At 46.5% G+C, this 144,179-nt stretch overlaps 2 protein-coding genes and 4 pseudogenes across 2 annotated transcripts; 1 reads left to right on the top strand and 5 right to left on the bottom strand.

Annotated features, from left to right (window-relative positions):
- Positions 1-29,347: 29,347 nt before the first annotated feature.
- On the top strand, positions 29,348-32,437 carry LOC125515142 (probable protein phosphatase 2C 10). The gene is made up of 8 exons (XM_048680582.1): positions 29,348-29,615; positions 30,446-30,573; positions 30,682-30,780; positions 30,871-31,029; positions 31,213-31,299; positions 31,391-31,482; positions 31,725-31,799; positions 31,887-32,437. The coding sequence occupies exons 1-8, from the start codon at positions 29,419-29,421 to the stop codon at positions 32,094-32,096; spliced, it is 1,047 nt and encodes a 348-aa protein (XP_048536539.1). The 5' UTR covers positions 29,348-29,418; the 3' UTR covers positions 32,097-32,437.
- A 1,779-nt stretch (positions 32,438-34,216) lies between these two features.
- LOC125515141 lies at positions 34,217-47,740 on the bottom strand (annotated as a pseudogene).
- A 3,130-nt stretch (positions 47,741-50,870) lies between these two features.
- Positions 50,871-68,138, bottom strand: LOC125516597 (annotated as a pseudogene).
- Positions 68,139-73,017: 4,879 nt separating this feature from the next.
- On the bottom strand, positions 73,018-74,323 carry LOC125515143 (disease resistance protein RGA5-like). Its single transcript, XM_048680583.1, has 2 exons — positions 73,647-74,323; positions 73,018-73,549 (listed from the first exon to the last, which is right to left on the bottom strand). Exons 1-2 carry the CDS (start codon positions 74,051-74,053, stop codon positions 73,138-73,140), a joined length of 819 nt encoding a protein of 272 aa, XP_048536540.1. The 5' UTR covers positions 74,054-74,323; the 3' UTR covers positions 73,018-73,137.
- A 6,445-nt stretch (positions 74,324-80,768) lies between these two features.
- Positions 80,769-89,783, bottom strand: LOC125515137 (annotated as a pseudogene).
- Positions 89,784-119,836: 30,053 nt separating this feature from the next.
- On the bottom strand, positions 119,837-127,750 carry LOC125515136 (annotated as a pseudogene).
- Between the last annotated feature and the right edge of the window lie 16,429 nt (positions 127,751-144,179).

The raw sequence follows: 144,179 nt of genomic DNA, 5'->3' as shown, positions 1-144,179 counted from the left end.
GCCGGAGCTTGGTGACTCACCAGAGACCTGGCTAGAGCTTGGCGACTCACTGGCAACCCGCCCAGACCTGGCGATTTACAGGCAACCCACTTGAGCATTGTGACTCACTGGAGACCCGGCGGGCGGATCAGACGGACGACAAGGCCCAAGGCCCAGTAGGCCGGCTTATACTCTGGTGGGCTAGCTTAAGAGAAAGTATTAGGAATGTTCCCTCACAAAGGAAGCAAGACTAGGACTCCACTTGTAATAGAGTAATCCTAATCATATTAGGACTAGTCATGTAACCCGCCCCTTCAACATATATAAGGAGGGGCAGGGCTCCCCAAAGAGGGGGAGGCAAGAAGAAAATAATAGCTAGGGCTAGACACAAAGGGGGAGTCGGCTTATGCGGCGACTCTCTCATGAGCATAATGAGATCTAGCCACAAACATCATGTAGGGCTATTACCGGAAGATGTTTCCCGGGGCCCGAAGCTGTCTAAATCCTTGTCTTGTGTTGCGTCTCTCGATTCCGCTCAACCCCTCTCAAGCTACTACAAAGATGCGTTGGCCTCACGACTAAGTCCTCACACTAGGACATCCGCCGTGATAATTTCTCGACAGTTGGCGCCCACCGTGGGGCTTGCGCACGATGGTGTTGAGTTCTTGAAGGGATCTCTCTCTCAGGGATCGAGAAACTCGCAGTTGGATCAGATGAAAAAGAGTCGGCACACAGCGATCGCGTGAGCTACCGAACACCACACGTAAAGCCGGCGATATTTTTAAAATTATGGTTAACTTTGGAGCTGACAAATACGTAATTGGTCAGAGACGAAGAAATTTTAGGGTTTGTGTGCGCCGCCCCATGCGTGGCTCAGCGACTCGCCGAATCCGAAGACTAATCAATATATGCTGTAGCAACCACCGTACAAACCAAGACGACGTTTACTCCGGCGAGTTATATGTGTCCTGGTCGGATTCTTGGTTAAATCTACTCGCTGAATAAACAAAAACAACAAACAGTGACAGGAGCTATTCCTGAGAGGATTGAATTGCTACTGCTACACTCATCATGAAAATTATGGTCAAGTACTAGTAGTTGCGCGGTTTACGAGAGCTGATTGATTTTAGGAATAGTACTATGTACTACTTCTAGTACGTGAGTTATAATGAGAGCAAGTTTTGATTAAATCAACTCCGATGCATCACGTGAAGACTCAAGAAGCATATCAAGGAGAGATTCCAGAGTAATAATAGGACGATCATAACTGCCACACGTGTGGCATTTAGGGGGTATGTGCCGCACGTTTCGTGTGGCATCGACACAGGCCCGCCCGCACGAGCATGTCCGCGCGCACCCCACCACAGCCCGCATGTTTGGTGTGCGACACAATTGCCCGCACTAGCACGTCCGGGCGAGCGACCTCACGGCCCACACGACCCGTCTCGGCCCTCGCCCCTCCCCGCCTGCGAGCCACACGCCTCGCATGGCAGTAACCACGCGTCCCGCCGCGATTGCCATGGTCTGAACCTTCTTCCATGTTCGTTTAACTGTAGTTGCCATGTTGCTGAACTGCAGTTGCCATGTCTGACAACTACAGTTGCCATGGTTGCTCAACTGCAGTTGCCATCTCAGGTCAAGTGTCGGATGCCATTTTTGGGCAATTGTAGCTGTTGCCATGTATGGTCTGGTCTACTACAGTTGCCATGATTTGAAAATTTTAGGATTTGCCACCTACTAACACTAGACAGTTGCCATGTAGCACTACCAAAACATGGCAAAAAACATGTTCGGGTAAAAAAAAGAGTTGGCATCTGCTTACAAGCACACTAGGGCAGTTGCCATGTACCCTGCAAAAACACGTGGCAACTGATAGCTTTTGGTGTGTGGGAGAGGAGACGGGCAAGTGGGCGACGGTGGTATCTTTAGGAGTTGCCACCTACTAACACTAGATAGTTGCCATGTAGCGCTACAAAACAGACGTGTCAACAATAACATGTTCGGGGTAAAGAGAGTTGCCATCTGCTTATAATCACAAATAGGGCAGTTGCCACGCACTAGCACTGGACAGTTGCCATTTAGCGCTACAAAAACAGACGTGGCAACAATAACATGTTCAGGGTAAAGAGAGTTGCCATCTGCTTACAATCACAAATAGGGCAGTTGCCATGTACCCTGCAGAAAACATGGCAAATGACAACTTGGTGTGGGAGAGTGGGAAAAAGGGCAGTCATGGGAGATGGGGAACAAAAGTCGTGCGCGGCGTACGGGCGCGACAGCAGTTCCACCGCACGCCCCGACTCGCAACCGGTCTCGTCCGAAGGAGAAACAGCGTGCGGGCGAACTATCTACACACCACACACCGGGCTTGTCCTATGTGGCACATTAAATCCATCTTTTGATGTCAGGATTCGTGCAAAAAACAACCAACAACGATTCAGACGTGTGAACGAGTTGGAGACGTTTCACACGTGTGGGCATTAGTGTTTCCGTAATAATATAGTACAAGCTGGGATCGAACTTGATCCGGACTCGGACTTGCCGGCCGCGCGCCCGTCTCCCAAGTTGCCGGGCGGCTTCGCCTCGGATCTGACCTGAGTGGTCGTCGTCCTTGTTGCCAGGCCGCCCCGGTCTCAACTCTGAGCCGTCGCTTATCCGAGCATGCCGTGCCTCCTTCTGCTGGTTTCTGCCATGGCCAAGCCGCCAGCACATCTTCTCCGCCATCAGGCGTCGAGTGAGCAGCCTCGGCAGCCGCTGCGATGACCCGCCGCCATGCTTTTCATCCGCGGTTGTAGCCCACGTCCGCGGCCTCGTCCTTGAGCTTCGTTGAGCCGCCGCCTGCAAGATCTCCTACACGGAGTCGCCGCTGCCTTGTCGACCCGCTAACTAGCCGCCGCGGGTGAGCCACCCCGGCCTTGGAGCCGCTCTGTGTCAAGTCGCCAAGCTGTCAATGACGAGCCGCCGGCCGTTTCCTCTGTTGTTCTTTTCCACTGTCGGGGCTTCAGACCGGTGCCTGCGAGAAAACTGTTTCGCTCAGCCACCGTGGTTCTTCACAACCAGTGGAGGATCTTCAGAGTTCTTTACAACAACAAGAGATTCTGTTCAAAGGTAAACCGGAAAAAGGAAGTTCCTGCCGGTGTTAAGTCAAGTTGATGGAATGTTGATTGTGGTGCGCAGTGGGATGTCCCCAAGAGCTCCTCGCGCAGGGACTAAATACAGCTACCAGTACATCTAATACTAGTGCTATACATATTTCAAAGTTCAATTGACACAAAGTACAGCCTACGCCGGCTCCTGGAAAGATACCACATCAGCATGTACGCAGTTTTGTTGGTCACCTCCAGCTCGCATCGCCGCGGCAATCTACCTCCGCTTGTTTACCTCTGCCGGGCCCGGTCTTAAGCCGCCAGTGTGCTGCCTTCGTCCCTGAGGCGCCCTTACCTCGTTCACCCGCTTTTGCCATGCGTCGCTGTCGCGCCGAGTCACCGCTCCTACCTCGAGTCGCCACTGGCATGGGCTGCCGCGAGTCGCCGCCCTCACCCCTTGGCCTGTTTCTGTCGAGAGCTACTGGCTCGCGAGTTGCCTTTGCTGGAGCAACAAGTGTGAGATACAGAAGAAAGAAGAGGCTGGGCGGAAATCACTGGACCAAACGCATGCACAGTCCAGGTTTCGAGGCTGAGTTATCCGCAGAACAAAATATGCTTATCCAGTATGAGTGCCTGATATATAAAAATACCAGATGATATTCGTCCGGCCTATTTTAGCGCATATTAATTTTTTCAAAAAAAAAACAAACTACTCTGGTATGTGTGTTTTAAATGCAGGATAATGATCCATCACAAAAGTGCTATGGATATGGAGCACGGGCCAGTGTTACTCTGCGCTGGCGTTCGTCCGGGCCATATTGCTCGATGGATACATGAGCAAATCGTTGCTTCCGCTATATTAACACACAAGACTGACTCGTAGTCCGCGCCCGCAGCCGACTCGCCCGTGTCTGCCGGTTCAGATGCCCCGGCCGACTCTCATGTTCGCGCTGGCTTACAACGTCACAGCCGACTCTCCCGTCCACACCGGCTTACAACGCCGTGACCGGCTCATCTTTCTGCTCCTACGGTCGATTCACTCGTGATGAATTTTAGTGATCACCAACTCCGCGGTGAATAGTTTCCAGCCTAACATATTAGGTGAAATCCATCCAGCATATATTTTATATTGTTTTCTTTGAAAGAGCAATTATTCTGGCTTGTAAGTTCTCCAGTGCAGGACGGGGTTATTATATCATTGCGTTGTTGAAGGACTCATACCGGTTTATATCACGGTCAAATATGGAGAGTCTCGAGCCAACTCCTCGAGTAGTCTTAAGACTCGGGGGCTACAATGACATGACTCGGGAACTCCGGGTCATTGGAAGGAATGATAGCCCGGTTCCGGAAGACACTGCCATATTGATGAAAATTTAAAGGCCGTCAGAAAATTGTCGGTTCAAAATAAAGATTCCGGTTTAAAATCCGGTTCAAGAGACATCTCTCTCCCGCAAAGCTTTGAAGCTCTCAAATCCGGTTCAAACATCCGGCTCAAGGTAAATTTGTCTCTTACAAAGCTTTTAAGCTCTCAAATCCGGTTCAAACATCCGGCTCAAGGACAATCTATCTCCCACAAAGTTTTGAAGCTTTCAAATCCGGTTTAAAGTTCCGGTTCAAAAAGAATTAATCTCTCGTAAGATTCGAGTTCTCAGAAAAAATAAAGGTTGCCAAAAAGAACTTGCTGCCATGATGTGCGGTTCAAACATGGGTATCCTGCCTTACGGCTTACCTTATTATGGTCACTTGGGGGCTTCCTGCTCATCGAGCATAGCTGTCGGTACCCTCTTGATCAGAGCGATGCCAAAATTTATATGGTCATTTGGGGGCTTCCTGTTCAAACATAGGTCATATTCGAACCAAAGAGAACATAGTTGTCGGTACCCTCTTGATCGGCACACTGCCTAACTCACTAGGGGGCTTCTTGATCGTATTCGAATCATAGCTTAACCCCTTTTGGGTCTGACTTGGATAGTATTTGAATCAGGATCGCTAAAAACCTCTCAAGGTCATTTGGGGGCTTCCTGTTCAAACATAGGTCGTATTCGAACCAAAGAGAACATAGCTGTCGGTACCCTCTTGATCGGCGCAACACCAAAGCCACTGGGGGCTACATGATCGTATTCGAATCCTAGCTTAACCCCTTTGGAACGGTTTACTGATCGTATTCAAATCAGAAACCTCGATTTTTATTTGGTTTAAGTTTTTGCAAACAATCTTTGGTTTTGTCTTGAGACTTTTTTGTTCAGATCTAAGTATAAGTGTGGTTTCGTTTAAACCCGGCTTGGATTTGGACGATAATAAGTCGCCAGCATGTGACAATCATCATATATTTGGAAGTATTGGCTTCTAAGGATTGGGTTATCACCCTTACTGCATTGGTCATGTAAACCGACAGTACAAATTCAATATCACAATGGTTATATGTGGGATATTATGACCCGCCCTACGGTAAACCGCCAAGGGATCTTGTGATCTACTTGTGTGCAGGATAAGACTACATTTGGGTGGTTACCCGCCCTGGCTTTTGACATTAAGTCGCCAGGGCATATGTTGTTTAAACTTTGTGTAGGATTTACAGAGCTATGATTTACATAAATGATTAAGTTCCAGCCCATCATCAAAGATTGAAATTGGTGTCTCAAAAGGGTTATCAATTCTTGATTTTCTCAAAGGCTATAAGCCGCCGGGTATTTAAACTCCGGATTTACTTGTCAACAGATAAGGTGTTCAAAGTCGCTTCAGCGCAATGGCTATTATTTTATCAATGGATATGATTTATTCTACAATGGAAAGAATAGTCCCGAGTCGCTGCAGGCTTACGACCCGGCACTTGGGGGCTACATTATTCAGATTGAGATTATATCAAATATGCAAGTCCCATGTCACTACCAGCATGCACCATGGCACTTGGGAGCTAATGCAAAGTCATTTTTTGCTCAACTTATTGAAGACCCGACTCATCACATTCTAAATGAGCCGGCCTTTGGGGGCTACCAATTGCTCCTGTCGAAAATTCAAGGTACACAAGCCTTAATCCATTATACTAAAAGATCCACTACTCAGTTGGTAGAGTACAAAACTCTTAACCTTGTGGACGTGGGTTCAAGCCCCATGATGAGGGTTACATCATATGATGTTCTTTTCAAAAGAAGTATATATAAAGTCCCAGTTCAGTATTATCTTACTGAGCCGGCCCTTGGAGGCTACACGTCGCTACTCAGGTATACATGATTATATTTACGAAACCGTTCCACATCTCACGACAACACTTATCCATTCACCCACGATCTCACACGATCTCCACTTCTCAGTACGTGGGTGACACATGTCAAGCGAATGAGAAGGGTCAGGGGCACGTTCATCCAATTTCTTTGGACGAACAGTTTTTTCACCGTGGCTATAAATACCCTTCCCTTCCTCACTTCACTTTTACTCCACTCGTTCTCACTCCAGCTCGAGCTTCTCAAACCCTAGCGCCACCGCTACTTCATCGTCGCCGGTGAGGAAGAGCTTCACTGCCTCGACCTCGTCGCCGTCATACTCGTGCCGGCTGCGGATTTCTTCACTCCACCGCCGCCGTAGCTGTCTTCCTCTGCCAAGTTAGGGCGTGGAAGATCTGAACTGACGAACTTCACATCTACACCTCTTAGTTCATCGTGTTCTTCGTCCAGGGTAATTAAAAGTTACTTTTACTGCCCTCTTTGATTCAAATGATAACTACAAAATCTTTAAAGGTGTTTATTCTTCAAATTCATCACACACTGAACACCTCACATGTCATCTGTTCTTGATTCATTTCTCTAAGCTACATTTTTCTTCAAGATTCCTCAATTGTGTGGATTTTTTATCTATACAACTCTGGAACCTAAGATAAAGAACACTTAGTGAAATTCTTCAAGACTCATCTGGTCAAATTCCTCAAACTTGCTCTTTTTGAAAAACCTCTGAGAACGCATATGACCTCTCCATATTCCTCGCAACTATACTCTGTTCACAGGTACTCATGTCAGCTGCTGAATCACTAGGTTCTCATTAACTTAACTCATTTGCAGCGTTCCTCGAAGAAAAGTTGCATACATCTTCAGAGAATTCCATTATTCAAATTCCTCATCTGAAGAAAATGGCTGATGGAAAGAAGACACAGAAGGGAGGAAAGAGACGTGAGGTGAATACTGCTTTTGAGATCCCTGATGACATGTACAAGGACTATTGCACTCTTGATGAGGCCACTCATGGAAAAGGAAACCAAGAATGAGCGCAAAGTGCGCATTCAAAGAATAGAGAGGAGATGGGCAAGAGAATGGAGGGAGTACAGGTATGTTACTCCCAAGTACATGAAGAAATTTGCTCTAAATCCTCCATGCTCAAGACCTCCGTTGGCACCTAGCCAAGAAGCAGATCCCACCAGTCTCAAGCGCGGTGAGGATTATCCTGATGAATGGGCCAAGCACCAGGCCAAGTTGGCCAGACAAGCAAGAGAAGCAGTAAGGAAATTCAATGAAGACTCTGATGCTGCTTCTGCCACTACTGCTGCCACTTCTGAGGCCTCTGCAAGCAAGCCAAACAAGGCCATGCCAAAGAAGCCTGCTCACAAGCCAAGTGCTTCACCCTCAATGCCCTCACGGCCAGATTCTTTAAAGCCCTCATGGCCAACTCCTCAAGCTGCTCCCACTCCAAAATCCTCAGCTCCTCCGTCAAAGTCCTCAGCTGCTCCGACCAAATCCTTAGCACCTGCGCATCTCTCCACGTGCCAAAGGACGACAGGCATCTCTATTGCCTCAGGAACATCTGCTAGTTCCTCAGCACCACTGCATTCTTCAACTGGTCGAGGCTCTCGACCAAGTTCTCAAAAGAAGCAGGTCGCTTTTCAAGTGCCGTCTGATGAAGACGAAGCTGATGATGATGAACTTGCAGAAATCATCAGAGACAGGGCAGGTCAAGGCCGCTAGAGCCAAGGACACAAGTGTGCCTCCACTTTTGGATCCAAAGTTGATCCTTGAGTACATTGATCTATGGCACAAGGACCCAAATACTCCTATGCCTGATTTCAAGCAGACTCCTGGCCAAAGTCATATGTTGACTCACTTCATTCAGGAAGAAAAATGGAAGTTTGAGAAGGCCAGGCAGATCAAGAAAACGCAGTACAAAAAGGAGCGCTACCTGAAGAAAAACGTTGTCTCTATGACAACTGAAGAACTTGTCACTATTCAATCTGAGATCAAGAAACTCAGTGATGAATTTGACGCCTACCGCGCAGATTGGCTTGGAGCCAAGGACCATTTTGTGAAACTCACTGATCAATTCACTTCAAATGTTGCAGCCTCAACGCAACAGGAAATTTCTCAGGCTGAAGCATCTGCTCAGCCTATTGAAGAAAATGCCAGCACCGCTGATGACAATCAGGCTGCTGAAGAAAATGCTAATTCCAGGGCTGATGACTGCATTCCGGCCGCTGAAGAAATTGCCAGGGCAACCACTAGTGCTGTGCTTGAAGAAAGTGAAGACGTCAGGGCAACTGCATCAGTTGCGCCTGAAGAAATTCAACCGAATTCTCTGCTCCTCCTGCGCCTACACCAACTTCGATCCTTCCATCTGCATCAGATGTGAAGAAGACCAAGGCTGCAGAGCGTGCATCAGTGAAGAAAAGGAAGGCATCAACTTCATCAGATTCTTCAGCCCCGAAGAAGATGAAACCATTGACCAGCTCATTTGACAACCCAATTGATGATGTTCCTATCTCAATCATGCCATCAAAGGACCTTGTTCCTTTTGATGAACAATATGTGATTCCAAGTGAATCTGATGAGGAGAATCCTTCTGCTGCTTCGTTAGAGCAGTTGGATGAAGAAATTGAAGTGGATGAAATCCCTTCAACCCCAATTATCTCATCACCCATGCCTCGGTTCACTGCTGAAGAGGCCGGCGTTGAAGAAATGGATGAAGAAGTCGATGTGGACATTGGATGCACCACGCCAGTACTGAATGATGACTTTTGGGAAAGTCAGCACCCCAACTCTCCTCTGTTCACACCTCTTCAACAAATTCCTCAGTCCCCAGTAACTACTGAAGTCCAAATGGGATCTAAAGAACCTCGTGCAACTCCGTCCATCCATGAAGAAATTCCAGCCACTAGTGCTGATGCAAATGTAAACGAAGAATTGAAGTCCCAGGCTGCCACTAAAGAAGTACCTAGAATTCCTCAGCCTGAGATCGAGATCCATGAGGTTGTGATGCAATTGACTGACACTCCTCACCCCAAGCCAAAGGATCCCTTCTCGAAGAAGCACAAATTCAAGGCTGATGACTTCTTTGGCGAGCATGTATTCTTCACTGACTACAATCCTTATGACTTTGCTCGTCTTAGGAGGAAGCGCTTCTGGACTGCCAGCTAGGCCAATTTCTATTCTTCATTGCTTTTCAACAAGGACAAAATCTTCTACATGAGCATATTCCTCATGTGGACATGGAATCATTGCCTTGTTTCACTCATGTGCTCGGTGTGCTTCATGACGCATGCCTCCTCAACTTTTGCTCTGACATTGTTGATTGGAATGAAGAGCTTATTCTTCAGTTCTACGCTACACTGCATATCACAGGTGATCCTGAAGATATCAACACCTGGATCTTGGACTGGATGACCGATAATACTCATTATAAGGCACCAGCCTCTGAATTGCTTCACGCCCTGCCCATCAGTCCACCCAGTGAAGGAGCTCGCTGCCTGTACTAAGAACCTGAACTCACTGCTCATTACATGCAAGTGTTAATGAAGCCTCTGAAGCCCGGTCAAGCCCCAAGGACTAAATTCCTCGTAAAGGACTTACTCTATGTGCCCAGAACAGTCTATCGCATTCTAACGAGGACAATGAGTCCCATCAAAGGCCACGACTCATCTGATGAGGAAATAGTTGGCATCATGAAGAATCTGCTATTCAACATCATTCATAGCATTCCAATCAATTATTATGATTTCTTCATGAGGACTCTGGCAAATGTTGCACTCTCTCCATTTGAGTTGAAGCCCTATGCTCCTTGGATTATGAGATTACTCAGAACAAGGTCTCCACTCAACTACAAGGATGATTTTCAGAATCACCTCAGATATCTGCCCCCGATTGAAGTCCTCAACCAGACTTTTACTTCAACTGATGAAAAGGGCAAGACACCTCTTGTCATTGATGAAGGCATTCGTCCATTGGATGGTCAGTTTCGCAAAGCTTCATCTTAACTCTGCCACTCATGATTCTGCTGCCAATGCACCCAAGTCTACTCCTCAAGCCACAGCTCCACGTGTGATGACTGACCGTGAGCTGCTTCTTAGTCTTCACCAGAAGGTGGATTGAAATCATAAATGGGTTAAGCATCAGTTTGGTTCTATTCTTCACAACATGACTGCTACACATAATGCAGTGAAGAAAAACCATTACTACCTCCATGAAGTCTTCGGTCGCACCTGGGTTGTCCTATCACATCTGTATGGTGAAGAAGATTTGAAGAAAATGGGTATCAAGGAAGATTTTGACTGGTCTTCACCTCCTCCGAAGAAATTCAAGAAGGTCAAGGTTCCTTCTTTGGTGACCAGTTCATATTCTTCATCTCGCGACACCGACGAGTATGAAGACTTGGAAGACACTGCGGCAGGCCCTACAACGACAAACGACCCCAACAACGCTGGTGCTCCTCCATCAACTTGATATTCTTCAGGGGCGTTAGTCCTCATTTTCGATCCTTTTAGTCATCTGATGACAAAGGGGGAGAAATTTGAGTTAGTCTTCAAGCGGGTCTACTTATATGGGCTTTTTTTTCTAAGTTACAACTCTCGTTCTTTTGAAGACTTTGCTGGATCGAGTTGTAATCTTAAACTCTATGGTGGCCTGATACTTTTGCTGTGCTTTCCTACATGCTTATTTCTCATTAATGTTAATGCATGCATGCTGAATTACATCAGTCACCATATTTCATCATGCATTTCAAATTCTTCATATTATATGTTAATGCGTGTATGAATTACAAGATATAGGGGGAGATCTCCATGATTCTACTCTTCAAGTGTGCATTGCTTCTAAAGAAAATTCCTCAATATGCACATCTTCAGGGGGAGTCTCCTATATCTTGCAATCAAATTCCTCAATTCCAGTATTTACACTTCATATGTTTATCCCCGTTGAAAACTTAACCTATATTGTCATCAATCGCCAAAAAGGGGGAGATTGTAAGTGCATCTAGAGCCCCTTAGTGATTTTGGTGTATTGAAGACTTATAGGTTAAGGGACTAATGTGTTTATGAGTGTACACAGGTCCATAAGTCTATGAGGAGTTTGATATTTACAGAGAAAGTCGACCCCTAAAAATGAAGTTCTTCGATTGAAGACTTTGGATTTCTGAAGAATTTGAAGATGAAGAAATTGGTGCAATCCTGAAGACTTGGTATTCATTCGAGGAACATGAAGCATGAAGACTTTTGTTTTCGTAGTTTCATTTTCTCTTTCTTGAGTCATAGGAAACACCGTACTATTAAAGGGGGTTGAGGAAATACTAAGGAAAAATTTCCATGTGATGCTCAACTCAAATCCTACACCTACCAATCCCTTCGAGTGAAGCCATTGGAAATCTCATACAGCTCAGTCAATTTCTTCAGTGACAGAGACGAAGTTCTTCTGGTCTCTGAGAAATTTGTTCTGACTGAGGAGTTAGGAATTCGCCAGTGCGGATTACCTAAACAGTGAGGAACATGATAGCCCTGAGGATTTTGCTACCCAAAATTCCGACCGTTGCTGTGCTATGCGCCAGTTGTCCCAAAATATCTACCCACCTAGCGGTCATATCATTGAAGGGCATTTATGTCTTATCATGTCAGGATGCTCCCTAGGCTATAAATAGCCGCCCCCTACAACCACTAGCTGGTTGGCTGCTCCGAGAGAAACTGTCACTTGTCATTTGAGAGCATCCCATCCTCCGAGGACTTTGAGTGAAAATCATCAAGTGAGGAAAACCCAAACCCAAACACCTACAAACCCCAAGTGATTGAGCATCACTGAAGAGATTGGTCCTGCGTGGATCCGACGCTTGTTACCTTTGAAGACTGTGCATCTTCCAGACGGTTAGGCGTCATGGTCTAGAGCATCCAAGAGGAAATTGTGGATTGCCGAGTGACCAAGTCTGTGAAGGTGTGGAAGTCACCTGAAGACTTACCACGAGTGATTGGGCGAGGTCTGTGTGACCTTAGTGAAGGAAATATGCCCTGGAGGCAATAATAAAGTTATTATTTATTTCCTTATAATCATGATAAATGTTTATTATTCATGCTAGAATTGTATTAACCGGAAACATAAACATGTGTGAATACATAGACAAACAAAGTGTCACTAGTATGCCTCTACTTGACTAGCTCATTAATCAAAGATGGTTATGTTTCCTAACCATGAGACAAAGAGTTGTTATTTGATTAACAGGATCACATCATTAGTTGAATGATCTGATTGACATGACCCATTCCATTAGCTTAGCACCCGATCGTTTAGTATGTTGCTATTGCTTTCTTCATGACTTATACATGTTCCTATGACTATGAGATTATGCAACTCCCGTTTGCCGGAGGAACACTTTGTGTGCTACCAAACGTCACAACGTAACTGGGTGATTATAAAGGAGCTCTACAGGTGTCTCCAAAGGTACATGTTGGGTTGGCGTATTTCGAGATTAGGATTTGTCACTCCGATTGTCGGAGAGGTATCTCTGGGCCCTCTCGGTAATGCACATCACTTAAGCCTTGCAAGCATTGCAGCTAATGAGTTAGTCGCGAGATGATGTATTACGGAACGAGTAAAGAGACTTGCCGGTAACGAGATTGAACTAGGTATTGGATACCGACGATCGAATCTCGGGCAAGTAACATACCGATGACAAAGGGAACAACGTATGTTGTTATGCGGTCTGACCGATAAAGATCTTCGTAGAATATGTAGGAGCCAATATGGGCATCCAGGTCCCGCTATTGGTTATTGACCGGAGACATGTCTCGGTCATGTCTACATTGTTCTCGAACCCGTAGGGTCCGCACGCTTAAGGTTACGATGACAGTTATATTATGAGTTTATGCATTTTGATGTACCGAAGGTTGTTCGGAGTCCCGGATGTGATCACAGACATGACGAGGAGTCTCGAAATGGTCGAGACGTAAAGATTGATATATTGGAAGCCTATGTTTGGACATCGGAAGTGTTCCGGGTGAAATCGGGATTTTACCGGGTTACCGGGAGGTTACCGGAACCCCCCGGGAGCCATATGGGCCTTCATGGGCCTTAGTGGAAAGGAGAAAAGGGCAGCCCAAGGGGGCTGCGCACCTCCCCCCTCCCCTAATCCTATTAGGACTAGGAGAGGTGGCCGGCCACCCTTCTCCCCCTTTCCCCCTTAGGAATCCTAGATGGAATAGGATTGGGGGGGAGTCCTACTCCCGGAAAGGAGTAGGACTCCTCCTGCGCCTCTCTCCCTGGCCGGCGCCCCCCTCCCCCCTGCTCCTTATATTGATTAGAGGCACCCTAGACACACAGTTGATCCACGTGATCTATTCCTTAGCCGTGCGGTGCCCCCTGCCACCATATACCTCGATAATACTGTAGCGGAGTTTAGGCGAGCCCTGCTGCTGTAGTTCATCAAGATCGTCAACCACGCCGTCGTGCTGGACGAACTCTTCCCCGGACACTGCTGGATCGGAGTCCGGATCGTCATCGATCTGAACGTGTGCTCGAACTCGAGGTGCCGTAGTTTCGGTGCTTGATCGGTTGGATCGCGAAGACGTACGACTACTTCCTCTACGTCGTGTCAGCGCTTCTGCAGTCGGTCTGCGTTGGGTACGTAGACAGCACTCTCCCCCTCGTTGCTATGCATCACATGATCTTGCGTGTGCGTAGGAAATTTTTTGAAATTACTACGAAACCACAGTGGCATCCGAGCCTAGGTTATTTATGTTGATGTTATATGCACGAGTAGAACACAAGTAGTTGTGGGCGATACAAGTCATACTACCTACCAGCATGTCATACTTTGGTTCGGCGGTATTGTTGACGAGACGACCCAGACCAACATTACGCGTACGCTTACGCGAGACCAGTTCCCCCGACGTGCTTGCACACAGGTGGCTTGCGGGCGACTGTCTCTCCAACTTTAGTTGAACCAAGTGTGGCTACGCCGGTCCTTGCGAAGGTTAAAACAGAGTCTATTTGAAACTATCGTTGTGGTTGATGCGTAGGTGAGATTGGTTCTTGTTAAGCCTGTAGCAGCCACGTAAAACTTGCAACAACAAAGTAGAGGACGTCTAACTTGTTTTTGCAGGGCATGTTGTGATGTGATATGGTCAAGGCATGATGCTAAATTTTATTGTATGAGATGATCATGTTTTGTAACCGAGTTATCGGCAACTGGCAGGAGCCATATGGTTGTCGCTTTATTGTATGCAATGCAATCGCCCTGTAATGCTTTACTTTAATCACTAAGCGGTAGCGATAGTCGTGAAGCATAAGATTGGCGAGACGACAACGATGCTACGATGGAGATCAAGGTGTCGCGCCGGTGACGATGGTGATCATGACGGTGCTTCGGAGATGGAGATCACAAGCACAAGATGATGATGGCCATATCATATCACTTATATTGATTGCATGTGATGTTTATCTTTTATGCATCTTATCTTGCTTTGATTGACGGTAGCATTATAAGATGATCTCTCACTAAATTATCAAGAAGTGTTCTCCCTGAGTATGCACCGTTGCGAAAGTTCTCGTGCTGAGACACCACGTGATGATCGGGTGTGATAGGCTCTACGTTCAAATACAACGGGTGCAAAACAGTTGCACACGCGGAATACTCAGGTTATACTTGACGAGCCAAGCATATACAGATATGGCCTCGGAACACGGAGACCGAAAGGTCGAGCGTGAATCATATAGTAGATATGATCAACATAGTGATGTTCACCAATGAAACTACTCCATCTCACGTGATGATCGGACATGGTTTAGTTGATTTGGATCACGTGATCACTTAGAGGATTAGAGGGATGTCTATCTAAGTGGGAGTTCTTAAGTAATATGATTAATTGAACTTAAATTTATCATGAACTTAGTACCTGATAGTATCTTGCTTGTTATGTTGATTGTAGATAGATGGCTCGTGCTGTTGTTCCGTTGAATTTTAATGCGTTCTTGAGAAAGCAAAGTTGAAAGATGATGGTAGCATTACACGGACTGGGTCCATAACTTGAGGATTATCCTCATTGCTGCACAGAAGTATTACATCCTGGAAGCACCGTGGTGTGCCAGGCCTGCTGCTGGAGCAACACCAGATGTTATGAACGTCCGGCAGAGCAAGTTGATGACTACTCGATAGTTCAGTGTGCCATGCTTTACGGCTTAGAATCGGGACTTCAACGACGTTTTGAACGTCATGGAGCATATGAGATGTTCAGAGTTGAAGATAATATTTCAAGCAAATGCCCGGATTGAGAGATATGAAGTCTCCAATAAGTTCTATAGCTGCAAGATGGATGAGAACAATTCTGTCAATGAGCATATACTCAAAATGTCTGGGTATAATAATCACTTAATTCAACTGGGAGTTAATCTTCTGTATGATTGCGTCATTGACAGAATTCTCCAATCACTGCCACCAAGCTACAAGAGCTTCGTGATGAACTATAATATGCAAGGGATGAACAAGACTATTCCCGAGCTCTTCGCAATGCTGAAAGCTGCGGAGGTAGAAATCAAAAAGGAGCATCAAGTGTTGATGGTTAACAAACCACTAGTTTCAAGAAAAAGGGCAAAGGGAAGAAGAAGGGGAACTTCAAGAAGAACGGCAAGCAAGTTGCTGCTCAAGAGAAGAAACCCAAGTCTGGACCTAAGCCTGAAACTGAGTGCTTCTACTGCAAGCAGACTGGTCACTGGAAGCGGAACTGCCCCAAGTATTTGGCGGATAAGAAGGATGGCAAGGTGAACAAAGGTATATGTGATATACATGTTATTGATGTGTACCTTACTAATGATCGCAGTAGCACCTGGGTATTTGATACTGGTTCTGTTGCTAATATTTGCAACTCGAAACAGGGACTACGGATTAAGCGAAGATTGGCTAAGGACGAGGTGACGATGCGCGTGGGAAACGGTTCCAAAGTCGATGTGATCGCGGTCGGCACGCTACCTCTACATCTACCTTCGGGATTAATATAGACCTAAATAATTGTTATTTGGTGCAGCGTTGAGCATGAACATTATATCTGGATCTTGTTGATGTGAGACGGTTATTCATTTAAATCGAGAGAATAATGGTTGTTCTATTTATATGAGTAATATCTTTATGGTCATGCACCTTGAAGAGTGGTCTATTTTTATTGAATCTCGATAGTAGTAATACACATATTCATAATGTTGAAGCCAAAAGATGCAGAGTTGATAATGAAAGTGCAACTTATTTGTGGCACTGTCGTTTAGGTCATATCGGTGTAAAGCGCATGAAGAAACTCCATACTGATGACTTTTGGAACCACTTGATTATGAATCACTTGGTACTTGCGAACCGTGCCTCATGGGCAAGATGACTAAAACACCGTTCTCCGGTACTATGGAGAGAGCAACAGATTTGTTGGAAATCATACATACAGATGTATGTGGTCCGATGAATATTGAGGCTCGTGGCGGATATCGTTATTTTCTCACCTTCACAGATGACTTAAGCAGATATGGGTATATCTACTTAATGAAACATAAGTCTGAAACGTTTGAAAAGTTCAAAGAATTTCAGAGTGAAGTTGAAAATCATCGTAAGAAGAAAATAAAATTTCTACGATATGATCGTGGAGGAGAATATTTGAGTTATGAGTTTGGTGTACGTTTGAAACAATGTGGAATAGTTTCGCAACTCACGCCACCCGGAACACCACAACGTAATGGTATGTCTGAACGTCGTAATCGTACTTTAACTAGATATGGTGCGATCTATGATGTCTCTTACTGATTTACCGCTATCATTTTGGGGATACGCTCTAGAGACGGCCGCATTCACGTTAAACAGGGCACCATCAAAATCCATTGAGACGACGCCTTATGAACTATGGTTTGGCAAGAAACCAAAGTTGTCGTTTCTGAAAGTTTGGGGCTGCGATGCTTATGTGAAAAAGCTTCAACCTGATAAGCTCGAACCCAAATCGGAGAAATGTGTCTTCATAGGATATCCAAAGGAAACTATTGGATACACCTTCTATCACAGATCCGAAGGCAAGACTTTTGTTGCTAAATTCGGAAACTTTCTTGAGAAGGAGTTTCTCTCGAAAGAAGTGAGTGGGAGAAAAGTAGAACTTGACGAGGTAACTGTACCTGCTCCCTTGTTGGAAAGTAGTACATCACAGAAAACTGTTTCTGTGACACCTACACCAATAAGTGAGGAAGCTAATGATAATGATCATGAAACTTCAGAACAAGATACTACTGAACCTCGTAGATCAACCAGAGTAAGATCCGCACCAGAGTGGTACGGTAATCCAGTTTTGGAAGTCATGCTACTAGATCATGATGAACCTACGAACTATGAAGAAGCGATGGTGAGCCCAGATTCCGCAAAGTGGCTTGAAGCCATGAAATCTGAGATGGGGTCCATGTATGAGAACAAAGTATGGACTTTGGTTGACTTGCCCGATGATCGGCAAGCAATTGAGAATAAATGGATCTTTAAGAAGAAGACTGACGCTGATGGTAATGTTACTGTCTACAAAGCTCGACTTGTCGCAAAAGGTTTTCGACAAGTTCAAGGGATTGACTATGATGAGACCTTCTCACCCGTAGCGATGCTTAAGTCCGTCCGAATCATGTTAGCGATTGCCGCATTTTATGATTATGAAATTTGGCAGATGGATGTCAAAACTGCATTCCTGAATGGATTTCTGGAAGAAGAGTTGTATATGATGCAACCGGAAGGTTTTGTCGATCCAAAGGGAGCTAACAAAGTGTGCAAGCTCCAGCGATCCATTTATGGACTGGTGCAAGCCTCTCGGAGTTGGAATAAACGCTTTGATAGTGTGATCAAAGCATTTGGTTTTATACAGACTTTCGGAGAAGCCTGTATTTACAAGAAAGTGAGTGGGAGCTCTGTAGCATTTCTAATATTATATGTGGATGACATATTGCTGATTGGAAATGATATAGAATTTCTGGATAGCATAAAAGGATACTTGAATAAAAGTTTTTCAATGAAAGACCTCGGTGAAGCTGCTTACATATTAGGCATTAAGATCTATAGAGATAGATCAAGATGCTTAATTGGACTTTCACAAAGCACATACCTTGACAAGATTTTGAAGAAATTCAAAATGGATCAAGCAAAGAAAGGATTCTTGCCTGTGTTACAAGGTGTGAAGTTGAGTAAGACTCAATGCCCGACCACTGCAGAAGATAGAGAGAATATGAAAGATGTTCCCTATGCATCAGCCATAGGCTCTATCATGTATGCAATGCTGTGTACCAGACCTGATGTGTGCCTTGCTATAAGTTTAGCAGGGAGGTACCAAAGTAATCCAGGAGTGGATCACTGGACAGCGGTCAAGAACATCCTGAAATACCTGAAAAGGACTAAGGATATGTTTCTCGTATATGGAGGTGACAAAGAGCTCACCGTAAAAGGTTACGTTGATGCAAGCTTTGACACTGATCCGGACGATTCTAAATCGCAAACCGGATACGTGTTTACATTAAATGGTGGAGCTGTCAGTTGGTGCAGTTCTAAACAAAGCGTCGTAGCGGGATCTACATGTGAAGCGGAGTACATAGCTGCTTCGGAAGCAGCGAAAGAAGGAGTCTGGATGAAGGAGTTCATATCCGATCTAGGTGTCATACCTAGTGCATCGGGTCCAATGAGAATCTTTTGTGACAATACTGGTGCAATTGCCTTGGCAAAGGAATCCAGATTTCACAAAAGGACCAAACACATCAAGAGACGCTTCAATTCCATCCGGGATCTAGTCCAGGTGGGAGACATAGAGATTTGCAAGATACATACGGATCTGAATGTTGCAGACCCGTTGACTAAGCCTCTTCCACGAGCAAAACATGATCAGCACCAAGGCTCCATGGGTGTTAGAATCATTACAGTGTAATCTAGATTATTGACTCTAGTGCAAGTGGGAGACTGAAGGAAATATGCCCTAGAGGCAATAATAAAGTTATTATTTAATTCCTTAATCATGATAAATGTTTATTATTCATGCTAGAATTGTATTAACCGGAAACATAATACATGTGTGAATACATAGACAAACAAAGTGTCACTAGTATGCCTCTACTTGACTAGCTCGTTAATCAAAGATGGTTATGTTTCCTAACCATGAACAATGAGTTGTTATTTGATTAACGAGGTCACATCATTAGTTGAATGATCTGATTGACATGACCCATTCCATTAGCTTAGCACCCGATCGTTTAGTATGTTGCTATTGCTTTTCTTCATGACTTATACATGTTCCTATGACTATGAGATTATGCAACTCCCGTTTGTCGGAGGAACACTTTGGGTGCTACCAAACGTCACAACGTAACTGGGTGATTATAAAGGAGCATTACAGGTGTCTCCAAAGGTAGATGTTGGGTTGGCGTATTTCGAGATTAGGATTTGTCACTCCGATTGTCGGAGAGGTATCTCTGGGCCCTCTCGGTAATACACATCACATAAGCCTTGCAAGCATTACAACTAATATGTTAGTTGTGAGATGATGTATTACGGAACGAGTAAAGAGACTTGCCGGTAACGAGATTGAACTAGGTATTGGATACCGATGATCGAATCTCGGGCAAGTAACATACCGATGACAAAGGGAACAACGTATGTTGTTATGCGGTCTGACCGATAAAGATCTTCGTAGAATATGTAGGAGCCAATATGGGCATCCAGGTCCCGCTATTGGTTATTGACCGGAGACATGTCTCGGTCATGTCTACATTGTTCTCGAACCCGTAGGGTCCGCACGCTTAAGGTTACGATGACAGTTATATTATGAGTTTATGCATTTTGATGTACCGAAGGTTGTTCGGAGTCCCGGATGTGATCACGGACATGACGAGGAGTCTCGAAATGGTCGAGACGTAAAGATTGATATATTGGAAGCCTATGTTTGGACATCGGAAGTGTTCCGGGTGAAATCGGGATTTTACCGGGTTACCGGGAGGTTGCCGGAACCCCCCGGGAACCATATGGGCCTTCATGGGCCTTAGTGGAAAGGAGAAAAGGGCAGCCCAAGGGGGCTGCGCACCTCCCCCCTCCCCTAGTCCTATTAGGACTAGGAGAGGTGGCCGGCCACCCTTCTCCCCCTTTCCCCCTTGGGAATCCTAGTTGGAATAGGATTGGGGGGGTCCTACCCCCGGAAGGAGTAGGACTCCTCCTGCGCCTCTCTCCCTGGCCGGCGCCCCCCTCCCCCCTTGGCTCCTTTATATACTGAGGTAGAGGCACCCTAGAACACACAAGTTGATCCATGTGATCTATTCCTTAGCCGTGTGCGGTGCCCCCTGCCACCATATACCTCGATAATACTGTAGCGGAGTTTAGGCGAAGCCCTGCTGCTGTAGTTCATCAAGATCGTCACCACGCCGTCGTGCTGACGGAACTCTTCCCCGACACTTTGCTGGATCGGAGTCCGGGGATCGTCATCGAGCTGAACGTGTGCTCGAACTCGGAGGTGCCGTAGTTTCGGTACTTGATCGGTTGGATCGTGAAGACGTACGACTACTTCCTCTACGTCGTGTCATCGCTTCCGCAGTCGGTCTGCGTTGGGTACGTAGACAACACTCTCCCCCTCGTTGCTATGCATCACATGATCTTGCGTGTGCGTAGGAAATTTTTTGAAATTACTACGAAACCCAACACTTAGCTCAAGGGGAATACGGTGAGGACTGAGTGTTCTGGATTGCGTGTTCAGAACTGGGTGTCTGGGACTGTGTGTCCTCGGGTTTAAATACCTAGCCGCCCTAACCAGACGTACAACTGTCACAACAGTTGGAAATGGTCTACCAAATCATTGTCTTCACTGAGCTAACTGGTTCCATTTCCTCAACCCTTTCATTTCCTCCTTTCTGTGTTGTGTGCTTGTTCATATCTGTTTGAAGACTTTGACTGAAGACTTTCTCTATTTCCTCAGTTCAATTTCTTCAGTCTGTTTGTCTTATCCTGTGTTTACGCTTTTTGTACTCTGTGCTTGTTTTCATTTCATCATGAATACCATGCTCATCCATTGTTATGTTTACCTATGAGTACTTATTCCGCTGCAAGTAGTTCTTCATTCAGGAATTTCGTCAACCTGAAATTCCTCAGTGAAGATTTCATAAAAATCACCTATTCACCCCCCTCTAGTCGATATAACGCAATTTCACTATGAAAACAGCCCAACGGATTAACGGGTCACAAACGGGCCCAATGTAACCATGGGCTGAATCTGGCCCACAAATGGAACAGGCCAGTAACGGACCGTAACTAACCGAATTCTAGAAATGATCCCAAGAATAAATGGGCCCTTAGAAGGCCGAAAGTTAACACGGGTTGTAAATGGCCGACGGAATAATGGGTAGTTAATGGGTATAAAGTGATACACTATTCATTATGGGCCAGTTTCATCTTGGGCCTTTATTGGGCCTAGAGTTACGAAGGGCCTCATATGGGCCGAAAGACATCATGGGCCATACATGGGCCGGAAGTAACAACGGGCTGGAATCATATTGGACGGCCCATATGAAGCTACTGGGCTGAATTCCGATAGGCCGTAACGGGCCGGGAGTTAGCGGGTCGTAAATGGGCAATATACGAACAGACCATTAATAGGCTTTCTGTGGGCCGGCCCGTTACCTTTTGACCAAGTCAAACGGGCCGGCCTTTTCACTGGAATGGGCCTCTGTTGGGTCGTGCCACGTGTCGACGTATCATAGGCACCTCCTGTCCAATGAGTGGATGACATCTGTCCCAACGGTGAGCCAACACGTGTTTCCTCTGGCCAATGAGAATTTTACACGTGGAAAATCGCCATTGGTCTGGGCTATTAACGGGTTATCGGATCCAAAACCGGACCCGATAGCTTAACGGCGACCTGTTACGATGGATGCCACATGTTGGTCACCCTTGACGAAAACACTTCTATGACGCGCGATTTATCGTCATGGAAGTGGACGCTTCCATGATGATAATTTTGGTAATGTCATGGAACACTTCTACGACAGCACAGGTATGACTATCTTGATTCTGTCATAAAATCGTCATGGATGTACATGCATGATAGAAAACGTGACCTACTGTACTGTGACAAACACGTATCATCACGGAAGTGTCTTTTTTTTGTAGTGCAACAGAGAGTTTGCAAGCCCATCTCAGTGAGACCGAGATCCCATCGGTGAGACCGAACTGATTAGGGTTTCTGGCAGTGGCTATGTCAAGTGAACTCGGTGGCGCCAGATGAATCAAATCAGTGAGGCCGAGTTTGACTTTAGGTTTAGGACATATCTGGAAATGAGAAAGTGGTTGAGGGCTTTGGAGCATATCCACTTTGAGCACGTAGACCATTAAGCAACACCTCATCCCCTTTTAATAGTATTGGCTTTCCTATGGACTCAGTGTGATCTTAGATCACTAAAATAGAAATGAAGAGTTTTGAGCTTTTGCCAATCTTCTGTCCTTAGCTTCTTGAAGGGGTTCCACGTCCCCTTGTCCATGCCACGCCTTTGTTGAACTATCTGAAATATACTAGATAAAAAATATTAGTCCAACAAGAGATATGTTGACATTAATTACCAAAATCACCCAGGGAGCACTTGTGCTTTCAATCTTGTTACCAGAACTATAGATTGGTGCTTGTGGGTGACTAGTAGTGTTGATTACATCTTGTAGTTGATTACTATATGGTTTATTTGGTGGAAGATTATATGTTCAGATCCATTATGCTATTTAATACCCCTCCGATCTTGAGCATGTTTATCACTTGTGAGTAGTTACTTCTGTTCTTGAGGTCGCGGGAGAAATCATGTTGCAAGTAATCATGTGAACTTGATATGTGTTCGATATTTTGATAGTATGTATGTTGTGATTCCCTTAGTGGTGTCATGTGAACGTCGACTACATGACACTTCACCATATTTGGGCCTAAGGGAATGAATTGTGGAGTAGTTATTAGATGATGGGTTGCGAGAGTGACAGAAGCTTAAACCGTAGTTTATGCGATATTCCGTAAGGGACCGCTTGGATCCAAAAGTTTAATGCTATGGTTAGGATTTATCCTTAATACTTTTCTCGTAGTTGCAGATGCTTGCGAGGGGGTTAATCATAAGTAGGATGTTTGTTCAAGTAAGAACGACACCTAAGCACCGGTCCACCCACATATCAAATTATCAAAGTAGCGAACACGAATCGAATCAACATGATGAAAGTGACTAGATGAAATTCCCGTGTACCCTCAAGAACGCTTTGCTTACTATAAGAGACCGTTTTGGCCTGTCCTTTGCCTCAAAACAATTGGGCTACCTTGCTCCACTTTTTGTTACTATTATCATTACTTGCTCGTTACAAAATATCTTGCTATCAAACTACTCTGTTACTTACAATTTTAGCACTTGCAGACATTACCTTGCTGAAAACCACTTGTCATTTCCTTCTGCTCCTCGTTGGGTTCGACACTCTTACTTATCGAAAAGAGCTACAATTGATCCCCTATACTTGTGGGTCATCAATGTCCACGGTTCAGCTATCGATCATTGAACGAAAGGGGTTTTGTTCATCTCTACATTTTAGCGAACCTATAGGGTCACAAGCTTAAGGTAATCACAATCTATTGAGTGTTGGTGGAGTAAGAGTTATGAGAAACTATTTATTCGAAATAATTTTGAGAGGAACCGGAAGGTCGGAGTTTACTGGGTAATACCGGGAAATGATATACATGACGAAAATATTTACAGTGACTTTAAATAAATGATAAAAGGCTCTAATATTGATTAGGAGGCTTTTAGAATTTATTTAATTTCAACAGGCTAAAGAAAATACTAAAAGGCCTATTAGCGGAGAGTTAATGGGCCCTATTGCCCATTAGTGGAGGTGCCACGAGTGGAGGCCGAATTGGGGAGGTGGAGTTGGATTCCAGCAGCCACTATACCAGCGCAAGGGGAGGGAAACTCCTCCCAAGTCGGCCACCCCTCACCTCTCCCATACACCTATATAGACTAGAGGTTTTGGCCCTTTTTAGACATAAATTTGGGAGCCTCCTCTAGTTCTCTAGTTCTAGTTCTGGTTCTAATTGATCCAATTAGAGCTAGATGTAATCCTCTCTAGTCCTCATAATTAGAAGCCTAGGGTGGTTCTAATCTTCTCCCTCTAATTCTCCGGCATCGGTTAGCTCTAGACGGAGAAGCGCCACCGGATTGTGAAGACCATACGCATGCAAACTATGGAGAGCCGTGCTTTCGGTCTTCCATTTGAGGGATTGTTCATGAATGGTTCAAGGGATTTCAAGTACGATCTACACCGATTCTTCTTCCGCTGCAACTCAGAGTTGGTAATGATCCGATCTAAACCTTTAATGCATCTTCATAGTGTTCCTAGTTTGATCGCAGGTTGATTTTTTCTACTATGTTTCCCAATAGCCAAGTGCCGCAATCAGGGACGGACATGCGCCCCAAGGCCTTGTTGGGCCCCTGTGCATTGCCTTAGCTCCATTCTTTTGCCTATAAATCCCATATTTCACGAAACCCTCAGTACCAATTTCTCCATTTTTTTCCAACGCCGCAAGTTCCTTTTCCGAGGAGATCCAATCTGGAAGCACGTTCTGACACCCTGCCCAAGGGGTAATCCATCACAAGAGGCTTCTTCATCAACCTTGATGCCTCCATGACCATGTGTAAGTAGTTCTTGAAGGACCTTAGAGTCCACACCAGTAGCTAGATGGCATCTTCTCTCCCTTGTGATTTAATACAAATTTCCCATGAGCTGCCTCACATGATCATTATCCAAATGATGTAATCAGTGGTGTGTTTGTTGGGATTGAGGAATTTCCACTTTATGACCAGATTGTTCATTGAAATAAATTGAATCTTTTGAATTTTCTTTGTTGTATAATTGAATAGCTTTGTATGCTCTCCAATCTAGTTGTTTTCTTTGGCCAAGTTTGATGGGTAGTTCTTCAGAGGAAGTTGTGCGGTGTAGTGAGTTCTAATCTTGTGGTGATCTATATCCCAGTGACAGAAAGGTACAAGACACATATTGAATTGTTGCCACTAAGGATAATGATGGTTTCTTTATCACACTTGGATGATTTACTGTCTACATTATGTCATCTTGCTTAATTGTAATGCTCTATTTTTTATGAACATAATACTTTGATATGCATGCTGGATAGCGGTCTTGGGTAGAGTATTAGTTGTAGGTGAAGTTGGATAGCGGTTTACATATGACACACATAATGCCTATATGAGATTATACCGTGAATGATCATAGCCATAAATATAAAAATTGCAATTTAATCGCTGCCTAACTGTAATTTGTCCACCACCCTACACTGTTATGTTTGGAGAGATGCCACAAGTGAACCTATGCCCCTCAGATCTATCTTCTTATGCTGAAAGCTCTGTCGAAATATTAATTCTTTGTTGTACTGTTTCTTTTCTTTTATCTACCTATCAATTATCATATGTTGCAATTTAATGATGTAACTAGCAAGACAAGAAGCTTGACAACCTTCTTGACGTCTTGGGGTGAAGTTTGTTTTGTGTGCAGGTACCAGTGATTTTGTTTGCCAGAAGAACTCCTTCGGGTTCGATAAACCTTGGTTCTCTACTAAGGAAAATACATATTGCTAGGTTACTTCACCCTTACACTTGGGGGTTAGCTAGCCACTCTTACGAGAGAGCAAGCAAGATTTTTGGCGCCGTTGCCAGGGAGTTTCTCAAAGTGCATCCACGTCAACGTTCAACTTGGCGTCTCACGTCTCGGGCTACAACTGAAGGAAATATGCCCTAGAGGCAATAATAAAGTTATTATTTATATTTACTTATATCATGATAAGTGTTTATTATTCATGCTAGAATTGTATTAACCGGAAACTTAGTACATGTGTGAATACATAGACAAACCGAGTGTCACTAGTATGCCTCTACTTGACTAGCTCGTTAATCAAAGATGGTTAAGTTTCCTAGCCATGGACAAAGAGTTGTCATTTGATTAATGGGATCACATCATTAGAGAATGATGTGATTGACTTGACCCATCCGTTAGCTTAGCACGATGATTGTTTAGTTTGTTGTTATTGCTTTCTTCATAAACTTTTACATGTTCCTATAACTATGAGATTATGCAACTCCCAAATACCGGAGTAACACTTAGTGTGCTATCAAACGTCACAACGTAACTGGGTGACTATAAAGATGCTCTACAGGTGTCTCCAATGGTGTTTGTTGAGTTGGCATAGATCGAGATTAGGATTTGCCACTCCGTGTATCAGAGAGGTATCTCTGGGCCCTCTCGGTAATGCACATCACTATAAGCCTTGCAAGCAATGTGACTAATGAGTTAGTTACGGGATGTGGCATTACAGAACGAGTAAAGGGACTTGCCAGTAACGACATTGAACTAGGTATTGAGATACCGACGATCGAATCTTGGGCAAGTAACATACCGATGACAAAGGGAACAACTTATGTTGTTATGCGGTTTGACCGATAAAGATCTTCGTAGAATATGTAGGAGCCAATATGAGCATCCGGGTTCCGCTATTGGTTATTGACCGGAGATAAGTCTCGGTCATGTCTACATAGTTCTCGAACCCGTAGGGTCCGCACGCTTAACGTTCGATGACGATCGGTATTATGAGTTTATGTGTTCTGATGTACCGAAGGTTGTTCGGAGTCCCGGATGAGATCACAGACATGACGAGGAGTCTCGAAATGGTCGAGACATAAAGATTAATATATTGGAAGGTTATAGTCGGACACCGGAAAGGTTCCGGGGGTCATCAGATAAATACCGGAGTACCGAGGAGTTACCGGAACCCCCTGGGGGTCAATGGGCCTTCATGGGCCTTAGTGGAAATAGAGGGAAGCAAGGGAGCTGTGGGGCGCGCCCCCTAGGCCCAAACCGAATTGGTTTATGGCTTTGGGGGCCGGTCCCCTCTTTACTTCTCCCCTCCTCCTATTTCCTTCCCCTCATAGTTGGACTAGGAAAGGGGGAACCTACTCCTAGTAGGAGTAGGATTCCCCCCTTGGGGCGCACCCCACCTCGGGTCATATCGTTGCAGTGCTTAGGCGAAGCCCTGTTTCAGTAGCTTCATCATCACCGTCATCATGCCGTCGTGCTGACGAAACTCTCCTTTGACACTCGGCTGGATCTAGAGTTCGCGGGACGTCACCGAGCTGAACGTGTGCAGATCGCGGAGGTGCCGTACCTTCGGTGCTAGGATCGGTCGTGAAGACGTACGACTACATCAACCGTGTTGTCATAACGCTTCGCTTACGGTCTACGAGGGTACGTGGACAACACTCTTCCCCTCTCGTTACTATGCATCACCATGACAGATCTTGCGTGTGCGTAGGAATTTTTTAAAAATTACTGCGTTCCCCAACAACAACACCATTAGTTTATCGATCTCCATAGACCACAGGGGTGTTAGGATGCATCTTCTGGCGCATTTCATTGATGGAGTGGTTCACTTATCGATGAATTCCCTGAACGATGGCTCCATGTCTTCGATTGGCCTGCAAATCAGACGAACACACACATTTTCAACAAAAGTGGGCTAGTGCTAGGGAATGGCAGTGGGGTGGTTTATGATACCAGAAGTTATGGTACCCGGTATATTATCTCTCTCTCTCTCACACACACACACACATAAACTAATATGGTTCAAATCATTACATGGCAAGCGAAAGAGAAGGAAAAACACAAAAAGCTTAAAGGTAAGCCGGTAGGTAGCCAATCGCAGTGATCCACCGGATGCCTCCTATATGTTTGTGCTAGGGCCAAGTACTGGTTGCAGATGAGCTCGACGTAGTGCATATCCATTCGGGTTCTCTATACATGGGGTTTGGTTTGTGTGTGCATACAAGATAATGTCTTGGTGTCGAAATGTCTTTGTCACCATCAGTTGGGCAACACATGTCAGAGACGCGACACAAGAATGTGACAAAAAAATTAGGATGTTGCTCAAATAAATAACTCCAAGAGTTCAAGCTATCACTCTTGAACCAAGCACATTGATGTGAGCTATTATTGGATTCGAGATGTTGTGAATTCCAAGTTGCTCAAACTCGAGAAGATCCATACCGATGATAATGACACAAAAATTTAGGATGTTTCTCAAATCAATAACTCTAATTTGCCTAAAGTATTTTGGCTAGATTTTTTTTCATCCAAAGGTTTAACATTGAGTGTTGCGTTGCTTATCACTGCTATGCAACGGCGGAGACAGCCCCAGGCAACTCGGATCGCACTGCCCATGGTTTGAAGGTTGATTCCTTTGTTTAGCATCATTGTAACTACAATGCTACACTGTAGCCACGGTCCTCGAAGGTGGTCTGGGACGCACGAGGGCGTGGTGCAATCCTGGCGCCGCCACTGCTGCTTTGTATATGTGGTTCATGATAAAGACTAAATAAATACTCCCTCCGTTCGGAAATATTTGTCGCAGAGATGCATAAAAATGGATGTATCTAGAACTAAAATACATCTAGATACATTCATTCCTCCGACAAGTATTTCCGGACGGAGGGAGTAGTACATAAGATGTGTGCAATCCAGTCAAACTTGTTCAGTACATTCAAGCTCTAATCATCACACTCAAATTAAGCTCCAACCAAAGACACATTAATTATCCGCAAAGATTAAATGAACATTTAAGTGCTCGGTTGTAAAGGAGTACTCGCACGCTCTATGCTCCCATTCGGAGTGAGTAGTTTCTATCAACGGTGACAACACTTTCCGTTCAAAAAAAAATGATGACTATACTTTGCTAAATCTACGACAAACAATACACCAAAATCCAAGCCAAGATTGTGACAGAAACAATAATTTCCAGAAACAAAGGCGACAAAATAATGGCACGAAAGAAAACCAGAAACATAAAGCAGAGCGGGGTGAGGTGTACACGCAATAATAGAAGGGGACGGAAGCAGGGCGTTGACCGGGCACGGGCGGGGGTCTCCCCTCCCCGATTCCCGCCACGTCACCCACCCCGCCGATCGTTCTCATCCACTCCCCTCACCTCTCTCTCTCCACCTTTCCTCTCTCCTTCCCCACCCCACCCCACCCTACCCCCTCTCTCCGCCCCCAATCCCGATCTCCCTCCCCCCCTCTCGCCCCTCTCATGCATGAGAGGTCGCCGGGGCCATCGCTAGCCGCCACGCGCCTCCCCTCCCCCGCCTCCCTGCTCCTGCTCCTGCTCCTCTCGCTGTCCCTGCTCGCCGGGCGGTCGCACGGCTGGTGGTGCCGCGAGGACGACGAGGGGTGCTCCCTGATGGGGTTCAGGGGCGACGACTCGCCGGTCACCGGTGGCGGTATCAGGTGAGCCGCCCGCCCTTTCTCCTGCCCGCGCGTCCTGGTTGCTTTGCGTGGCTGGTTTTCTCGCGGCGGGGCTCGCTGATCCGTTATGGGTGCTCGCGTGGTTCCGTAGCCTCTCTGTGAGGGAGAGGAGGAGAGATCCGTAGCTGTTGAGAGGCGAGCGTGCCGCGGTAGGTTGCCTCTTGCCTCTGCCGTGCCTGGTGGTCTGGGCGTCGAGTGGGTATGGGCGAATTCGTCTGGGGCATGGGTTACGGGTGGCAGGCAGCCCTTTCGATTGGATCTGTCCAACTGGCGAAAATAAATTCGGGGGTGATTTTAGTTTCATGCTCGTGTTTTCGGGTACTAAATTCTCCGAGGGATCACATGCTACATGGGCGAGAAGTCCTGCCGTGAGGATCTGGGGAAATGAAATATCGATCTGATTTGGCTGCTGTATTAACATCTTCGTGTCCACACGGTCTTGAATAAGTGTAATTAAAGGCGTTACAGTGAGATATATATTAAGAGATTCATTAAATAATCATTGGAGCAGATAGAAATCCATGGCATGTCTAACCATATCTATGTGAGATACTGAGATACTTAATCATGTAATTTATGAGACTCCACCAATTTACTCATATGTGCTTTTCTACCTCGGAAGAAAATTTGATGAAAGTGAGGACAAATATGGGAATTTGTTACCTCAAAATACTCTGTTTCATATATTGGAAGTACAGAAAGTAGTCGTGTTTCAGAAGTATGACACATCTGGTTTCACACGAAATGCTGTATAATTGGTGCTGTGAGCCCGTGAATTTGGATTAACTGTTTTTCCCCAATTGCCATTGCAGTGAAAAAGGCAGGTTCAGTTATGGGTTTGCAAGCTGTGCTGGGAAAAGGGCATCTATGGAGGATTTCTACGAGACAAGAGTGGATGATGTTGATGGAGAGACTGTTGGGTTGTTTGGCGTATTTGATGGTATGTGTTGCCTTGTGCCAGTATTTTTATATTAATTGTTCAGGGTTTTCATATGTCAGCAGCTCCTTGATCAATTGTGTTTACTAGTATAGTTGGCTTTTCATACAGGTCACGGCGGAGCTCGAGCAGCTGAATATGTGAAGAAGCACCTTTTCAGCAATTTAATCAAGCATCCGAAATTCATGACAGATACAAAGGCTGCTATTGGTATGCCTATCATTCATAAACTATTGTGAACCTAAATATTTCTACCCAGGCAGAGTGTGATCATGATTTCCTTGTGTTTCTTCTCTGCAGCTGAAACATTCAATCATACCGATTCAGAGTTCCTGAAAGCTGATAGTAGCCACACCAGAGATGCTGGCTCAACTGCCTCAACAGCTATTCTTGTCGGTGGTCGCTTGGTGGTTGCAAATGTTGGTGATTCTAGAGCTGTTGTTTCTAAAGGAGGGAAGGGTAAGTCCCACTGTCTGTAATACTGTGATTCGTGCACTCTTGGTTTCATCGGAAAGTTCATATGGTTGTGTTTTTTCTCCATGGGTACATGGCAGTTGAAACTGACTGCATAACATAATCTCATGTAATCTCATTTCACTGGCGTTAGACGATCATGATGTTTTCTGCTTCCCACCATTTCAGCTATTGCGGTTTCCAGGGATCACAAACCTGACCAGACAGACGAGAGACAGAGAATTGAGGAAGCTGGAGGCTTTGTGATGTGGGCTGGTATTTTTACGAGGCCTAAAAAACTCCCTACTTCAGCAAGTGCTTTATTACTAGCATCATTCCTGTTTATTTACTGCTCTTTGTTTTGCAGGGACATGGCGTGTTGGTGGTGTTCTTGCTGTTTCTCGAGCATTTGGTGACAAACTTTTAAAGCAGTATGTTGTCGCTGATCCAGAGATCAAGGTTTGGCTTTTGTTTCCTTGCCTAGTTCTCAACTACAACCTAGACTTGCAGATTTTTGATTAGATATTCTAGGTAGTCTCTTTATAGAGATTTCTTATTGACCAGTGCAATGTAACTTTTCATCCAAGTTCTTCATTGTTTTTGTGCAAGGAAGAAACAATGGGCACCCCTTCTTACTATAAGGGGAAGATAAAGGCTATACACTTGGTGATTGAGCCTTTTATTTATTTATTTATTTACAGGAGGAGGTAGTTGACAGCTCACTTGAATTCCTTATCCTTGCTAGTGATGGGCTATGGGATGTTGTAACTAACGATGTAAGTGCATATTCACTGAAGATTCTCCTTGACATGGTGCTAGTTCCCTGTAGTTTCAATGGGTTAACCCAAATATTCAATTTCCAGGAAGCTGTTGCCATGGTCAAGCCAATAGAAGATCCTGAGCAAGCGGCGAAGGGACTACTTCAAGAAGCTTCTCAAAGGGGCAGTGCTGACAACATCACTGTCGTCATTGTTCGCTTCTTGGACGGAACGACGACGTCTGCCGGAGATGGACCAAGTGAGGAGGTCGCCAAGGACCAAAGTGAGGAGGCCGCCAAGGACCAATCTTCATAGTTCTTGTTCCTCCACGGCGTTGTATCCGCTGTTGTATCTGATGCTCGAAGTAGATGTCATGTGGCGGCGCCCTCCCGTGCTGCGAAACCAAACTGACTTGGCCTGAGTTTCGTCGTTGTTCCATGCTCCCGGCTATCCTAGATGGTAGGTAATGTCGGAACATAGGGGGATGGTGGGGCAGTGTTGTTACCATATGATCCAAGGGGTACTTTTTCTTTCTTGATGCTGAACCTTGTACTGTGTAGCTTCTATGCTGGTGTTTCATGCTAGTGATTTTTAGCAGTAAATGCATGTAACCTGACTATTTGAATGATTTGAACAAAGTTGTGCTCATGGTGTCACACTACAGAGTTCGGAGCTCGATTTTATTTAAGCTTTCCTTGCGGAGCCAAAAACAAACTCTTTTATCCCTCTTCGGAATGTCGATATAGCCACATTTGGAGCCAGTTACGTATTCAGAAGTACTCTCTCCGTAAACAAATATAAAAGCGTTTAGATTACTAAAGTAGTGATCTGAATATTCATAAAAGCGTTTAGATTACTAAAGTAGTGATCTGAATATTCTCCGATGAACTCTTTAAGCTTCACATAAACAGTAGAGCCAAACAATTATGGATCTGAAAGCAAAAGGTCAAACTTGATGCATATGCCGATGAACTCTTTAAGCTTCACATAAACAGTAGAGCCAAACAATTATGGATCTGAAAGCAAAAGGTTAGATGCGCCTGGATTATTTTAGTGCAGTATATGGTGAAGACGAGTCTTCAAATATGGATGTTCAACTGCTTACAATTGCGTATACAGTGGCTTTACAATTTTAAACAGCAATTTTTAAAGATGCACATGCCTTTGTTTAGTTGCAAACATTAACAGTTCTCACAATCCAGCAATTGCGTATACAGTGGTTTCACTTTTGATGAAAGAAGTGGTACGCATCCAATGTCATCTGCATATAAAACAGCATGTAGCGATTAAATGTGTCCATTTACTAGATCGTGCACCAATAATATTTTTTTGAGAAATGCGTGCACCAATAAATAATTGTATTCAGGTGGACAGGGTCCGTATACGCCCAAATCGTTCGGCCGGTGATGCTAGACTGGGCTGGGCTTGGCCCAAAGCGTATGATGCCGCACTGCGCGTACGCGAGGGAGATCGCCCTTGGTTGGAAGACGCGCGACGATTCAGCGGTTGCTCCGCTCTGCTCTGCTCGTCCAAAGCCCTAGCCGCCAGGTCTGCCAGAAAGAAAATTCCCACAAAAAAAATGATGGTCTTCCTCCGATCTCCTCATCGCTACCTGTGATGGCGATAGCGTGGGACTTGAGGTGGGGGCGCAGTACATGAACTAATCGTGGGCCGACCAAGAAGCCTAGCTCCGTGCTCTCCAGTACAGGTTAATCTTAATCTTTTTTTCTCCGTGTTTATCGGAGTCTACTAAGTCTTCTTGCTATGGCTGTTGAATTTCTTGTTTGGATTTTTTAGTCTAGGAACGGGCCTGTTCGTATGATGTGAAAAAGGGGGACTGTTCATAGGGTGTTGTCTGGCTTTCCCAAGCAAGCATTGATCAGGAACTTGTGGTAAACTAGAGTCAGGAAAAATTCGGTTTCATGGATTTTCGCTGCTATTACAGTGATTCATCAGGTTTGTGCCTCAAGCCTTGTTTGGTTAGAGGGATCTACCGGGATTACAGTTAGGTCCACAAGATAGTTAGGACATATTTCACAGGTTATATCCTGAATATTCTCAAACTAAATGCATGCCGATGAACCCGGTAAGCTTCACAAAAACAGTAGAACCGAATAATTATGGATTTCAAAGCAAAAAGATTGATGCGCCTGGATTATTTTAGTACAGTATATTAATCAATTAAGGATGATGAAGACGAGTCTTCAAATATGGATGTTCAACTGCTTACATTAAGGATGGACATGCCTTCGTCTAGTTGCAAACATAGACAGCTCGCACCGTATTATCCAGCAATTGCGTACACAGTGTGCAGATTACGCATCCAAGATCATCTGCATATAGTACAACATGATGTACGTAGATATTAATATGACCAATTCATATCATGCAGGAATAACCGCATTCGGCTAGCCAAGATTCAGATACGCCCAAATCATTGCAAACTCTGACATCACAAATCACAAGGTATGTAGTGCAGTTATGCGATAAACAGAATGTGTACCAGGTAAATACAAGAAGAGTAAATGAATAAGTAGAACAACAAGGGGAGATTTATATTACAGAGAAGGCCGATCATCATATAAATACATTTGAACAGAAGGGCATGTTGGGTGCACATCGGCTGCCCTCCTGAAGGCAGACTCGACATCACTGTTCTTGTGGACGGAGGATGTGACACCTACACGGATGTGCTCGAGGGCTAACAGGTGCTCCATCCCTAATGGTGTAGCACCACCCCACCCATCATGTACTTGTAGATGGAGCTGTCGCAGCTTGGGCATCGCCCCTGCCTCGAACTCCATGCATACCATAGCAGAGTAAATTGCAAAAAACCATCACAATTGAGCACCCTAATTCAGAAAACCATCACCATTCGAATTTTTTTCAAAAAACCACCACCATTGTGCTAACAATTTTCAGAAAGCACTTATCACTAGATTATCACTATATTAGAGACGTTTGACAAAAAACTGACCGCTGAGTCCCATGGTCAGGTGCCACGTAGCAAGGACGAGATAGGATGGGGCTTGCCTGCTCCGCCCCCGTACTCCCATCCGTGCTCCACGCACGTCCTTCCGCATCGAACGGTTCCCGTTCTTTTCTCTCCGTGGCTCTTTCCTTCGAAGAAATAATTCACAAACAACCATGTATTCTGTGTCCTTCCCATACCCGTACGCACATATCTCATCACATCTGATTATATACCCGATGGATTCCACGGTGTGGTAGCAGCGGCTCCTAGTCTCAAGCACTACTCGCCATCGTACTCATTAGCACATAGTTGTTTGTGATTTTCTCTTCGAAGGAAAGGGCCACGGAGAGAAAAAAGGGGAACCGGGGAACCATTCGATACGGAAGGAAGTGCGCGGCGCACGGATGGGAGTACCGGGGCGGAGCAGGCAAGCCCTGTCCGGACGAGATAACGCCGCTACTAAACAAAACCGGCCCACCTCCCACCTCACGCATCTCTCCCCACCCCGACTCACCCTTTGCTGCCGTCCAGGATCCAACTGCCGGCAGCGCCCACTGCCTGAACGAGGAGGTCTCACATGGCCGGGTCAACGGAGACGCCACACCGTCGCTGCAAAGCCGCCGCGGCCTGGCACCGCGCCGCAACTGCCCCGTCGCTCCATGACCGCCGCCACTCTCCATGTCCCGGCGACAGATTCGAGCATTGCCGGCTTCCGTGCGCCGCCCGGCGACGAATCCAAGCGGTGTCGGCCCCGAGCGCAGCCCCGACGGCGGATCCGGGGCGATGCGACTTCCCCCTGTGCCAGCGGGCATGCCGACCGCCGGATCCAGCACGCGGGAGGGCAACGGCGGATACCAGCTCACGACGGCAGCAAGCACCAGGGCCTCTCCGGCCTCGTCCTCCCGCCTGAGCCCCCACCTGCAGGTCGACGGGAGGGACATCCAGTGGAGACCGTCGTGGCTCCCCGCTGCACACTGCTGTGCGCCAGGGCTCCTTCACTTCGTGATCTCGCCGGCGTTGTGGGGCAGCTCCTGGGCATGAGGAGATCCAGCCCGGCTCCACTCCGATGGGCATGACTGGAGGCGGTGGCTGCCACCGCCGGGGGACGCAGGCGCGCCTGCCGCACCGCGCCGCCTGGGTCAGCCACGACCAGCCACCTCGCTGGCTGTAGCCTGCCACCTGCTGCTTCCTTCGCTTGCCGCCGACCTCCAGCGATCCGTGACATCTCCGACGACGGATCCAAACGGCACCGGCCACCCAGGCAGTTCTCTTTCCTTGTCCGGATGCCGCCGGCAGAGAGCTCACGAACTGCTCGATGGAATGCCAGAGAAAGGGACGAAGAGAGATAGGAGATGCTGACAAGTGGGCTCACATCAAGTTAACGGTCCATGCGGACGGAGTCAATTTTTCATGCCATGTCATCACTTGCAAGTGGGATCCAGCAGTCAGATTTTGCGTCAAACATCTCTAATCCTGTGATAAGTGTTTTCTGAAAACTGTTAGCACAATGATGATGGTTTTTTGAAAAAAAATCGAATGGTGGTGGTTTTCTGAATTAGGGTCCCCAATTGTGATGGTTTTTTGCAATTTACTCACCATAGCATCATCAGAGACGAGTCTAAGGTCTTCCAGAACCGGAAATAATCCTGTGCGTACTATTGGCGGCACCACTATGTTCAGCGATACTCGACACAGAGAGAAACATGGAGGGCAGTTTTCCGACAACGTGAACCTCATTAGTCGATAGGTACTCAACCGACAAAGTCAGGCTGCGGAGGCAATGGAGGTCGCCAATCCAATTGGGAACTCTCTTCAATATCCATCCTAGCATATAAAGAACCTCGATATGGAGAGGAGGGTTGGATAACGAGTACATCCGGCAACAAGAATGTTTAGAAAACACACCATTAGCACTGACAAAGAGGTATTTGAGGTCACGGAGCCTCGCAATTGAGGAGACCAAAGCATCAACTATCTCCTCCGCCACCATTTTGCCAGAGAAGCTCAGCATTCTCAGACCAGTCAGCTCATCGCCAATGCCCTTAATATCCTCTAACGAGCTCTTCTCCATATCAGGGCATGACAAAGCACGCAATGATTTAATTCTCGCGACCCCTTGAGGCAGCCCTGTACCATCTGGAAGGCTCAGATGAGACAGTCGTGGCAATAAAACTATATCTGATGGGAAGTTTTGTGCTGATCGACCATTTATTACCAGCGTCTCCAAATGAACGAGCCCTCGAATTTCAGCAGGAAGATCTATGATGCATTCTTTTGCATTAACTCTAACATGCCTTAGCTGAAACAATTGATCAATAGGACTGAGGTCGACTGTCGCATCCTTGTATGGAAAGTCATACAAGAGCACTCGAAGGTATGTAAATAGAGAAAGAGGAGGCGTGTAATTGGACTCTCCAAACTGTGCCAATGATCGAACTTGTGACATGCTAGTATCAACGATCACTGATGTTGTATAACTAGCACTTGATTTTAAGGACAATCTACGGACCTTATGTTCGTAGCTATGCATTCTTGCCACATCTTCACAATTATATGCCACTGATGAAATTGTCTTCTGCACACTTGCTGGTGATCAAATCAAGCATCATGTCGTGTACTGTGCAATACTCCACAGCCGCAAAACTTGAGAGTTCAGCTGGCTGAATAAAGCTTCTATTGATCAGCTCATTAAAATAACTCTTTGCAACATCATCCAAATCTGATCCATGAGAATTATTGACAAAGCCTTCAGCGACCCATTGTGCAACCAGATGACCCCTTCTGATATTTTTATCTTCTGGATGCATGCCAAGGTACAGGAGGCATGGACGGAGATGAAGAGGAAGATGCATGTAGCTAAGGTTTAATATACCCCTCATCTCTTCCAAGGTGGGATTTATGACAAACTTAGCGCCCAGAGAGTTTCTTATGCTCTCCCACTCGTCATTTGATCTTGCTTGACGACTAGCTAACAAACTGGCTATAGTGATGATTGCAAGTGGCAACGCTCCGCACATCCTCAAAATTTCAGCTGAAATATCTTTAAACTGGGGTGGGCAGTCATCTTCAGACCCAAATACTCTATTAAAAAACAACATTCTCGAGTTTAGTTATTAGGGTCTTCATTTTGTAAACACACTCATGGTCGTTACTGCACGCCCCAATAGCCACATTATCCACTCGTGTAGTTACTATTACTCTACTTCCATTATCAACGTCTGGAAATAAACAACCCATTATATTCCATGTCGATTGATCCCACAAGTCATCTACTACAATAAGGTACCTATTGAATATTGTTGCACATATCAGATAGGTCCAATTGTGATATGTTTTACAGATGAAAGCACCATAACTTGGAAATGAACATAAACTACGAATAGCATAAGCTAGGATTGAAGCAAGAAAAATGCTATTTCTTAGGTTAATTTTGCATGTTCACACAACATTCGAGCATAAGCCAAGTTAATTTACATGCAAAACTATAAGATAGTTAAAACAAATTTACATTTATCTTATACATGCATGCTCGAACAAAAAAAAGACTACAAGTCTCTATTATATAATTAAAGGTAATGGCTTGAGACCCTACATTTGTACACCCATATAAGAAGTACCGGTTTGTTGGATCCAACTAACCTTAGCCATCAATCTATCTCTAGTATGATGGCTCACAATTTTATTTCTACCTTTGCTAATTTAGCTTTAGTTACATACGCATTTGGGAATGAAGAGAAATTTATTCAGTCAATTTCTCCCATTCGTACGCCCATCTGAAGTTTGCATCTCTTCTCATCCAGGTTTTCTTACCTCAGACAACAATCACACATTATCAGGTGTTTTTTTTATTTTATTTTATGGGCTTGCTACTTTACTATTGGCCGATTTTCAATTCCAGAGAGAGAGAGAGAGAGGGAGAGAGGGAGAGAGCGCGATGGTTTATTGCTAATGAAATTATTCTTGCTTTTTAATTTGTTATTAAAAACACATTTATTTTCTTGTTTTTTGTTTTCATTTTTTATAAAATGCATGAAATACATTTTTTATGTTAGTGTGTATGGGTTTGCTAAATCACAATCGGCTGAAATTTAACTAAGTCTCAGTCAAGTTAATAATCCTTCGATTATCATGTTGAGATTCATGCTAAAGTGTCGTGTTTTGTGTTTTATCAAAATACAAATATATTTCCTTTTATCTTTTGTTAAAAAAATAGTTTGTTGTTTCTTTCTTGGTTTTTCATGTTTCCTTTTCTCATATTTTTCCTTTTCTTCCCATTTTCGTTACAATGTTTTTTGTTTTCTTTTCATTTTCCTACATTCCTCTTTATAGTTTACGGGGTTGCTAGAAATTAGTCGACTGAGATTTAGTCAAGTCTCAATCAACTCCTGCGCCGTTAGTTTTGTTTCAATCGAACCGTGTAGGATGAATAGGGTTGGGTAACTCTTTATGTCTTAGTTTTTCCTTGTTGGGTGTAGAGTATGTGTGGTTGCTAGGAGGGAAAGGGGACCTTTTTCGTTGTCTGCTGGACTTTTGGTAGAAACTAGGGTTCTACTGGGTCTAGGGCGGAGATTGTAGGGGAAGGAGGGGGCTGGACGTGGGCGATCTCGCGGTCGTCGGCGGTTGGGCGCCGTCGTGCGCGAGGGAAGAGGCGGCGGCGTTGGCTGGAGACGGCTAGGGTTAGGTCCCCCGGCTCCCTTCAGGAGGCCGAGCAAATAATAATTGCTTCTTGCTTAATCTCAAAACGGGTCCTTACATAAGTTTATATAATCCTCCTAACGATATAATTGGGCTAAGCCCCTAACACGATAAGATAACTGGGCCAGGCCCCTAACTGCCTGGGCTGTAATATATGCCGCTCATAACATTTCTCCCCGCCTGCACAAACAGCTCGTCCTCGAGCTGGAAGGCGGGGAAGCGCTTGCGGAACTCCTCGAGGTGATCAACCGTCGCCAAACACCTCCGCGGCAGCTTGGGCGGGCAGGTCGCCGAGGCCAGCGGCGTCGGCGTCCTCCTCCATGTAGTCCGCAACCTCCAGGTAGAAGAGGCGTGGGCAGACGTGGTTGGGCACGTAGGACTCGTCGCAGTTGAAGCACAACCCTTGATGGCGATGCTCGAGTAGCTCGGTCAAGGTGAGCCGGCGGAATGGGCGCGCCGTGGTCGCGGCGAGGGGTGCCGCGGAAGCCTGAGCAGGCCGACCCTGCGCGGGAACATCCGGCCAGGGTGGCGGCCCAGCGGCCCGGGACGGTGATGCCTGCTGGATGGCCACCGCGCGGCGCTCGAACGCGCGTGCGTAGTACATGATCATCTGGAGGTCCTGGGGTCCCTGTAGCTCAATGTCCACACGAATATGATCTGGCAGACCGCCGACGAAGAGTTCGGCCCACTGGCGAGCCGTCACGCCGGGCGCGTGGCACGCCAAGGCCTGAAAGCGGTCGGTGAAGTCCTGCACCGTAGAGGTAGTGTGCGTGTCCACCCTCAAGATGCAATTACATTTTTTGTCTTTTATCTTGCACATTGCACACAAACAACAAAACATGCTAACACAAGATTCTAAAATCTATTTTTTGAGGCTGCCCCACCTCCCGCGTTGCACGACCACAATTGCACGCGCAACTAGGGTTATTTTATTCTTTTTTATTTTTCAACAAGAACTAATTTCTAATGACATGGTGAATATTTTTTAAATACATAATGATTTTCTAATTACACAACAAACATTTATTTTGAATACACAATGAATATTTTAAAAAATGCACAAGCATTTTTTCTAAAATATCATGACAAATGTACAAATGCTCCTCTTTCTTTTTTTATTGAAAATCTAACTGGAAATTTTAAAAAGAAAAGAAACATTAAACAATAAAATGGAATAAAAGAAACAAAAACAACAGTAGAAAACCGGATAGTACGGAAATCATACAAAGAGCTAAGAGAACCTACAGCCGGATATGACAAATGTGGCCCCTCAAGCGCTTGCGGATGCGTCCGGGCGCGTCCGCGGGCAGTAACCGGTTACTACTCAAATCAACACAACTGCATTCGGACATCTCATACTAGATTCTCAAATCCATACAAAAGCATGCAAACGTTAAAACCTACATACTACGTAGCTACTCCTCGTCAAGATGTCGACAATCTCCGTGCCTGGCTCCGGGTACATGGGCAGCAGCAGCACCTCCGACGTCTCCGGCTGCTCCGCTCCAGCCTCCTCCGCCTCTATCTCCGTGTTGAGTTCAGCGGAGAGCGCGTCGGACGCCGCCTGCTCCTGTCGGAGGAACTGCCGGTTGGCCTCCACATACGCCTCATACTGGATGGAGTCCAGGATGGCCTGCTGCTCGCTCCGTCCTCCTCCGCCTCTATCTCCGCGTCGAGTTCGACGAAGAGCGCATCGGACGCCGCCTGCTCCGGGCGGAGGAACTGCCGGTTGGCCTCCACATAGGCCTCATCCTGAATGGACTCCAGGATGGCCTGCTGCTCCGTCCGCGGCTTGGGCAACGGCGAACTCCACCTCTGCCTTCGCCATGGTGACTCCCCCCCTCCCCGGAGCAGGCTGCTCTACCTCCTCCTACGGGTGCACCACCTTCATCGGCTCCGGCAGTGGCTCTCCCTCCTCCTCCTCCTCCTCCTGCTGCTGCTCCTCCTCCTCATCCGACTCCGCTAGTCCGGAGGTAGCCCGACAATGATGCGGGTGCGCTCGTGCCTGTATCTCCTCCGCGATCTGCCTCCGGTGCTCCGGCATGAGCATAGCGTACATGGTGATCATTCGCTGGACCATGGCGATGCCAGAGAGCGTGGGAGAGCGGGGGAAAGAAGGCGGACGAGCTCGGGTGGCAGCACAGAGAGGGAGGAGGTGGATGGGCTAGGGTTGGGGGACGCCGACCGACTTAAATAGCTAGCTTTGGCCTCAGGCGGCGAGCCGGAGCGGCGTCACGCGACCCACGGCGACGGAGGAGGCATCCTTCGAACCATCAGGTTTCCGGGCGTTTCCGCGTGGGACCCCATCGCAAGTCCTATATGCCGGTCGTGCCTATATCCGCCTCATATTTGGATTGAATATGCGGGGTGCCGGTCAGCCCGGATGTTTGAGGCCCTTTTGAGGCGTCTGTCTGCCAGATATTTGTGATCGATCAGTGACGGGGCGGGCCGCCCGGACGTTTAAAGTCGGTTTGAAGGGTCGGGTGTAGATGCTCTAAGGTTGCTACTGGCCCGGCCAGTGCAGCAGAACGAGCAGCCCTAACTGAATGAAAAATTGCTGGCCCGAAAACGCACAAGCAAGAATAAGGCCCCGCTTGGAATGTAGTTTTTCTGCCACCCCTGTAATCTTTTACACTTGTATTATACCAGCCTCCAACCAAATACATTTCGAAGGGTGGTATTTTCTATCCGGTTGTAATATGTGCTTGGCTCTCCAGGTTTTAATCCACTTGTAAAATCCACTTCGACAGCAGCTAACGAACTGAATTCTTGTGAAACTTTGGCAGCAGCTGTTAACTGGCAGGAGGGTTCGGGCTAATCATGACCAAGCAGGATGGCCACGTCGCCAAGGAGTACTCCGCCGCCGGTTGAACGGGGAAGGGGCGGGGAGGGATGGCAGAGGAGGAGGAAGAGGGAGGATACCTTGGTGGAGTAGAGGAGGATGAGCGATTCGCCGTCACGGTCAGGTCACGGCTGCCGGCCAACGTCGCCGTCGCGGCCAGGAGCGAGTCGCCGTCACTGTCACGGCCAGGAGCGAGTCGCCGTCACCGTCGCGGCCAGAAACTAGTCGCCGTCCTCGGCGCGCCTAACCCCCGTGGTGGCCACCGTCTTCTGCGCCTCACCACGTCGCCGTCGCGAACGCCGTTGCTTGACCACCTCGTGGACACCAGCGCCGGCGCCTCCCGGCGGCGCAACTCGATCTAGGTCTCGAGCGAGAGGCGAGGTGGGGAAAAACGACAGCCTCTGGTCTGTATCGGATACCGGCCTGATACGGGTGTAAACGAGAAAACCAGTGTAAAACTTACAGCCCAAAAACAACATGCCAAGCACCAACGACAGGCCCATCCGTTTTTATTTTACAGGGGTATATTTTACAGGTGTATTGGGCCCTAAAACGAGAAACCAAGCGGGGCCTAAGGCAAAGGCAATAACAAGGCCGGTCCAAGAACAATAGAAAAACACCAAGACTGAATGAAGAGCTAAAATGGGCTGGGCTACTATTGTATGGTGTACTGAGACTTAGCTTGAGACCTAGACAGACCCATTATTTATTATTTCTAGGAAAGGTCGTCTTGGGTGCACGTCGACCACGCTTCTGAAGGCAGACTCAACATCACGGTGCTTGACGCCGTGTCTGGCAAATACAGAGATGTGATCGAGGGCCAATAGGTGCTCCATGCCTCGAGGCACACCACCACCCCAGCCATTATTTACTTCTAGAGTGAGCTGTCGCAGGCTGGGCATTAGGCCTATCTGAAACTGCATGTGTGCCACACCATGAGAGAAGAGACGAAGGACTTTCAGGACTTGGAATAAGCCCGTGCAGATGACGGCCCCGCCTTCAGCGAACACCGATAGATCCAGATGGACGAGGCAGGGCAGCTTTCCCACAACATGAACCTCGTCGTTGGACAAGTTGTCGACCCACAAATTCAAGATCCGAAGGAAATGGAGGTCGCCAATCCATGTGGGAACTCTCTTCAGTATCCACCCAGGCAGATCAAGTTCCTCGATATGGAGAGGAGGGTTGGATAATGAGTACATCGGGCTGCAATGATGTTGAGAAAACAAAGCACGGACCTCGAGGTATTTTAGGCCATGGAGCTTTCCAATTAGGGATACCAAAGCATCAACTTCACCCGCCACCACATCAGTATAAATCCTCAACTCCCTCAGGCTGGTCAGCTCACCAAGGCCATTAATATCCTCTAGCGAGATATTCATACAGTGTAGTGCACGCAATGATTTTATGTTGGAAATCCCTTGAGGAGGACATGTATGAATCGGAAGGATCAGACGAGACAACCGTGGCAAGCAAACAATATCTGACGGGATGCTTCGTGCACTACCAGATATTTCCAGCGTCTCCAAATGAACAAGCCCGCGAACTTCAGCAGGCAGATCTATGGAGCTTGGGAATGTAGAAACCTTCAGATATCTTAGCTGAAACAATTGACCGATTGCAGTGAGGTCGACTATCGTACTGCTCGTAAATGGGAATATAAACACCAGCACCCGAAGGTACTTAAATAGTGAAAGAGGAGGTGTGTACTTGGACTCTCCAAATTGTGCAAATGATCGAACTTGTGACATGCCAGTATCAACGATCCTCAATGTTGCATCATTGGTGCTTGATTTCAAGGACAACCTACGGACCTTGTACTCACAGGCATGCATTCTTGCCACGTCTTCACAATTATATGCCACGTTGGTAAAATTTTCGTCTGCACATTTGCTGACGATCAGATCAAGCATTATATCATGTACTCTGCAATACTCCACCTCTCCAGACTTTGAGGTCTCAGCCGGCTGAATCAGGCTTCTATTGATAAGCTCATTAAAATAACTCTTCCCGGTATCCTCCAAGTCTGACCCATGAGAACAATTGACAAGGCCTTCAGCTATCCATTGTAAAACCAGATCATGCCTCCTGACCATTTGGTCTTCTGGATACATGCCAAGATACAGGAGACATGGGCGAAGATGAAGAGGAAGATGCATGTTTAGTATACTCCTCATCTCTTCTAAGGTGGGATTTGTGGCAATCTTGGCGCCCAAAGAATTTCTTATGCTCTCCCACTTGTCCGTGGCTTGCGGAGTGGACCCTAACTCACTCACTCCCTTCTACACAACCCTAGAGAGCATGTGCCTCCATGTCGTTCGATATCCTGCCTAGAAGAACGGAAATAAGGTTTTTAGGGAGCGTCTCGACGCGGTTGCTTCCGATCCGTCCCTGTCTCTGTCCTCCTCTGCTTCCACTACTTCCCCTACATTGATAGCATGGCTGACGACGCCGCTGCCAAGAAGAAATCCACATATGACGCCAAGGCTGCTGTTGTCGCCGCCGCGTTGGCATGGACAATTGGAGTGTTTGATCTGTTCATCCCTACTAGTTCATGTGCTAGCCATATATGATGCGTTGATAGATGTTTTGTGTCTATGTATACGTGCTCACATGCTTAGGTATCGGTATAAGTTGCATACTATGATTGTCATGCTTACAGTCTACTCATGGGTTAGATTAATCAATAAGGTGCCAATATTTCCAGCAATAGGCAGGCATGGGTTTTTATGTCTTCAGTTTAACTAACGAAATGTGTGTAATATGACACAAAATGTGTATGTTTAGAAATTTTGATGAAAAATCCAATGATATATTTTTTAGTGGCATATAACACATGTCTCGCTGGACGCGGTTGTTCTGATCCCGAGTTCATGTGAGCTCTGGTGAATTGTGAAATCAAAAAAATGGGAAAGAAATTCAAAAACAAATCTGAATTTTTTTGTGCCAAACATTGAAAATGTTTTGATTAATTGCAAAGTTTAATCATTGGATGGCATTTGTGGAAAACGTGAAAAAAATCGATGCTCCAAAATGTTATTCTCAAAAGCATTTCGGAGCATCGATTTTTTTGCCATGTCTTTCACAAATGTCATTTCATGATGAAGCTTTGCAAGCAATGAAAACATTTGTCAATGTTTGGCACACAAACAATTCAGATTTTTTAAAATGTTTTCCCTTTTTTTTGTTTTTACTGTTCATCCAAGCTCACGGGATCGGAATAGCACTTTCGATGTTCGCCAGTCATATTGATGACCTCCCTTGCATGCCTTACAAAAAATTAATGTACTAAAGAGTATAGTATGACACATGAAAGATGGTTTGCGGATAACCTACAATCTGTGTTGTGTTTCTAATTAAACCCTTTATTTCAAAACAGAAGGTGTTTTTCTACTTTGTTGTAAGCAATATTGTCTAAAAGACCAACCATAAGCAAAATTTACGAACTACATATAAATTTATGGTTTTGCAATTGAGGATTTCTGAGGTTACTGATAGAGAAATAACTATATATTTAACTGAATCACCGTTAAGCACCATTTGACCTGAACATGGTACTCGTACAAGTATAGGCGGGACGAGAAAATATTGGGTAGAAGGCAAAATATAACTAACTTTAAGTTGACTGAGCTATAAACAAACCATCATGTACTTTGAAACACAGATAATATACTTCTTATGAGGTCATGATTTCAAAAGCAAGAAAGCCCAACAAGATCTAGCATTAGGTTAAAACACATCTTTGACATTAGTGTAGCCACTATACTTAAAAATCACTAAACTATGCCAATTTAGAGGAATGTTGTAAAATGATTCAATTTTCACAGGTATTTAACCACTGAAGTGCACAAGCGACAGCTAGAAGAAAATTATTACCTTTTATGTGTGAGATGCTCTCTAAGACGAGCAATGATATCTTGTACCTCGTTAGTACGAGATGACTCCTCCACCTTGAGATCCAACTGTAGGCTACGGAGGAGGTTTGTCATATCAGGTCTTTGAGAAACCGATACAAATGCCTTACAATTGAATTGCTCTCCTATCTCATCATACACTTGTTTGGCAAGTGTAGTTTTACCAAGACCTCCGAATCCAACAATAGCCACCACTTTGAGTTTTTCTTGGGTATTTTGTAACCAACTTTTAAGTTCTTTCTTTGGGCCATCAATACCCACAAGGCCCGCTACCTCCTTGTAGATCGCCGACAAACGAGGATCAACAGCAATGACATGAGTAGTAGAGTTGATGCTATCGTCAATCTTGTACCTTTGCACGGAGACAACAAAACTAGGTATTTACCAATTTCATGTGAATAGTATTGGAAGTGAGGAGCTCCTATATTAATGAAGAAATGTCAATATTGTACCTCATGCGTCGTTCATTTGCCTGTAGAGCAAGAGCCTTGAGCTCTTCCATCCGATCAGCAATACGATGACGCTTTCGCAACATCTTGAGACGTTTAACCGTCTTCTTTATAAAGCCCGCCTTGGCATCGGCACCTCCAAAGTCTCGCATGAAGTCATCGATGCAATTCTCCATGTCATAGGACATCTCCCTCACATGATCCCTCCAGTTCTTGGCCAAGGGATCCAGTTCATCCATGAGCTCAAGCTTCTCAAGGAGAGCTTTCATGGGAGACTGGATTTTCTACTCTCGGGTGTACTACACCCGAGTTAGCAAAAACTTTGAAAAAAGTTTATTAAACGAAATCCAAAAAATCTGAAATTTTGCTACATCAAACTTTATCATATGTTTGAGGTTCGTGTCAAGTTTCATCGAAAAATAACATCCAAGGAGCTCTCACCGAAAAAAACAAAATCGCTGCTGAAAGTTTTGTGCACTGTTTGAGCAGTGATTTTGTTATTTTTGGTGAGAGCTCCTCAGATGTTATATTTAGATGAAATTTTGCAAGGACCTCACACATCTGATAATGTTTTATGTCTCAAAAGTTTAGATTTTTTGGACAATGTTTGATCACATTTTTTCAATCTTTTGCTAACTCGGATGTACTATACTCGAGAGTAGCCACTACTTTCCGCTTTCATGGCGCTAAGCTCGTCCTTGAGGAACGAGGCCTGCTTCCTGACTGACGTGAGCTTCTTGTACTCGTCGCCCATCAGTGCGGCGAGCTTGCCGATGAGGGGGTTCATCGCCCCCATGGTGGCGCTGACCACTGGTGCAGACATCTCAATACCGAGGCTCCTTCCGGTGTTGGCTCAGCAGCCCGCTCGCGTGCTGCAAGTGAGCGTGACGGCGATTCAAAGGGAGAAGCTGCAGTGGTGCCGGAGAAGTCCAACTGGGTGAGCCGGAGCTCAAGAGGTGGATGGCCGTGGCGTATCCGCGGCCGGAGGTGGAATAGGTGGTGGACTGGTGGTGCAGCGGGATATGGGATGCGGTTGTAGGCCAGCGGGATATGAGGAGCCCCGGCAAATAGCAGCGTGGGGAGTAACGCGTTGGAAAATTCAGCGTGGAAAAAACAGGTACACAGAGATTGCAAGGCTGTGAATCCATTGTGCTGTTTCAATTAAGCTTTTACCTAGATAAAGTAGAGCCCCAAAACCACCACCTCCACCTGTTTTATCTCTCTTTAGAATGTTGACGTTAACATATTTCGAAGCGGTTCTGATTTCTTAATTAAAATCACATATAAGGTTAGTCATAATTCAAGGATCATGGGTTTTTGTGCACTCTGATTATAATGACGCAAAAGATTAATCAAGTAAGGACGCCGAGAGTTATTTACCCAGAACCACCACACTTGAGGTTAGAGTAACAACTTGGTATCAGATTTTAGACCGGGCACAAAAAATCACCAAAATTGTGCCTAATCTGTAACGGAGAGCACTGATTGTCTGATTTGCTTGAGAAAACAGCAAAACTTGGACGTATTTGTCCACATAGGCATGCCATGTCAGCCCGACAGGTGGGCCCAACCTGTCAGCTTCGTTGTTTTCGCAAGCGAATCAGACAATCAGTGCTCTCCGTTACAGATTAGGCATAATTTTGGTGGTTTTTTGTGCCCTATCTAAAATCTGGTACCAAGTTGTTACTCTAACCCGAAGTGTGATGATTTTGGGTAAATAACTCGGACGCCGAAGATGATTCCTCAAACATCATTGATCAGGAATGACACAGCTATTGCAGGTTTTAACCAAGTGATCACTTGCATTCACAAGATAATATAGAGATCTGCTCCGAAATATATGACGTTTTAGTAGGCACAGGCAAATGTACAAACGTCATATATCTTAGAACGGAGGTAGTACATTCAGATCATGCAGGAACTGTACTCAGGAAGTCAAGATTCAGATATACAGCCAAATATACACTCTGACATGATAAATTACATGGTATCATGAGCAATTAACTTACAGAGCTCGTACACACTAAATATAAGGAACAATGAATAAAACAAGTTAACCGGAGAACGGCTGATTTAAGTTGCAAAAGAGGCCAATCATAACACTAGTAGATTGTAACAGGAGGGCATCTTGGGTGCACCTGTGCAGCGTTCCTGAAGGCAGACTCGACATCACGGTTGTCATGGATGGATGACATGTTATCTACATGGATTTGCTCAAGGGATAAGAGTTGCACCATGCCCATTGGCATAGCACTGCCACCACCCCACCTATCATGCACTCCTAGAACGAGCCTTCGAAGTTTGGGCATAGCCCCTGCCTCAAACACCATGCATGCCGTTGCATCATCATCACAAGAGCGGAGAGCAAGGCACTCCAGAACTGGGAATGATCCTGTGCAGATTATGGCAGCACTGTCTTGAGGAATACACAACACCTTGAGACTGAAATACACGAGGGAAGGCAGCTGCCCAAGAACATGAACGTCGTCAGTCGGCAACTGCTCGGCACAGAGACAGTCTATGGAGGCGATCAATAGCATCGTAATTTCAAAACAATAAGATTCACAACCTTCGCTCATTTTTGTAGTTAGAGCAGAAGAGCCAGAGTACAAACATAGTTTTTTTTTTCGAAAAGGAGGATTACCCCTGGAGAGTACAAACATGGTAGTAGAAGAAAAAAAACTCTATCTAAAATAATGTCGGAACAGAGGGATGCTGGGGACAGTGTTGTTACCATATGACCCAAGGAACCTTGATTTGTATCATTTATTTGAAAATTGATAAAAATACGCAGCAGAGTCCTGCTGTTTCCCTAAAAAAAATGGCCCAAGGAGTATTTTCTTTCTTTCTTGCTGAACCTTGTACATGTAGTTTCTATCCTGGTGTTTCATGCTAGTAACTTTTAGCAGTGAATATGGCTGCATGCATCGACTGATGCAGAGGCCGGAGGTATTCCTCTTTTAAAAAAAACTTTTAGCAGTGAATGCATTTAACTCTACTATCTGAATGATTTGGAGAAAGTTATTGTGCTCCTGATGTCATGCTTCAGAGTTCAGAATGGTGCATCGATCTTATCTAAGCTTTCATCTTAGTAAAGCAGAGTCAAAACCAACTCTTCTATCTCTCTTCAGAGTGTTGATATAGCCACATAAGCTTCCGTCTTACAATTTGAATGATTTGAACGAAGTGGTTGTACTCCCTATGTCGATACTTTGGGCTCTAGCATGGTGCATCTATCATAAGCGTTTATGTAAATAAACCAGTCAAAACCACTTGTTTGTCTCTCTTCAGAGTGTTCCTATTACAGCATTTGGAATTGGTTATGAATTCATAATTACACCGAGATAGCAAGTAGCCATATTTCACATGTTATCTTGAATATTCTGTAACTTGATGGTTACATATAGCTTGTGAGCTACAGTGCTTCACATAGATATAGTGCAGAGGATTAACCAAATCAAGGAGGATGCAGATGATTCATCAATTTTCTCTACCAGCCGCATTCATTAGCTTTGTTTAGAGGGTGCTTGGATACGTTTTAGTCCCATGACTAAAAGTAGTGGGACTAAAACTTGCTAGCCTCACCCATGCTTGGATCCAAATACTAAAGAGACTAAAATCAAGTTATTGAGCATTTATTATCCTTCAAACCCTCCAATCCAAAACTCGCATGTGTTCAAGGAGAGGAATTAAATGAGGAGAGAGAGGGCTAATACATATTTTAGTAGGTTTTCTATGACTAAATTTTTTTAGCCTCAAGACTAGTCCTAGCCTCTCTTTAGTCAGGCGTGCTTGGAACTTTAGCCTCTAAAAGAGACTATTTTTAGTCAGACTAAAAATAGTCCCTTGGATCCAAGCATGCTCTTAGTTGCAAATATAAACACATCTCTTTGTTTAGTTGCAAACATTAACAACTCTATCAATATCCAGCGCTTGCATACACTCTACTTTTATTTTTCAAAGGAACAGTTAAAGTGGACAACCAAGTGGCCATCTGCATATACAGCAAGCTGTAGAGATTACATGTCTATTCAGATCATGCAGGAACAATATTTAGGCGGTCAAGATCTACATATATACGACCAAATATCTCAAAACTCTGCGTGGTTAATTGAGTACGTACAATGTATGCTGCGTAACTAACTGACAAACAGAATCCCTGCACGGTAAATAGACGGAATAATTTTATAAATGAGTAAAAAAACAAAGGATTATTTATAGAGAATGCCGATCAAGTGAACATTGTAATGGAAGGGCGTTTTGGGTGCACATCTGCAGCAGTCCAGAAGGCAGTCTCGACATCACGTCGCTTGTCGATGGAGGATCTCACACCTATACGGATGTGCTCGAGTGCCAGCAAGTGTTCCATGCGTACTGGCATAGCACCACCCCAGCTGTCACATATTTCCAGGCCGAGCAGCCGTAGGTTGGGCATCACCCCTGCCTCGAACTCCATGCATCATCACCATCTTCAGAGAAGAGTCGAAGGTCCTCTAGGATTGGGAATAATCCTGTGCAGGCTATGGCAGCACCACTATCTTCAGTGATATGTGTCACCCAGAGACATAGTTTGACGAGGGAGGGCAGCTTTCCAACAACATTAACCTCTTCAGTCGACAAATGCTCAACCGACAAGGACAGGCTACCAAGGCAATGGAGGTCGCCAATCCAATTGGGAATTCTCTTCAACAAGCACCCTCGTAGATAAATTTTCTCGATATGGAGAGGAGGGTTGGACAATGAGTATATCACAGGTCGCAGTAATGTTTACCGAAAAAGGCTTTCGTCCCGCTTTATATTATAAAGCACATGGCCAAGCCAACAATCCACAGAGGTTCAAACACACACACACCAAGTTCATACAGAACACAGGATCCATAAGGGTTAATGCTGAGGGCACAGCTCAACAAGCCCTAGAACAGAAATAAACGACTGCATCTAGTCGGGCTGGGGGGGGGGGGGGGGGGGGGGGGAAGCGGTGGCGCCAAGCGGAAGGCGAGCGATCGAAGGTCGGCGAGGAGGGTGTTGATGACGTCCCGATCCTGAGGGCGGCTAAGCGGCCGCCAAAGCTGCAGGTACCCACACATTTTAAAAATGGCGTCAGTAGCACGTCTGAGAGTGACCTTTTGGATGACAAGCTTATTGCGGACAGTCCACAGCGTCCAGGCGAGGACCCCTATGCAGAGCCAACGGATATGTCGGTAGCGATGGGGGAGGCATGGATCTCTGCGAGAAGGTCGGGGAAATTGGAATTGCACCACTGTCCACCAACCGTCTCGCGGAAACTGGACCAAAGAAACTGGGCCGTGGAGCACGCGAAGAAGATGTGGTTAGCGTCCTCCACCGTGCCGCACAGGGGGAAAAGCCCATCTCCAGGTCCGTTACGCTTGAGGACTTTGACTCCGGAGGGGAGGCGTCCATGGATCCATTGCCAAAGGAAGATCCTAATCTTCAGTGGCAAGCGGATATCCCAGATCAAACTGAAGGGCTCGGGGGCGGGCGAAGGCGCGATGGCCGCGTATAGGGACTTAGTAGAGAAGCGTCCGGAAGATTCTAGGCGCCAAGAGATGGCGTCCGGGGTGTCGGTGACGTTCATCGGGAGAAGGGCGATGTCCTCGAGGAGGGCATCCCAGGCGGCCACTTTGAAGGAAATATGCCCTAGAGGCAATAATAAAGCTATTATTTATTTCCTTATATCATGATAAATGTTTATTATTCATGTTAGAATTGTATTAACCGGAAACATAATACATGTGTGAATACATAGACAAACAGAGTGTCACTAGTATGCCTCTACTTGACTAGCTCGTTAATCAAAGATGGTTATGTTTCCTAACCATAGACATGTGTTATCATTTGATTAACGGGATCACATTATTAAGAGAATGATGTGATTGACATGACCCATTCCATTAGCTTAGCACCCGATCGTTTAGTATGTTGCTATTGCTTTCTTCATGACTTATACATGTTCCTATGACTATGAGATTATGCAACTCCCGTTTTCCGGAGGAACACTTTGTGTGCTACCAAACGTCACAACATAACTGGGTGATTATAAAGGAGCTCTACAGGTGTCTCCAAAGGTAAATGTTGGGTTGGCATATTTCGAGATTAGGATTTGTCACTCCGATTGTCGGAGAGGTATCTCTGGGCCCTCTAGGTAATGCACATCACATAAGCCTTGCAAGCATTGCAACTAATAAGTTAGTTGCGAGATGATGTATTACGAAATGAGTAAAGAGACTTGCCGGTAACGAGATTGAACTAGGTATTGAGATACCGACGATCGAATTTCGGGCAAGTAACATACCGATGACAAAGGGAACAACGTATGTTGTTATGCGGTCTGACCGATAAAGATCTTCGTAGAATATGTGGGAGCCAATATGAGCATCCAGGTTCCGCTATTGGTTATTGACCGGAGACGTGTCTCGGTCATGTCTACATTGTTCTCGAACCCGTACGGTCCGCACGCTTAAGGTTTCGATGACAGTTATATTATGAGTTTATGAGTTTTGATGTACCGAAGTTAGTTCGGAGTTCCGGATGTGATCACGGACATGACGAGGAGTCTCAAAATGGTCGATACATAAAGATTGATATATTGGACGGCTATATTCGGACACCGGAAGTGTTTCGGGTGATTTCGGAGAAAACCGGAGTGCCGGAGGGTTATCGGAACCCCCCGGGAGAAGTAATGGGCCTTATGGGCCCTAGTGGAGAGAGAGAGGGGCGGCCAGGGTGGGCCGCGCGCCCCCTCCCCCTCTGGTCCGAATTGGACTAGGAGAGGGGGGCGGCGCCCCCTTTCCTTCTCCCTCTCCCCTTCCTTTCCCCCTCCTAGTAGGAGTAGGAAAGAGGGGAGTCCTACTCCTACTAGGAGGAGGACTCCTCCTCCTTGGCGCACCCTAGGGCCGGCCGGCCTCCTCCCCTTGCTCCTTTATATACGGGGGCAGGGGGCACCCCTAGACACACAAGTTGATCCACGTGATCGTTTTCTTAGCCGTGTGTGGTGCCCCCTTCCACCATACTCCTCGATAATATTGTAGCGGTGCTTAGGCGAAGCCCTGCGATGGTAGAACATCAAGATCGTCATCACGCTGTCGTGCTGACGGAACTCTTCCCCGACATTTTGCTGGATCGGAGTCTGGGGATCGTCATCGAGCTGAACGTGTGCTAAAACTCGGAGGTGCCGTAGTTTCGGTGCTTGATCGGTCGGGCCGTGAAGACGTACGAATACATCAACCGCGTTGTCATAACGCTTCTGCTGTCGGTCTACGAGGGTACGTAGATCACACTCTCCCCTCTCGTTGCTATGCATCACCATGATCTTGCGTGTGCGTAGGAATTTTTTTGAAATTACTACGTTCCCAAAAGTGGCATCCGAGCCAGGTTTTATGTGTTGATGTTGTGCACGAGTAGAACACAAATGAGTTGTGGGCGATATAAGTCATACTGCTTACCAGCATGTCATACTTTGGTTCGGCGGTATTGTTGGATGAAGCGGCCCGGACCGACATTACGCGTACGCTTACGCGAGACTGGTTCTACCGACGTGCTTTACCCACAGGTGGCTGGCGGGTGTCAGTTTCTCCAACTTTAGTTGAACCAAGTGTGGCTACGCCCGGTCCTTGCGAAGGTTAAAACAGCACCAACTTGACAAACTATCGTTGTGGTTTTGATGCGTAGATAAGAACGGTTCTTGCTAAAGCCCGTAGCAGCCACGTAAAACTTGCAACAACAAAGTAGAGGACGTCTAACTTGTTTTTGCAGGGCATGTTGTGATGTGATATGATCAAGACGTGATGAGATATAAGTTGTTGTATAAGATGATCATGTTTTGTTGAAGTTATCGGCAACAGGCAAAAGTCTTATGGTTATCTCTCTATTGCATAAGATGCAAGCACCAAATAATTGCTTTACTTTATCGCTATGCGATAGCAATAGTTGCAAGAGCAATTGTTGGCGAGACAACCATGTGACGACACATTGATATAGATCAAGATGATGGAGATCATAGTGTCATGCCGGTGACGATGGAGATCATGACGATACTTTGGAGATGGAGATCAAAGGCACAAGATGATGATGGCCATATCATGTCACATATTTTGAGTGCATATGATGTTTATCTTTTATACATCTTATTTTGCTTAGTTCGACGGTAACTTTATAAGATGATCTCTCACTAATTATCAAGGTACAAGTGTTCTCCCTGAGTATGCACCGTTGCGAAAGTTCTTCGTGCTGAGACACCACGTGATGATCGGGTGTGATAGGCTCTACGTTCAAATACAACGGGTGCAAAACAGTTGCACACGCGGAATACTCAGGTTAAACTTGACGAGCCTAGCATATAACAGATATGGCCTCGAAACACGGAAACCGACAGGTCGAGCGTGAATCATATAGTAGATATGATCAACATAGTGATGTTCACCATTGAAACTACTCCATCTCATGTGATGATCGGACATGGTTTAGTTGATTTGGATCACGTGATCACTTAGAGGATTAGAGGGATGTCTATCTAAGTGGGAGTTCTCAAGTAATATGATTAAATTGGACTTAAATTTATCATGAACTTAGTCCTGGTAGTATTAGCATATCTATGTTGTAGATCAATAGCTCGCGATGTTGCTCCCAGTTTATTGTGTTCCTAGAGAAAAATTATGTTGAAAAATGTTAGTAGCAATGATGCGGATTGGATCCGTAATCTGAGGATTATCCTCATTGCTGCACATAAGAATTATGTCTTTTATGCACCGCTAGGTGACAGACCTATTGCAGGAGTAGAGGCAGACGTTATGAACGTTTGGCTAGCTCAATATGATGACTACTTGATAGTTTAGTGCACCATGCTTAAACGGCTTAGAATCGGGACTTCAAAGACGTTTTGAACATCATGGACCATATGAGATGTTCCAGGAGTTGAAGTTAATATTTCAAGCAAATACCCGAGTTGAGAGATATGAAGTCTCCAACAAGTTCTATAGCTAAAAGATGGAGGAGAATAGCTCAAGCAGTGAGCATGTGCTCAGATTGACTGGGTACTACAATCACTTGAATCAAGTGGGAGTTAATCTTCCAGATAAAATAGTGATTGATAGAATTCTCTAGTCACCATCACCAAGTTAGTAGAACTTCGTGATGAACTATGATATGCAAGGGATAACGGAAACGATTCTCAAGCTCTTCGTAATGCTGAAATCAACGAAGGTAGGAATCAAGAAAAATATCAAGTGTTGATGATAGATAAGACCACTAGTTTCAAGAAAAGGGCAAAGGGAAGAAGGGGAACTTCAAGTAGAACGGCAAGCAAGTTGCTGCTCAAGTGAAGAAGCCCAAGTCTGGACCTAAGCCTGAGACTAAGTGCTTATACTGTAAAGGGACTGGTCACTGGAAGCGGAACCGCCCCAAGTATTTGGCGGATAAGAAGGATGGCAAAGTGAACAAAGGTATATTTGATATACAGATTATTGATGTGTATTTTACTAGTGTTCGTAGCAACCCCTCGGTATTTGATACTGGTTCAGTTGCTAAGAGTAGTAACTCGAAACGGGAATTGCAGAATGAACATAGACTAGTTAAGGGTAAAGTGACGATGTGTGTTGGAAGTGGTTCCAAGATTGATATGATCATCATCGCACACTCCCTATACTTTCGGGATTAGTGTTGAACCTAAATAAGTGTTATTTGGTGTTTGCGTTGAGCATGAATATAATTTGATCATGTTTATTGTAATACGGTTATTCATTTAAGTAAGAGAATAAATTGTTGTTCTGTTTACATGAATAAAACCTTATATGGTTACACACCCAATGAAAATGGTTCATTGGATCTCGACCGTAGTGATACACATATTTATAATATTGAAACCAAAAGATGCAAAGTTAATAATAATAGTGCAACTTATTTGTGGCACTGCCGTTTAGGTCATATTGGTGTAAAGTGCATGAAGAAACTCCATGCTGATGGGATTTTGGAATCACTTGATTATGAATCACTTGGTGCTTGCGAACCATGTCTTATGGGCAAGATGACTAAAGACTCCGTTCTCCGGAACAATGGAGCGAGCAACTGACTTATTGGAAATAATGCATACTGATGTATGCGATCCGATGAGTGTTGAAGCTCGCGGCGGGTATTGTTATTTTCTGACCTTCATAGATGATTTAAGTAGATATGGGTATATCTACTTGATGAAACATAAGTCTGAAACATTTGAACAGTTCAAAGAATTTCAGAGTGAAGTGGAAAATCATCGTGACAAGAAGATAAGGTTTCCACGATCTGATCGCGGAGACGAATATTTGAGTTACGAGTTTGGTCTTTAATTAAAACAATGTGGAATAGTTTCACAAATTCATGCCACCTGGAATACCACAGCATAATGGTGTGTCCGAATGTCATAACCGTACTTTATTGGATATAGTGCACTCTATGATGTTTCTTACTGATTTACCACTAAAGTTTTGGGGTTATGCATTAGAGACAGCTGCATTCACGTTAAAAAAATGGGCACCATCTAAATCCGTTGAGATGACACCGTATGAACTGTGGTTTGGCAAGAAACCAAAGTTGTCGTTTCTTAAAGTTTGGGACTGCAATGCTTATGTGAAAAAGTTTCAACATGATAAGCTCGAACCCAAATCGGAGAAGTAAATCTTCATAGGATACCCAAAAGAAAATGTTGGGTAAACCTTCTATCACATATCCGAAGGCAAGTTATTCATTGCTAAGAATGGATCCTTTCTAGAGAAGGAGTTTCTCTCGAAAGAAGTGAGTGGGGGGAAAGTAGAACTTGATGAGGTAACTGTACCTGCTCCCTTATTGGAAAGTAGTTCATCACAGAAATCTGTTCTTGTGACTACTACACCAATTAGTGAGGAAGATAATGATGATGATCATGTAACTTCAGATCAAGTTACTACCGAATCTCGTAGGTAAACCAGAGTGAGATCCGCACTAGAGTGGTACGGTAATCCTGTTCTGGAAGTCATGTTACTAGACCATGACGAGCTTGCGAACTATGAGGAAGCGATGATGAGCCCAGATTCCACAAAATGGTTTGAGGCCATGAAATCTGAGATATGATCCTGTATGAGAACAAAGTATGGACTTTGATGGATTTGTCCGATGATCGGCAAGCCATAGAAAATAAATGGATCTTCAATAGGAAGATGGACGCTGATAGTAGTGTTACTATCTACAAAGCTAGAATTGTCGCAAAAGGTTTTCGGCAAGTTCAAGGTGTTGACTATGATGAGAGTTTCTCACTCGTATCTATGCTTAAGTCTGTCCGAATCATGTTAGCAATTGCCGCATTTTATGAAATCTGGCAAATGGATAAACAAAACTGCATTCCTTAATGGATTTATTAAAGAAGAGTTGTATACGATGCAACTAGAAGGTTTTGTCGATCCTAAAGGTGTTAACAAAATATGCAAGCTCCAGCGATCCATCTATGGACAGGTGCAAGCATCTCGGAGTTGGAATATACGCTTTGATAAGTTGATCAAAGCATATAGTTTTATACAGACTTGCGGTGAAGCCTGTATTTACTAGAAAATGAGTGGGAGCACTACAACATTTCTGATAAGTATATGTGAATGACATATTGTTGATCGGAAATAATGTAGAATTATTCTGCAAAGCATAAAGGAGTATTTGAAAGGAGTTTTTGAAAGAAAGACCTCGGTGAAGCTGCTTACATATTGAGCATCAAGATCTATAAAGATAGATCAAGACACTTGATAAGTTTTTTCAATGAGTACATACCTTGAAAAGATTTTGAAGTAGTTCAAAATGGAACAGTTAGAGAAAGAGTTCTTGCCTGTGTAACAAGCTGTGAAATTGAGTAAGACTCAAAGCCCGACCACGGCAGAAGATAGAAAGAGAGTGAAAGTCATTCCCTATGCCTCAATCATAGGTTCTATAAAGTATGCCATGCGGTGTACCTATTGTATACCCTACACTGATTTTGGCAAGGGAGTACAATAGTGATCTAGGAGTAGATCACTGGACAGTGGTCAAAATTATCCTTAGTTGAATAAGGATATGTTTCTCGATTATGGTGGTGACAAAAGGTTCGTCGTAAAGAGTTACGTCGATGCAAGTTTTGACACTGATCCAGATGACTCAAAGTCTCAATCTGGATACATATTGAAAGTGGGAGCAATTAGCTAGAATAGCTCCATGCAGAGCATTGTTGACATAGAAATTTGCAAAATACTTACGGATCTGAATATGACAGACCCGTTGACTAAAATTATCTCACAAGAAAAACATGATCACACCTTAGTACTCTTTGGGTGTTAATCACATAGCGATGTGAACTAGATTACCGACTCTAGTAAACCCTTTGGGTGTTGGTCACATATCGATGTGAACTATGGGTGTTAACCACATAAAGATGTGAATTATTGATGTTAAATCACATGGCGATGTGAACTAGATTATTGACTCTAGTGCAAGTGGGAGACTGAAGGAAATATGCCCTAGAGGCAATAATAAAGCTATTATTTATTTCCTTATATCATGATAAATGTTTATTATTCATGCTAGAATTGTATTAACCGGAAACATAATACATGTGGGAATACATAGACAAATAGAGTGTCACTAGTATGCCTCTACTTGACTAGCTCGTTAATCAAAGATGGTTATGTTTCCTAACCATAGACATGTGTTATCATTTGATTAACGAGATCACATTATTAAGAGAATGATGTGATTGACATGACCCATTCCATTAGCTTAGCACCCGATCGTTTAGTATGTTGCTATTGCTTTCTTCATGACTTATACATGTTCCTATGACTATGAGATTATGCAACTCCCGTTTGCCGGAGGAACACTTTTTGTGCTACCAAACGTCACAACGTAACTGGGTGATTATAAAGGAGCTCTACAGGTGTCTCCAAAGGTAAATGTTGGGTTGGCATATTTCGAGATTAGGATTTGTCACTCCGATTGTCGAAGAGGTATCTCTGGGCCCTCTAGGTAATGCACATCACATAAGCCTTGCAAGCATTGCAACTAATAAGTTAGTTGCGAGATGATGTATTACGAAACGAGTAAAGAGACTTGCCGGTAACGAGATTGAACTAGGTATTGAGATACCAACGATCGAATCTCGGGCAAGTAACATACCGATGACAAAGGGAACAACGTATGTTGTTATGCGGTCTGACCGATAAAGATCTTCGTAGAATATGTGGGAGCCAATATGAGCATCCAGGTTCCGCTATTGGTTATTGACCGGAGACGTGTCTCGGTCATGTCTACATTATTCTCGAACCCGTAGGGTCCACACGCTTAAGGTTTCGATGACAGTTATATTATGAGTTTATGAGTTTTGATGTACCGAAGTTAGTTCGGAGTCCCGGATGTGATCACGGACATGACGAGGAGTCTCGAAATGGTCGAGAGATAAAGATTGATATATTGGACGGCTATATTCGGAGACCGGAAGTGTTCCGGGTGATTTCGGAGAAAACCGGAGTGCCGGAGGGTTACCGGAACCCCCCGGGAGAAGTAATGGGCCTTATGGGCCCTAGTGGAGAGAGAGAGGGGCGGCCAGGGTGGGCCGCGCGGCCCCTCCCCCTCTGGTCCGAATTGGACTAGGAGAGGGGGGGTGCCCCCTTTCCTTCTCCCTCTCCCCCTTCCTTTCCCCCTCCTAGTAGGAGTAGGAAAGAGGGGAGTCCTACTCCTACTAGGAGGAGGACTCCTCCTCCTTGGCGCGCCCTAGGGCCGGCCGGCCTCCTCCCCTTGCTCCTTTATATACGGGGGCAGGGGGCACCCCTAGACACACAAGTTGATCCACGTGATCGTTTTCTTAGCCATGTGCGGTGCCCCCTTCCACCATACTCCTCGATAATATTGTAGCGGTGCTTAGGCGAAGCCCTGCGACGGTAGAACATCAAGATCGTCACCACGCCATCGTGCTGACGGAACTCTTCCCCGACACTTTGCTGGATCGGAGTCCGGGGATCGTCATCGAGCTGATCGTGTGCTAAAACTCGGAGGTGCCGTAGTTTCGGTGCTTGATCGGTCGGGCCGTGAAGACGTACGACTACATCAACCGCGTTGTCATAACGCTTTCGCTGTCGGTCTACGAGGGTACGTAGATCACACTCTCCCCTCTCGTTGTTATGCATCACCATGATGTTGCGTGTGCGTAGGAATTTTTTTGAAATTACTACGTTCCCCAACACACTTCGGGTGGGCCAAAAGGGCGGCGAAACGCGAGGCGCCCTAAGTCAATAAGGACCGTCTCAACAGAAACCCGCGGGTCAACAGCAATGGCGAGGAGCTCGGGAAAGCGGGCGGCCAGAGGGGTATCGCCGATCCACCAATCAAACCAGAACAGGGTCGCGGACCCAGACCCAACCGAGATGGACATGCCAATGCGAAGCACAGGGAGCAGCTGAATGACGGCCTACCAAAACTGGGATCCGCCCGAACGCTGATAGAAAGCCAGAGGCTATCCACGGAGGTACTTGTTCCGGATGATGGTGAGCCAAAGCCCTCCGTCACCATTAGCAATACGCCATAGCCACCGGGTCAGGAGGGCGATGTTCATGCGTCGGGAGGACAAAATCCCCAGACCCCCTGGTCCTTGGGTTTACATATGTCCGGCCAACTGACCATATGGTAATTCTGTCTATCATCCTCGCCAGCCCAGTAGAACCTAGATTGGTACTTGGCAATTTTCGTGTGCAGCATTTCATGGAGGCTATAAAAGCTCATGAGGTACCAAAGAAGGCTGGCGAGAGAGGAGTTGATGAGAATCACACGCGCAGCCTTCGATAGCCAGCGCCCTTTCCAAGGCTCGACGCGATGTTGCATACGGGTCACCATGGGGCGCAGGTCCGCCACGGTGAGGCGCGAATCACTAATGGGGATCCCCAGGTAGGTCATGGGGAAAGAACCCAGCCGACAGTTAAGTCGGTCAGGGATAGCCTGAGCTTCCACCGGAGGGTAACCAAGAACCATCACTTCGCTCTTATCGAAGTTGATCATTAGGCCCGACATCTGCTGGAAGCACATGAGGAGGAACTTCAGGTTAGCCACGTCCTGAGTAGAACCTTCAACCATTATTATGATGTCATCCGCGTATTGAAGGAGAGAGACCCCTCCCCCTCCGACTAGGTGGGGGACAATGCCGTGAATATGGCCGGCACCCTTGGCTTTGTCCAGGATGGCGGCCAGAGCATTGACCACCATGTTGAACAGGAATGGCCGGCACCCTGACGCACCCCATAGAGAGTGGGGAAGTATGGCCCAATCTCGCCGTTGATGTTCACCGCGGTCCGCCCACATGAGACTAATTGCATCACGCGAGTCACCCAGCGGTCGTCAAAGCCCTTACGAAGCAGCACTTCCCGAAGGAAAGGCCAGTGCACAGTATCCTAAGCTTTATGAAAGTCCAGCTTCAGGAAGACAACGCGATGTTGTTTCACCCGAACTTCGTGAAGGACTTCATGGAAGACCAACACGCCATCTAAAATAAACCGGCCTTGGATGAAGGCCGATTGGTTCGGGTGAGTGATCGAGTTAGCAAGCAGGGTCACCCTATTGGCGTACCCTTTGGCCAGGATCCGGAATATCACGTTAATCACGGTGACGAGACGGAACTGGTGAATATCAGAGGCACCCGGAACCTTTGGGATGAGGGTAATGATCCCATAATTGAGGCGTCCAAGGTCCATAGAGCCTGAATAGAACTCCTTGAAGAGGGCCATGACCTCAGGTTTGATTGTCTACCAGAACATTTTAAAGAACGTAACGGGCAAGCCATCCGGACCCGGGGCCGAGGAGGGGCTCATTCCTTATGGCTGCGAGTACCTCTTCTTCGGCAAAGGGGGAAACAAGGGCCGCGTTGGCCTCGTCGGAAACCAACTCCACCCCCGTCCAAGTGTCGGGGGTGAGACTAGCCCCACCTCGAGGGGTGGGGGTAAAGAGGGCTTTGTAGAAGCCGTCTACATGAGCCCGTATGGCCGCGGGGCGGATAAGGGGGGCGTCATCCTCCCACAAGCAGTGGATGGAATTTCTCCGGCGTCGACCATTCGCAACCGCCTGGAAATATGCAATGTTCGCATCGCAGCGGAGCACCCATCTTTGGGTACCACGCAACCTCCAGTATGCCTCCTCATCTGTGTAGATGGAGGAGAGTTGACCCTCAAGATCATATCTCAGCATCCACTCATCTGGGGAGAGCCCGGAGGAGTCGGCCCGGGCGTCCAGAGCCTGAATAGCCAACATGAGAGATCTTTTACGCTCGCGGAGGTCACGGCCAAGATTAGCGCCCTAGCCCTTCATGAATTGGCGGGCGAGCTTGGCGCAGAAGTGCCATGAGTCAACGACGGACATGGAGCGATGGGGAGAGGCGCGAGCAAGAGTCCAACAAGCAGAGACCGCATCCCGAAAGCCGGCCTGGTTGAGCCAAAAGGACTCAAACCTAAACCGCGGCGGGAGGGGGGGCGCTCGTCCGCAGAGGATAGGAGGAGAGGGACGTGGTCAGACCCAATCCGGGTAATCGCCCGGAGCGAGGTCAGGGGGCACCTCAATTCCCACTCCGGGGAAACTAGGACACGATCCATGACGGATCGCGTCGGGTCGGCCTGGCGGTTAGTCCAGGTGAATCACGCCCCCGTCCGCTTGATCTCCCGCAGGCCGAGCTCCGCGATCCAGTCGTTGAACAACTACATCCAGGGGAGGTTAATCCTATCATTATTCTTCTCGTCAGGAGAACGGATGAGGTTAAAATCTCCACCCACAACTACTGGGAGGAGGGAGGCGGAGATCTTTTGGTGGAGCTCCGCAAGGAAGGTCGGGGAACGGCGGTGATCCGCCGGACCATAGACAATCACGACCTCCCATTTGAAGTTCAGAGCTCGCTCAAGAATCTCCATGCTAACAAAGAATTCGCCCCGGTCCATGCCGCCCACCTCGAAGGTGGCATCCTTAACCCCTAAAAGGATTCCACCGGAGTGGCCCGTGGTCCCACTAGAAGGGAGCCAATGCCAGGCGAAGAGGTGAGAGCTGAGGCAGTCAAGCTCATGGAGGGAGAACGCAGTACGCAAGGTTTCCTGGATCGCAATGATGTCAATGTTTTCGTCGCGCATGTATTCGACTAGTTGGCGGCGTCGGCCATCATGACCGAAGCCGCGGATGTTCCAAAAAAGGGCCCGCATCTAAGCCCCCATCGGGGGGTTGCTTGACCCCAGGACACGAGATGCGCTTTGGACGCGGAGAGCAGCAGTGCGGGACCGAGTGCGCCCACGAATAGCCCCGTCGACCACCGGAGGGGCCTGAACAGCGGTACGGGCAGTCTGGTCCTCAGGGGTCCTACGCAGGCGAGCCCGAGTCTCAGCCAGCATACCATCCAGGATCTCGCGAGCCCTAATGGCCGCGATCTTCTCTAAGGGGGACCCACTTCCCCCCTGAAAACGATGGCCGAGTCAGTGGCCACCTTGGCAAGGTGTCCAAGAGGAACGACCTCAAGCGCGGAAAAGGAACAACATGACGAACTGGGGAGGGCGGAATCCACACCTGACTCGAGGTTCCGGGCAGCCGCATGGATCTCAGCACGCTCGGCGATGGATGGAACTGAGGCATCGGCCGGGCGGGATGCATCGAGGCGGGCGCTGCGGCGAGACGCCATCACCGGCGTCGAGGAGGAGCGGGGCCGCCTGGTGTACGCCACCATCTGGGGAGGGATCCCGGAGACCGGAGTGGTGATGACCACGGCCACCGCCGAAGCCGGGGAGGCAGGGGAAGTGGGGTGGGCGTCGGGGGCCACCAGCGGGGGAAGCGGGGCGACAAGCACCAGGGTGTCACCAGACGCATCCCCCACAGGCGGGAGCACCGGAGAGGGCTCTCCGAGGGGAGGGGTCCCACCGTCACCACCCGTGAGGTCCGGAGGGGTCGGGGCCGGGGGGGACGGTGGTTCCGGATCCAATGGAGAGGAGCGGCGAGCGGAGTCGGCGGACGGAGAACGGGGCGACGAGGGGGGCACGACGAGCAGACCAACACTCGAGATGTCACTGGCCGACTCCGAGGCAGGGGGAGAGGGCGCCACTGGGGGTGCGGCCAGCTGAAGAGCCACCGCGAGGTCAGCGGCAGACACTCGGGTGCGGCCCTGCCCGGAGCCGCCGTGACCCGAGGGGGGGTTGGCGGGCTCACGAGACGGGGAGCGGGAGCGCTCAGAGATGTCGTCGTCCTCCTCGTGGTCGTCGAAGCGGGAGTGGCGGGGGCGCCGGTGGTGGGAGCCATTGGCATCCGCGGGCCCGCCCCCTGGAGGCTGTCGGCGAAGAGGCGGGGGCGGCCGATGTGGTTCGGCGGCTCGGGGCAGATGGTGAGGTCGTATCCGTCGTCGTTGAAGAAGACCCGAAGCGTGGTGTGGAGCTTGGAGGTGTCCAGGCATTTCACCTTGACCCGGACCTCCTCCTCCTTGCGCAGAGAGAGCTCGTCGACCACCACCACCTTGCCCAGGATCTTGGACATACTGCGAATGACCCGCTCAGACCGGGCCACGTCTAGGAGGCCGGCGATGAGGAGCCAAGCAGTGTCGAGGACCGCCACGGCCTTGGGATCCCACCTCGGCTCGGAGATGTTCACCACAATCCCGTTGAGGGCCAAGGTGATGCTGTCGCTACGGGTGCAGAGGCCCATGCTCAGGGCGTCGGGGAAGATCACCGAGAAGGCGTTGGGCGCGGTGGAGGTCACCTGCCAATCCCACTTGCATCGGCAGAGGTGGTTGAGCTCGGCCTCGATCAGCTCCGGAGTGGCGACGCCCCCCCCCCACGACCGTCACAAGGGCCAGGAGCGAGGGGGAGGGAGGCGGGAGCTCCCGCACCTCAATGTGGAAGAAGCCCATGTCCTCGATGCCGTGGCCGTACATCATGATCTCCTCCGTGACCGGGCGCTCCGGACAGAGAACCGCAGGGTGCCTGGCTTCCTTGCAGAGGTAGCAGGTTGGTGGGTTGGGGAAAGCCACCTGGAAGTGGCCGGGCAGGCCGCAGTTGAAGCACGGTGGACCCTCGGGGGCGGCGACGGCACCCGAGGCCGGGGTCACCACGGCGGCGGAGAGGCGGCAGGTGGAGGGCGAGGCGGCCCCTTCTTCTTCTTCTTCTTAGCGCCCGGGCGCCCACGGTTCCCGTTGCCACCGTTAGATGGCGGAAAAGCGGCTTGGGCGCACGGGGGCTGGTAATGCCGGTTCTCAGGGGCGGTGGACCCGGAGGCGGGAGGAGCCTGACGCGGAGGGGAAGGCCGGCGGGAGCCACGGCTGTCACGGGCCGGCGAGCGTCGGGTCGGTGACCGGCCTTGGGCAGGGGAGCGCCGGGCAGGCGAGTTGGCCCGGTCCCGAGAGTCCTCCCGAGGCGGATCCCGGCAGGCTGGCGAGTGTGAACGGCGGTCATCTCGCGCCGGGGAGCGGCGTGATTGGCGGGGAGGGGAGCGGCGGGGGTCGCGGGAGTCGCGAGCAGGGGAACGACGAGCCGGGCGGGAGGTGAGCTGGCTCCGGAGGTCAGCCTCCCGCCGGAGGCCGTCGGGGGAGGAGCGCGGAGGATCCCGGCGGTCATCCACACGCCGCTTCGGGCGGGGCTCGGCAGCGCCCCAGTCCCGGGGCATGGCCGACGGGGGAGGGGGGCGAGGGGACGCGACGGCCGGAGGGGACAAGGGAGGCGGCCTGCGTGGCAGCGGGATGGGGAGCGAGGGGCGAGGCATGGGGGGCACAGGAAAACCCTACAGGGGGCCAAATCGAGCACCGGGACGGGCCAGACCACGCCGGGGGGCGCTGCTGGGCCACACCACGCGCAGCCGGGCTGGACGGCCGGCCCACGCAGCGGTCGGCGGCCCGCATCCCACCTGGGGGTGTAGCAGCCGACAGCCTGGGGGAAGGCCCGACTGGTTGGGCCCCAGGGAGGCCCAGCAGCAGCGCAGCCCGAAACGACTGGCCCAGGGCAACCAACCGGGGCATGAGGGTTTCCCCAGGCGCCGCCGCGGAGGTCGCCGCTGGGGCAGGACGGGGGCGGCGCGGCCAGGGCACGGCACGCCGGCCGGCCGGAGACAGGGAGGGAGCAGCCCCGAAGGAGGAAATGAACGGGCGAAAGGGGGCTCTCCGGACAAGGATGCCCGAGAGCGCGAGCGCCGCCGCCGGCGACTGGCCGGCCGGAGCAGAGGCGGATGCCGCCAACACGGGGGACCGCCAGGAGTCGAGCGCAGCACCGCGGTCGGCGCGGCCGGCAACGCCCCAGCCGCCAGCACGACGCCGCCGGGGAGGGGCCCGAGACCCCAAGGCGTCCCCTTTTGACCCAGGAGACGGCAGCGCGCCCGACGGCCGCCGGTGGCGCCGATCGGTCCCGCGGGAGGCCGAACTCCCACCCCTGGGAGTCGGGCCGCCGGCAGGAACGGATGGAGGCAGCCGGACCGGAGCGCGGAGCGGGATGCGGTCGCGGCAGGCGATGGGGCGGCCCGCAGCCACATCGGCAGCTTCGGCGAGGTCCGCCCAGAACTCGCGCGGAGGAACAGCCGGAGGATACGGCGGGGAATCGGGCGAGGGGGGCGCCGGCGGGCCGGCCGCGGGCGAGGCCAAGGGCGAGGGCGGCAGCGGCGGCGGCGCCGAGGCGACCAGGGCGTCGCCAGAGCCAGCGCACGCGAGAGCCATCGCCCAGACACGACCTTCCGAAGTTTTTCTTCCTTGCAGTAATGTTTAGAAGGCTCCCCATGGACAATAAGTAATCTGAGGTCACAAAGCTTTCCAATAGAAGACACCAAAGCATCAACTACCTCCACCGTCACTTTGCCGAGGAACACCAAGACCCTTAGATTGGTCATCTTGCCAAGGCCATCAATATCCTCTAGCGAGCTCTTACCAATATCAAAGCAGTTTAGAGCACGCAATGATTTAATGCTTTTGATCCCTTGAGGCCCTTTGGAAGGGTTAGTTGAGACAATCATGGCAAGAAAACTATATCTGCGGGAAGTTTTGCGCCGATCGGCTAGCTATTTGCAGTGTCTCCAAATGAACAAGCTCTCGAATTTCGGTAGGGAGATGTACGATGCATTGGAATGCAACAACTTTCAAATACCTTAGTTGAAACAATTGACCAATAGGAGTGAGGTCAAGTGTTGTACCCTTTTTGTATGAGAATTCATACACCAGAGCCCGAAGGTACTTAAATTGCGAGAGTGGAGGTGCATACTTGGACTCCCCAAACTGTGAAAATGAGGAACTTGTGACATGCTAGTATGAATGACCCTTGGTGCTACATCATTAGAGCTTGGATTCAAGGACAATCTACGAACCTTGTGCTCGAAGGCATGCATTCTTGCAACATCTTGCCAATTATATGGCACACTGATAAAATTTTCGTCTGCACACTTGCTGATGATCAAATTAAGCATCATATCATGCACTTTGCAAGACACCACCGCTTCTAGTAAAATATGAATGCCGAGTTCCCACCCATGCATAGTTGCATATTGATGTGGAATTTTCCATACATGGCTCGCTGAGGTGACAGATTTCCATGTTGAATAAGTAAGTTAGTGTGATCATCTATTTAGTTATGCCCTCTGAGATCACACATGAACAAATGTATTCAGGTAGCCAAGATTCAGATACGCCCAAATCATTACAAACACTGACACTAAAAACTAGAGAGTATGATAAACAGATTCTCTACTTGGGGGAAGAATGAAGAAAAGAAGCTGAACAACAAAGGATGATTTATGTTACTCTCTTCGTTACATAAAGTAGTGCCAATAAAATTTTTAAAAAGTTTGACCAAATTCATAGAACTGAGGGAATGCGGAGGTATTATTTCTAACGAAGGTCGTCCTGGGTGCACATCGACGACGCTTCTGAAGGCAGACTCGACATCACGGTGATTGACGCCGTCTCTGGCAAATACAGAAATGCGATCGAGGGCCAATAGGTGCTCCATGCCTCGAGGCACAGCACCACCCCAGCCATTATTTACTTCTAGAGTGAGCTGTCGCAGGCTGGGCATTAGCCCTATCTGAAACTGCATGTGTGCCACATCGTCATGAGAGAAGAGACGAAGGACTTTCAGCACTTGGAATAAGCCCGTGCAGATTACGGCCCCGCCTTCAGCGTATACCCGTAGATCCAGATGGACGAGGCAGGGCAGCTTTCCCATAACATGAACCTCGTCGTTGGACAAGTTGTCGACACGCAAAATCAGGATCAGAAGGAAATGGAGGTCACTAATCCATGTGGGAACTCTCTTCAGTGTCCACCCGAATAGATCAAGTTCCTCGATATGGAGAGGAGGGTTGGATAATGAGTACATCGGGTCGCAATGATGTTTAGAAGACTCAGCACGAACCGCGAGGTATTTTAGGTCATGGAGCTTTCCAATTAGGGATACCAAAGCATCAACTTCACCCGCCACCACTTTAGTAGAAAGTCTCAACTCCCTCAGGCTGGTCAGCTCGCCAATGGCATTAATATCCTGAGAAATGTTTAACAGCTCCCGGGTGCCCCTACACCCTCATGAACAGTAAATTCATAAAAAATTGAAACCAAATCAAAAAAATCTGAAACTTTCAGGAATCAAGGATTATCAGAGGTTTGATGTTCCTGCAATGTTTCAGCAACAAATATCCTTCGTGGAGCCCTCACCAAAAAAAACAAAATCACTGCTCAAAAATTTACACAAACTTTGAACAATGATTTTGTTTTTCTATTTGAGTGCTCTTCGAATGTTATTTTTAGCTAAAACTTTGCAAGATCATCAAAAGTTTCATGATGTTCGATTACTCAAAGTTTCAGATTTTTTTGATTTTTTTCAATTTGTTATGAATTTACTATTCATAGAGGGTGTAGGGGCACCCGGGTGCTGAAAATCCTGTCTCTTAATATCCTTTAGCGAGATGTTCTCCATACAGTGCAGTGCACGCAATGATTTTATGTTGGCAATCCCTTGAGGAAGGCGTGTAAGACTAAGACACTGAAGGATCAGACGAGACAACCGTGGCAAGCAAACAATATCTGACGGGATGCTTGGTGCATTACCAGATATTTCCAGCGTCTCCAAATGAACAAGCCCGCGAATTTCAGTAGGCAGATCTATGAAGCACGGGAACGCAGAAACCTTCAGATATCTTAGCTGAAACAGTTGACCGATTGCAGTGAGGTCGACTATCGTACTCCTCGTAAATGGGAATATAAACACCAGCACCCGAAGGTACTTAAATAGTGAAAGAGGAGGTGTGTACTTGGAGTCTCCAAATTGTGCAAATGATCGAACTTGTGACATGCTAGTATCAACGATCCTCAATGTTGCATCATTGGTGCTTGATTTCAAGGACAACCTACCGACCTTGTACTCACACGCATGCATTTTTGCCACGTCTTCACAATTATATGCCACGTTGATAAAATTTTGGTCCACACACTTGTTGACAATCAGATCAAGCATTATATCATGCACTCTGCAACCCATGAGAACAATTGGCAAGGCCTTCAGCTATCCATTGTAGAACCAGATCATGCCTCATGACCATTTCGTCTTCTGGATACATGCCAAGATACAGGAGACATGGACGAAGATGAAGAGGAAGATGCATGTAGCTAAGGTTTAGTATACTCCTCATCTCTTCTAAGGTGGGATTTTTGGCAAACTTGGCGCCCAAAGAATTTCTTATGCTCTCCCACTCGTCCTTTGACGATCTTGTTTGATGACTAGCTAATAGACTAGCTATAGTGATGATTTCAAGTGGCAACCCTCCACACTTCTTCAATATTTCAACCGAAACTTCTTTTAAGTGTGATGGGCAGGCATATCCAGAACCAACCACTCTATTACAGAACAACATTCTTGAGTCTTGTTCTTTGAGGGGTTCCATTCTATAAACACACTCATGATCATTGTGACACGCCCAAATAGCCACATCCTCCACTCGTGTAGTTACTATTACTCTACTTCCATTCCCGACTTCTGGAAAGATACAACTCATGATATTCCATGTTGATTGATACCACAAGTCATCAACAACAATAAGGTACCTGTTCAATTTTTTTGTACATATTAGATATGTTTAATCATGATATGATAGTAAGTCGAAGATGAAAGCACTGAAACCTAGTAATAGTTAAGCACAAACAAAGACTGAACTAAACAAGAACTCAAGCAAGAAGATGATATTCCTTACGTTATTTAGCATGTTCACATAACATTCTTGCATAGGCTAAGTTAATTAATGTGTGATGTGTTAAAACACTACAATTTTTTTTGACTAATCTTAGAAACGTCTGAACGAAAAAGACGTCATGTTTCTATTATACAATAAAAGAAAGTGATGTGAGCCCGTAGGTTTATGTACCCATACAAGTACCAATTTTCTCGGATCCAACTAATCTTAGCCATCGATCAATATCTAATTAATATCTGATGGCCCATAATTTTTGCTGTAACTCTCTAATTCATCTTCAATTACATACTCAATGGAGAAATAAGAGCAAATTAAGCGTCAATTTTCTCCCTTTCATACCCCCATCTAAAGTTTGCATATCTTCCCGGCCTCGTAGTTTTACTTACCTCAAATGAAGATCATGCCATTCTTCTAGTGGCGCCTTTTTTATTTTATGGATTTTCTATTTTACTTTCTACTGACTTGTAATTCCACATCAATCAAATTTTCTTGGAAAAAATCCTCTTTCTCTCCCATCTTTGGTTCCAACAAGCCAGAGCAGGAGCCCATGACAACATGGGGGGTGTCGAGCATGGGCGGAACGGGATTCAAGGCATTGGGAGTGTCAGAACTATGTGTGCATGTTGCCCAGTCAAGAAACACTCCTCCTTGCAAAGAGAGCCTTGTCTCAGTGGTTGATCATGCGGTTGTGCATCCTAACGACCCGAGTTCAATTCCTAGAATTGACAGGTGATGCACAGGGTTTTTCTCCCAATTATTGAGGATCAAGCTTGGTGTGTGGTGGAACCACTCATCAAGAAATATCTTGTACTCATTTTAAAAATTATGAGGACCATTTTTATCTTGTTACTCATACTAAAATGGATGTATGATCCTTAGTTGGTGTAGAGGCCGGGAAATGAAAATCTCTCCCAGTTTTAGAGCATGTTCAGTACAGGCCAGATTGATCAAACCATAGGGGAGAGTCGCGCACGAGCCCTCCTGACCCCCTCCTGCCACTACCCTAGGGCAGCGCCAGGGCGATCAGATCCCAACGCCGCCAACCCCACAACCCACAACGAAAGATCCTGTCGCTGGCGTTGGCCATAGTGGCGGCGGCACCCAGTGCCAAGGAGCCGAAGCAGGAGGAGGCAGCTGGGCACCTCGTGCTAGGGGCTTCGCGTCGCGGCCAGGGTGGCTCCCTGGCCGTGTCGAGCGGCAACCGATGACCCCATGGCTGGTGTTGCTGGCAATGGTGGGCATGACGGCGGCCGCAGATCTGGATCCCACCCAGATCCGTCGTCAATTTTTCACGTGGATGGTCGGTAGCGTGATGTGGGCTCCGGTGAGGGGATGGAGGTTCTCAGCCGGTGTACCGGCGGCGGCATACGTCTTTATGGCAAAGCTCCGCGTGGTTCCAGCCAGCCGCGAGATCGGGACGATGCGGCTTCCGGTGAAAACCGTGCCCGACTACGGTCTTGGCGGACGATGGCGGCGTCTCTGACATCGTTTCCTTCTGATGGCATCGTCGTTGCAAGTCACGTCAACTCGATCGGGATGTTTGGGGGAAACCCTAGATCCGGGTCTACTGGATCGGACGATAACAACGCCTTCAGTGTCGTTCTCCTTCCCAGGGCCATCGTTTTGGAGCTAGTGTTGGCTAGAGGGGACAAGAGGAGGATCGGTGTTACATCTACCGCAAGGCCGGTGGTGGACCCGGCGGCATGGCGTTGCTGATTTTGGGCGACAGGCGCATGTGGATGGATACGTGCAGGATGGTGGCATTATCTCACGCCGTGGTGGCGTCGATGACATGCTTGGTAAGGTCAGTGCATCAGTACCTGCTCTGGAGATGGATCGGTGGAGGACGGCGGACCCGACCTTTGAGAGTGCGCTGGACCGGTGTGTGGCCCAGTCCGGCTTGACATTGTGGCTTTGCTGGGGCATCCTGCTTTAGATGTTAGGCTTTTGTGTGATGTCTGTTTGGTATTCGGTTCGGACATTTGGGACCTCTTCATCAAGTGGATAGGAGTAGCGACATGTGTTGCCAAGATGGTGGCTTCAGGCTTATGATGTACTCCCTCCGTCCCAAAATAAGTGTCTTAACTTTATACTAATTTTAGTAAAAAATTGTATTAGAGTTGAGACACTTATTTTAAGACAGATGGAGTATACTCTGTACAATCTTTGTGAATAATTAATAAAATGGCTGCATGCATTGTCCAGATGCAAGGCCAGAGGTATATCCTCCTTTTCTAGAAAAAAAGAAACACTCCTCTGAACCTCTATAACTACTCAAGTGCACAGTGTCAACTCAGAACAAAAATAAGTAGCTCTTATGTGTGAGATATTCTCTAAGACGACCAACGATGTCTTGCACATCGTGAGCGTGAGTTAACTTCTCTTTCATCTCAAGCTTCGATAGGAGACCACCGAGGAGGCTTGACATATCAGGTCTTTGAGAAACTGATAAAAATATTGTACAGCTGAATTGCCCTCCGATCGTATCATATACTTGTTTGGCAAGTGTAGTTTTATCGAGACCTCCAAATCCAACAATAGCCACCACCTTGACTTTTTTCTGAGTATCTGTCAACCAACTCACAAGCTTTTTCTTTGGGCCATCAATTCCCACAAGCCCGGCTGCCTGCTTGTAGATCGCCAACATCCGAGTATCGATGGGAACGACATCAGTGGTAGAATTGGCACAATCATAAATCTTGTACCTTTGCATCGGAACAAGAAAAACTGGATATTTATGGGTTTCATGTGCATAAAATTGCGAGCAAGAAGCTCCTACATTAAAAAAAGCCATATTTGTACCTCATACGTCGTTCATTTGCTTGCAAAGCAATGGCCTTGAGCTCTTCCATCCAATCAGCAATACGATGACGCTTCCGCAACGTCTTGAGACGTTTAACCGTCTTCTTGATAAAGTCTGTTTTGGCATCGACACCTCCAAGGTCTCGCATGAAGTCATCAATGCAATTCTCCATGTCGTAGGACATCTCCCTCACATGATCCCTCCAGTTCTTGGCCAAGGGATCCAGTTCGTCCATAAGCTCAAGCTTCTCAAGGAGGGCTTTCATGGTGCTGAGCTCATCCTTGAGGAATGAGGCCTGTCTCCTCACCCCTGTGAGCTTCTTGTACTCGTCACCCATCAGTGCGGCGAGCTTGCCGATGAGGGGGTTCATCGCCCCCATGGTGGCGCTGACCACCGGTGCAGACATCTCAATACCGAGGCTCCTTCCGGTGTTGGCTCAGCAATCCGCTCGCGTGCTGCAAGTGGGCGTGACGGCGATTCGAAGGGAGGAGCTGCAGTGGTGCCGGAGAAGTCCAACTGGGTGAGCCGGAGCTCAAGAGGTGGATGGCCGTGGCGTATCCGCGGCCGGAGGTGGAATAGGTGGTGGACTGGTGGTGCAGCGGGATATGGGGATGCGGTTGTAGGCCAGCGGTGTAAAACATATGTTTTGGGGATTGCCCGACACCCTAACCTAGGGTGCGGCTATCTCATTTTATAGAAGTACCCAAGGGGTACAATACAACGTTACAATACATGTATACAGAGGCTACGTGTATATATAGTCTAACACCCTCCCTCAATCTTAACTATGTCCTGAAGTACAAAGCAAGTTAAGATTGCGCCTACAGCCTACAAACTGTGGTTGTGGAAGAGGCTTCATGAAGATGTCAGCAAGTTGATCCTTTGATGAGATGAACTTGATACAGAGTAGCTTCTGTGCAACATGTTCCCGAACAAAGTGCTAATCCACCTCAATGTGTTTTGTCCTAGCATGAAACACCGGGTTAGAAGAAAGATATGTAGCACCAATGTTGTCACACCACAAGACCGAAGGACGAGCTTGAGGGACACGCAGCTCTCTCAACAGAGATTGTACCCATATGATCTCAGTTGTCGCATCAGCAACAGCTTTGTACTCAGCCTCAATACTACTGCGAGGCACTGTTGCTTGCTTGCGAGCATTCCAGGCGATCAAGTTAGGACCCAGAAATACCGCATAACCCCCCGTGGATCGCCTGTCATCAGGACTACCAGCCCAGTCTGCATCAGAAAACGCCGAGAGTTCATACGCCGGTGCAGACTAAAGAAGCAAGCCATAGGAGGCAGTAAGGCTGACATAGCGCAAAAATACGCTTCACAGCTGACCAGTGAGACGTCCTGGGTGCATGCAGAAACTGACAGACACGGTTGACTGCATAGGAGATATCAGGCCTGGTAATAGTAAGGTATTGCAGACCACCAACGAGACTGCGATACTCAGTAGCATCATCAGACGAGAGAGAGAGTCACCATCAAGAGCAGACAACCGATCAGTGGCAGACATCGGAGTGTTAACATGTTTGCATTTGAGCATTCCAGCACGACGCAACAAGTCCAAGGAGTACTTCTTCTGAGTGAGAGTCAAACCAGCAGAGGACCGTGAAACCTCAAGACCAAGGAAAAAGTGAAGAGCACCTAAATCCTTGACAGCAAAATCATCACGGAGAGCAATCACAAGGCGATCAGCAGCAGCAGCGGATGAACTGATGAGAATGATATCATCAATATAAACCAAGAGATACATCGTAACCTCAGGACGCTGTAGGAGAAACAGTGATGTATCAGCAGTGGAGGGAGTAAACCCAAGAGCCCGAAGAACAGAGCCAAGGCGAGCATGCCATGCACGAGGAGCCTGTTTGAGTCCATACAGTGCCTTAACCAGTCGACAGAGATGATGAGGCCGTGTTGGATCAACAAAACCAGGCGGCTGACGCATATAAACCTCCTCATCCAGAATGCCATGGAGAAAAGCGTTCTGCACATCAAGCTGACGAAGGAACCATCCACGAGTAACCGCAAGAGACAGTAGTAATCGAATGGTAGTAGGCTTGATGACTGGACTGAATGTGTCTTCATAATCAAGACCATACCTCTGTTTGAAGCCCTTGGCAACTAACCGTGCCTTGTAGCGTTCAGTGGAGCCATCAGCATGTCTCTTGACTTTGAAAACCCACTTGGAATCAATGACGTTGACACCAGATACTGGAGGAACAAGATGCCAAGTGTTATTCTTTTGTAGAGCCTGAAACTCTTGTTCCATTGCATCACGCCAATGATGAATACTCAGTGCAGCCTGAAAGTGACGAGGCTCTGCAGTGGGGTCGGCGGCAGTGTGAGCCATGCACGTAGCAAGCCACGCGACCGTCCCATCCGTGCGCTCCTTTGGACAAAATACACCGGATTGGCTCCTTGTGCGAGGACGCAGAGTGACAGCAGGTCCTGCCGGCAGAACCGGTGCAACAGAGGATGTCAATGAGGACGGTACAGAGTTGGGCGAGACGGGCTCACAGGGGACCGAAATGGTGCTGGTCGGAGACCCTGGCAGCAAGACCGACCCGACCGGTGCAGGTGACTGGACCTCCGGGCTAGTGGCAGCAGTAGCCGACCCAGGAGAGGCACGCGAGGCTGGCGAAGCCGGCAAGCCAGGCGAGGCGGCCGCTGGCGTGGACGGGGCCCGCGAGCTAGAAGAGCCCGGCGCTGGCGAGCCCACTGCCCGCGGGGCCAGCGTGGGGCCAGGCGGGGCCAGCATGGGGCCGGACGGATCCGGCACCCGTGAGGCAGCCTCCGGTGGCGAGATGAGAACGGGTTGGCGGGTGCCGCCCGGCATGCATGACGCATGCACGTCCCGATCAGGAGGATCATCTGCGACCTATTCATCAAGCAGCTCGAGCCAAGCACCGCGTCCAATACCTGCGGCATGATTAGGGAGCAACGCAGGGGCATATGCAACATCCACAAATTGATCAGGCGTAGGTGTAGACACGGGCACTGGTGGTGTAGAAATGGTAAGGTCAGTCGGAAGTGCACGAAAAGGGAATACATTTTCATCAAATACAACGTCACGAGAGATGTAGACGCGGTTGGTAGAAACATGTAAGCACTTGTACCCTTTGTGAAGAGAACTATACCTGAGAAAAACGCACTTCTTAGACCAAAACTCTAGCTTGCTCTTGTTGTATGGACGGAGGTGAGGCCAACATGCACATCCGAACACTTTGAAGAATGTGTAGTCTGGAATCTCATTAAGCAGAAGTTCAAGTGGGGTTTGCATTTTCAGGAGTCTCGAGGGAAGCCTGTTAATGAGAAAACAAGCTGTGGAGAAAGAATCACTCTAGAACCTAAACGGGACGGATGCATGAGCTAGCAAGGTTAAGCCAGTTTCAACAAGATGATGATGCTTACGCTCGACAGTACCATTCTGCTGATGTGTGTGAGGACATGACACGCGGTGCGAAATCCCAAGTTTGTTAAAGAACGAGTTGAGGTTGTGGTACTCACCCCCCCAGTCGGATTGGACATGGATGATTTTCTTCTTAAGAAGACGCTCAACGTGTGCTTGAAGCTGAAGGAAGACATCGAACACATCAGACTTACGCTTAATAATATATAACCAAGTAAAACGGTTGTAAGCATCAATGAAACTGACATAATAATTGTGACCACTGACAGATGTCTGGGCATGGCCCCATACATCAGAAAACACAAGCTCAAGAGGATGTTTCACAACACCACTAGACTCTGAAAAAGCAAGCTGATGACTCTTGCCCTGCTGACAGGCATCACAAATAATTTCAACAGTTTTATTGGACACAACTAGGAGATCATGACGATGCAAAACATGTCGAACTATGGGAGCCACCGGGTGACCAAGGCGCGCATGCCAGTGTGTAGGCGACACGCGAATACCACTAAACACCTGAGGAGAAGACGACATGGAATATGGGCGTGGCGCATCAAGTGCATACAGGCCATGGTGAAGACGACCGCTAAGTAGAACGACCCTCGTGTCCCGATCCTTGATAAAGAAACAAAAAGGGTGAAACTCAACAAGGACATTATTATCACGAGTAAGTTGAGGAATGGACAACAAACTAAGCGTAGCAGAAGGAACACGAAGGACATTAGATAGATGCAATGTGCGAAAATTGTGTGCAAGGAGAGATGCCTGACCAACATGGGAGATGCGCATACCTGCTCCGCTGGCGGTGTGCACCTGATCATGACCACGATATGGCTCCTGAGTGGAGAGCTTACCCATCTCACCGGTGAGGTGGTTGGTAGCTCCAGTGTCCATGTACCATGCAGGATCAATGGAATAAGACGGAGCGCGACCATGATCATGACTCGTCACGGCGGCGGCGGCTTGCTTGTCGTTCCCTTTTCCATTGTTGCCGAGGCCCAGAAAATCTTGCTTGTAGCGACGATGACAGCGAGAGGCAATGTGGAGCACCACAAGAGGAACAGCACGCCACTGGCCGGTTACCATCCGTGATGGTCGGAGCATTGCCCCGCGAGGATGGTTGTGAAGTCGGCGCCGGCTTGCCACCTGATGACCGCTGGGGCTTGCCACGAGTTGCGGCATTGGCGGAGGCAAAACTGGGGGAGGCCCGACGCGCCTTAATGCGCTGCTCACGGCCAAGCAGACGTGCATAGAGCTCACGAGGTGGGAGCGGATCATCGCGGCCATGAACATTCTCAATGAGGTTGTCATAATCATCATCAAGCCCATTGAGCACAAAGGTGGTGAACTCCTCATCCTGCAGCGATTGACCAACTGAGGCCAATGTGTCGGCAAGACCCCGCATCTTGTTGAAGTAGTCGGTGATGCTGAGGTCGCCAAGCTTGGTCTCGCCTAGCTCGGTACGTATAGAGTGAGCACGCGCCTGAGACTGAGAGGCGAAACTGGTGTGAAGCGCCGCCCACGCCTCCTGGGACGTAGTGGCGAAGATGACCAACGAGGAGACGCTCGGAGTGAGCGAGGACTCGATGGCGGAGAGGATGGCCTGATCCTGAGCCACCCAGGTGTGGTATGCCGGATGGTGAGGGGGCGGACACGGGATGGATCCATCAACGTATCCTTCCAGATAGCGACTCCGCAGAAGAAGGAGCACCTGGGCACGCCAGGACAGATAGTTGTCCGGCGCGAGCTTCACCGGCAGCAGATGCGAGAAGTAGAACGGCGCCGGCACCGTGGCCGAATCAGCGTGGGCATGCGGCGATGCATACAGGCCCATTGACGAGGCCGCCCCAGGACGTGCAGGATACATCGAGTAGGGCGGGTAAGATCCAGAGGAAACCGCCCCGGGGCGCCGTAGTGTGCCGGAGGGGCGTCGTAGGATGCCGCGGGCGCAGCGTGGTAGGGAGCCGCGGGATCGCCGTGGTGTGCCGCGGCCGGAGCTACGTGCGAGGAGACTGCCGCAGCCCGTTGCGGGTGCAGGGACGACACCGGGTAGGTTAGCGGCGGAGGAGCGCCATAGTAGGGATGCGGCAGCGGAGCGCCATAGGGCTGCTGCGGAGGCGGCGCACCGTAGGTTTGAGGCGGTGGCGGCCAAGACGACGGCGGGGGCGGCGCACCATAGGCTTGGGGCGGCGCCGGCCAAGACGACGGCGGCGGCGGCGGCCCACCGTGGACCGCGGGAACACCGCCCGCAGGAGGAGCAGCGCCAGGGGGCACCGCACCGGACGGGGTGGCGGCGCGACCTCCCGATCCGATCGGGGAGTCTGGCGAGGTCGAGGCACCGAAGGCCACCGCGAGCGGCTGCGAGGCAAGGAACGGTGAGGCAGTAGCGAGAGCCGGCACCACGGTGGCGGGAGGAACCGAGGTCGGCGCGGCGGCGGCGGTGGCGGCGGCAGCGGAAGACATCGTAATTTAATCTGATACCACGTAAAACACATGATTTGGGGACTGCTCGACACCCTAACCTAGGGTGTGACTATCTCATTATATAGAAGTACCCAAGAGATACAATACAATATTACAATACATGTATACAGAGGCTATGTGTATATACAGTCTAACAAGCGGGATATGAGGAGCCCGGCAAATAGCAGCGTGGGGAGTAACGCGTTGGAAAATTCAGCGTGGAAAAATGTACACGGAGATTTAAAGGCTGTGAATTCATTATGCTGTTTCAACGAAGCTGATGCCTGGTCACTCTCAGAAAGCAGCCCAGAAGACGATTCCGGGAAGCTACTCAAGAAGGAGGTCGATCTTATATATAGGTTAATATCGCCACTGTCGTTTTCCGCCTTCAATTCCCGGACAACGACAGCCGGAGACGAACCGATCAAGGAGGCCGTCGCCGGCAACTCCAGGAAGCTTCTCTCAAAGACTCAAACAAAGGGGAGTCGATCTTACAGATTAACATCACCATTGTCATCTGGAAGGGCAACGACAGCCGGAGACAAACCGGTTGAGTGAGGTCGCCGTCGCGGACGACCAGTTCCTAGCTGCTCTCGTTCTCCAATGCTTCAATCCAATGGTCCATGCTCCCTGCTGCCATAGGACTGCAAGCATTTGAGTGGTTATTCAACCAAGCTTTTGTGCTACTGATGTCGTGCTTCGCATTTTAGAATGGTGCATATATAGATCATTGTTAAGCTTTTACCTAGATAAAGTAGAGCCCCAAAACCACCACCTCCACCTGTTTTATCTCTCTTTAGAATGTTGACGTTAACATATTTCGAAGCGGTTCTGATTTCTTAATTAAAATCACATATAAGGTTAGTCATAATTCAAGGATCATGGGTTTTTGTGCACTTTGATTATAATGACGCAAAAGATTAATCAAGTAAGGACGCCAAAGATGATTCCTCAATCATCATTGATCAGGAATGACACAGCTATTATTACAGGTTTTAACCAAGTGATCACTTGCATTCACAAGATAATATAGAGATCTGCTCCGAAATACCTGACGTTTTAGTAGGCTAGTACAGGCAAATGTACAAACGTCATATATCTTAGAACGGAGGTAGTACATTCAGATCATGCAGGAACTGTACTCAGGAAGTCAGGATTCAGATATATAGCCAAATATACACTCTGACATGATAAATTACATGGTATCATGAGCAATTAACTTACAGAGGTCGTACACACTAAATACAAGGAATAATGAATAAAACAAGTTAACCGGAGAGCGGCTGATTTAAGTTGCAAAAGAGGCCAATCATAATCCTAGTAGATTGTAACAGGAGGGCATCTTGGGTGCACCTGTGCGGCGTTCCTGAAGGCAGACTCGACATCACGGACATCATGGACGGATGACATGTTATTTACATTGATTTGCTCGAGGGATAAGAGGTGCATCATCCCACCTATCATGCACTCCTAGAACGAGCCTTCGAAGCTTGGACATAGCCCCTGTCTCGAACCCCATGCATGCCGTTGCATCATCATCACAAGAGCGGAGAGCAAGGCACTCCAGAACTGGGAATGATCCTGTGCAGATTATGGCAGCCCTGTCTTCAGGAATACACAACACCTTGAGACTGAGATACAGGAGGGACGGTAGCTGCCCAAGAACATGAACTTCATCAGTCAACAACTGCTTGGCACACAGAGCCAGTCTATGGAGGTGATTAATAGCATCCTAATTTCAAAACAATAAGATTCACAACCATCGCTTGTTTTTGTAGTTAGAGCAGAAAAGCCAGAGTACAAACATAGTTTTTTTTCGAAAAGGAGGATTACCCCTTGAGAATAAACATAGTAGAAGAAAAAAAGACTCTCTAAAATAATGTCGGAGCAGAGGGATGCTGGGGACAGTGTTGTTACCATATGGCCCAAGGAACCTTGATTTGTATCATTTATTTGAAAATTAATAAAAATATGCAGCAGAGTCCTGCTGTTTCCCTAAAAAAATGACCCAAGGAGTATTATTTTTTCTTTCTTGCTGAACCTTGTACTGTGTAGCTTCTATCCTGGTGTTTCATGCTGGTAAATTTTAGCAGCGAATGCATTTAACTCTACTATCTGAATGATTTGGACAAAGTTGCTGCACTCCTGATGTCATGCTTCAGAGTTCAGAATGGTGCATCGATCTTATCAAAGCTTTCATCTTAGTAAAGCAGAGTCAAAACCAACTCTTCTATCTCTCTTCCAGAGTGTTGATATAGCCACATAAGCTTCCCTCTTACAATTCGAATGATTTGAACGAAGTGGTCGTACTCCCGATGTCAATACTTTGGTTTCTAGCATGGTGAATCTATCATAAGTGTTTCTGTAAATAAACCAGTCAAAACCACTTGTTTGTCTCTTTTCAGAGTGTTCCTATTACAACATTTGCAATTGGCCGCATGCATCTTTCCGATGCAGAGGCCGGGGCAAGTCCTCCTTTAAAAAAAACATTTGGAATTGGTTACGAATTCAGAATTACACGGAAGATAGCAAGTTAGCCATATTTCACATGTTATCTTGAATATTCTGTAACTTGATGGTTACATATAGCTTGTGAGCTACAGTGCTTCACATAGATATAGTGCACAGGATTAACCAAATCAAGGAGGATGCAGATGATTCATCAATTTTCTCTACCAGACGCATTAATCAGATTTGTTTAGTTGCAAATATAAACACAACTCTTTGTTTAGTTGCAGACATTAATAACTCTATCAATATCCAGCGCTTGCATATACTCTAGTTTTATTTTTCAAAGGAACAGTTAAAGTGGACAACCAAGTGGCCATCTGCATGGTTCTGATGCAGAGGCCGGGGAGTCCCCCCTTTTTGAAAAAAAATAAAAAAAAAGTGGCCATCTGCATATACAGCAAGCTGTAGAGATTACATGTCTATTCAGATCATGCAGGAACAATATTTAGGCCATCAAGATCTGCATATACGACCAAATATCTCAAAACTCTGCGTGGTAAGTACAATGTATGCTGCGTAACTAACTGACAAACAAAATCCCTGCACAGTAAATAGATAGAATAATATTGAATAAAAGAGTAAAAAAACAAGGGATTATTTATAGAGAAGGCCGATCAAGTGAACATAGTAATGGAAGGGCGTTTCGGGAACACATCCGCAGCAGTTCGGAAGGCAGTCTCGACATCACGTCGCTTGTGGATGGAGGATCTCACACCTATATGGATGTGCTCGAGTGCCAACAAGTGTTCCATGCCTAGTGGCATAGCACCACCCCACTTGTCACATATTTCTAGGCCGAGCAGTCGTAGGTTGGGCATCACCCCTGCCTCGAACTCCATGCATATTGTAGCATCATCACCATCTTCAGAGAAGAGTCTAAGGTCCACCAGGATTGGGAATAATCCTGTGCAGGCTATGGCAGCACCACTATCTTCAGTGATATGTGTCACCCAGAGACATAGTTCGACGAGGGAGGGCAGCTTTCCAACAACATTAACTTCTTCAGTCGACAAACGCTCAACCGACAAGGACAGGCTACCAAGGTAATGGAGGTTGCCAATCCAGTTGGGAATTCTCTTCAACAACCACCCTCGTAGATAAATTTTCTTGATAAGGAGAGGAGGGTTGGAGAATGAGTATATCAGGTCACAGTAATGTTTAGAAGGCTCCCCATGGACAATAAGTAATCTGAGTTCATAGAGCTTTCCAATTGAGCATAACAAAGCATCAACTACCTCCACTGTCACTTTGCCGAGAAACACCAAGATCCTCAGATTGGTTAGCTTGCCAAGGCCATCAATATCCTCTAGCGAGCTCTTACCAATATCAAAGCAGTTTAGAGCACGCAATGATTTCATGCTTTTGATCCCTTGAGGCAACCCTATACCCTTTGGAAGGGTTAGTTGAGACAATCGTGGCAAGAAAACTATATCTGACGGGAAGTTTTGCACTGATCGGCTAGCTATCTGTAGTGTCTCCAAATGAACAAGCTCTAGAATTTCGGTAGGGAGATGTACGATGCATTGGAATGCAACAACTTTCAAATACCTTAGTTGAAACAATTGACCAATATGAGTGAGGTCAAGTGTCGTACCCTTTTTGTATGAGAACTCATACACCAGAACCCGAAGGTGCTTAAATAGCGAGAGTGGAGGTGTGTACTTGGACTCCCCAAACTGTGAAAATGAGCGAACTTGTGACATGCTAGCATGAGTGACCCTTGGTGCTACATCATTACAGCTTGGATTCAAGGACAATCTACGGACCTTGTGCTCGAAGGCATGCATTCTTGCAAAATCTTCCCAATTACATGCCACGCTGATAAAATTTTCTTCTTCACACTTGCTGACGATCAAATCAAGCATCATATCATGCACTTTGCAAGACACCACTGCCTCATCGCCTATGCTCTTTTCAGGTTGAATCATGCTTCTATTGATAAGCTCATTAAAATAACTCTTCACAACATCCTCCATATCTGATCCATGAGTATTACTTACAAAGCCTTCAGCTACCCATTGTAGAACTAGATCACGCATCAGAATCTCGTGGTCTTCTGGATACATGCCAAGGTATAGCAGACATGGACGGAGATGTAAAGGAAGATGCATGTAGCTAAGGTTTAATATACTCCTCATCTCTTTCAATGTCGGAGTTGCGGCAAACTTGGCACCGAGAGAAATTCTTATGCTCTCCCACTCGTCCTTTGATCTTGCTTGACGACTAGCTAATAGGCTGGCTATAGTGATGATTGCAAGTGGCAATCCTCCACACTTCTTTAAAATTTCAGATGAAACCACTTTAAACTGGGGTGGGCAGTCATATTCGGACCCGAATACTCTCTTAAAGAACAACTTTCTTGAGTCTTGTTCTTTGAGGGGTCTCATTCTGTAAACACATTCAGGATCACTATGGCATGCCCAAATAGCCACACCATCGACTCGTGTAGTTACTATTACTCTGCTTGCATTATCAACTTCTGGAAAAATACAACCCATAATATTCCATGTTGATTGATCCCACAAGTCATCAATGACAACTAGGTACCTGTTAATTATTTGTTCATATTAGATATGTCAAGTTTTGATATGATTACGTGATTGCAGATGGAAGCACACAAACCTGATAAAGCATAAATAGTAATAATAATAATATAGTAAAAAAGGATGCAAGAAAAAAGATGTCATTCCTTACATTAATTAGCATGTCCACATAACATTCAACCCTAAACCAAATTAATTCATGTACAATGTGTTATAACTTATCTTGCAATGCTCAAACAAAAAGACCACAACCTTCTATTATGTAATATAAACGATAGTGACATGAGCCCGTACATTTACGTACCCATGTAAGTAATACACTTTTTTTATCCAAGTAATCTTTGACATCCATCTATCTCTAACCTGATGGTAATCAATTTAAGTTTGTGCTTGTGCTAATTCAGCTTTAGTTACATAATAAATGGAGAATTGAGATAATTAATCTTCCAAAATTTATCCCTTTCATACCCCCATCTAGAATTTGCCTATCTGTTCATCTTGGTCATTTTTACTAGGCTCGTTCGACAAACACACAATTCTATGTTATATTGGCATTTATTTTATTTGATAACTTTGCTATTTCTCTCTTTACTTATTTCAAATTCCATAAGAATATAACTTTCTTGCAAAAAAAGTCCCATCTTCGATGTTGCGAAACTCGAGCCGGAACCATGGCAACACGAAGGGTGCCGTTTGGAGGCGAGACGGGATTTGAGACGTTTGAAGTGTCGGCATACGTGCACACGTATGTGTGGCTCTAACGACTATCTATTACAATGTTTAGTTAATAGTCATCAGTGGACTAATAATTAATAGTTAATTCACGCATCTTAAAAAACATGCTAGATTAGTTACTAAGCATATGTTAGGTGATTGTTTGACTTCAAGACTAGAATCACCCTAAACATGTGAAAGATCGTGGATGTCGCCTAAAGGGGGGGGGGGTGAATAGGCGTTTTAAAATAATTACGATTTAGGCTTGAACAAATGCGGAATAAACCTAGCGGTTAATTTGTCAAGCACAAAACCTAAAACAATTAGGCTCACCTACATGCATCAACAACTTATGCTAAGCAAGATAAGCAACTATGTGATAGCAAGATATATGACAAGAAACAATATGGCTATCACAAAGTAAAGTGCATAAGTAAAGAGCTCGGGTAAGAGATAACCGAGGCACGCGGAGACGACGATGTATCCCGAAGTTCACACCCTTGTGGATGCTAATCTCCGTTTGGAGCGGTGTGGAGGCACAATGCTCCCCAAGAAGCCACTGGGGCCACCGTAATCTCCTCACACCCTCGCACAATGCAAGATGCCGTGATTCCACTAAGGGACCCTTGAGGGCGGTCACCGAACCCGTACAAATGGCAACCCTTGGGGGCGGTCACCGAACCCATACACTTTGGCAACCCTTGGGGGCGGTCACCGGTACCTGTCAAATTACTCGGGGCGATCTCTACAACCTAATTGGAGACCCCGACGCTTGCCCAGAGCTTTACACCACAATGATTAAGCTCCGAACAACACCAACCGTCTAGGGTGCCAAGGCACCCAAGAGGAACAAGCTCTAGGATGCCCAAACACCCAAGAGTAATAAGCTTCTCAAACTTCACTTCCACGTATCACCGTGGAGAACTCAAACCGATGCACCAAATGCAATGGCAAGGGCACACGGAGTGCCCAAGTCCTTCTCTCTCAAATCCCACCGGAGCAACTAATGCTAGGGAGGAAAATGAGAGGAAGAACAAGAAGGAGAACACCAAGAACTCCAAGATCTAGATCCAAGGGGTTCCCCTCACATAGAGGAGAAAGTGATTGGTGGAAATGTGGATCTAGATCTCCTCTCTCTTTTCCCTCAAAAACTAGCAAGAATCCATGGAGGGATTGAGAGTTAGCAAGCTCAAAGAAGGTCAACAATGGGGGCAAAAACGAGCTCAAGAGATGGGGGGCCATTGGGGAAGAAGACCCCCTTAAATAGGTCCCCACGAATCTGCCCGTTATGTACATAACAACATAGGAGTGGTACAACCTCTATGAGCACCGGTACAACTGGTAACAGGCAATAAGCGATACAACCGGCCCACAACCGCCCAACAACCGCACCACAATAGAGACCAGTCCGGTGGTAGAGAGGTACATGACCGGTATAACCTCCGGACCAATTCTGGAGCGGTACAACCACTCCAAACACCGGTTGTACCGGTCAAGCGGTACAACCTCTCCATGGGGCGGTACAACCTCTTTGTGTTAAACAGGCAATATCAAAACAGCCACAACTTTCGCATACGAGCTCCGAATTCAACGAAACCAAGTTTGTTGGAAAGCTAACGACAAGGGCTAACACAAACTTGAGAGAAATAACAATAAGAAGCAAATGAGAAAAGGACCATAATAAAATGGTGAGAACCCTTCCTTGGAAAAGACCAGTAAAACCTCCAACACTAAAAACATCATAGAAGATGCATGCGAACTCCGTTTTCGATGAACTCAAGCTTGTCATCAAGATGACCATAAGCTCTAAGACTCATAAATGGAACCAAACAAGAACTAAGAAAGATGATGCAAGGATGCAATGGTTTGAGCTCTCGACGAATGATACGATCAAGCTACTCCCTAGAGAGCCCCCCTTGATAGTATGCCAATCGATCCTACAACCCGGCCTCCCAACTACCACTATGAGACCGGTAAAATAGAAAACCTATCAAGGGCAAACCTTTGCCTTGCACATAGTCCATTTGAGCTAGATGATGACGATCTTGACTTCCTCAAGTTGGACCACCTTTCTTGATTGTGTTGGCTCGATGAAGACTAGTTGATTGCTCCCCCATACTCCACTATGGGTGAGCCACTCGTTGGCACATCTTCACAATTCCATTGACACCACAATGGATGGCAAGCTTCAAGCTTGATTGCTCCCCCATACTCCATTATGGGTGAGCCACTCTTCGAGTTGCTCCACTTGAACTTGCACACTGCAAACTTGATGACGATCACCACTTGATGTCATCCTCCATGGGTTGTATGAGATCTTCCTCTTGACGCAAGACCATGGAAACATACCTAACCCCACAAAGAACTCTCACGTAGACCATGGGTTAGTACACAAAGCGTAATGGACAATGCTTACCATACCATGGGATCACTTGATCCCTCTCGGTACTTCTACACTTTGTGAGTTGATCAACTTGATTCACTCTTGACTTAGTCTTGATCAACATTAAATATTTCCAACTCTCTTCATTTGGATGATGTCTTGAAGGTAAACATGAATGATCACACAATCTTCTTCAAGACATGCTTGCAATAAGCTCAACTCACACATGACCAATCTTTGGATAATTCCTTGAAAAGCACTTTGGCCATCTCAACTCACACATGACCAATCTTTGGATAATTCCTTGAAAAGCACTTTGGCCATCTCATAAACTCCTTGAAACCAACACATGGACTTCAAGACAATCCTATGGACAAATCCTTCAAATATAACTCAAGGCAACCGTTAGTCCATAGAGATTGTCATCAATTACCAAAACCACACATGGGGGCACCGCATGTCCTTTCAACATGCAATTGTCCAGTGTTTTGTTACCTAATTGATGGTCGATCTGATAATAACACTAACATCTAGTCAATGAGCGAGAGCATATTGTAGGACTGTGAAGACACGAACACACTGACCATGTACATATTGTAATATATAACAAAAGGTTGAGTTATTGAAAGATATGTAATAAGTGGTTTATGGTTAAGCTACAATTTGTGTTGCATTGTGAATTAAGCCTTTGTTCCGAAACAAATGATGCTTGTTACTCCGACCTAAGCAATAGCTTATAAGAAGTTATAGTTTGAAAATACTATTTTATAACGGATGCTACCATTTGCAACTCATCAACCATGACCATTTCTTACGAACTAGATATAAATATATGGCTTTGCAATTTTTGATGTGGTTGATCGATATATAACTATTTCAGCTATGCACCATTTAATCTAAGAACGAAATTTGTGCAAGTATAGATGGGATGTGAAGATCTTAATCATAACTAGCAATATCAATTAAGAAAGTCGACTGAGCTATAGATAAAGCATCATGCATTTTGGAAAGAAGGTTACTTCATCCTTTCAATGGCCACAAAATACCAACAAGGTCTGGCGTCAGACTAAATCATATCTCTCACATTAGTAAAGATACTTAAAAGTTGCTAATCCTTGCCAAAATGTTGAATTTGTATAATACCACAATTATCACAAGTAATTAACTACCCAAGTGCACAAGTGACAATTAGATCAAAAGAAGTACCTCTTATGTGTGAGATGTTCTCTAAGACAGCCAACAATATCTTGCACCTCACGAGCATGAGATGACTCTTCCTTCATCCCAAGCTTCAATTGTAGACCACTAAGGAGGCTTGCCATATCAGGTCTTTGGGAAATGGATATGAATGCCTTGCAACTGAATTGTCCTCCGATCTCATCGTATACTTGTTTGGCAAGTGTAGTTTTACCAAGACCCCCAAATCCAACAATCGCCACCACCTTGAGGTTTTCCTGGGTATCTGCCAAGCAACTTACAAGCTCTTTCTTTGGGCCATCAATACCGACAAGGCCTGCTGCCTCCTTGTAGATCGCTGACATCCGAGGATCGACAAGAACGATGCGAGAAGTAGAATTGATGCAATCGTCAATCTTGTACCTTTGTATCAAAACAACAAAAATATGTATGTATTGATTTCATATGAATAATATTGAGGGCTAGGAGCTCCTATATTGAAAGTAAAATACTTTTGTACCGCATGCGACGTTCATTTGCCTCAAGAGCAAGGACCTTGAGCTCCTCCATCCGATGAGCAATGTGATGACGCTTCCGCAACGTCTTGAGACGTTTAGCGGTCTTCCTGATAAATCCCTTTTTGGCATCAGCACCTCCAAGGTCACGCATGAAGTCATCTATGCAATTCTCCATGTCATAGGACATCTCCCTAACATGATCTCTCCAATTTTTGGCCAAGGGGTCGAGCTCGTCCATGAGCTCAAGCTTCTCAAGCAGGGCTTTTATGGTGCTTAGCTCATCCTTGAGGAACGAGGCTTGTCTCCTCACCCCTATGAGCTTAGTGTACTCGTCGCCCATCAGTGTCGCGAGCTTGCTGATGAGGGGGGTTCATCACCCCTATAGTGGCGCTAACAATTGGTGGAGGCATCTCGATCCGAGTTCACGCAATTGAGTGTACGTGACGGAGATCCGAAGCGAGGCGGTGCCTCTTATCGATGAAGCAGGCGACAACTTTGTCCATTTCCTCTTGTTAGAGAAGACAGTGGCACGGCGGCAAAGTCCAATAGGCGAGGCGGAACTCGAGAGGGAGACGGCGGCTGCACGTAGTTGTATAACATATTATGGGCATGAATCAAAAGCTCATCCTGGAGATTCTTCTCCCACTAAAGTACACAATGCGTGTGTGATATCATCGTTCGCTTCAGCTAGTTGACGGACGATCACTGTCATTGTGTTTTGAACAGTTAGTTTTAAGTAATGTGGCTGGACTTGCGCTTCTATATTTGCTTAATAATTTGGCTAGACTTGTACTCGGCTATGTGTTGTATTAGCTGGGCGGCAAGCCACTGTATATAGGAGGCAGCCTTTTCTGCCACTTGCTTGTCTTTGATATTTCTGTTTTGAAACTTTTTTTCTTTGAAAAGGGGAACTCCTCGGTTTCTGCATCAGAACGATGCATACGGCGAACTTTATAAATAAGCAAATAGGTTCAACAAGGTCTTAGAATCTGAAGCAAAAGTAGAGGCAAGCTCACAAAGAGCCAAAGGGCCAAAAACAGAAAAGCCAAAAGGCCACAACCGGCTGGCATAAGAAAGATAGGAAAACTAATTGCCTATCTTATTACATGACCGCCATCCAAACCGGTTGAAAATATTCCATGATGGTACCACCGGACAGACACAGTAACCAAACGCTCCCTGGCCTCCGTCGGACCGAGTAGCGACCACATACGGATCGGCGCAGTGGCGTGGAAGATAACCTGCAAAAAATGAATATTTGTTGTTCTGTTAAAAATTAAATCATTTCCGTAGTTCCAAATTGCCCATAATAAAGCACATACTCCTACGCGAATGTGTCTAGTTGTTTCGGACTCTATCCCATTAAGCCACGTTCCAAATAACGTGCTGACAGAATTCAGAGGAGTAATGTTAAAGGCTATGTGCACTGTCCGCCACAAAACCTTGGCCAGCGGGCACTCAAGAAAAAGGTGTTTGATAGTTTCATCCCGATCACAAAAACTAAACCTATTAGATCATGTCCAGTTGCGCTTTGCCAAGTTATCCTTAGTTTTTCTTTGAAAACCCCTCCCATATATTAATTAATTAAAAATGTTCATACAATCGTCTATTACAACTTCAGCCACGCAGGGCGGAACACTATTAAGACTCACACCATCAGACCTATTAACAAAACTGAATTTAGCAATTTCATGCGCCACCCTATTGGCCCTTCTGTTAATCTTGGAAATCTTGAAACTTGTCATCAACCTGGAAATGTTCAATGCTTCCATCTTCAGATTAACTAGGGAAGACTTGTCCAAATAATTGTTTCCTAGAAAGGAAGCCACAAAAGAACAATCAGTTTCTAAGATGATGGGCTTGTGTAGAGTAATACCGATGTAAAGCCCTGCGAGGGTCGCTCTAAGTTTCGCTTCATCCACGCTATTGCAAACCCCAATATAATCCCATGAAGAAATGATCACTTCTTCCAATTGATTCCTGGCAACCACACCCACACTCGCAGAGCTAATGGCCTCCACAAAGCTTGCATCAACATTAATCTTAATGGACTCCGGGTCGGGTGGTTGCCAATTCACAACTTTTTCTTTCACTTCAAAGGTATCATAAAACCCATCGACCCTTTCCTTACCTTTGTTGGTAACCTCCATCTTCCTATTGGTATGACAGGACGAGAAGGATCCCCAGTAGTTTTGAATAAAGCTCACAGAGGTAGAGATAGTTTCCTTTCCCTTACCAAAGGTCAAGTCATTCCTCAGGTGCCATGCCCTCCAAAACATGAATATAACTTGCTCACGCACCGGCGGCGTTAACTGCTCCAATAAAATAAGTAGCCAATCCGGCCCCGAAAAATTGAATATCTCATCATCTGGTAAGTTCCATACCTCCCTTACCGCCATACGGAGCGCCCGTGCCTTGGGACATCTCACCAGAGCATGAAACACACATTCATCTTCGACGCCACAAATCGAACATAAGCCAATGGTAGTTTGATGGTGTTTAACCCTGTTAACTTGAACCGCCAAACTATTAGTAGCAGCACGCCAAGCAAAAATTCTGATTTTCTGAGGGACCCGAGCCTTCCAAATAATGTTCCAAAGCCTCCTTTCTCCATTCACAGCATCACTAGAGCTCCCCGTCTCGCTTTTATTGTTCTTCAAATTCAGCGCCAGCCTGTACGCACTTTTAACCGAGAACATTTCATTTTTCTCATAGTGCCAAGCAATAAAATCTTCCTCGCCTACAGTCGGAATACGTAACTTTAAAATTTCCTCTGTATCATAAGAATAAAACAAATGCCTGATTAGATTCTTGTCCCATCTTTTAGAGCCCCTCATGAATAGCTCAGACACACATCTAAGTCTGGTTCTATTCTTTTTTGCAGAAATTTGAAGACCCGAATCTCTAGGCAGCCAATTATCCCTCCAGATATTTATACTCATGCCATCGACAACTCTCCAAATGATACCTTTTTCAGTAGTTCAAGACCATGCATAATACCTTGCCAAGTAGTCGATGTCACCTGAGGGAATACAGTGTCCAGCAGGTGCCCATGAGGATAGTACTTTGCTTTCATCATCTTTGCACATAATGGGTCCGGAAAAACCAACAATAGCCAGGCTTGTTTTGCGAGAAGTGCTTGATTAAATAATCTTATATCTCAAAAGCCCATACCTCCTTCACCTTTGGGTCTCGTCATCTTATCCCACGCTAGCCAATGAGTTTTCTTTCTGTTCTCCTCATCACCCCACCAAAAATTCCTAATGATCTGGGATAACTCTTCACAAAGAGATGCAGGAAATTTAAAAATGCCCATTGCATAGACCGGGAGAGCCTGTATGACTGATTTAATCTGGATTTCCTTCACCCCACTAGAGGCATATTTTTCTATCCAGTCAGAACCCCGCTTTAGCGCTTTATCTTTTGTAGACTGAAATTTTTCCGCCTTCATACGTCCTTCTGGCACAGGTAAACCAAGATATTTGTCCTCAAAGCCATCAGAGGTGATTTTGAGAACCACGAAAATAGCCACCTGGTCTTCCATACTACACCTTTTACCAAAATAAAATGGAACATTTATCTGGGCTTAATAATTGCCCCATTCCCTCTTCATAAGTCGTCAAGATATGTTTAATGGCCAAAGCTTGCTCAAGAGAACCTTTAAGAAATAGGAGGCTATCATCAGCAAATAATAAATGCGATATACCTGGAGCATGTCTGTTCAACTGGAAATGCTGGATTGCCCCACTCGCGGAAGCATCATTGAGTAACAGCGAAAGGGCCTCGGCCACAAGCAGAAACAGGTACAGAGATAAAGGATCCCCCTGCCTGAGACCCCACGAAGGTTGAAAAGAGTCCAACAATTGGCCATTAAAACGCACTGAGTAATTCACTGACGTAACGCAGGTCATAATCCACTTAACCCAAGTTGGAGCAAACCATATGCACGAAGCATACTTTCCAAAAATTTCCAGTCCACACGATCATAAGCCTTAGCTAAATCCAATTTGTACGCACAAAATTCACCCCTGCCATCTTTTTGCGTATTCAGCAAATGCATACACTCAAAAGCTACAAGAGCATTATCAGAAATTAATCTTCCAGGAATGAAGGCACTTTGGGTAGGAGAGATCATACCATCCAACAAAGGCCTTAGTCTGTTAACAAGACACTTGGATATAATTTTATATATGACATTGCATAGATTAATTGGCCGAAAATCTATAATTGACTGAGGATTTTTCACTTTTGGAATGAGCACAATAGTTGTATTATTAACCCCCTCCGGCATGCTGCTACCTCTTGAGCTTGCGTTGGATTTTCCCGAAGAGGAAAGGATGATGCGGCAGAGTAGCGTAAGTATTTCCCTCAGTTTTTGAGAACCAAGGTATCAATCTAGTAGGAGGCCACGCTCAAGTCCCTCGTACCTGCGCAAAACAATAGCTACTCGCAACCAACGCGATTAGGGGTTGTCAATCTCTTCACGGTCACTTACGAGAGTGAGATCTGATAGATATAATATTTTTGGTATTTTTGGTATAGAGATGCAAAGTGGAAAGTAAAAGGCAAAGTAAAAAAGCAAAGCAAGATTAAAGTGATGGAGATTGATATGATGAGAATAGACCCGGGGGCCATATGTTTCACTAGTGGCTTCTCTCAAGAGCATAAGTATTCTACGGTGGGTGAACAAATTACCGTTGAGCAATTGACAGAATTGAGCATAGTTATGAGAATATCTAGGCATGATCATGTATATAGGCATCACGTCCGTGACAAATAGACCGAAACGATTCTGCATCTACTACTATTACTCCACTCATCGACCGCTATCCAGCATGCATCTAGAGTATTAAGTTAAAAACAGAGTAACGCTTTAAGCAAGATGACATGATGTAGAGAGATAAATTCATGCAATATGAAATAAAACCCATATAGTTATCCTCGATGGCAACGATGCAATACATGCCTTGTTGCCCCTTCTGTCACTGGGAAAGGACACCGCAAGATCGAACCCAAAGCTAAGCACCTCTCCCATGGCAAGAAAAACCAATCTAGTAGGCCAAACCAAACTGATAATTCGAAGAGACTTGCAAAGATAACCAATCATACATAAAAGAATTCAGAGAAGATTCAAATATTATTTATAGATAGACTTGATCAAAAACCCATAATTCATCGGTCTCAACAAACACACCGCAAAAAAGAAGAAGATTACATCGAATAGATCTCCACAAGAGAGGGGGAGAACTTTGTATTGAGATCCAAAAAGAGAGAAGAAGCCATCTAGCTAATAACTATGGACCCGAAGGTCTGAGGTAAAATACTCACACTTCATCGGAGAGGCTATGATGATGTAGAAGCCCTCCGTGATGACTGTTGGAAATATGCCCTAGAGGCAATAATAAATTGGTTATTATTATATTTCCTTGTTCATGATAATCGTTTATTATCCATGCTAGAATTGTATTGATAGGAAACTCAGATACATGTGTGGATACATAGACAACACCATGTCCCTAGTAAGCCTCTAGTTGACTAGCTCGTTGATCAATAGATGGTTACGGTTTCCTGACCATGGACATTGGATGTCGTTGATAACAGGATCACATCATTAGGAGAATGATGTGATGGACAAGACCCAATCCTAAGCCTAGCACAAGATCGTGTAGTTCGTTTGCTAAAGCTTTTCTAATGTCAAGTATCATTTCCTTAGACCATGAGATTGTACAACTCCCGGATACCGTAGGAGTGCTTTGGGTGTGCCAAACGTCACAACGTAACTGGGTGGCTATAAAGGTACACTACAGGTATCTCCGAAAGTGTCTGTTGGGTTGGCACGAATCGAGACTGGGATTTGTCACTTCGTGTAAACGGAGAGGTATCTCAGGGCCCACTCGGTAGGACATCATAATAATGTGCACAATGTGACCAAGGAGTTTATCACGGGATGATGTGTTACGGAACGAGTAAAGAGACTTGCCGGTAACGAGATTGAACAAGGTATCGAGATACCGACGATCGAATCTCGGGCAAGTACAATACCGCTGGACAAAGGGAATTGAATACGGGATTGATTGAATCCTCGACATCGTGGTTCATCCGATGAGATCATCGTGGAACATGTGGGAGCCAACATGGGTATCCAGATCCCGCTGTTGGTTATTGGCCGGAGAGTTGTCTCGGTCATGTCTGCATGGTTCCCGAACCCGTAGGGTCTACACACTTAAGGTTCGATGACGCTAGGGTTATTAGGGAGACTTGTATGTGATTACCGAATGTTGTTCGGAGTCCCGGATGAGATCCCAGATGTCACGAGGAGTTCTAAAATGGTCCGGAGGTAAAGATTTATATATGGAAAGTTGTTGTTCGGGTTCCGGGAAAAGTTCGGTTTTTTCTGGTATTGTACCGGGAAGCTTCCGGAAGGTTCCGGAGGATTCCGGAGGGGTCCGGAGGTCCGGAAAATGTTCCACCACATCCAATACAGCAGCATGGGCTGTAGGGGGTGCCCTAACCTTAATGGGCCAAGGGCACCAGCCCCCCCAAGGCCCATGCGCATGGGAGAGGGGAAACCCTAAAGGGGAGGGCCTCCACTTGACTTGGGAAGCACTCCTCCCCCCCTTGGCCACCGCCCCCAACCCTAGATGGGATCTAGGGGGGCCGGCCCCCCTCTCTCCCCACCTATAAATAGTGGAGGGGTGGGAGGGCGGCCACACGCTTGAACCTGGCGCAGCCCTCCCTCCTCCTCCTCCTCCTCCATAGTGCTTGGCGAAGCCCTGCTGGAGAATCACGAGCTCCATCACCACCACGCCGTCGTGCTGCTGTTGGACTCTCTTCCTCAACCTCTCCCTCCTCCTTGCTGGATCAAGGCGTGGGAGACGTCTCCGTTCCGTACGTGTGTTGAACGCGGAGGTGCCGTCCGTTCGGCGCTAGGATCATCGGTGATTTGGATCACGACGAGTACGACTCCATCAACCCCGTTCACTTGAACGCTTCCGCTAAGCGATCTACAAGGGTTTGTAGATGCACTCTCCTTCCCCTCGTTGCTAGATTACTCCATAGATTGATCTTGGTGATACATAGAAAATTTTAAATTTCTGCTACGATCCCCAACAGTGGCATCATGAGCTAGGTCTATGCGTAGTTTCTATGCATGAGTAGAACACAAAGCAGTTGTGGGCGTCGATATTGTCAATTTACTTGCCGTTACTAGTCTTATATTGATTCGGCAGCATCGTGGGATGAAGCGTCCCGGACCGACCTTACATGTACTCTTACGTGAGACTGGTTCCACCGACTAACATGAACTAGTTGCATAAGGTGGCTAGCGGGTGTCTGTCTCTCCCACTTTAGTCAGATCGGATTCGATGAAAAGGGTCCTTATGAAGGGTAAATATAAATTGGCATATCACATTGTGGTTTTCACGTAGGTAAGAAACGTTCTTGCTAGAAACCTATAGCAGCCACGTAAAAACTTGCAACAACAATTAGAGGACGTCTAACTTGTTTTTGCAGCATATGCCTTGTGATCTGATATGGCCAAAAGGATGTGATGAATGATATATGTGATGTATGAGATTGATCATGTTCTTGTAATAGGAATCACGACTTGCATGTCGATGAGTATGACAACCGGCAGGAGCCATAGGAGTTTTCTTAATTTATTCATGACCTGCGTGTCAACTTAGACGTCATGTAGTTACTTTACTTTATTGCTAAACCGTCAGCCATAGTAGTAGAAGTAATAGTTGACGAGACGACTTCAAGAAGACACGATGATGGAGATCATGATGATGGAGATCATGGTGTCATGCCGGTGACAACGATGATCATGGAGCCCCAAAGATGGAGATCAAAAGGAGCAAAATGATATTGGCCATATCATGTCACTATTTGATTGCATGTGATGTTTATCATGTTTTACATCTTATTTGCTTAGAACGACGGTAGCTTAAATAAGATGATCCCTCACTAAAATTTCAAGAAAAGTGTTCCCCCTAACTGTGCACCATTGCGAAGGTTCGTCGTTTCGAAGCACCACATGATGATCGGGTGTGATAGATTCTAACGTTCGAATACAACGGGTGTTGACGAGCCTAGCATGTACAGACATGGCCTCGGGACACATGCGAAACACTTAGGTTGACTTGACGAGCCTAGCATGTACAGACATGGCCTCGGAACACGGAAGACCGAAAGGTCGAACATGAGTCGTATAGAAGATACGATCAACATGAGATGTTCACCGTTGATGACTAGTCCGTCTCACGTGATGATCGGACACGGCCTAGTCGATTGGGATCATGTTTCACTTAGATGACTAGAGGGATGTCTATCTGAGTGGGAGTTCATTAAATAATTTGATTAGATGAACTCAATTATCATGAACATAGTCTAAATTGTCTTCGCAAATATGTTGTAGATAAATAGCTCACGTTGTAGCTCCCTGTTTCAATACGTTCCTAGAGAAATATTAAGTTGAAAGATATTGTAAGCAATGATGCGGACTAGGTCCGTAGTCCAAGGAATGTCCTCACTGCTACGTCTTTGATGCACCAGTCGATGTGCAAACCCCTACAACGTCGTCTGTGGATGTTGTGAACACCTGACAGACACATCCTGATGACTACTTGATAGTTTAGTGCACCATACTTTACGGCTTAGAATCGGGATTCCAATGACGTTTTGAACGCCATAGAACATATGAGATGTTCCAAGAGCTGAAATTGGGATTTCAGGCTCATGCCCGTGTTGAGAGGTGTGAGTGATGGGGAACGTTGCATAAAACAAAAATTTTCCTACTCGTTTCACCAAGATCTATCTAGGAGTTCATCTAGCAACGAGTCATCAGATGCATCTACATACCTTGTAGATCGCGTGCGGAAGCGTTCAAAGAACGGTGATGATGTAGTCGTACACGACGTGATCCAAATCACCGATGACCAAGCGCCGAACGGACGGCACCTCCGCGTTCAACACACGTACGGGACGGGAGACGTCTCCTCCTTCTTGATCCAGCAAGGGGAAAGGAGAGGTTGATGAAGATCCAGCAGCACGACGGCGTGGTGGTGGATGCAGGGCGTCACAGTAGCAGGGCTTCGCCTATACTACGAAAAGGAGACGTAACGGGGAGAGAGGGAGGCGCCAGGGGCTGGTGTGAAATCCCTCCTCTTCCCCCCACTATATATAGGGGTGCCATGGGGAGGGCGCCGGCCCTAGTAGATGAGATCTACTAGGGGGGCGGCGGCCAAGGGGAGGATTCCCTCCCCCCCAAGGCACCTAGGGGTGCCTTCCACCACATGGACTCTTCCATGGTGGAACCCTAGGCGCATGGGCCTATAGGGGCTGGCGCCCCAGCCCACTATGGGCTGGGTTCCATCCTATTTCAGCCCATGGGGCCCTCCGGGATAGGTGGCCCCACCCGGTGGACCCCTGGGACCCTTCCGGTGGTCCCGGTACAATACCGATAACCCCGAAACTTGTCCCGATGCCCGAAACAGCACTTCCTATATATAATTCTTTACCTCCGGACCATTCCGGAACTCCTCATGACGTTCGGGATCTCATCCGGGACTCCGAACAACATTCGGGTTTCTGCATATACATATCTTCACAACCCTAGCGTCACCGAACCTTAAGTGTGTAGACCCTACGGGTTCGGGAGACAAGCAGACATGACCGAGACGACTCTCCGGTCAATAACCAACAGCGGGATCTGGATACCCATGTTGGCTCCCACATGCTCCACGATGATCTCATCGGATGAACCACGATGTCGAGGATTCAATCAACCCCGTACGCAATTCCCTTTGTCTATCGATATGTTACTTGCCCGAGATTCGATCGTCGGTATCCCAATACCTCGTTCAATCTCGTTACCGGCAAGTCACTTTACTCATACCGTAATGCATGATCTCGTGACCAGACACTTGGTCACTTTGAGCTCATTATGATGATGCATTACCGAGTGGGCCCAGTGATACCTCTCCGTCATACGGAGTGACAAATCCCAGTCTTGATCCATGTCACCCAACAGACACTTTCGGAGATACCCGTAGTCTACCTTTATAGTCACCCAGTTACGTTGTGACGTTTGGCATACCCAAAGCACTCCTACGGTATCCGGGAGTTACATGATCTCATGGTCTAAGGAAAAGATACTTGACATTGGAAAACTCTAGCAAACGAACTATACGATCTTGTGCTATGTTTAGGATTGGGTCTTGTCCATCACGTCATTCTCCTAATGATGTGATCTCGTTACCAATGACATCTAATGTCCATAGTCAGGAAACCATGACTATCTATTGATCAACGAGCTAGTCAACTAGAGGCTTACTAGGGACATGCTGGTGTTTGTTATTCACACATGTATTACGATTTCCGGATAACACAATTATAGCATGAATAAAGACAATTATCATGAACAAGGAAATATAATAATAATGCTTTTATTATTGCCTCTAGGGCATATTTCCAACAGTGAGACCTCTGACAAGTTCTTTTGCCAACAAGATGGAGGAGAATAGCTCAGCTAGTGAGCATGTGCTCAGAATGTCTGGGTGCTACAATCACTTAAATCAAGTGGGAGTTAAACTTCCAGATAAGATAGTGATTGATAGAGTTCTCTAGCCACTATCACTAAGCTACTAGATCTTCGTGATGAACTATGACATGCAAGGGATGGAGTTGATCCCGGAGCTGTTCGCGGTGCTTAAGACCGCAAAAGGTAGAAATCAAGAAGGAGCATCAAGTGTTGACGGTTTAACAAGACCACTGGTTTCAAGAAGGGCAAGGGCTAGAAGGGAAACTTCATGGATGGCAAACCAGTTGCCGCTCCAGTGAAGGATCCCAAGGTTGAACCCAAACCCGAGACTAAGTGCTTCTATTGTAAGGGGAACGGTCACTGGTAGCGGAATTACCCCAAATGCATGGTAGATAAGAAGGCTGGCAACTTCAACAAAGTATATACGTGTTATTAATGTGTACCTCACTAGTACTCCTGGTAGCACCGGGGTATTGGATACCGGTTCAGTTGCTATTATTGGTGACTTGAAGCAAAAGCTACGGACTAAACGGAGACTGGCTAAGGGCGAGGTGACGATGTGTGTTGGAAGTGTTTCCAAAGTTGATGAGATCACCATCGCATGCTCCATCTGCCTTTGGGATTAGTATTGAACCTAGATAAATGTTATCAGGTGTCTACGTTGAGCCTGAATATGATTAGATCATGTTCATTGCAATACGGTTATTCATTTAAGTTAGAGAATAATGGTTATTCTGTTTACATGAATAATACCTTCCATGGTCATGCACCCTATGTGAATGGTTCAGTGAATCTCGGTCATAGTAATACACATGTTCACGCCAAAAGATGTAGATAGCACCACTTTCTTGTGGCACTGCCGCTTAGGTCATATTGGCGTAAGATGCATGAAGAAACTCCATGTCGATGGATGTTTGGAGTCACTTGATTTTGAATCGCTTGACACATGCGAGCCATGCCTCATGGGCAGGATGACTAAGACCCCATTTTCAGGTACAATGAAACGGGCAAGTGACTTGTTGGAAATCATACATGCTGATGCGTGTGATCCAATGAGAATTGAAGCGTGCGGTGGATATCGCTATTTTCTCATCTTCACTGACGATTTTAGTAGATATAGGTATATTTACTTAATGAAGCACAAGTCTGAAACGTTTGAAAAGTTCAAGCGATTTCAGAGTGAAGTTAAGAATCATCATAACAAAAAGATCATGTTCCTACGATCTGATCAAAAGGGGATTTTCCGAGTTATGAGTTTGGCAATCACTTAAGACATTGTGGAATTTTTTCACAGTTGAAGCCACCTGGAACACCACAAGGTAATGGTGTGTCCGGACGTCGTAATCGAACCCTATGAGATATGGTGCGGTCTATGATGTCTCTTACCGATCTACCGTTTTCATTTTGAGGTTATGCGTTAGAGACAGCTGCATTCACTTTAGATAGGACACCATCTAAGTCCGTTGAGACGATGTCATAAGAACATTGGTTTGGCAAGAAACCAAAGTTGTCGTTTCTTAATGTTTGGGGATGCGATGCTTAGGGCTTCAACCGTAGAAGCTCGAACCCAAAGCGGACAAACACATCTTCATAGGATACCCAAGGGTGACAGTTGGGTATACCTTCTATCTCAGATCCGAGGGCAAATTGCTTGTCGCTAAGAACGGGTCCTTTCTCGAGAAGGAGTTTCTCTCGAAAGAATTGAGTGGGAGGAAGATAGAACTTGATGAGGTTGTCGAACCTTTATTTCAACCAGAGAGTGATGTAACACAGAAAGATGTTTTCTGTGGCGCCTACGTCTGTTGAAGAGGAAGTTAATGATAGTGATCATGAAGCTTCGGATCAAGTTGCTATCGAACCTCGTAGGTCGACAAGGATATGTACTACTCCTAAGTGGTACGGTAATCCTGTCTTAGATATCATGTTGTTAGACAACAATGAACCTACGAGCTATGGAGAAGCGATGGTGGGCCCGTATTCTGACAAATGGTTAGAAGCCATGAAATCCGAGATAGGATCCATATATCAGAACAAAGTATGGACTTTGGTGGACTTGCCCGTTGATCGGCAAGCCATTGAGATAAATGGGTCTTTAAGAAGAAGACGGACGTGGGCGGTAATGTTACCGTCTATGAAGCTCGACTTGTGGGAAAGAGTCATTTCACAAGTTCAAGGAGTTGACTACGATGAGAATTTCTCACCCGTGGCGATGCTTAAGTCCGTCGGAATCATGTTAGCATTAGCTGTATTTTTCGATTATGAAATCTTACAGATGGATGTCAAAACAAGTTTTCTTACCAGTTTTCGTAAGAAAAGTTTGTATGTGATACAATAAAAGGTTTTGTCAATCCTAAGGATGCTAAAAGGTATGCTGGCTCCAGCAATCCTTCTATGGACTAGAGCAAGCATCTCGGAATCAGAATATATGTTTTGATGGAGTGATCAAAGCTTTTAGGTTTATACAATGTTTGCTAGAAACTTGTATTTACAAGAAAGTGAGTGGGAGCACTACAACATTTCTGATAAGTATATGTGGATGACATATTGTTGATCCGAAATAATGTAGAATTTCTGGAAAGCATAAACGGTTGTTTGAAGAGTGTTTTTCAAAGGAAGACCTGGATAAAGCTGCTTACATATTGGGCATCAAGATCTATAGAGATAGATCAAGACGCCTGATGGTACTTTCAAAGAACGCACACCTTGACATGTTTTTGAAGGAGTTCAAAATAGATCAGTCAAATAAGGGGTTCTTACCTGAGTTGTAAGGTGTGAAGTTGAGTAAGACTCAAAGCTTGACCACGGCAGAAGAAAGAGAAAGGACGAAGGTCGTCCCCTATGCTTTTGCCATAGGCTCTATACGGTATGCCATGCTGAACTACCGCACCTGATGTGTGCCTTGCCACATGTCTGGCAAGAGGGTACAAAGGTGATCTAGGAGTAGATCACCAGATAGCGGTCAAAATTATCCTTAGAGGGATAAGGAAATGTTTCTCGGTTATGGAGGTGATAAAGAGTTCGGCGTAAAGAGTTATGTCGATGCAAGCTTAACACCTGTTCGGATAGCTCTGAGTAGAGATACCTGATACATATAATGGAGCAAAAATTTGGAATAGCTCCAAGTGGAACGTGGTAGCAGCATCTACGATATAAAGTTTTGTGAAATACATAGGGATCTGAATATGGCAAGACCCGTTGACTACAACCTCTCTCACAAGCATAACATGATCAAACCCAGAACCCTTTGAGTGTTTATCACATAGCGATGTGAACTAGATTATTGAGTCTAGTAAACTCTTTGGATGTTGGTCACATGGCGATGTGACCTGTGAGTGTTAATCACATGGCGACGTGAACTAGATTATTGACTCTAGTGCAAGTGGGAGACTGTTGGAAATATGCCCTAGAGGCAATAATAAATTGGTTATTATTATATTTCCTTGTTCATGATAATCTTTTATTATCCATGCTAGAATTGTATTGATAGGAAACTTAGATACATGTGTGGATACATAGACAACACCATGTCCCTAGTAAGCCTCTAGTTGACTAGCTCGTTGATCAATAGATGGTTACGGTTTCCTGACCATGGACATTGGATGTCGTTGATAACGGGATCACATCATTAGGAGAATGATGTGATGGACAAGACCCAATCCTAAGCCTAGCACAAGATCGTGTAGTTCGTTTGCTAAAGCTTTTCTAATGTCAAGTATCATTTCCTTAGACCATGAGATTGTACAACTCCCGGATACCGTAGGAGTGCTTTGGGTGTGCCAAACGTCACAACGTAACTGGGTGGCTATAAAGGTACACTACAGGTATCTCCGAAAGTGTCTGTTGGGTTGGCACGAATCGAGACTGGGATTTGTCACTTCGTGTAAACGGAGAGGTATCTCAGGGCCCACTCGGTAGGACATCATAATAATGTGCACAATGTGACCAAGGAGTTTATCACGGGATGATGTGTTATGGAACGAGTAAAGAGACTTGCCGGTAACGAGATTGAACAAGGTATCGGGATACCGACGATCGAATCTCGGGCAAGTACAATACCGCTGGACAAAGGGAATTGAATACGGGATTGATTGAATCCTCGACATCGTGGTTCATCCGATGAGATCATCGTGGAACATGTGGGAGCCAACATGGGTATCCAGATCCCGCTGTTGGTTATTGGCCGGAGAGTTGTCTCGGTCATGTCTGCATGGTTCCCGAACCCGTAGGGTCTACACACTTAAGGTTCGATGACGCTAGGGTTATTAGGAAGACTTGTATGTGATTACCGAATGTTGTTCGGAGTCCCGGATGAGATCCCAGACGTCACGAGGAGTTCCGGAATGGTCCGGAGGTAAAGATTTATATATGGAAAGTTGTTGTTCGGGTTCCGGGAAAAGTTCGGTTTTTTCTGGTATTGTACCGGGAAGCTTCCGGAAGGTTCCGGAGGATTCCGGAGGGGTCCGGAGGTCCGGAAAATGTTCCACCACATCCAATACAGCAGCATGGGCTGTAGGGGGTGCCCTAACCTTAATGGGCCAAGGGCACCAGCCCCCCCAAGGCCCATGCGCATGGGAGAGGGGAAACCCTAAAGGGGAGGGCCTCCACCTTGACTTGGGAAGCACTCCTCCCCCCCTTGGCCACCGCCCCCAACCCTAGATGGGATCTAGGGGGGCCGGCCCCCCTCTCTCCCCACCTATAAATAGTGGAGGGGTGGGAGGGCGGCCACACGCTTGAACCTGGCGCAGCCCTCCCTCCTCCTCCTCCTCCTCCATAGTGCTTGGCGAAGCCCTGCTGGAGAATCACGAGCTCCATCACCACCACGCCGTCGTGCTGCTGTTGGACTCTCTTCCTCAACCTCTCCCTCCTCCTTGCTGGATCAAGGCGTGGGAGACGTCTCCGTTCCGTACGTGTGTTGAACGCGGAGGTGCCGTCCGTTCGGCGCTAGGATCATCGGTGATTTGGATCACGACGAGTACGACTCCATCAACCCCGTTCACTTGAACGCTTCCGCTAAGCGATCTACAAGGGTTTGTAGATGCACTCTCCTTCCCCTCGTTGCTAGATTACTCCATAGATTGATCTTGGTGATGCGTAGAAAATTTTAAATTTCTGCTACGATCCCCAACAATGACGGCCCTCTCCGGCGGAGCTCCGGAACAGGCCCCAAGATGGGATCTCGTGGATACAGAAAGTTGCGGTGGTGGAATTAGGTTTTTGGCTCGCTCTCTGTTCGTTTGGGGGTATGTAGGTATATATAGGAGGAAGAAGTACGTCGGTGGAGCTTCGGTGGGCCCACGAGGGTGGGGGCGTGCCTGGGGGTATAGGGCGCGCCCCCCTACCTCATGCCCACCTCGAAGCTTCCTTGGCGTAGGGTCCAAGTCTCCTGGGTCATATTCGGGAAAAAATCACATTCCAGAAAGGTTTATTCCGTTTGGACTCCGTTTGATATTCCGTTTCTTCGAAACACTGAAATAGGCAAAAAACAGCAATTCTGGGCTGGGCCTCCGGTTAATAGGTTAGTCCCAAAAATAATACAAAAGTGGAAAATAAAGCCCAATATAGTCCAAAACAGTAGGTAATATAGCATGGAGCGATCAAAAATTATAGATACGTTGGAGACGTATCAGGCATCCCCAAGCTTTGCATCTTTCTTAGACATCCATGGCAGCTACAACATCCGGAAGCTGTGTGTGTGTGTGTCTGTGTGTGTGTGTGTGTGCAGATTTTAACTCCAAGCGATTAACCTTCCATAGCCCAGTGGCTGGTGCCCCCATCTCTCTACAGATTGGTTTCTTTAAAAATATCAGTTCTGCTTTGATTCATGGAAATAATTAAGTTCTTGAAGCAGTAAAGTTCAAACCCTAGCCATCGATTACTATTATTGTCTATTTATATTGTGTGATTGCTAGCAGACTTAATTGGATAATGCTTTTTTGCAGGGTGAAACGAACTTGAATAGGTTTGGTGGATGTTTGGGCAATTACTCAACTACTAACTAAAACAGAAGGCCGCTGAAATTCTAGTAGATTTTTGTGGTTCCAGTGTAAGTATTTATTTTATTATTTCAGCATTATACATGATTAACGCTTTGATAGTAAGCATATGAATACATGATTGCTGTACATTAATCCATGATTATTTTCTTTGGGAGATTTTCTGAAGTTGCAAGTCTGTACCTAACCAACTGAATATTATAGATGCATTTGTTACTTTTACTTGACAGCATTGACACTCTGAAGATTGCAGGGCTCAATCGACACATGGTGTGTCCGCATTTTCCTATTTACCTCAAGGGCCTGCCAAGAGCGTTGCCAATATCAGTGTGCTTTTTGCTACAGAAATGTATTTTTGAAAACTTGTAGCAGATGGTGTCCTGGGAATCCTGGTTATGTAAATTTCACCTGCTAGCTCATTATCAGGTATTTTTATGCATCTATTAATCATATGAACTATACAAACAGGGATAGGATACAATTTGGAGGAACTTTGGTAGTTAAACATCCTTACTTTCAAACTGTCAATTTCTCTCTTGGATTATGAATGGAGTGTAGTTTAATCCACATCATTTTAGCTTATCCGAATGACATAAATATGGTGTGTGTACAAGTTTAGCAAATATGATGTTTTTTTGTCATAACATACATGGCATCGGAAGTGGGCATCCTAGGGTGTTGTTGGATCTCTCAAGTTGGCTGCTGTTATTCTTCTTATTTTGCATGAAAATAAAGTATTTCTGAATCACCTTTCTGCTATTTTTTGAGAATATACACTTAGACACTAATTTATCAATAAAAAAAATTGTTATGTTGCGTATGATAAAAGAACCAGAAGCTGGATAAATTTTGTACAGTCGTAGTTGTATCATCCAGCAGATAATAACTTCTCTATGCCCATATCTCAACTAATTCAGTAAAGCAGAGCATAGCAGGCAATAGGCTTTGTATTTGTATACTCGTAGTTGAACTTAGCATTCAAGTTTACTTTGTCACCATAGCCCTGTGTTGATACTCTAGTAGATTGTCAGCTGTTTTTATAGAATTCTCTTGCGTAAAAGGGTGACAATTCATCCATGACTTTATGTGTTGATAAGTTAACATACTCTCTTGATTTCATTTTTGCTCTCATGAACAGGGGAAGTGTTGGTTATGCTAGTGTGCATACTCACTTGGGAAGAAATGGAAGTAGGAGAGGTGACCTTCAATTCCTCACCTACAATTATGTTATAATTACTGATTAGAGGCACCCTACGAGCCTTTAGGATAAATCCCCATGTACAAATGAATTTGCATCACCTAGAACTTTTTCACTATCTAATATTCCATACTAATTATCCATTCTGAGTTAAATCATACATTAATTAGAAGGAACTAAACCATTTGTTAGGGTGAACTATATGCAACATTGAGCATTCTAATTATTCTTCTGCATTGTTCTCTATTTCGATAACTATTGTAGTGCAGGCTGAAGTGATGGCATGTATGATTGATATAATTTCATCTCAATAATAACTATTTTCTGCATAGTATATTGGTCCCAGCCTACTTGCTTTAAATGCCTGATTTTGATGGATTTTGTTCATGGCTTTGATTATACAATCTAGAATATTTAACCTTTTGAGCCAAATTCAACAGAGCATATCATCCAATACTAAGGATTTCAATTATCATGGTGTATTCAAGTCAAAGCTAAATAGTAGTCTGCGTCCGCCTACCTTGGCAAGGATACCAGGTGATTCTACTTTGCTGTTGTAGCTTCTTTCCGTCATATTACTCTTATTTTTGGGGATTTAATTTGTTCTTAATCCTATTTCCATTCTGGGTGAAAATGCTGGGAACCTTTTGGACACATGTACATTTTAAGTGTTCCCCCTTCCTGCCCAAAACGATGTTATGTGAGCTAAGACAATACTTTTAGGCATTCAGAAAGAGTCACATCTATAATTAGCTTTCAACTCCATTTATCCAGTTTGAACTACCAGAAATCTATACATCTACTGAAAGAGTCACGCTTACATATATTTAGCTTTTAGCTCACTGTATCCACTATCTTCAAAGTTGTATGTTTATTTTTTTGGAAACAAGTGTTGGAATATTGGCTACTAGTACAGTAACTTAAGTATATCCCCAGGAACACTATATGCTCAGCAATCGTACAAAGTAAATGATGCATTTCCTTCCAAATGGATATACAAAAAGTTGATTGAGGGTTTCTATGCCACATCCATGGTTACTGCTGGAAGTCGATTGGCAGTCTTCATGTACCGATATGCTATTTTTTTAGATTGGGTAAGTGTATTCTTCATTTTGTGATGTTGTGTGTGCGTAGTGCACATGTGAATTCTGCCTGCATTCAATTTCATAGATTAATTAAGCATTGTAATATTTGAGATTTTTTGGACTTTTGTAGGAAGCAAACACAAGGATGGACTCACTATGAACCATGAAGCCAGCGATCCACATCAACTGGATGTTTTAGCTCTCATTTTGTATAACTGATGTATCATAGTTGCATCTTTTAGCTGTCCTTTTGTGAACCTGATGTATGGTGTTGATTATGTCTAGAACAGACTGAAGTGTATGTACGTGACATGGTGTCTTGGTGGTTATGTCTAGAACAGACTGAAGTGTATGTATGTGACAGTTAGTTAAATGGAATAAAAAATGTTTGGTGCACCTAATATATGGTGTCTTGTTGACTATCCTTAGAAACATGAATTATATGTATGTGACAATCTCTAACGTATGTTAATTAAAGTTGTGGTTGGATAAACAATGTTGGTCATCAAAAGAAAACACCATCTGATTGTTGGTCGGCAAAACAAACCCCGTCTTACAGTCGGTCGGGAAAGGCTAATGCAAGCCCTGAAGGAAATATGCCCTAGAGGCAATAATAAAGTTATTATTTATTTCCTTATTTCATGATAAATGTTTATTATTCATGCTAGAATTGTATTAACCGGAAACATAATACATGTGTGAATACATAGACAAACAGAGTGTCACTAGTATGCCTCTACTTGACTAGCTCGTTAATCAAAGATGGTTATGTTTCCTAACCATGGACAAAGAGTTGTTATTTGATTAACGGGATCACATCATTAGATGAATGATCTGATTGACATGACCCATTCCATTAGCTTAGCACCCGATCATTTAGTATGTTGCTATTGCTTTCTTCATGACTTATACATGTTCCTATGACTATGAGATTATGCAACTCCCGTTTACCGGAGGAACGCTTTGTGTGCTACTAAACGTCACAACATAACTGGGTGATTATAAAGGAGCTCTACAGGTGTCTCCAAAGGTAGATGTTGGGTTGGCGTATTTCGAGATTAGGATTTGTCACTCCGATTGTCGGAGAGGTATCTCTGGGCCCTCTCGGTAATGCACATCACATAAGCCTTGCAAGAATTACAACTAAATATGTTAGTTGTGAGATGATGTATTACGGAATGAGTAAAGAGACTTGCCGGTAACGAGATTGAACTAGGTATTGGATACCGACGATCGAATCTCGGGCAAGTAACATACCGATGACAAAGGGAACAACGTATGTTGTTATGCGGTCTGACCGATAAAGATCTTCGTAGAATATGTAGGAGCCAATATGGGCATCCAGGTCCCGCTATTGGTTATTGACTGGAGATGTGTCTCAGTCATGTCTGCATTATTCTCGAACCGTAGGGTCCGCACGCTTAACGTTACGATGATAGTTATTATGAGTTTATGCATTTTGATGTACCGAAGTTAGTTCGGAGTCCCGGATGTGATCACGGACATGACGAGGAGTCTCGAAATGGTCGATACATAAAGATTGATATATTGGAAGCCTATGTTTGGATATCGGAAGTGTTCCGGGTGAAATCGGTATTTTACCGGAGTACCGGGAGGTTACCGGAACCCCCCGGGAGCTGTATGGGCCTTAATGGGCTTTAGTGGAAAGGAGAAAGGGGCAGCCCTAGATGGACCGCGCGCCTCCCCCCTCCCCTAGTCCTATTAGGACAAGGAGAGGTGGCTGGCCCCCCTCTCTCTCTTTCCCCCTCGGGGAATCCTATTCCAACTAGGATTGGGGGGGGGAGTCCTACTCCCGGTAGGAGTAGGACTCCTCCTGCGCCCTACTCCTGGCCGGCCGCCCCCTCCCCCTTGGATCCTTTATATACGGGGGCAGGGGGGCACCTCTAGACACACAAGTTGATCCTTGAGATCGTTCCTTAGCCGTGTGCGGTGCCCCCTGCCACCATATTCCACCTCGATCATATTGTAGCGGTGCTTAGGCGAAGCCCTGCGACAGTAGAACATCAAGATCGTCACCACGCCGTCGTGCTGACGGAACTCCTCCCCGACGCTTTGCTGGATCGGAGCCCGGGGATCGTCATCGAGCTGTACGTGTGCTAAGAACTCGGAGGTGCCGGAGTAACGGTGCTTGGATCGGTCGGATCGGGAAGACGTACGACTACTTCCTCTACGTTGCGTCAATGCTTCCGCAGTCGGTCTGCGTGGGTACGTAGACAACACTCTCCCCTCTCGTTGCTATGCATCACCATGATCTTGCGTGTGCGTAGGAAATTTTTTGAAATTACTGCATTCCCCAACAAGCCCCAACAGAATGTTGGTCGGGAAAGGTACATGGTTACCCCAACAAACCGTTGGTCGGGAAAGGCCCATGGCTACCCCAACAGTCTGTTGGTCGGGAAAGGCCCATGGCAGGCCCAATAGACTGTTGGTCGGGAAAGATGCACCATAGCCTCCCAACAGTCGGTTGGGAAAGATATGTCGGTCGGGAAAGGGCTTTCCCGTCTGTACTTTCCCCAACAGACGGTATCGGTCGGCAATACTCTTTCCTGACCGACTGTCGGTCAGCGGAAGCTGTATTTCCGACCAACCTGGCTGTTGATGATGTAGTGTTGTGGTGTAGTGAGAGTAGCATAAGTATTTCCCTCAGTTTTTGAGAACCAAGGTATCAATCCAGTAGGAGGCCACGCTCAAGTCCCTTGTACCTGCACAAAACGATAGCTACTCGCAACCAACGCGATTAGGGGTTGTCAATCCCTTCACGGTCACTTACGAGAGTGAGATCTGATAGATATAATATTTTTGGTATTTTTGGTATAGAGATGCAAAGTGGAAAGTAAAAGGCAAAGTAAAAAAGCAAAGCAAGATTAAAGTGATGGAGATTGATATGATGAGAATAGACCCGGGGGCCATAGGTTTCACTAGTGGCTTCTCTCAAGAGCATAAGTATTCTACGGTGGGTGAACAAATTACTGTTGAGCAATTGACAGAATTGAGCATAGTTATGAGAATATCTAGGCATGATCATGTATATAGGCATCACGTCCGTGACAAGTAGACCGAAACGATTCTGCATCTACTACTATTACTCCACTCATCGCCCGCTATCCAGCATGCATCTAGAGTATTAAGTTAAAAATAGAGTAACGCTTTAAGCAAGATGACATGATGTAGAGAGATAAATTCATGCAATATGAAATAAACCCCATCTTGTTATCCTCGATGGCAACGATGCAATACGTGCCTTGCTGCCCCTTCTGTCACTGGGAAAGGACACCGCAAGATCGAACCCAAAGCTAAGAACTTCTCCCATGGCAAGAAAAACCAATCTAGTAGGCCAAACCAAACTGATAATTCGAAGAGACTTGCAAAGATAAACAATCATACATAAAAGAATTCAGAGAAGATTCAAATATTATTCATAGATAGACTTGATCATAAACCCACAATTCATCAGTCTCAACAAACACACTGCAAAAAAGAAGAAGATTACATCGAATAGATCTCCACAAGAGAGGGGGAGAACTTTGTATTGAGATCCAAAAAGAGAGAAGAAGCCATCTAGCTAATAACTATGGACCCGAAGGTCTGAGGTAAACTACTCACACTTCATCGGAGAGGCTATGATGATGTAGAAGCCCTCCGTGATGACGGCCCTCTCCGATGGAGCTCCGGAACAGGCCCCAAGATGGGATCTCATGGATACAGAAAGTTGCGACAGTGGAATTAGGTTTTTGGCTCGCTCTTTGTTCGTTTGGGGGTATGTAGGTATATATAGGAGGAAGAAGTACGTCGGTGGAGCTTCGGTGGGCCCACGAGGGTGGGGGCGCGCCTGGGGGTATAGGGCGTGCCCCCCTACCTCGTGCCCACCTCGAAGCTGCCTTGGCGTAGGGTCCAAGTCTCCTGGGTCATATTCGGGAATAAAATCACGTTCCAGAAAGGTTTATTCCGTTTGGACTCCGTTTGATATTCCGTTTCTTCGAAACACTGAAATAGGCAAAAACAGCAATTCTGGGCTGGGCCTCCGGTTAATAGGTTAGTCCCATAAATAATATAAAAGTGGAAAATAAAGCCCAATATAGTCCAAAACAGTAGGTAATATAGCATGGAGCAATCAAAAATTATAGATACGTTGGAGACGTATCACATGCATCCAGAAATAAAGAACTGTTGAACAGCTCGTACAATATCTTCCTTCAGAAAGCCCCAATTCCTCTGAAAAAACCCCGCTGGGAACCCATCTGGCCCCGGAGCCTTCAATGGACCAATTTGAAAAAGAGCATCACTGATCTCTTATTCAGAGAAAGATTTACAAAGATCCTCGTTCATCTCATCATTCACGAGAGGTTTCACAAGGCGTATAATTCGAGAAGGATCCACCGTATTGTCACAAGAATACAAATGCTTAAAGAAGGAGTTTGTAATACCTTTGATCTCTTCCACGTCATTAGAAAGAGACCCACCGCTCCTTCTGAGGGCAGAGATATTATTCTTCTTTGCTCTCCAAGTGGCCTTTCTCTGGAAGAATTTTGTGTTCCTATCACCCCGTTTCATTTTGTCCAAACACGATCTCTGTTTCCACATACTTTCTTCCTTCATCAAGAGCTCATCCATCTCCCCGAGGATTTTCTTTCTCTCCAACATAGCAGAATGGTCATTTCTTTTGTAGAGAACATTTACTCTTTTCCACGCCGTTTCAAGCTTTTTAGGTAAATAACCTATATGGTCCCTACTCCACCCATGAAGGGACTTCATAAGGGTATCCAGATTGTTTGCCACATCTCCCAAGTCACTGACATGTGTACTTTTATTCCAACATAATTCGATTTGGTCTTTCAGCGCCACAGCCTCCCTTTCCCAATACGCTTCATATTTCAGATGTTTACTAAACATACCAGGAAGAGGATCACCCATCAATTGAATAAGAATAGGGCAATGGTCTGACCTTGAGCTGATAATATGTGAGACCTTGCAATTAGGATACATAGACGACCACTGAGGACAAGCCACCGCGCGATCAAGACGCACTTTTACATTTTTGTGACCTTCTTGCTTGTTATTGTAAGTCCAAGGAACTCCAGTAAATCCCAAATCAAATAAATTACATTCAGATAAAACCTCACGAAAATTTGCCATAAGCTTGGATGACCTCTTATTACGAGAAAAATGTTCATTTTGCCACATAGCTTCGTTAAAATCGCCAACCATAAACCAAGGTCCGGCTCCAAGCGGTTTAATTCGCCTTAACAGATCCCACATAACATTCCTTTGACTCGCCTTTGGTTCACCATAGACAAAGGTACTTCTCCACTTAGAGCCATCTTCTTTGCAAACGTACATGTCAATAAAATGTTCACCATATTTATTCAGCTGCAAAGTATAAAGGTCATCCCAGAAAACCGCTACACCACCACCTTTGCCTGGAACAGAAACAGAAAACACATTTTTCATACCCAAGCGGTAGCGCAAACTCTCAACATACTCTTTATTTTTTCTTGTTTCAGAAAGGAAGATAATGTTGGGTCGGTGTGTCTTCGAGAGGCACACAAGTTCTTGGACTGTCCGAGGTTGACCCAAACCTCGGCAGTTCCAGCTAATTATTTTCATGGCTCCTGACGGGCGTCATCAAGCACGCCCGTCAGTTGACCGGCAGCCCCAGGGCCGGTAGCTTCCTTGGTAGTACCTCCTACATCTTTTCCATCCCCTACAGACTCCCTCCTTTTGTCCTGAACCTCCTCCACTCCCCCATCTACTTCTTCAGTTACATGAATAGTAGACCCATCTATGCCTACAACGGTACCAACTCTCTCACCACACACTCTTTTACAAGACACACTCACGTCCATAGCACCCCTAAACTCTAAATTTTCAGAACTAGTGTTGTTCATACTGAACACCAGATTATCTTGGTCATCATGAGAGCGCTTCTTGCTTCCCGCGGTGCTCTCTAGCATGGCAGCAAAAGCCATCTTGTGATTGAAGAGTTTGTTTCCGCTGTTTGGTGGAGTTGGGATACCAAAAACCGCATGTTTAACACATGCAGCCTGCACCATGTCCTTCTCGTCATGTTCTTCCCGATGAAGCCTCTTCCAGCGCTGGGCTCCTGCAGCAGCCAGAGCACGCCGATGTACGCCTACATCAGCAGCACCCTCGCGGCCATCTTGCGCAGAAGCAATCACCAGGTCCATGGCCTTCCCATCCAGCTTCTGTTGCTGCTCACTCCCCGAAGCAGCACACATCAGGGGAGCTTGGTCTTGCTCCTGCACATGGGCATCTACAGCAAGCTGCACCAGGGGCAGGTTCTGTGAATGCACAACAACAGCATCCCGAGCCCCTAAGTGTCCAGCAGGCGTCCCAGGAGCACCCAAGTCGGTGTGGAGGTGCTTCCCAGGCCCCTTTTCCATGAGCTCTTGTACTGGACCAGCCGGAGCTCCTAGGTTGGTGATGAGGAGAGCTCCAGACTTGTCCTTGTGCGCCTCCAGGCCTCCTGTAGCTAACCGAGCAGGAGCACCATTGCTGGAGTTGTTGGTGCCCCCACCCGTGATCACATGCTGCTCCAGCGCGTTGGTAGCGTCGGAGGCAAACGGCGCTACCTCGTCCACCGAAGCCAACGCCGTAGCCGTGGCAGCAGTAGAAACATAGAGCTTTTTGACCGCCGAGGTCACCTCCGTGATCACACCATCCGACACCGGCATCTCTCCGAAAACAATGTGTCTCCGGAGAAAGGCCCAGTACGGCGGCGCCCTTATGTCGGTGGAGTAGGCCGCCTTCCGCAACTCCTTTGGCATGCTACAGAACTTCTCCGTTGTGTGTCCCACCAATCCACAGCAAAAACAGAAATTTGGCAGCTTCTCATATTTGACCTCAAAGAGAATCGGTTTGTTGCTACCTTTTGGGGTTATGTCGACGTTCTTCCTCAATGGCTTCTCCACGAGATGCTGAACACGAACCTGGAGATGCTCTTCAACGATCTGATTGTTGCGGTGCGAAGTTATCCTTAGTTAATATTACTTGTTATGTACAAACCACATAAACACTTTAATTTTTAAAGGAACTTTGACTTTCCAAACATATTTGGAAATAGGAATAGCGCTAGAGTTGATAACATCGAGATACATCGATTTAACTGTGAATTCTGTTTTGAAACTTGCACCTGAATATTATTTAAATACACCGTATCTGAATAGTACTAGTTTTCAGCATTTTCCCTTGACCGGTCGCTGAGGAAAACAGAGCTGAACAACCAATTTAACTTCGTAAGCACCCTCTGTTTGTGCCCTTTAGATAGCAACTACTGTCCATGATAAATAGACCCTCACTTTTTTATTCTACAATGCACACAAACAAGCGTGCGTATGATATTATTGAAGAAGAAGAGGGCAAGACACCAACCACGCTACCTCAGAGGAAGCTAGTCCACCAAACAGGACTCAGAGTCACAATACCTTTGTGAGCAAAGTTGTGGTTCTGAATGTCATACTCCATAGTTCAGAATGGTGCATCAATCATAGCAAAATGGTTTATAAAGCTGAGACAAGATCGCCTGTTATGTTTTATCTCTCTTCAAGATGATATATTATACTCCCTTAGATCCATATTAATTGTCGCTGCTTTACTACAACTTTATACCGTTTCTGAATTCAGAGTTACACGAGACATCAAGTTAGCCATATTCCGCAGGTTGTAGATTTGAATAATCTGTGACTTGATATATGCATAGGAATATATTAGTTACGTTGCTTCCCCTAAAAAAAAGTTCAGTGCTTCACATAAGATGATTATAATCAAGCATCGATGTCCAGTCGTACACATCAGCCTTAGTTGCAAATATGAACACATGTCTTTGTTTAGTTGCCAACATATAAAAAATCAGAGTATTACCTACAAATTTCATATATACACGTAATCCACGTAATCTAAAATAACAAAATAATGTGGAGGTAGACACACGATAGGTGTTTGTGTACAAATTCAATAAATTTTTTTAGAAAAGAAGGAGGACCCCCGGCCTCTGCATCTGGACGATGCATACGACCACTTTATTAATTATTCTCATAAGACCTTACAAAGTGATATAACAGTAAGACTAAAGCCACCGTCTATGCAACAACTGTCGTTACTCATATCCAATTAATGAAGGGGCGCTGATAGTCTGGGCCTAATACCAAACAGACATCGCAGCCAAATCTAAACATCTAAGACCTGAGGTCCCAACCAGGACGCCTGCCGGTATGGGGCACCTACCAGTCCGGCGCACTCCTCAACCAGGACGCCTACCGGGTATAGGGCACCTACCAGTCCGGCGCACTCCTCAACCAGGACGCCTGCCGGGTATGAGGCCATTGCCACCTGCCATCAATCCATCTTCAATGTGTACTGCTGCACCACCTTGCCCGGCCTCTCAGCCATCGACGCCACCATGGCGCCTGATAACAGCACTCTCCTGCGCGAGTCCCTCGCCACACATCGGGCGCCGAGTCTCCACCGCACCACGCCGCCGAGAAACGCCACCATTAATGTGCAGGATGAAGCACCACTCCACCAATTATTCCGTCCACTGGTCTCTCGAGCCCATGTACACCTCCAAGAATGACGCCACAGGAGGAAAACGACACAATAATGCCGCCGTCATCCGATCTACTGATTTAGGGTTTTCCCCGAAGGTAGCAGATAGTGTCCTGGAACTTCTCAACAGCAATGCCTTCAACAAGGGAACGACACCGAAAAGTGCCGCCATCGCCGGCCTCGGCAGCAGCCGTGAGCAGGTCTTCACCCAGATTTGTTCCAATGGCCTCCATCAAGCGTCTTGTGCACGGATCGTCCACCACCACGGCCGCTGCATCGCCCGTCGCGAGACCACAGCCACCGACACAACCTTCGCCGTGCGGGGCCGCCGCCCCGGGATCCAGCCCTCGCTGGCCGCCAGAGCAAAACCAACGAGCCCCATCAATGGCGGCGCACCCGCATACCGCGCCGCGAGAACGCCACCATAGCGTCGTCGTGCCGACCACACGCCGCCGCCAGGAGCGCCCGCTGCCACGCCGCCGTGCCCCACGCTAGCCCAGCGCCTTCCATCGATCTGGCCGTCCCGTGCCAGCCAAACGATGAAGGTGAGAGGCGTCCCACCGCCGCCCATGCCAGGCAGGCTTCGCCGGCCGGCGCGCCTGGGCGGCGGCGAGGGGACTGGAGGAAGAGGGGGACGGGGACCGGCGGTGGCGGGAGGCATCCCCTGTCGCCCGCGGGAGCGGCAGAGGAAAAAAATATTCCTTTCCAATTTTTCTAGAATATGCATTCCTTGCCAAATTGATCAGGGGCACGGCAAATTATTGAAGAAAAAGGAGCAAGGACACAGTGTCTAAAAACTCGTATAATATGGCAATACACGATGAGGGCGGGTACATAAGAACAATATCCAGTAATAAATTAAATAACAAAATAAATGGAGGTAAAATGGTGAAGGGAGAGTCTGCTGTTTGTTGCCATAGTTTCACCAATCCATGTTCAGTTGCGTGCCAGTCCATCTAATGAATACTACCTTATGTTTTCTTATTTCCCGGTGCTTGCCTTCGAGCAAGTCAAACTTGCCTTTTACCTCCAGTGTTCCCCTGTTTAGCCAGTAGGCTGATGTAGGCACTTCCAGCCTATGTCAGCGAGCTTTTCATGTATCCAGACATTGGTTTCATTTTCAATAAAAATGGAGCCCTTTTCATCTTTAAAAAGAAGAGTGAATTCCAGTTTTTACCCCTTACTTTCACATTTTTGACACTAATTACCCCATTTAACATTTTTTCATTCCAATTACCCCATTTAGCGAGAGTCTTGCCAGTTTTTACCCCAGTAAGATTTTTGAAAGTGATCTGCTTGCTAACTCCCTGCTATCAGATTTCTTGGCATTTTTTCCAATGCCCGACCAGGTCACTTCGTTTAGCCGCACCCAGTTTTTTTCTCATGGCTGTCAGGTACGTGCGCACCACATCGAGGGAAAGAGGAATAGTTATCTTTGGCGGTCAAGTACGTTCAATTTTGCATTGTGGGTTGTGGTTTGTAGGTTACCGAAAAAAGCTTTCGTCCCACTTTATATATAAAGCAACAATCATCCACAATCAGTACAAACACACGCCACCGCAACACACGCACACACCAAGGCATGATACATAGGCGTTGAGCACAACAACACCACCCCTAGCACTACAAGAGCAACCGGGGTCCTCAACCGTGAACACGCCATCACGAAGAGATGAAGCCGCATACGACAAACCGTGGGCTCCAAGATGGCACCTTCGGGAAGGTTACGATACCAGAGGGCCACCACCAGCCGACCTGAGGATCAGAGTTTCCCCTGGAGCAACACGATGGGCAATGAGAGTCGCGACGATGCCTTCAGGAAGAGAACGAGCTTCGCCGCCGCCGGTCCGTCTGAAGATCGAACAGGTTTTCACCTCGGTCAACACTCACTGCCACCGTATGCCACACCCCTGCGACCACGCCGCCCACCCGGCCATGGCCACCGAGCAACACCGAGCCACGGGCTCTACCCATGTGCACCGTGCTACCACCACCAGGGTCACCGCCCTGGCATCCAAGACCTTGACACCACCTCACCCGAGACCCACTGGTACCCCAACAAAAGAGACGAGTGGAAAGGCCCCACCTTTCACACCCCTGGGTAGCCCCTAGGGCCGAGACCCAATAGGCCAGCCAAAACTGGCCTCCATCGACCCATCTTGCTGCACCGGGTGCGAGACGAGCTCGGTCGTGCTGTAGGGCATGAGACGAGGTCGGTCGTGCTGCCGGGCGCGAGACGAGGTCGGTCCTGCTATGGGGCGCGAGACGAGCGATGGACCGCAGCTTGGAGAGGTCCAATCCTTCGACCAAAGTAGTGCCCGGACGACAAGGAGAGGAATCGAAGGCCGACATAAGCCGCCTACGCGCCAGCCGACACCAGAACATGCCAGCCGCCGCAAGCGCCGGCGAGGCGTCGCTCGGCCGCGGACTCTGGCGGCAGCGAGGGAGGGAGGAGGGGGCCTGGCGGCAGCGGTAGGGTTTGCCTCCCCTACCGCTCGCGGGAGCGCTAGATGAGGTCGTGCCCGGCGCGTAACACTTTCGTACTCGGTTTCTAGGTTTAATGTGATGATATTTTAGTTTTCTTCTTTGATGCAAAACATCATAGGAACCACTTATTTTAAGCTTTGGGAGATCATCAAACAAAAACACCACAGTCTATTTTACATGTCTGCAGTGCTATTGTCGTACATGTGTTTTTAGTGGGCTCCAATGATATGTGTCCATTGAAAATTAGTACTACCAGTTATTGACATGATTCTTGCAAAAAAAAGTTATTGACATCATAGGGTCGGATTTTTTTTGTTTTTATAAAAATGTACATTTGGGCACTTAGTCTCAAGTAAAATTAACATGATCTTTGCAAGAAGGCTCTTAAAATTTAAAAGGGGTAAGAACAGACAAGATTGTCACTAAATGGGGTAATCTGGATGAAAATTTGTTAAATGGGGTAAATAGTGTCAAAAATGGTTAATTAGGGGGTAAAAGCCGGAATTCACTCTAAAAAGAAAAATAGCGAAGGGATGATGCAAATTAGAGTGGCTGATCGAAAGACACAAATTGCTATCTGCGGTGCTCGTCACTGTCAGTTTTCATATTTGGGATTCAGTTCAGGCTGTTAGTCATCACTTCCAGTGGAACATTCCACTTGTTGTGCAATCTGACTCTGCAACAGCTCTCTGCTGGTCGTTCTCAGCTACAGTGAGTATGTAAACACTATTATCCCTGAGTATACAATGCCTTTCTCACGCACAATAGGGAGTAAAGCCGGACCCATCGACGGTAAAGGACGGATGGCCTGGGTGCAGTTGTATACAGTTTTTGAACGCAGAGTTCGCATCACGGAGCACTCGTTGAGGAAACCGATCAGAGTCACTTCCCATACGTACAGCGACATGCTCGAGACTTAACAGGTGCTCCAAGCCAACTGTCGCGGCACCACCCCAGTACCTCTCGTTGAAATGTAGCCTGAGCCTTCGGAGTTTGGGCATAGCCCCTGCCTCAAAGGCAAGGCATGCGGTCAGATCACTACCAGCGAAGCATGCAAAGTCCTCCAGAACTGGGAATAATCCCATGGAGATGCTCGCAACATTCCTTTTTCTCCCTTCTCTTGGAGCGAAGCTCAACACAGACAAAGAGAGGTGAACGAGAGAGGCCATCTTACCAAGAGCAAGAAACTCATCGATGGTCATCTCTTCAACATCCAGCTCCAGGCGGTAGAGACATTGGAGACTGCAAATCCATTTGGGAGCTCTGGACATCTTCCAATCATCCAGTTTAAATACCTTGATATGGCGAGGAGGATCTGATAATGAGGCCAGCCGTTTTTTTGTATCTATGACCTGACCATGGATGCAGAGATATCTGAGGTCATGGAGCATTCCAATGGAGGACACCAAGGCATCAACCCCTGCTGTGTTCAAATCACCCATGGCACACTTTGAGAGCCTTAGGCACCTCAGATTGGTCAGCTCACCGAGTCCCTTGATATCCTCCAAGGAGCTCCATCCCAGTTCAAACCCATCTAGAGTGCGCAGTGATTTCATGTTCCTGATCCCTTTAGGCAGATCTGTCTCTTTGGAACTACCAAGTGGGTCAAGCGACGCAAGTGAACTATATCTGATGGGAGTTGTATCCATTTGATATGTAATTCTAGTGTCTCCAAAAGCACAAGCCCTTGCATTTCAGTAGGGAGTTTCACGTATTGGTCAGCTGAAACCTTTAAATACCTCAATTGGAGCAATTGGCTAATGGCTCTCAGATCGATTTCCTTGTGGCATAGTTCCCCCAAAACTTCAAAGTGAATGACTCTGATATACTTACAATGCAAAAGAGGAGGTATGTACTTGGATTCCCCAAACCGTGCAAGTGATCGAACTTGTGATAGGCTAGAGGCAATGGTCTCTGATGCTGTCCCATCTGCTGCGCTGCCACCGGTTAAATTCAGGGATATACGGCGGGTCTTGTACTTCCAGGCATGCTCTCTTGCCATGTCTTCAGAACTGCATTCAACTCTGATAAAGTTGTGCTCTGCACACTTGCTTAAGATTAAATCAAGCATCATATCATGTACTCTGCATGATAACAACTCTCCATGATCAGTACGTTCAGGCTGAATCAAGCTTCTGTTGATAAGTTCATTGAAATAGCTCTTCGCAGCAACCTCCATATCTTGCCCATACAAATTATTGATGAAGCCTTCTGCAACCCATTGACGAACCAAATCATCCCTCTCTATCTCACGGTCTTCTGGATACATACCAACGTGCAGAAAACATGCCCGGAGATGAAGAGGAAGATGCATATAACTAAGGTTTAATATACTCTTTATCCCTTCCGTTGTGGGATTTATTGCAAACTGGGTGCCCAGAGAATTCCTTATGGCCTCCCACTCGTCCATTTCAGGACGACTGGCTAATAGGCTAGATATAGTAATGATTGCAAGTGGGAGTCCACCACACTTCTTCAGAATTTCAGCTGAAATATCTTCAAATCGGGATGGACAGTCATCTTCAGATCCATATATTCTATTATAAAATAACCTTTTTGAGTCTTGTTCGTCGAGGAAGTTCATTCTGTAAATGGACCCTGGGTGACTGCAGCATGCCCCAGAAGCCACATCTTCCACTCGAGTGGTTACTATTACTCTACTCCCTTTATCATTTTCTGGAAAGGCACGGCTAATAGCATTCCATACTGATTGATCCCACAGGTCATCAACTACAATAAGGTACCTGTCAATTGTATGCAGACATTACACTATGATTGGATATGAATATAAGTTGCAGGGGAAAGTACCAAAACATTCTATTGAACTTGAATGAAATTAAAACCAATTGGATTCAAGCGAATCTGCTATCGAGGGTTAGATTAGCAGGCTCACATATTTCACAAAACTAAATGGCACCATCAGATAATCTCAATAAGACAATAACATCCAAGTTAATTTCGCTCACTAAATTCTCAGGCACAAAATATATGCTATTGTATTTCTATCTTCTAAGCAAAAGGACTAATTAACTTCACATTAATTGTAAAATGTACGATCCTTGCAATAAAAGAAAATTGCATCAGCCGTTCACAAGAGAAAATCAGGGAATTAAGCAAGCAAGAAAGAAAGCATGCATGGATCATAATGGATGGTCTTCCTGTAGACCTGTACCAGTCGATTGCACGGACAAGCATCTAAGCATATTACAATAGATATATGCTGTTGTATTTCTATGTCTTTCGTTTTGATAATAACTGAATCCCTTATTCCTAAGGCTAAATTAGTACTTACTTCCTCCATTCCTAAATATAAGTCTTTCTAGAGATTCCAATATGGACTACATACGGAGCAAAATGAGTGAATCTACACTCTAAACTATGTCTATATACATCCATATGTAGTCCATATTGAAATCTCTAAAAAGACCTATATTTAGGAACAGAGGGAGTAGTTCACAATACATGATTATTGACTTCAACGGCCAAGCTACAAAACTGTCCCCTGTTTCACTGTACAAAACACAGCTGGGTACGTAAGATGCAAATATGCATGCCAAAAAAAGAAAGATGCAATGCAAGTATGCAATAAGCTTATTTGGAAGTCTTGGGCTCCAAAGAAGTGTAAGTTTTTCCTCTGGCTGGCAGCGGACAATAGATGCTGGACAGCGACAGATTGGCACAAAGGGATTGCCCCACCCGAGTCAAAGCCCCATGTGTGATCAAGAGCTAGAAACGATCCAACACATTTTGACGAACTTTGTCTTCTCTAGACAAGTTTGGTGTGTGCTCGTCGCTCTGGTCTACCGGACTTCTCGCCACACACCGACGATAATGTGTTGTGTGATTAGTGATTGAGAATCAATTCTTTGCCTTCTGGTATCTTCAAACAGGGGCTCAACTCGCTGATCACTTTGGGGGCCTGGATGTTGTGGAAGCATCGGAATGATTGTGTGCTTAATGGAGCCACATCGAGTGTCAACCTAATGGTTAGTAGGATTTCGGAGGAAGGACACCTCTACTGCTTGGCCAGAACTAGGGACATGGCGCAACTTTTGGCTTCTACCACCTAATGGTCATTCATTTTTTTGGGTTACTTTGGTCGTTGTTTTTTGTAACAGGCGCGGGTTTTTTCTTTTCTAGTTTTGGGTAGAGTGGCATGTGTCGGGATTTCCTTGTAACCTTTTTTTCTCCTTAATGCAATGATACACAGTTCTAATGCATATTCGAGAAAAAAAACTTGCAGTTTATATAGAGCAACATTATAACCGCATTCATGTTGATTGGCATCATGTAAGTGTTAAACACTTGATAACGTGACAGAGGAGATTGGCCGAGGTAATTAGCGCGGCCAGGTTGTTAGCTAGGAGTGTTAGCTCCTATCTCTTATAACCATACTCTTATCCCTTCTCCTCCAAGATGTAATCTCTCCTACAGAATCTCAACAATGTATGCCCTATCAGGGATGTGCGCCCCTGCCTATAAACATGTAGGTCATCCCCTCACACCGAGGTAAGACGTTTTCCGCATCCGCACAGTAAGAGCTTGTGCATCAGAAAAATGTTATGCAACAACCAACAATATGCACATATGCGCCATACAGAAAAGAAATATGCAATTTAATTTTTGAGCAGTGCAGCTACAACCTCTTGTCGGTTTTGTACAATATGTCTGCTCATAGTATTGTGCAAGTCATTTTTTTTTGGCATCAGCACACCTTCTAAGTAATTACACATACACACACCAAAAATCCACATTGACAAAGTCTCAATGTGTTGTGGAACTAAGATGCATTGACAAAAGTCTGATGTTAATACTACAAATTTGGTGTTATAGCCAAAAAAAATGCAAGATTTGTCGTGGGCCCAAACAATAGAACAAATACCTCACACGGAGGCATCTAAAAACTTCTTAATATGTGTCTACAGACTGCCACATCGTGCTGTAAAGACATTTTCTTTCCTTTGGAAAATGTTGAAAGTGTGGTCATACTATTGGATACATTCGGGGTAAAGAAAATGGAATGAGCAATGTTTAGTCCCTTTTTGTAACATTTTCTAAACTGCCACAAAAAATCATGTAGAGACATTTCTTAAGTCACTTCACTAATTGACTTAAACCACATTTCGAGACACCACATTCTGTATTATTCTGGAGCACTAACTTACCCTAATAGCACGTCGCATTTAGAAAATTCTGAACAGTTAGGTACTTCTAATTCTATAGGGATACTTTTCATATGGTTGAGAAATTTCATATGCTATTCATAACAAAAAGAAATCTCGGACACGCCTGGTAACGTGTCATTTTCATCAAGAAAGCTCAAAGATTAGCACGAATGGCCAATTTATAACAACAAAATTAAAAGGACAACGACCAACCTCATTGAATGACCAACGACGAATCCTAGCTAACCTAGACCTAGCACAGCACGGGAACAAAGGACCCGAGGCCGGATGTGCCACTATGGCCACTACCCACTAGTGCTCGCCAGCAGCCACACTAATGCTGGAGAGAGCTCACGACCAAACCAATGAAAGAGCAAGACAGGGGAAAGGACCCGTGTAGGCAGATCTTTGGCCAGTCCAGAACCAAAGCAAGTCGGCAGACTCCGCCAAACACCAATCACAGCGACAGGGGACTCGCCTTCCACAGCTCCAACCAAGAATGGTGAAGAGGAGGAGCACATGCCTTCAAGGACCGCTTCACGACCACTGCCCCACACCCCAAAACACAACCATGCAACCAATACCACCCCAGCAACCCACACCAAAGGCCTAAGAAGTGAGGTTCGTTATGTAGGCAGATCAGTGAAGGCCAGCCCGGCCAAGCAGGGTAATGGTCGTCATCACTCATCATTACGCATAACAATTACAGTATGGGTATAGAAGCAACTTTCTATTAAATGCTATGTTAGTTAGATGGGAAAGTTGTGATATTGTGTTTGATGATTAGTTCTATACTGATTTTAGAATGTATGTTCAATTCTGCAGGAGTACATAGACAATATAATACCTTCATACAATGTCTTATAGAATGTATCGTCTCTTGGCCATACATAAAAAACCAATAAATATGCCTCTACTTTGCAATACAATCCATGTTCAAAGAAGCGATGAAATGGGCAAGGTTGCAAGGCTTTCTGGAAGGTGGGGAAGTTGTGGGTTGAACAAGTAGTAGTCCTTCTCTCATATTACTTTTTTCGATTTCTACTATAAAATATATGAGTATAGGTTCTCTTTAAAAAATAATGAGTACAGGGATTGTGGGCTTGTGCGGTTCGACTAACTCTCTAATCACTAGTCCCCAGCCGACTAAAAAAAAGGGCAGCCCGGTGCATGTAGCTCCCGCTTGCGCAGGGTCCGGCGAAGGGTCCGACCACTTTGGGTCTATTGTACGCAGCCTTTCCCTACATTTCTGTAAGAGGCTGTTTCCAGAGTCCCGAGCCGACTGACTACCAAAAATCAGAACTTTGAAATTTAAATACATACAATGCTTCTACCTAATCAGAACAGTTTTTTGTGATTATCCTAGATCATGCATCCTACAAGCTTATAAATGAGCACTGATTTTTTTTAAATGAGCATTGATTAAATCACACAATTGTTCAAATTCAACATAACATGCCAATGCAAGTGCATGGGTGGTTATTGAAGTAAATTAATACCTGTTATTTGTGAGATGTTTTCTGAGGTCCTCAATGAGGTCTTGCAACTCACAAGCACTAGAAGAACCATGCATCCCAAGTTTTAATTGTAGACGGTTGAGAATCCATGTCATATTAGGTTTTTGAGATATGGGAAGAAACGCCATACAGTTGAACCGCCCTTTGATTTCATCATACACCTGTTTTGCAAGTGTAGTTTTACCCAGACCACCGAATCCAACAATGGACACCACCTTGAGCTTCTTCTCCGTATCAGTTAACAAATTGACAAGCTCTTTCCTTGGGCCATCAGTACCTACAAGACCAGCTGCATCCACATATATCGCCGACATGCAAGGATCGATAGCCACAAAACTAGAACTAGAATTGCACTCATCGATCTTGTACCTGAAAGAGGATGTCCAGGAAGAAAGTCACACTTAAGTCCTTTAGAGACAGTAGTAGGCAAGCAAAATTCTTCTTTTTTTTTCCTTTTTTCTAAAAGATTGTGAAAACTCCCGTCCTCTGTGCCTTCTATTATTGCAAAGTTTTAAGATCCAACATCTCACACATGAGTAACAAATGCCACCAAGGCTAAAACCGAAAAGAAACAATTTTTCTTTCGATAATGAACAACCACAGATCAGATACAACATATAGCACAGATATGCCTTTGTAATTCTAGGTGTGTTATATACTCTACAAAATATACAATGTACAGTATCTGCATATTTTTCTTGAGAAAAGGGGGAGAATGTGCACCTGATGCGCCGTTCATTTGCCTCTAGTGCAAGAACCTTGAGTTCCTCCATCCGGTCAGCAATCCGATGACGCTGTCCCAACGTCTTGAGACGTCGAACGGTCTCTTTGATGAAGCCTGCCTTGGCAGGAGCACCTCCAAATTGGCGGATGAAGTCATCAATGCAGTTATCCATGTCGTAGGACATCTCTCTGACGCGGTCTCTCCAGTCTTTGGCCACCGGGTCGAGCTCATCCATAAGCTCCATCTTCTCAAGGGCAGCGTTCATGGCGCTCAGTTCCTTCTCGAGGAAGGACGCCTGCTTCCTCACCCCTTTGAGCTTACTGTACTCGTCGCCCGCCAGGGTGGCGAGCTTGCCGAGGAGGGGCTTCATTACCCCCATCGTCGCGCTCACCGGCATCCCGACCAAATCCTCCTTCCGCTGTTGGCTCGACAGCTACGGTCCCCTGCTGCAGGTCAGCTTGACGGAGATTTGAGGAGAGCCGGCAGCGTGGCGGCGAAGTCGAACAGCCGAGGCGGAGCGCCAGAGGTGGAGACGGGAGCTGCTCGTGATGCCTTGAGATCAGTCGGCTAGGTCGGGTGCCGGGATGTGGATGGCCGTGCCGGATCTACGGCGGGAGGTGGATGGCCGTGCCGGATCTGCGGCGGGAGGTGGATGGCCGTGCCGGATATGGGCCGGCAAGGGAGGAGGCGGTCGTCGCGAGTCAAGGCGGAGGAGGGCAAGAAGTAGCAGTGGTGAGATCTGGGGCTGACGAACTCCTACACTCGCGTGCTGCAGGTAAGCGAGACGGTGCAGTGGTGTCGGTCGGAGCAGCCGACGGCGCGGCGGCGAAGTCCAGTGGGCGATGCTGAGCTCGGGAGGTGGCTGCTTGTAATGCCGGGAGGCGAGGCGGGGTGGGCAGGTCCCCGGAGGTGGCTGTGCTGGATCTGCGAACGGAGGTGGATTGGCTGCGGCGTATCCGCGGCCGGTGGTGGACTACGCGATGGCGCGCGGGCAAGCAGTAGCAGACTAGCAGTGCAGTAGGAGTAGTGATTTGAGGGTGACGAGCCGACGACCGGAGGGAGTCACGTCAAGTCAACAGCGCGTGCAAATGGATACCGAAATGACTGACATGCCCCCCGTCCCATGATTACCCTCCGTTCCTAAATACTCCTACCTACTACTAGTACCTTCTTTCCGATTTATAAGATTCAATTTAAAAATCTCACCAATCAAGATAGATGATGAGTGGTGAAATAATTTTTATGATTTATAAAAACACTCAATTAATGCGCTCTTTTTCCTCAAAGAATTGTGTTTACCAATACATTAATTGCAAGGCATGCATACATGAAGTACATGCATTTGTCAAGTTTCTCATAATCCTTGCATGCAATGAATTAATGCATCTTAAAATCTGAGCATGGGATGGGGAACAATCATATTGAGATTTATAAAATGGAAAACCGAAATTTTTGAGATAAGCCCTATAAACCGGGAAAGAGAAAGTATAAGTCTTTTTAGACATTTCAAATAGACTGCAATATATAGATATATGTAGACATATTTTAGAGTGTAGATTCATTTATTTTGCTCTTTATGTAGACATTTGTTGGAATCTCTAAAAAGATTTATATTTGAGAACGGATGGAGTAATATCCTAATTTACAAACTAAACGTGCATGGCTAACCTGCGGTTACCCGTCAGTTCTTTCAGAACGAGGATGCAAGGCTCGGATATGTTTAGGGCTCCTTGATTCTTTTTGGAGGATCAGAATCCTTAAGAATATTTCTTAAGTTGATTGTTTGATTCATGGAATTAAATTCTATAGGACTATTTTCTAAGGAATTATTTGTACTTTCTATTGTGGAAAATCTAGCGCACTCCTACCTCTTTTTATAATTCATTTGTTTTTCTAAGCCATCAAAAACATTATTTTATTTGTGAAAAACGCATTGTTAATTCTATATAATTTAAGTGGGCATGCCCTTTAATCTTTTTTTCTTAATGTACAAGAAAAACCTCAACTTCGCCTCAAGAAATATAAACACTAATAGACTGCCCGTGCGTTGCCACGGGCATTTGAAAATTTGTATTTGTTGCATGTAAAATTTTACATACATAGAAAGATAGGCAATAACAAATAAAAAAGTAATTGGAATCTAATTCGCTTGCAATGTACTTTGATAAAAAAATTGTAATTCGACCCTATACACCTGATGCACAAAATAAAGAAGGTGGTACACAAACATTGAACTCTTTATTCTGCAATGCATTACAAATGATAATAACACTTGAATGCCTTTTTTTAGTTCTTAAAATCGATTGCATCATAAAAGCATGTGCATTGTTATTATCCATTAATTAAAATCAACACATGACAAAACGCTGCTGCTCCGTTTTGCATGAAAATTGTCAAGCATGCTTGCGACACTAACACAAACATCTATGAAAAATTTCAGATTTTTTTAAAAATTCTACTTTTTCTTAGCCAAAACGCCTCCCCGCATAGTAGACCGTGTTAGGTAGAATCATGAGGGAGTGAATCTCTGTTGTAAATTTCATTATAGACCATGCATACATATTATTTGCCCGTACAATTAGGGCGGATCATGTGATAGTTTTCACTATTAAAATTGCCGAGTAGAGTTTCTTGGGAACTCAGTAAAGCCAAATAAACTCAGCCATGCGTTTGCCGAGTTCCATCCTCGGTAGATGGACTGTTGGCCAAATAAGCCGCAATCATGGGTCGGACGCGTCGGGCGCATGTGTGGGTGCGCGCTCGGCCTGTTGGGTCCGTGGTGTAGGTCCACGTGTGTGCGTGCGTGTGGTGCCCGGGGTGCCCGTGTGGGTGGACACCATACGTGTGTGTGCCTAGGCCATGATGTTGGCGACCTGGGCGGGGTGACCGCGCAGGTCTGTCGCGGGCTTAATGTGGCGAGCGCGAGCGGGAGTGCGTCGTGGGCGCGCGGAGCGGGCCGGACCTGGCGGGGTCGTGGCCGAGTGCTGGCCCGGGTATAAGATCGCCACGGTGATCGTTGTAACATGTGTGGGACGAGTTTGTTGCTTGAGAAAAATACCGTTCTTGCGGTTGCATTAGTGCTCCTGAAACTCTCGTCGTGTCCACCGTGTTCTTCTTCTCCGCCCCCCCCCCTTCTTCTCGGTTCATGCTAGAGCGGGAGAGTGAGGTGCACAGATAGAGAAAGTGGTGAGCTAGGGCAAGGCTAGGGTTCCAACAATTGGCATCAGAGCCCGATTTCGAAGGTGAACGCCGGCGGCCATGGCACTCGTACCGCACGATGGCGGTGGTGGCTCGTTCTCACTGCCGGTCCCACTACTGACCACGACGAACTACACCTCCTAGGCGATCAAGGCGGAAGCTTTTCTTGGTGCCTAGGGGCTGTGGGGGTGGTCGTTCCGACGGAGGGCACGACGATCGACGCCGACAAGAGCAAGACGGCGCGGGCAATGCTTCTCGGGGTGCTGTTGGCGGAAGTGTTGCTGCCGGTGTCGACGAAGCCCACCGCGAAGGAGGTATGGGACTCCCTCAAGGTGCGCTTCGTCATCGCTGATCGGGTGCGGGCGGCCCGGCTCGCGTCGCTCCGCGGCGAGTTCGAGCGGCTGCGGATGGCGGATGACGATGACTTGGACAGCCTACGCGGGAAGCTTGGCACCATGACGACACGCTATGCATGTCTGGGGGCGGTGCTCGACTACGCTGCGCTCGTGAAGAAGATGTTGGACACATTCCCGGACCGCCTCTACCCCGCCTTCGCTAGAATTGAACAATTTTGCAATGTAGAAGAGATGGCGTACGAGGAGGCTTTGGGGCGGCTCAAAGCATTCGACGAACGGACCCGGCGTCGCAGGCAGGACGGGGGTAGGCGCGACGATGAGGAGCTCATGCTGACTGCGGTGGCGCAGTGGGCAGCTCGGCAGTGTCGGCATGGCGGAGGCGGCCTCGACCACAACGATGACGGCGCGGGCAGTACGACACATTGGGCGGCGGAGGCTAGCGGTGCGGACGTTGCTACAGCTGCAGCGAGCGCGACCATTTCAAGTGCGAGTGCCCCAAGCTGCGAAAGGCGCCGGCGGCGGAGCACGCGCTCCTGGTGGAGATCGGCGACGACCTCGAGCCTGGAATCCTCCGAGTTGCAGCTTAGGGGGTGAGTGTTGGCCAAATAAGCCGCGGCCACGGGTTAGACGCGTTGGGCGCGTGTGTGGGTGCGTGTTGGGCGCGTCGGGTCTGCGACGTAGGTGTTTGTGTGTGTGCATGTGCGTGTGGTGCACGGGGGTGCCCGTGTGGGTGGACACCGTACGTGTGTGTGCGTAGGCCATGCTGTTGGCGATCTGGGCGAGGTGATCGTGCAGGTCTATTGCGGGCTCAGCGTGGCGAGCGCGAGCGGGAGCGCGTCGTGGGCACGCGGAGCAGGCCAGACCAGGTGGAGTAGTGGGTAAATTAATGTGCGGGTCATGGCCCAGTGTTGGCCCGGGTATAAGATCGACACGGTGATTGTTGTAACATGTGTGGGCGAGTTTGTTGCTTGGGTAAAATACCGTTCGTGCGGTGGCGTTCGTGCGCCAGAAACTCTTGCCGTGTCCATCGTGTTCTTCTTCTTCCTCCTCCTTCTTCTAGATTATTGCCAGAGCGGGAGAGTGAGGTGCACACACACAGAGAGAGAGAGAGAGGTGAGCTAGGGCAAGGCTAGGGTTCCAACATGGACTAACTAAATTTCTACTTCTTAACTGGCAACAATTTAAGGATGTATAGTTAGCTTCAGATTCAGATTATAAACAAAATAATGTTGAAAGAAACATCAAATCACCATAATTTTGGAAGGTAGCCTTTTACACGGAAATATCACATATATTTGTTGAAATGAATGATCATTAAACTCCATAAGATTTATGTCCTAAGAATATCTAAGACATGAATCTAAAGAGCAACAGTAATTGAAGAACAACAAGCACCTGAAGATCCTCAATGGTGAGACTTCAGTTGAGGTTGGGATGTGCAGCCGGGAACTTCCAGAAGTCAAACATCCAAAACTGATCCGTAGAAGGACATGCATAAGCAAATAAGAGTAATCTAAAAATATAAGGCAAACATATATCCCCAAGCCATCTGCACATGATCCCGCCCGCAGTTCTTCCACTGTCCCTAATCTAATTCCCAACTCCAATAATCAGATGAATATGAATAATACCATGAGCAAAGATTGATTTAATGAAAATGAAGCACGAGCGCAAACATTGATCTATTATCAAAAAATAATATGTACTCCTTTTGTAAAGAAATATAAAAGCGTTTAGATCACTGTGATCTAAACGCTCTTATATTTCTTTACAGAGGGAATTACGAATGGGTTAGGTTCACCCATAGGATAGTCAACCATCAACTACCAACTATGTCACCAAAGTTGTGTGTGCATCAACCATTAACTATGAAAATGAATGATTGATCCTAAATTCCACGCCGCATGAGCTCTGACATGCTTGTGTAGTTGGTTCATACATGCCTCTATATGATTTCTCCATGCATAATCACATAACTTATGTCACTTTGACACTCCCAAAAAAGAAGAAATATTCAAAAAAAGGAAGAGGTGGGCACCTGTTCGTGTGCGTCGTGCCATTAGAGGCAACAATTCTTCTTCTCTTCCTCCATTAGTGGCAATATATATAGTAGGTGGCTCAGATCCGATTGACGTGCTTCTATTTGTTCCCCCCTTTTCGAAAAGCACACTCGCTTTGGTCAGTCAAAGTGTCAAACAAAACATATATATCTTTAGGAGAAAAAACAAAAGATAGATCACATCAAATAAATAGGCAACCATATTTAAGTTTCCAAAATATGCAAGTTTTGAAAGAATTGGCAGTAAAAAAGCCTCTCCCGCTGCTCTATTCTATGATAGCAAGGAAAGAGCAAGCAAGTGAATATGCATACACACATGCATGATGCATCCATTTCCTTGCCTTACATACGCATTGCCACTGTTGCCCGCCCATGCAGTGGAGGGCGTAGAACAACGTCAAGGAAATCAATCCAACCGCTCTGCTCACCACACAAGACCACATAAACCTCGATGATTGAAACTCGGTGTGTGACAGATGCGACGAGATGCTCCTGTTTAGTTTCAATCATCTAGTCCATATATCTTTGGATGTGTGACAAAAGGGCGCGGGAGGCATGGAAGGAGGCTGACGATGGTGGTATCAATGACGTGGAGAAAGAGTTAGGTAGGGTTTCGCCGCGGCGGGCGGGGTAGAATAGCGAGGCAGCGGTGGATGTTGGTACTGGGGGGAGTCCAGCTGGCGTTGTGGTGGCGACAACGTCGCAAGAGAGAGGAGAGGAGGGAGACGTCAGCGAGCGAGGAGGTTGAAGGTGTTGGCGCCGCCTCTCCATCGCAGCGCCGCTTCTTCTTCTACCTCGAGTTGCCTCGCACAACTCTCTCTCTCTCTATCTATCTCTTGGTTTCTCTCACACAAGAAGACACACACGCAGGGTGAAACTCTACACACACACACACACACACACACACACACACACACGCCAAGGAAGAAACCAGCACCAGCTTTGCCGAGAGCTCTCTCCCTTGGTGACACAAATGCTACATCTTTGCCCAGCCCTCACGGCCTCTGTTCCATTACTGAATCAGATGACTATTTATACAAAGTTTGGCACTCAGCCAAGACCCACACACTCACGCCATACGCCACTAACTCCACCTCCTGAAATCACTCTACGGCCAACCGGCCACTACCAAACTTGTGAATGAATTCTGCATGCAACTAACTAACTCCTAGCTACAAGTGCGTACATGACCGGCACTAACAAACTGATGCATGCAGCATACAACTCCATGACTGACTCGACTACTTGCCCATGCAGCACGTTGGCCAGGTCCTACAAGCATCGCCGTCTCACACGGCTTCGCGTCTCACGCAGCACCATGGCATCTCACCGTCGTCTAAGTCGCATCACACGGCCATCTATGGCATCTCACCTTGCACTCTTGCAGAACCAAAACTACGCACATACTGCCGCACGACAAGCTACTCCATCACCTAAACTACATGTAGTACAAGACCAAAACATGCAAATGCATGAATCAAGATTAAGTCTAACAGAAGGTGTGTGCACGCATATTCTAGACGTTGGACCAAAAAAACTGGGCAACCCAAAAGAACGATGGAGATGGAACGTGCGGGAGAGAAAGGCTGAGGAAGGTTTGACCTACCGCCGCCGGAGCCGACAGGCAGCATGTAGTTCGCCGCCATAAGGCCTTGATCTGCAGCCCCAAGGCTTCAAATCGCTGCCTCACTGAAGCCCGAAGATCGGCGACATGGAGCGCGCCATGGCAGATGCCTTGAGAGAAGATAGGATGAAGCGAGGGACGAGGATATTGATGCTACGGTGGTAGGGGATAAGGCGAGTGGCGAGTGGCGGTGGGTTGAGGAGTAGATTTGGTAAGTGCGATTGATTGTTTTGGTAAGTGTGGGAAGGCCACAACATACCATTATGGAGGAGTTGAATGATGAATCATCATTCACCAATTTTCTTTTAATAATAGAAGATTTGGTTGTTAGGAAAGGTAAGGATCGATGCATTAGGAAAGTTAAGATTTTAGCATTGATTGTCATGAAACTGGATTTCATTGTTTGGTAGTGCTATCGATTCCTACCCATTTAAAAAGTTGCTAGTTAGGAAAGTTTTTATTAGACGATGAAAAAACCAATGTGAAGGGGTGGCGGTGGGAGGTGAGACAAACCGGACTTAAAAAACTCAGCGAAAATAAACCGTAGAGACTATTCACCAACTGCTCCATTAGAAGTAGAGATATATTTTACTTTGGTTTATTCTGTTAACCGTTTAATTTTCGGTATATACCATAAAAAACAAAGTTCAAAACAGTATGAAAAGTACATACTGTACCGAAACCAGAAACCATAAAAATCGTGAAATTGGTTTGGTTCAGTTTATTTTTGGTACGGTTTTTTGGTTCGATTCCAAAGTGCATAGATCTTACAAAAAGAAAAATTGATAAAAGAAGGGCTCTCCCCTCCCGATTTTCATTAAAGAAAACCATAGCATTCGAAACTACAGAATTAAAGAGAGCGACGGATCTTCCCCCAGCTCTGCCACATCCCCGATGGAAATGTTCAGAGCTAAGCGAGTCAACGAACAGCTACCACATCATAGTCTTATAATACATTCATCCATTTTAAGAACATCAAACTCCAAAAGATAAACCACTAGACAGCAAGTAGTAATACATCAATATGTCTGAAGCTGCCGTTTAAGCGACATCTATCACTAGATAGAGTAGTTTTTTTGTTTTTTTTTTGCGAGGAAGAGTAGTTCTTTCGTTATCAACAAGGTGATCCGATAGTCACAGCCATACCAACTGACACCTCATTACCTCACTCGACGATTCCTATCGTCCAATCTGGACTGTAGAATCTGGGCACCTTTGCACGCACGTTGGTATTCTTGGCGCTGCTCTTCTCCGTGTTGCATTCTTCAGAGATCTCGTCTCAGGCGCCGAGTCCATAGAAAGCACGCAGGTTCCAGCGTCACCGGCAAAGAAATCAAAAGGAACGCGGTTGGCCGCGCGGAACCGCATGGATCACACATCTGCATCGAGAATTCGAGATCAATCTTTGCAGGCATCGCTTTTCCCGATCAAGTAGGTTTTGGCTGCCGGCGCGTTCACTTGCTGGCTGGCTAACCCTGGCTGGCCAGTTGCAGATTTTTCAGAAACTGCGGCGGCGCGGGCAGGAATTTTCCGTGGCCGGCTACGTGGCGCCAAATGCTCAACCAAATACTGTATGTGGTGTCAAAAGCTGGAGATCGATCGCAATTAACGTCCCTGAAAGTCACCCAGCTCCTGTTCTTCCAGAAAAACTTATATTCTTGCACTTCTCATGTCATATCGTGGCTGGCTACTCCAGCTAATTTCCTGAACCCACGGGTGACCGACAAGGCAGGAAAATTCCTATACTATTTTTTTGGTGGGGGACTAGTTATTAATTATATCTTCGACAGGTGTGGAGGAACACGAGCCACAGGATCCCCCCCCCCCCCCGGCCCCCGCGTCGCTCCGCTTGGGGCGACTCGGGAAGGCGACGAAACCCTAGCCGCCAGCCCTCCCTCCCCTCCTCCTTCCCCCCCTCGCCGCCGCCTGAGGAGGCCCCCGGTGATCTCCGCGTGGCCACCAAGGACGGCGGCGGCGAGGATCTGGCTGCTCCCGCGCGGAGGGCTTCGGGCGCCGAGGCGGCGGCCTCGGGTGGTGAGGCGGCGCCGTCTTCTACAGCGAGCGGCGTCGCAGGTGTTGCCCCTGTGTCTCCTCGGCCGCGTGGGCGGCGAGGGACGGCGGGAGCTGTCGCCGGGCGTAGCGGGTGGTCGTCCTCTTGGCTCGCGTCCGGATCTGAAGGTGGACTCCCTCCCCCCCCCCCCCCCCCCCCCCCCCCCCCCCCCCCCCCCCCCCCGCAGCGCTACTGCACACCGGATCTGGTCGTCGGAGGCCTCAGGTCATGGGCGTCGGTGATGGTGGACTGCCAGGAGTCGCGAACTTGGACCGGGAGAAATCCTTGGCTGGTTCTCTGGCCACAGCGGCGGCGACACCGGCCGGTGCCGTTCCCCTCCACGGAGGCGTCGTCGAGGTTCGGTTCCTCTCCCTTCCGCCTCTTTCCCGGGAGAAATCCCTTGTCTTGCTTAGACTGGACGGCAACGGCGCGGCGTGCGTCGCCTCCTTCTTGAAGGTGCTGTCTTGGGCAAGGTGGGAGCGTGCAATGGGGCATCATGGTGGCTGCGTCTTCGGCGAGGGAGATGGAACATGGTGCTTTGTTTCTGAATTAGTGCAGCTCGACATTCCTTGATTTGTTCAGTTGCAGGTCAGCTTCTACTTGTCTGGCGTCATTGCCTTGGGCAGGGAGGGGATAGGGGTCCTCACTAGCAACTGCTCGACGCAATGACACGAACATGGCTGATTTCTCCGGGCCTGAGCTAATTCCAATTGTGGTGCTCCATCTCTTTTCGCTGTTTGTTTGTTCAATGACAGCTCCTTTGTGCAGTTTTTCCTCTTCGTGCTTGTATCAGTGAGCCTCGGTGTGGATATCCTTGGTTTCCTTCGTGCAGCGACAAGTCGGGCTGAGCATCTCCCTTGGTGGCCGGAACCGTGTCCGTTCTTTGCTCTAGGGTGAGCAATTCCATCTTCCGGCGGTCCGGCGCCTTTCGAGCCAAGGCGAGGGGCAGGGGTCCCCTCCGGATTTGGAGAACAGCGACATGTTTTCGGTGTCCACCTTCCTGGGTTGATGAGGGCGCGGTCCTTTGTCGTTGGGCACTGGCGCTGTTTGATGTTCCTCTCTGTTCGCTCTTCTGGGTCAAGTTCACTTGGAGGACTCCGTCGACTACAAGCTAGAGCTTATTTAGGATTTTTGTGTAGGGCTTGTAGTCTTTGGTGCTTGTAAGCTGCTAGGCAACACTCTGTATCGGCTGTAGCTTTTCCTTTCTGTTCCGTGTTGGTTGTATTGATGGCCTTGTGTAATCCCTGGCCGGTTGATGGCTTCGTTAATTCAAAGCCGGGCTTCTCTGAAGCCTTCGTTCCAAAAAAAATTATATCTTCGACAATATATATTGCAAGCTTAGCTTTGGAGGCCCAAAGGTGACAAAGAGATTTATTTACGGCTTTTCATCGATGGATGCAGGAGAAAGAAGACTTTGACATCCTAATAATTTGGTTGAAATTTTCTTTTTCTGTAAAGGCGTGTCGGTAAGTACCTACGACATTTAATATATGCTCATAGGCCCTTTCGCCAAAAAAAAGCTTAGCTTCGGATGTTGCAAATTCACTATCATGAAAATTTGTTGGCATGAGGCCATTGCTTCCGAGATCCGACATTGACCGTAATTCCATGTACGTGCCTGCACGAGAGCAATTTTGTTTTAGAGTCCCGGATTCGCATGATTATTCAATTATGTTGACTTTATGTGCATTATTGGATGAAATGTTGTTTTAGGTCAAAAGCGTCACCGGAAAAATATATGTTGCTAACTACTTACTTGACTTGATGTCTCAGGATAACATATATGCCTCTGGCAAACATCGAACTAGCCCCTCCACTTATCTTTTCACAGGACCTTGTCAAGAGGACAGGGTGCTCCTGCGATGTCATAAAGAAAAATATAGTTCTTCAATTTATACAAAAAATTAAGCCGAAAAAACACAAACCAACTTGAATGATTAAGGGACAATCAAGCAAAAGCCAAAACTTTGAAAAAGAAGAAGAAAACAGTACAGCCGATAGTGACCAATCTTGACCTCCACCTCCTACTGTCCTACATGCCCACTACACAAAAAGAAGTGAGCGAGATCTTTTGAGATGCCTCCAAGAAGGAAACATGACGCCTGTGGGTGCCGTCGTCGCCAGCATCAACCCCCGTCAATTGCTAAGCTTTCACCCAAAAACTGCCCACGACCCCACGTCGATAGGTAAAGTTTTCACCCAGAAACAACTCACGACGCCCTCCCCCTAACCTTAACTGGGGTAGGGTGCGGCCACACAAGCAACCACCACAACAACCAACGAACCAACCAATCATGATTTGGTAGAGAGGAGGAACCCTACAATGACAACTCCACAAGGAAGGCGCTATTGCGCTGTTGTCACCGGAATCCATCGATCCCCATCGAAAACATGGTTTTCTCCCAGAGCCCTACTCCCCTCCAGTTAACCAAGCCTCGGAGAGGGGGCACAACCACTAGCAGCTGAGAGCAAGCCGCAACCTCCACCGCACAAAAATGGTAAACCATGGTTGTCGAGTCTGAGAACCCCCCGACCAACCCGCACCAACACTAGGAAGACAAGACCATGCCGGCGCACAACAACACACCACATGGGGTTGAAGCCCGACAACCACATAACCAATAAGAAGCCATCCAATGGCCTACCACAAGCTCACCACGCACTAACCATCGCTAGACGAGGAACGAGGATGGTTGACCAGTACCCGCAACACCACCACAACAATTGTTCCACCACGTGCAGCAAAGGCCTCGACCACGCCACCACCACTTGCATTGGTAGCAGACCAACACAATCTAGAGAACAGTCGTCATTGCATTGCTGGATGGCTCCTGGCACCTCCTCGAGAGGAGAGATGACAGAAAACAGCAACAAAGCCACCACATCATCGGGAGCTTCCCGCGATCACCAAAGCATCGGGACGCCACCCGCACACACTAGTCACCGACCCACAACGCGCCAGATCCATCATGTTATATCATCACTTAGCCTGACCCTTAGCGTCACTACATTACTACAGAAGTCACTAGTGGCAGGAAAAAATTCTCCAACACACCTGACACTAGTATGTGCAATACCAGTGGTGGGCAGCAATGGTATCCGCCACTGATATGTACTAGATCAATGGTGGGACAGGAAATGTTACCCCCACTGGCATGTATTAGACCAGTGGCGGCAACCATTTCGTGCTTACCATTGGTAATCTTCTCTAGATCCAAAAAATATGTTGCCGTGGCAGCAAAAATTGCTGTTGTAGCAACTTTTTTGATTGTGTGGTGGTACTTTCGGACAATTTTAGTCTCGTTTCAATACAGGGCATCACATATTTAATAAGTAGCTGAGAATAGGCAAGCTAATAACATTAAACAAGTGACAAACAATACATAGTCGAGAAAGTGTGGAACTAAACAATAATAGACAAGCGTTCAATCATACGAAAGTACATGTATCAAGGTCGATTGTCTTGTCTGTTGCACTATTCTATATCGGGGCTAGTGGTGGTGATTGATTTTTACAAGGTTAGCATAGCGTCCTTAATTGCCTTCAAGTGCGCCTCACGTTCATCCGACTCATCTTTGCTGACTTTGGCATGGAAGAACCTCGTTGACGAGCGGACCTCCTTGTTGATGACATACACAAAAGTATTCTGGATGCATTCAAACTCTTTTCCCGAGTTGAACGGCGTACATTGTAGGTATCTACTTCATTTGATGACGTCATTGGGACGCTTGAACGTTGTGCTCAAACGTATGTACTCTTCGATGAGGAGACAGACATAGAAGACACACTTCACGCTACCATTCGGTTGCTGTCTGCAAATGAATCGAGTGTGCGCGAGAAGAGTTCCTGACCATTTCAATGGTGCTTCCTCACGATGTGCCCTTCGGTATTACTCCATTTCGAAGTAACATTCATTCGGAAGAGCATGAAGTAAGAATTGGACATCGTCGGTTGTATCTCTATATGAATCCAGTGGTTTCTGTGCGAATGGATAAACATACCACGAATATGAACAAGTTTAAAACTTTGATACATAAAAGCTTCAAGAACTTTACAGAATATGACAAAGTTTAGAACATACCCCAATATTATTTTTGCAATATGTAGTTTTGTTGAATCTATAAACATATTCTCTTAGAAACTAGGGGTTAAAGTTATTTTTCAAGGTTGTATAGAAGTGCCAATATCCAAACCATACCCTTTTAGAGGAGGTGAACCCCACCCCGGCTTAAAAATAAGCCCCTCATAAGTCCAACTCTAGCCGAACCCCTATCAGGCTATAGAGGAGGATAATTTCGGTTTTAATCCTTTATGTCGCACCCAGCCGAAGTCCTAGACCGAATAGAGGAGGATAGTTTTTTTACTTCACCTCCTATCCGGCACCTATATTTACTCGGCCGCTATCACTTGGAGGAAAAATCCCCTCCCACCCCCGTTGCCTCACCCAACCCCACTCTAGCGCCGAATCTACATTGGCGCCATCCTTCCCGCCATCGCCGGCCGCCACCCGCCACCGCGGACTCTCCATAGGACCCGCCGTAGTCCTCACCCACCTAGATTTGAGCCTCTCTCGCACCGTCGATGGTGCAGAGTCGCAGAACTACGGTCGCCGCCACCGCCACCGGATTTGACACATCCGACCGTCACCGCCGCCGCCGGATTTGACGCATCCGACCGCTGGTGACTGCGCTTTTGTCATGGATTGGCCGGGTACTGAAGCGCACAGCCCGGGAAACGCCTCTGTGCCGCATGTAGGTATGGCCTCCTCCTCTAGTCGCTCGGATCTCACTCCCCGATGGTTCCCTGGCAAAGACACGCACGGTCGTCTGCCAGGCTTGGCACTGGCCCAACAGCTCGTCAGCTCCTCATTGCCAGTCATAAAAAGTGACGGCTGCCTGCATGAGGTGATGTGCCAAGTTTCGACCATGCGAGAAACACCCTGGATTGGTGTTCTTCAAGTGCAAAAAAGATGTGGTGAGTGTGAGTTTTGATTCAGTTGTTCATCGGATTCAGCGCAATTTGTAGCTCATTTTTTGCTTAAATTTGTGTGTAGGATGAATGCAAGTTTTGGTATTAGGAGGAGATTACATCGATCTATTGACAGCGAGAAATTTGATAGATGTTCGTACACTCCTTGCTAGAGTAGAGACTAGAGATGAAACTAGATACGACGCAATATTGAATTCGTCGGAAACGAAGAAGAAAGAAGTGTGCAAGCTCAAGAAGCAAATAGAGAGAATTAACAATGAGGAGATGAAGAAAAGTTTAATCCAACTAGTAAGAGCAGTTATGGAAGTTGAATATCTATTAAAGTGTCTAATTGTGGTTCTTGTTTTCTTTGGTTTTGTTCTTGTAGTGAAGAATTGGTGAATATGTACTCCAATGTATCAAAATATCGTTCAATGAAATAAAAAAGGAATGAAAAATGTTTTAGTGGCCAATAATGAAATACTAATAATTTTTTACTCCGTTACATTTAGTGGATCGGGTAGGTCTGGGAAAAACTTAATGGAGTAAATTTACTCCATTAAATGTTTACTCAGCTGGATCATCCTCTATTTTTAGGGCTTCGGCTAGAGTTGACCTAACTAATTTAGAAGCCCCAATGAATGATGGTGTTAGGGTCTCTCTACTGATCTCACGAATCACTTACAGATACAAGGATTTGAGTAGCTAGATTACATGAACAAGCAAGAACAAGGGGATTGAGGAGGAGAGCCAGAGGTGGGAGAGGAAGCCGCCGTGCCGTTTCAGTCGTGATCCAACCGGATGACCTGCTCGATCCACCCTTTCAAGTATTTGTAGTCGCTGGCTCCATGGCCTAGATGCTAGGCCCGACCCTCTCATGCCGGCCCACGGCCCACCCGTGGAGGGTTGCTAACACCCCTCCCTCCTTGAAACTCGGCTTGACCCCAAGCCGAAGCTCAGAAGAAGACTGGAAGGTTGACTTGCCAGGATCCCACGGCGCTTGAAGTTCCTTGATCTTGCTAGGATCGCCATGGTAATCTTCCTGATAGTAGCCAAGATGGGTGTAGACTCGATCAAAGTAGCAAGCTTGCTTGCCCAGGTTGCCGAAGTAGTCATCATGGCCGATGGGAACCAAGTTGAGGATGACGTCGAAGTTGTAGTTGTGGTCGACAAAGGTGGAGACGACCATGAAGATCCTCCCTCCTTGAAAATTTGCGTGCCCATAGTGAATCCAGAGCTCCACCCCGTCCATGGGCCATGCTACCAACCAGATCCGAGATGTACACGCCGGCAACATTGATAACCATTGGTGTTGTTCCAAACACTGCAAACAAGTAGTCCACCATCTCTCAAAGTTAGTCCGAATTAACGCCATGCATACTGACCATGCTATCATTGGCACGCCCGGCACCCAGACGCTGAACCTTGTGATAAACGAATACCATGCACTGGACTTCTTGATCAGTCCATGTGAACTATCTTGGCAAACTTGGAGCACCCAGTAATGAGCATAGAGATAATACTTCCCATTCGAACCAGGAGGAATCAACAGGCTATTAACATTTCCAAAGCACCAGTGCCCTTGTAAGATGGGCATAACATTGAAAGACAATTGCAGTCTAAAGCCACCCTGGTCCCGATATTCCTTCAGTTCTGTGATGCCATTCCCAAACTTCGGCCAATCAGATAGAAGTGAGCTTAGGAAGCCCCGGTAGTGGTCCTCACAGTTTATGCACATAATGGAAGCCTCCAAGAATTTATCAAACAATGAACCTGTTGCTCTCCCCTTCCTTGCCACCAACGGGTGCAGATGAAGAGAGTTAATGGCACAATTTCCACAATATTGCAGCTCCATTTGCTGCTTCTGTAGAGGTGCCCCGGCCAACGATCCAATGGAATGTGTTTGCACATACACTTGGTTTTCCATTTCACCAAAGTTTACACCGTAAGAGCTCCACCTGGCAACAACATGCAAGTGAAATTCAAACAAAAATATGATCTTGTTGCATAGGGAAACTTCTATGCCATGCACATCGAACTCCTTCGCATGTACAGCAAGCTCCAGGTTGAACAATGATTCACGTGCATGGTCTTCACCACCACAAGGATAAGCATCAATAGTATTACTCGTAATTGCACACCATATCTGCTCCACTTGCAAGTTTATTCCCTCTTGACAATGATTAGAATGAGACAACTTCATGTGGTAGACCTGGTTCTTATGACCTGCATATCTCCGAGTCAAACAGTTTGCTGACACCGGCAGCCCAAGTAGTGTCACTGGACAGCAGTTAGACAGGTGATAGCATAACCCAGCCAGCTTCCATTGAAATTGATCATAGCAACAGAGAAGAAGGCAGACAGCACTTGTCCGCCAGATAAAGAATGATGTGTTATGCAGCTTACATCCACTCTCACAAGATATAGGAGTAACATTGCACTTTGGCATCTCATTAAAATTTTCCTTCAGCAATTCTGCTAGTTGGTCATCAATACACTCTGGAAATTGCACAACCAACAGTCCCATTGTTCCACTGGTTACTGCACCAATTCGGCTGAATGTGGTCTGTACTAGCCCAGATTGTATTCTCCATTTACACTTCAGTCGCTTGTAACAGATCTCTAGAAGTTGTCTGTAAGAAATATGGTTGTAGCCCCACTCAAAAGCAAGTGCATCAGTATAGTGGCATGAACAGAGAGAATTTCCATCAGTAAGATGTACAACAAACAATCCATGTTGCTGTAACTTAAGATAGACCAAGCTACATTGGGCATCTCGCTTATCATCGGATATCTTCTTTACGCGTCCGAACAGATGTAGTGACCAGCCCCAGAGGCCATCTATGAGATGAAACCCTCCATGGATTGTGAATGGTGCCTCAAGTACAGTAAGGAGTCGTATCAAGGTCAGAGAGGGAACTACAACCATTCCACTGTCATGCACTTGAACACTTAGAAACAGATGCTTCGGGAACTTGTCATCAACAGAAATAGGCATATGGGGGTCCCAATTGGCAACACTGGAACAATCCACATCTAGTGGCTCACCATTTGAAAATGATGGACACGGAATTTGACGTAAATCAACTCCATAGACTAGCCAGTGTACCAACCATAGCCAAGAAATAGACATCCCATGAAACAGACACGAGGGTTTTACCTCTTGACATTGCCTTGTGCATAAACTTTCATTTGGGCTAGGATGAATCACTCTTTCCAAATCACCACAGCCACTCATTAGACACCCATGGTCCCA

This window comes from Triticum urartu, chromosome 6 (genome assembly GCF_003073215.2).
Source record: "Triticum urartu cultivar G1812 chromosome 6, Tu2.1, whole genome shotgun sequence".
Taxonomy (NCBI): domain Eukaryota; kingdom Viridiplantae; phylum Streptophyta; class Magnoliopsida; order Poales; family Poaceae; genus Triticum; species Triticum urartu.
The sequence above is the reverse complement of the archived record's forward strand: the minus strand, read 5'-3'. Positions and strand labels throughout refer to the sequence as shown.

What these genes read in the sequence shown, in the direction of transcription:
- LOC125515142 (XM_048680582.1), top strand. Translation starts at nt 29,419, where the DNA reads ATGCATGAGAGGTCGCCGGGGCCATCGCTAGCCGCCACGCGCCTCCCC. An exon ending in GTCACCGGTGGCGGTATCAG is followed by an intron (nt 29,616 to 30,445) that starts GTGAGCCGCCCG and finishes TTGCCATTGCAG; the next exon opens with TGAAAAAGGCAGGTTCAGTT. An exon ending in TCGCTGATCCAGAGATCAAG is followed by an intron (nt 31,483 to 31,724) that starts GTTTGGCTTTTG and finishes ATTTATTTACAG; the next exon opens with GAGGAGGTAGTTGACAGCTC.
- LOC125515143 (XM_048680583.1), bottom strand. Translation starts at nt 74,053, where the DNA reads ATGTCTGCACCGGTGGTCAGCGCCACCATGGGGGCGATGAACCCCCTC. An exon ending in GCAAATGAACGACGTATGAG is followed by an intron (nt 73,550 to 73,646) that starts GTACAAATATGG and finishes TCCGATGCAAAG; the next exon opens with GTACAAGATTTATGATTGTG.